Source organism: Aedes aegypti, chromosome 2 (genome assembly GCF_002204515.2).
Source record: "Aedes aegypti strain LVP_AGWG chromosome 2, AaegL5.0 Primary Assembly, whole genome shotgun sequence".
In the NCBI taxonomy this organism is placed as follows: Eukaryota; Metazoa; Arthropoda; class Insecta; order Diptera; family Culicidae; genus Aedes; species Aedes aegypti.
In genome coordinates this window covers 237,490,408-237,628,596 of record NC_035108.1, presented here as the reverse complement: position 1 = coordinate 237,628,596, position 138,189 = coordinate 237,490,408, and the positions used below count along the sequence as shown (strand labels likewise).

General features: G+C 36.8%; 1 long non-coding RNA gene across 2 annotated transcripts; it reads right to left on the bottom strand.

The window, feature by feature from the left end:
* Positions 1–19,614: 19,614 nt before the first annotated feature.
* Positions 19,615–89,183, bottom strand: LOC110676477. 2 transcript variants are annotated; one of them, XR_002500429.1, is made up of 3 exons: positions 88,756–89,183; positions 21,271–21,595; positions 19,615–21,165 (listed from the first exon to the last, which is right to left on the bottom strand). It is a non-coding gene; the product is annotated as an uncharacterized LOC110676477 (long non-coding RNA). The 2 variants fall into 2 exon arrangements; XR_002500428.1 differs by lacking the exon at positions 19,615–21,165 and having other exon boundaries at positions 21,190–21,595.
* Positions 89,184–138,189: the final 49,006 nt, after the last annotated feature.

Genomic DNA, 138,189 nt, shown 5'->3' with positions numbered 1-138,189 from the left:
TATTGAGCACCTACGATACATGGTAGATGTCAAGTCATATACGATTAAATAAGGTTTGACTCCTTTTTATGCAATTATTCAATTGGAGTTTTCTAACTTAGCAAGGTCTGTTGGATAAGATTGGCCCATCCTTCAACAATCGAGAGTTGCTCTGGCCACGTCCTAGCAACAACTGGAATTCGTGTTTAGTTGAATACGTACTTAAGACAGTTGCAGAGACCTCTCCTTTTTCTTATATAACTTGAAATAAAAGAATTTTCTATGTAAATTTGATACACATATATACCTCCCTTCCCCTATGGTATGATTTTTTGTATGAAAATAAAAAAAAAATTGTATGGCACTTGGGATATCTCAAATCCCCCTGTCTCCCCCCATAATCGCTTACATGATTAATGGACGATCCCATATATGTTCAGTTCTTTTTGATAAGGGATGTATTTGGGAATGAACTCAAGAATGTTTGGGCAACGACAAGATACATGATCAAGTTTATTTTATTCTTGATGAGATTGTCGACCTTTTTATATTTTGGACATTATCTTCTATCTCTCAAACTCGAAAGCATTGAACAAATTATAGCAAACAGGAATTGATTAGATCCTGTTTGTAGAAGATTTTGTTACCATCCCAAATTTGCTGGAATCTTGATCTTTGAGCAGACCATGAACCCCTTCCCCACATGAAGACTGAAAGGTTAATTAGGAGTCTTATACCAACAGCCATACGCTTATTCAGAAAACTTTACTAAAGTTACTTACCAAAAAGTTCTTATTTGATGATGCTTGTTCTAGAGTTTGTACACTTTTGTGTTTTTGATGAACTTCTATATAAATAAAAATGGAATGGTGTTTGTACGTCAAGAAATGCCTTAAGAACGGTCTGATAGACTTACATGATTATTTCACTATTGCATTGTTCAAATCTGTCGTTTTGTCTGGGAGATTGCATGCCATTTTTCAGCAGCTTACTTGATGGCAAAACAAAGCTTGACGGGACCACTAGTATTTAATATCATTTTTACTCAACAAAAACCTAGAACTTTAAATTATTATATAACGAAGCCACAGCTCTAATTTTCAAGAGCACAAGACTTGAGGATCAAACACTCCTCCGAGTTGAAAATTTATCCGACTGAACACCACCAGCAAGCAAGCAAGTTGATCGATTTTCAACGCAAACGGTTGTCAGATTCTCCAGACTTGTGCATTTTGAAATTCAAAGTTTGGCTTCGTTTTATAATCCTTACGGTTAGTTTATTGCCAGTCTATTAGTGATCTAACGTAAAGCTAAAAGGCGATGGTGGTGCTGTTCTAGATTGGCGATTAGTGCATCCTTGTCTAAGTTGGTAGTAATAACTTTAAAAGAAAGATCACCACAATTATTTTACTGTTAAATTTAGCAATTCAAAGCACAGGAAACCGTAAGTATTCATTTCAATTTGCAAAACTTTCGCAACATAACTCCACATTTATTCATCAATCGGATTTGACCAAAAATGCAAAAAATGTGCCTTGGCAAAAAAGCTCTCAGTTGATAACTGCGAAAGTGTTCATAAGAAGATGAGAAGAAGGCTCTGTCTCAGTTGGGATGTAATGCCATAAAGAAGAAGAAGAAGCAGAAGGATGAGGATGAACAGTAGAAAAAGAAGTTGTTTCTTGTTTTATGTTTCTTTTAAAAAACATTGATCTTGCCTCACTTCCTTGTAGTTATTTTTACAAATATGGCGTACCTTGTGATGCAAAGGACATTTATGTGATTATCGTTTCAATATTCTATATTACATTTATTGAAATTCAAACTAAGAAAACTAATACAATTAATGATTTATTACAAAATCATATTGATTGATAGGAGTCTGCAATCAACTTTCAATACGAATCTATAAGAATGAACAATCTATATGCTCCTCACAGCTCCTCAACATCAATACTGTGCATTTATATGATGAAAATGTGTATTATTTTGACATAACTGCAATTTTCATTTCAAATTTGCCAAAAATTTTGTCTAAGCAAATTATTCCGTTTTTGTCACGGTTCCGTTTTTGTCAACTGAAAATCGCTGATCGTGTTGATAAAAACGGAACATACCTGTATTTGAAATCGGAAATGTGTCAAAATTACTTTATGAAGAATATAATAAGCCAATGTTTAAAACCATGCAAGAATATTGAACTTATTATTCTTGATTGTTTAGAGTCATGTCTTCGAAGTTTGTACGGATAATTTGCGGACACCCTGTATATCATGCAGAAAGTTCTCTATGGCAGATCTGCAAGTTAATTTTTATACAGATTTTCAATTTTTTTCGTTATTTTTATAAGGAAAATAAAACGAAATCTAATAATATTGCGATTCATGGAAATTTTCTATTATTTAGTACCAAACGCGTGTTGAATTGATTGAGGTACGTACATTTTAATGTTACTGCACAAATATATGTTCAATTTTGTCTTTTCATGTGTTTTCGATGACAAATTGCAAGCAAGATCAAATAATTGAGATCAAAATTGCTGTTACAAATTACCCCATAAGGGTAGTCAAAAACATTTTTGAATTTTTATAGTGTTTAAGTATCAAATTATCAAAACTTTTAAATTGTCAATTTGTAAACTACTGAGTACTGTAACTGATAGCAAATGCTTTGAATGACATACAGCCGACTCTCCATAACTCGAAATTCAAGGGACCATCGACTTATAGAATTATCGAGTTATAGAATGTACCGAAACAAAAAATCACAAAATCGAAGGAACAAATTTCTGTATTTCTAATACATAAATGATCACCTCTGTAAGAAAGTAATATTATTTTGTTGATTGTACTCTACAAACTATCATTTGGAAACTTTTTTCGAAATGCTCGATAAATCACATTATTTTGACTGACAATATTTTTTTTTTTTTTTTGTTTTTCAACTTGTATTACAACTTGCAAGTATCTTTTCATCTTCAAACAAGAGTTAGACCACGTTTCCCCAAATAAAAAAGATTTTAAAATAGATATCGAGTTATGGAGAGAAATTTCCCTGTCACGTGACATCGACTAGTGGAGATATCGAGTTATAGAAATATCGACTTATGGAGAGCACGATGTATGGAAATTTGAAGGGACCGAAAAATCCATCGACTTATAGAGTATATCGAGTTATAGAACATCGAGTTGTGGAGAGTCGACTGTATTTCTACAGTTTGTGTTGTACGAGGAACGTTTTTCAGCATTAATTTCATGTAATCCAACGTGTAATATGATTTTCACCTCCAGCAAACAAATTAAATAAAAACAAACCCTCGCCAAAATCTTCTGTTGTATATCTAAGGTCAATAATTATAATAATTTAACTCAGTACTGAACGAAACGACAATTCGGTTAAATATCAAAGTCATGCAAGTTTCATCCCTGTTGTGAGTTACCCCGTTTGACAGTACCAAATTGGCCAATCATAAAAGGTGGCTCTCAATACCAATACAATCGATTTCCGTAAACTTTTACATATTCGGATGTTTTTACTCCAGGAATTATATTTCATAGCCAATTTAATGCATTTGAGTTTTACTTAGTTTGCAAGCCGTCCATCAAAACCCTCTTTTATATATGATAAAAAATAACACATTTTACTATGTTGTTCTGAATGTTCGTTCTTTTTATTCTTATTGCAAGTTTGATACCATGATCGACGAAATCCATGGAAAATGAATGTATTTTTAGTAGAGTGTCCATCCCGGGACATAAAATCCTGGGATTTCACAAATTTCGGGATTTCCCGTTTCCCGGGATTTTATTTCTGACATCCCGGGAATCCCGGGATTCCCAAAATGTACGTAGAATTTGATGAAAACCATTAAATTTAATGAAAAACAATGACATTTTTCCTCACTATCAACACTATTTGATAAAGTAGAAATGCATAATGAAAAAGAAAATAAAAGTGTAATTGTTTTCTTGAAAAGATCAATTTACCAAGTGCGAAACACATATTTTTATTTGTCTAATAGCAACATTTTAATGCTTTTCTTAGCCGTTTTTATAAGCCTATGCTGAGAAAGCAAATTTGAAAGAACACCGTCAAATCGCAAAACAGTCCCATTTTCAAAAAGTAGGCAATGAGAAAATTGATGGAGAAGTTTTTAATATCGTTTCCACACAAATATTCAATAAATTCCAGGAGATTTGATGTTTTGATCTTAATGAAACTGTCATAATTGGCTTTTTATTTCATTGAAAAAAATGTATTGTTGAATTAGTACTTCCATTTCAACCGAAATGCTAGTTTTATTGAAAACTTGATAAATCCCGGGATTTCCCGGGACAAGCTTAGATTTTTGTTCCGAATCCCGGACGGGCAGAATGGTCGGGAAATTTACACTCTAGTTTTGAGACATTGGTGCAAAACTATCATATAACAAATTAACTTGTCCAAAACTGGGGAACCGGAGGTGGTTGATCCTAATTCTAGTCTATCCACATCTTGTTTAAATATGATACAGAATACATTCCTACTTTCAATTTATGATTTTATTCGGTCATGCTTGCGCGATCCAAACTGTTTTGTCATATTGGAAGTAATTACTAATTGGGTTCAAAATTGAGGCAATACGTCAAGATTTAACGATTTTCAAAAATTTCTACTTTTTGAAAAAGGCATACATATTTCAAGGGTGTGTAATTCTACGCAAATATTACTCTCCATAATAGCTTTCTTTTCTTCTGATACACCATTTTGATTGGACCATGATTTCTCAATGTTTTGACTTTGTTCGGTACTGGGGGATCTCCCTGTACTGGTATACATCACTATTGCATTATGTTTTCTAGCAGTTTTGAGTATATGAACTACGAATGAATCGTTACGCTATCTTTGAACTGAAATCTTCAATAACTAAGATATCAGTATCTGTTTTAAAACCACAAAATACGAACCAGAATGCAAGGATAATGGGGCCTTCCTTAGCCGAGTGATTAGAGTCCGCGGCTACAAAGCAAAGCCATGGTGAAGTGTCTGGGTTCGATTCCCGGTCGGTCCAGGATCTTTTCGTAATGGAAATTTCATTGGCTTCCCTGGGCATAGAGTATAACCGTACTTGCCACACGCTATACGAATGCGAAAATGGCAACTTTGGCAAAGAAAGCTCTCAGTTAATAACTGTGGAAGTGCTCATAAGAACACTAAGTTTAGAAGCAGACTCTGTCTCAGTGAGTACGTTAATGCCAAGAAGAAGAAGAAGAAAGAATGCAAGAATAATAAGATTCACTCAAAACACTATCAAAGTTACCCCGTTTTACGGCAACTTAGCCTAAGAGCACAAAGTTATTACTCATAGTGAGATCCAGAGTTGCTTAATTGGCAAAGGTCACAAGTTTAAATTTGACAACGCACAATATGGGTGACTAACGTTCAGAGCGGACAAAAGATCCAACAAGTTTAATAACAATTTTTATGGAACATCCATATCACTGGACTACAATAGCTAGTGGGTTACGATCACGTAAATCAGGGCTGCCCAACGTACGGCCCGCGACGTCATTTTGTGCGGCCCGCGAAGAGTTCGAAGACTTTCCTCATATCTGGCCCGCAGACTGTTCTACTTATTCGAAGTTAGATTATACCAAGGATCATTATTGAAAGTTTCGATTCAATTTCACTTAGAAGTTAGATTCCAAACTGTTTCACCTTGATTCTAATGATGCAATAAATAATGGTGCTAATATTCAGTGAATCAAATTGTCATCGAAACAAACGCAAAACAAACAATAAACCTAGCGTGCTAGGTATTGTATTGTTCCAACTTTTGGGGTTTGGGATACAATCTCAAGAAATATTGTCATGACAAACAGAAGGGGCAACATTGTTGTTACTTGCTCAACTTCGATTGAGCCTCAAAAAAAAACGAACTAGTTAAAAAACTTATTCAACTCGTGATTAATTAGTTATTGTCAAACTAAATAGTTTGGTAGCACTTTTCTTTGAAGTTAATAAGCGTCAAATTTATTTTCTCATACATCTAGCTTGCGAGAATCGAGGTTAATTTTGAGATATCATACTTTTTAATAATTACAATAATTGAATTATGATTTTTACAACAATTCTGTTGTGCTTTATAACCTTATAATTCTCAACAGGATTCACAATACAAATTCATAACGGGATCTTATAAAGCAGATTCTGAGGGTATATCCAGTGTTGGATTTTTTCCAAATGTCACGCAGAATTCTTACACAACCTTTGGAAATTTAAAATAATGTTGAACGGAATTGTGCCAGAATTCTGAATTGTAATTACATTGATCACCCAAGTAAACAATGTTCGATAATATTCTGAATACACAATCTGAGTTCGTAGCTCTTGAAGCCGAATATAAAAGTCAAACTCTCACAACTCTATTACTGAAGGCAGGCAGTTTTCTAAAGTAGTAGAACAAGTACATGCTGTCAAATATTTGACTGGAATCTGAGTGCAGTTCAAACATTAATTCGACACTAGATAAATTTTATCAGATTCAAACAAATGTTTGGACACTGACAGATCCCAGCCAAATATTTGACAGGGTGTAATGGGAGCTTTAGGAAATTTTATATTCTTCACGGTAATTTGTTTATTTCGCGAAATTGAACATACTTCTGAAAATTCAGACACCCAAATCGTTTTTAGCAATTTTATTTTTAATTAAAAAAAAGGATTTTCAATGCTCATTTCATTTCCGGAACTTATGTGAATTTTCTATAGTGTCATTCAAATTCATGCATGATTTGCAATTTGCAGTTTCACTGAACAAATCTCATTTTTCAAAACCCTCAATTTTTACACGCTTATGAATATGAAAAAAACTAATGTCATTTATGCATTAAACAATGTATTAACGAATTTATTATTGGAAGGATCATTCTGATAACGTCACCTCTCTAAACTAAACTTTGTGTATTTGTCTCATACGCCTAAATGTAGAAATTTTTTTCTTGAATAAAGTCGATCCACCAAAATCATGGTGACGCTGCACAAAACAAAATTACCTACCTGGCACTGCAGACTATAGTAGTTTCGGGAATACACCTCAAATTCCACGGATTTTTACGAAAAGTGTCGATATTATAGAAATTTCAAACGTTCATCCCACAGATATGGATCAGTGGGAGAGGAGGATCCGTATTATGGATTAAATCGACTCATATTATGAATTAGAACACAAGAACAGCAAATTATTTTCGAGGTAGGGTAAGTGTTCCCTTAGTGTGGGTGTTCCTAAAGTTGCGGTAGTGCCATTTTCACTGATTTTAACACATTAACCACAGAACAGACACTACCAATCGACATATTGGTTTGTTGATACACGGAATAGTTGAAAAGAGCGTTCAAATTGCTTTAAAACTGATGAAATATCACTAAAATTGCTAAAACCTTCCTTGCTTGTACCAATAGTTGAGGTAAAGTGTTCCTATAGTGGAGGACCCCATAAGAAAACAACGGATACCGCAACTATAGGAACACAAATTAAAAATATACCGCAACTAAAGGAACTGTGTACCAATAGAGGAGGTATTATTTTTCACTGGCATGCCGTGGAATACTGCGATGAAATATTTTTTCTCAATAAGTTAATGGTCGTTACTTCCCGTTACAACATTAAAATGTACATTAATTACGCTTCTTGAATTTAGGTGGTTAAATGGGTTTATGGACAAAAGGTCGAAAGACAAAAGGTCGAAAGGACAAAAGGTCGAAACTGATTTGCTTGGTGGGAAATTTTTCCTTCTTTGAAAAAAGGTTTTCGACCTTTTGTCCCTTCTTTTTTGTCTTTCGACCTTTTGCCCGTTCGACCTTTTGTCTTTCGACCTTCTGTTCTTTCGACCTTTTGTCTTTCGATATTTTGTCATAGATTCGATTCGGTTAAATGAAGTTAAATCGTGCTCAGTACCTCCACTATTGGTACATCTACCCTAATTGAATGGCGTATTAGAGTGGTTCAAAAAATCGTTTTTGCTCCACACCGCTCATTAGATTCAAGATCAAATTCTAAGGGGCCTCCCAACATTTGAGCTCATTCGGTTGAAAACTGAGACTGCACAAACCCTTCAAAGTTTAAATGGGAATTACTATGGGGAAAGCAAGCAATTCATTGAATCGGCCATAGTGTATGGGCAAACACTGCTCTTGGGGATTAGAACTATGTTGATACTGTGAGATACAATAAGCAGCTACAACTTTGCCGAAGACCGTTTTTGAATCGGACGCCCCAGTAATTAGTTATTGATTTTTGAATTAGTTGTAAAACTTTGGCTGTAATTATTGGGCTGTTCTGCAGGCATCACTGGATATATGCAGTAAAACATAGTAGCCATGATTTGTGCGTGCTATCTTTCGCGCCAGGTGTAGCAATTTTGCCTGTTCAGAAGTTAAATGAGCACTGCTGAAGAATTTGTGACAGGATATAGATAAATAACTAATTACTGAGGCGTCTGATTTGAAAACGGTCTTCGGCAAAGTTGTAGCTGATGAATGTATCTCACAGCATCACACTATGACCGATTGAATGAATTGGTTGCTTTTCTCATAGTTATTCCCATATAAACTTAAAAGGGCTTGAGCAGTCTCAGTTTTCATCCAAATGAGCTCAAATTTTGGGAGGACACTCAGAATTCGATCTAAAATCGAATGAGCGGTGTGGAGCAAAAACGATTTTTTGAACCACTCTGTACGAAAGCAATAGAAGTCTATCGTTAAAATGCATTTGAAATAAATTTTAAACTTGAATTTCAAAGAACAGCTTATTCTTAAAGAAGAATATATCATCACTGAAACACAAATAGTAAGCTCTTCAGTGTCAGTTCAAGGAACAGTCAGAGTTGAAAGAAGCACATCCTAAATGTAAGCAATGATTCACTTTTCTACTAGCGGCAGTAGCTGTCAGTAGAAGTTTTTCCACCTATTCATCCTTCTGCAGGATCGGTTTGCTTCGGGGTAGTGTTTGATCCTTCGACCTTGACGCTTGCTCCTTCGGGCAGGGTCAAAGATGTCGCGTGTCGTTCGTGCAGTGAAATGAAGAAGCGTCGTGGATCGCTGGTAGTGTTTGATCTATTGATCGTGTTGCTAGATCTTGCGGGGGCGAGTGATGAACACTTGTTCGGCGTACAATCTTTTTATAGCGAATCCGGTTAGGCGTGACTATATCATGGATCGCATCACCAAACATTGGTGACACCCATACATTTCTCTTGAAAGAAAATACTTTGGTCAAAAGAAGAAAAAATCTCTTAGAAAAATATATGCAAATAATGGTTATATCAGTATAACCACAAAGAACAGTAGATGATTTAAAAAAGGTATAATTCCGAAATTATTGCCAATAGTGATGAAACCAGTAGAACTCGTAAGAATAGTCTATGTTTAAAGGAAGGAACAATTTCGGATGAAATAATTGAAAATCACTTTTAACTTCAGCACACCGTTGGTAACCCAGAGATGAAACAATCATCAGCCGAGAGTCTTGACGCGATGTGTGGAGTTCACAACTTCGTCATGAATTAACAAGTCGATTTTTTCATTCTCAACAAACATTACGTCCTATCTCATCACAGTTATTGGGCCGCTCTTCTGAATCCTACACATCGGCGTTGTTACAATTAGATTTTTTTTTGTTGGTAATTCGGCCAAACGATTCGTTCGGCCAGATGGCGTTTGGCCAAATTGCGTTCGGCCAAATGGCCGGAAACCGGTGAAACTATGCTTGTTATGCTGTATGATTTCTAAAATGAGTTCTGAAGTTTACACTTAAGCTTACATAATAATTCAAACACTCAAAGTTTCCAGTTGGCTCAGTACCAGCAGATGGTTTTCTTTTGACATTTCCAAGAGTATTGTTTACACGAAGGCTGCCCAACACTCCATTTTGTGCGGTTCACGGAGGGTTTGAAAATTCTTCTAAGATTTGGCTTGTTTATTGTTCTAGGGGTCGTCCATAAACCATGTGGTCATTAATGAGAGGAGGCGGGGTCAAAGACCCCACTCCATACAAGATTTAAAATGTTTATATCAGGTATCAGAAAGCCGACTCCAAAGGCACGTTCCCCACTAGTTGGTGGGGAGATTTGTGCCATCGCCATATTTCAACCTATTTCATCATCTTCCCGAGGGGAGAGGAAAGGGAAAGGAAAGATAGGAGTTAATGGGTGTGGGGTCCCTTGAAGATGGAAGATCGCATAAGCGAAATGAGAGCAAGTAGCTCCATACCACAATGGGTTCGTACGGCGCCCTAAAAAGGGTCCTAAAAAGCGGGTTAAGAATAACAGAATGTCCTGAAGATTCAGGTTTCTGAATTCAGTTCCATTTAATAAGTGTTTACCAAGTAATCGGAATCGTAGTTGCGCGAAAACTAGACATATAACTGGTGATACGTACATGTGTCAGGTGATAGGAAGTTCCATAACCGGAGTCACAACTATCACACACAAATGAGGCAGCATGCTTAATATTTGCCATGTGATAGTTGAGTCGGCAGTGGCCTGTCAACGCTCTGACCACGAGACTGGAATTCTGCTTTGACAGATTTGTTAAATACTTTGCCACCTTTGTAAATGGCTCTGTAATGTACAATTTTGCCTGACGAAACGAATCCCAAACTATTCCAATATTGCTTGTGCTGAGTTGCCGCCCAAGAATTTATCTGAAGCTTAACCCAGCACTTCGAATTCGGAATAGCCGGCTCAGGGCCAATGAAGTCATGCGATGCTCCATCGCGAGCTAGCCCATCAATCAATTCATTTCCAGCGATGGAAGAATGGCCAGGTACCCATACAAGGTTTACAGAGTTGACTGAATTCAGTTCCTCAACTTGAGTTCGACATGCGCTAACAAGATTCGACCTTGAGTTGGCCGAAGCAAGAGCTTTTATAGCAGCCTGACTATTTGAACAGAAGTATATGACCTTACCCATTACGCTCTGTGAAAGTGCTGATTGCACTGCACACATAAGAGCAAATATTTCTGCCTGAAAAACGGTGCAGTTTCTACCAAGTGAAACTGATTCAGCCTTAGCTCATGAGAATATACACCTGAACTAGCTCTACCTTCAAGAAGGGAGCCATCAGTGTAACATACTATATTGTTTGATATACTTCTTTCCAAATAGCCAGACTCTTCCCGTGAAGGGAATTGTGTGGTAAATGTCCTATTAGACTGGCCCAGCTCAGTATGGGAGAAAAATAAAGTTGTATGATTCCACGGGGCACCCCCCAGGATTATTTCTTGGGGTTAGACGAAGCCTTTCTGAAAAATTCAGCTCATTTGGTCGTTCCATGAGCTGGCGCATTTGAATTGAAGTTAATATGAGATTTTCAGCTCAAACATATGAGCAACAGCACATCATCTACTGTTTGGTTCAGGAAACCTGATGATTGCGTTCAATTGGACCCAGAATGTCAAAAACACTACTTGATGTAATAGCGAAGAATATTGTAGAAGATTGTACTATGATCAAAATTAATAAAGTTGCTGTTTTAACCATCTGAAGTATATCATGCAATACTACTTGTATTTCTTCAACATAGCTTGGAGGTAGCCACTAAGCGCATCATAGCCACCTATGACGCTGGGCGAGCTGAGGCACATGTCGCATGCATATAAGTGACTGTACGGGAGTGCTGATCTAAGCCTAACTTTCAACAACTGAAAGAGTAATGAAAATGAGATTAAATCCAGATACAACCTTCTGCAATTATGTTCATTAGGGTATCAACTAGTGTATTTGTCATTCTGGGCTTATTTGAACGCGAACAATTAGTATACGGAACGAAACAGTGACATAGGATCAATTTTCAATATATTTGAGACGATTATCCCATACAAACTTCAAATCGAATGCGCCAGCTGGTGAAGCAACCAATTGAGTTGAAATTTTGAGAGAGTGTTTTTCTTACCCTAAGGCTCATATCTAGGGGGTGCCCCGTTGAGTTTTACAACTTTTTTGTTTAAGGGCCAGTCTAATGTCCTTTAAGGAAAGTGACAAGTAATTCTGAGATCACTTGGACCAAGGACAATTTTGTCCCAATTCACCAAAAGTGGAAACAACGAAATGTGTGTAGATCTATGATTTACTAGATTCTTCTCCAGTAGATTCAGTACCCATAAACGAGTGCTGCCGTGGGATTTGTAGAGAACGCACCAGACAACGCCATCAAGCACATCCTTTAGAGATGGCCCATTTTTGATTGGATTGTTCTTACTTCGTCCTTTTGCCACCACACAAGACATCCATATGCCAATGAGCCTCTGTACGTGCCATAAATTCTTTTGTTCTAATGACTTTTACTGTGCGCCGTGTGTTGGTGCTGTTTCGCTCTCTCTTACTTGAAAACAGGGCGCACAGTAAAAGTCAAACGTTTTATAGCATGCATAGGCTCATATTGGTCGAACAACTGTTGTGTAAATCCATTTGATATATTTGAGTTTGAGGCCCCAAGTTTTACCAAAGGTTCGCCGGCATTGACCGATGGCCATGCAAGCTTATTTGACTCTGAAATCAATGCACAATGGACCGAATCGACAATTTAGCCGGAAAAAGTGTTTTCTATGTTCTCGTCGATTTTAGACGTTCGATGGTTTCAGAGAAGTTATTCGTAATTGAATTTCACATCTTTTGAGAAAAAAATTGAATAGGGTGGCCCTTGTTTAAGTTAAAATTTTAATTCAAACTTTTTTTGTTTGATGAAATTTGTGGCTGCACTTTTCTGCAAACTTTTAGAAAATGTTATTTTGAGCAACTTTGTCGAAGACATTTTTGATCTAACTCTTCATTTGAGCTAAGTAAATTGATTTTGAAAATTTTAACTTAGGGTGGACCCAAAAATCAGTTATTTTGATCTAACTTTTTTATTTTCAGTTTTACGTGAATGTGGTCTCGTCTTTCCGTGAAAAGAACAATAGATGTTTTATTCACGTTAACGGAAAGGCCATTTTGGTGACATCAACTCTAGACTTCCTGAAGAGCACTTTGCACCTGGTCCATTATGCATTAGGGTGCGGCTTATTTTTCAAAATATCTCAAAATCAAAAATTCGTGTGCTCTTTTGAATTCAAATCACATACAAATGGGAACCTCAAATTCTGAGCCAAAAATATTAAGATTTAGAGGTGGCGCAAGCGATTTGAAAGTGAATTTTCAAGTTATGCGATATGACCTTCAATGAAGTGTTCATAACTTTGTTATTTACCAACCAATTTTGAAGCTTTTAGCATCGTTCTAGAGGGTCCATACCGGGATATCCCGGGACAAAAAATCCCGGGATTTGACAAATTTCGGGAGTTCCCGTTTCCCGGGAGTTTATTTCTGACATCCCGGGAATCCCGGGATTCCCGAAATGTACGTAGAATTTGATGAAAACCACTAAATTTCAATGAAAAACAATTATACCGGGTACCACCAAATTAGCGGGGGTGCACGGTATTTTTCCTCACTATCAACCTTAAGTAATAAAGTAAAAAAGCACAATTAAAAAGAGAATAAACGAGTAATTATATTCATGAAAAGATCAATTTACCAAGTAAGAAACACATATTTTGATTTGTCTAGTTACAAAGTTTCAAAATCCAGGATATTGGAACATGTTTCGATCTCAGTGAAATTTTCATTCATTGCTTCTCAATCTGTTACCTTTCCAAGCCAAGAAAACTATAAAGATGACCAAATAACGATTCATTTTTGTGTTACACGATGCGAAAATCTGCAGTGGGGCTGACATGCGTTTACTTTTCAGTATGGGACAGTTCGACTTGGGGTTTTCCCTAATTTTACTGAACAAATAGTGATTTCTCGTTAGTGCAGTTGAAAGATCATTAGAATATATAATGAAAACTGATATCAACTTAATTTTGACCACAATGCAAATGGGGCTGACATGCGATTCACGGCAGTGAACTTCATTCAATAATTTTCAGTAATTAACTTAGTTTGATCTTCTACAATACTTTCAATGAACTTTAATCGTTATTAGTCAAGCTAAGTTCTGATATTTTGTTAGGTTACTTCATCAGAATAAAAAAGTCTTATCTAAAATGTGATTTGCTATAATCATATTGTTAAATTTATACTTCCATTTCAACCGAAATGCTAGTTTTATTGAAAATTTGATAAATCCCGGGATCCCGGGATTTCCCGGGACAAGCATAGATTTTTGTCCCGAATCCCGGGACGAGCAAAATGGCCGGGAAATGGACACTCTTCATCGTTCTCTTCATTAAAAGTAGCTTTCTCTGAATTTTTCGTCTTTTCACTAAAAAAATCATCTGTGTTTGACTATAACTTCATTAATAATCATTCGATTCTAGATCCATTCATGCTTATTTAATTGTTTTCATATTGTGTATACAACGGGTTTACTTAGTAAATTGTTTGACTAAGTTATTTAACAAAAACTACTTAAAAACATGATTTTAAATGAAAAGAATCAAACTTATTCGAATTGTTGATTATTTTTGGCCGCAAATTACATTTTTGCTGTTTAACTAAAGTTCATGAAGCATCTTGTTATGACTTCAAGTTGAAAAACGTATGAATGTTTAAAATTTCAAAAATATTTTTGTTATAAAATTTATGAAGAATTGCTCTTAAGACCTTCCTAAGGGTTTAACAAATGAGAAAAACCAGTTTCAGCTTTAGTTTTAACGTTTAACTAACAAAAAATTGGAAAATATTATATATTACATTGAAAATTAATGTCCTTAGGCAGTTTTGGCTAAATAAGTAAGTTAAAACAAACTTCAAATCAATTCGTTTAGCCCACATAAACCACTTTGTCATATATGGGGGTGAGAAGGTTTTGGCCCATATAAATTTCAAAACGTTTGTATGGACAAAAGATCACGCAGGAGGAATTAAGTGGTCTTGAAAATCGAGAATAAATGACTCCGTGATTCATGGCCAGATCCGACCAAAATCTTAAGGGGAATATGCTGTTTAACATGATTGTGTTACTTTTCCCCAAATGCTAGCTCTTCGAATGACCCGTTTCACCGAAAGCTATTTCCCAGAATGACCAGTTTCCTCGAATACAGTTTAGAATACACTTTAGGGGCTGGGTGCTGAACTAGTAAGAATGATAAGCAATCAAAAGGCGATTTTATAGATTATAAGATCATTCTAGACTAAACACATCTTGCCAAAAATGCGGAGGACGGTGAGACTCGGAAGAATCGCCAATCAAGTAAAGAAGGGTGCATATCAGATGGCCGGTTCGTTTTCCACCTTGATACGCAAAAAGTTATAACAATCATGAGAGCTAAAAACTTTTCGGGGAACTGGGCTATTGGGGAAAACCGGGTATTATTTGAGGGGGGGGGTCTGGTGGTTAGCAAACCTGTCTAAGATCAGCTGCTCTTACATTTGTTATACTATGTTTTATGATCAAACTTGACCCAAGCTATATGAAAAATTATTTGTCTTGTATTAATAGTTATTATTCCTTCTTTTAAAATTGGCTGTTCTTTCTAATTGTATTTTCCAAAGGTGTTTTGCATTAGTGTAATATTCACAAAATAAAATGATGGATTTTATTTTTGCTTTCATTGCATATTCTCCCTTCTTTCGAACAATGGCTGTTCTTCCTAGCTTTATTGTCTTCGTAATTATGAAGAATAATGAAATATAAATACACTAGAGAATTGATAAACTTTGATAATTTCCTTTTATAGCAAACTAGAGCAGCATCCATCAACTCTAAGGAGAATCAAACGAGCTTGAAGTTTGTAAGGAGAAAGTCATCCAAATCCAAACGGTTCGAATCACATTTCCGACCATAGGTGACGCTGTATTTCATAAATTTCTTGATTTAAAGATTTTCCATTAAATCAATAAAAAAAAAACTGCTACAAACAGGGAGCCTAGTCTTAAGAACAAATTGTTTTTTTTTCTATGAAAACTAAAATTTGGTTCTCCCGAAAATCTCCAGTTAATTGTGTTCACTATTTACTATCTACCATTTACCTGGATTTCAACAACCCAAAAGTCTCTTATTATTTTTTTTCTGGGGAATGTCATATTCTGGGGAATGGCGTTCTGGGGAATGACGTTCTGGGGAATGGCGTTCTGGGGAATGTCATTCTGGGGAATGGCTTTCTGGAAAATGTCGTACAATCAGAAATTAGTGTAGCAACGATTGCGTTATTAACGAGCACACATGCGAGGGGCATGAAACGTGAGTTTTCCATTTCAAGTTTGCTGAAAGTATCAAAAACTGGGTCCACAAGGTTAGCTAGATAGACGTTCCCCTTACGAAAGTAGCGCCACTTGGGCTGTACCATTTTGCATGAGTCTGTAAAGATTGATCGTTGCTGTTCTTTTATGCTGAAGATTGATCTAAGCTAATCTAACCGTAGCCACTACCCAAACTAGGCAGGATTAAGCTTTTTGCAATATCAGCATGAAGAGACCAGCAGCGAAAAAACCAGGTCGGTATTTATTGAAAGTCGCCAAAGGCGAAAAAGCATAGACTACACTGTGTAAAACGAATAATGCGGAATCATATAGGTGATAATTTAAATTAAATAGCAACCTATTCATAATCTCACCTTTATTTAGCCTCAGGCCAGAGACTGAAGGAGGGCAGCCGATTATCTCGGTGAAACACAAGGTCACCTGCACCATTGCTCCGAAAAGCAAAGGAAGGGCACAATACTGCAAAGTGCGCCCTGGTACTCCACAGGCTCCGTTAGCGGTTAGATTTCATTCCTAGGCACGGTACGCATCCCACCATCAATTAGGGGTCACCTGTGAGGTGCACTTTTACCACCGGAACAGGTAGTCCGTAGTGTTAATTCTTAGCCAAATGAAACAATCTACCGACACTACGCGGCTATCTAGGCTGATCGGGAAAAGGAGGTTCATATTGATGGTTAACTTCTGACGTACCTCAGCAACCGTAAAAATATTGTTTATTGTTCTAGGGGTCGTCCATAAACCACGTGGTCATTATTGAGGGAAGTCTGAAAAAAATGGCCACGTGGTTTATGGACAATTCCCTACCTGCAATTTAGTTTCATGACCATATTTAACTCGGTAAATAGTCGAAGTTTTTTTTTTTGGAAATCGTCTCAAATAAGGTACAGTGGGGGAAGTGTATCAGTGGGGTAAGTGGATCTTTCCTCAATATTAGGCATAAATCATTGAATATGTTGAATATTTTCGCACCATTGCTTCGTTTTAGGTTATATTCTTACGCCCCCACTGATACTATTGCCAAACTGATACTACACGTACACTAACACAAGCAAACTTGTTAGCTGCAAAAATTATTTAATTTGAATATGGTTTTCCATTAATTAAAAATTCATTGTATCTCTGTCTAAAATCGAAAACTATTACTTTTTTCGAAAAATATGTGATTTTTATAAATAAATACAGATATATTATATATGGTACACTTACCCTTACTTTTTAATGGGGTGGGGTAAGTGGATCAATTATTATTATCATTTATCGGCAGACTGCTTACAAGATTTTTAATAAGTTTTAATATCCGTAAATATTGTTTACCTTTAGCTTTTTTCATTCTCAGCTTAAATTTGTCAAATTGACCTTAGAAAATTTGAATGAATCCACCTAAAAGTTTGTTTAACCTTTCTGGTATAAAAAAAATATATAAAAAAAAAATCAAAATTCACACGAAACTTTTTGTGGTTTCTCTTAGTTGAGTTACAAAAGAGCAATATATACTAATTTTCAAATTGAAAGCATATTATCGTACTTTATGTGACCATATAAATTGTTCTAGACAGATGATACAAATATATTCATAAATAGAATAGAAGAATTTCAGTTCGTTATTAAAACGTATATGTAACTAATATTTTTAAACTATGAGTGTTTTTCGAAAACATCGTTAGGAAAAATCCTACGATACTTCTGTATAACTTATGTGTACAAATGGATGAATTTTCGCCAAATTATTCTAGTCACAATGTTTTTTTTTGTTCGGATTAGTGTGAAATAATGTATACATTATTTATAATATAATGTATAAATTTTTCAATATATTTTGATTAAATAAAGATACTTTTTACTTTAAAAATATTAATATGAAACATTACTTGCACTAGCAATAACAAGAAAAAGAGTAATATCATTCTTGCTATACATAATTACACCGCATTTGTTTGAGAACAGTTTTTGTTTATTGGTGAACCACTTGCCCCACCATGGTGGGGCAAGTGGATCATTTGGCGCATTTTTTTATATCTCTTATACTCAGTACACAACAATCAGAAAAATCGAAATAAATGACGATTTGAAGTATATTAGTCCCTCATTTGTTATCCGCAGAAAAAGGTTTAAGTTACATAATTCACGTTAGCTGTACATAACAATGAAGTTGACTATTGATTTTTCTGTATCCACTTACCCCACGGTACCTTACTTAATTTTATGTATCATTCAATGTGTCAATTCTGCGTTCTGGATGTTTTGCAGTTGATTTGAGTTTTAATATCGATTTACTTTGTTTTTTTTTACAGAAATCTAGCTTGAGAATGTCGGTTCGAGGATCACCATTGATGATGTTCTCAATCATGATCGGATAGCAAAACCGATTCTTCTATACATAAATTCAATACTTCCAACCTCCGATAAATAAAGCCTGAACAAAAATCATTGCTGACAGGGTAAATTTTCAAAAATAACTGAATCATCGGCTGAAAATCTCCAAGAAACCTTAAAGATTACTCCTGACCAGTGGAGGAAAGCATCATGCCGTTAACGCAAAATTAATTAAAATAGAGCAGGAACCACGCTCACGACTCAACTGCAAATCGGATTCAAATTTAAAAAGAGCGTGATTGCTGATTGAGCAAAGTTTATTCGCAGCCTTTCTTTTCCCATTCATTGCCTATTTTTTAAAATGCTTGCTATATTATAATTTTTATAGCAAAAATATCAAACTAACGTACGAAATTATTAAGAAAACTGGCCAGGCTTTGGAAAATTTAACGATCATTGACACACAAGCCATAATTTCATCCCATTTATCCGCCTGCTACACGCATGACATTTATCGTTCGTGGAAGATAACGTGCCATGAACGAAAACAAGACAGACATACACCACCCACTATTCGCTGACCCACTCTCATTCTGATCACGAAACACAGGCTAATATTTTTCATTTTCTGTGCCATTTTTGCAGCCAAAGGGGTGTTCAATAGTCCAATAGATAATAATTGGGTTGTTAAAGGCTGCATTACTAGAAAATATGAAAGTTATTACAAATTTTATGCAAAACATAAATCACCCGAATGGCTGGATACTATTTCAGTCTGTGAGAGTTGCTGCTCTTGAACGCTCTCGTGCCACGTACCAATCGAGAGAGTGAATGTTTACATTCATAGGGCTCGCCGATTGCAATGTGCCACGAACTGTTATGGTTCGCGAACTGTTACACTCTCCGAAGATGGTTCGATCGACTTATTCGTAGCAAAATTCAAACACTGAAACTGGCCGATATATGGCGTCATCGTAGAAATATCACGAGAAATCTGATGCGTGAGCATCAAAAAGCAAAATCAAAATCGTGAGCAAAAAAAGCGAGAACACACGCTCAAAAAAGAGTTCTGAAAAACGTGAAATGTGAAAAATACACCATGAACTACCACCAACGGTCACATAAACATGATCTAGTTCACGGTGTATTTTTGCTTGTTGACGAGTTCACGTCTGTTGTTCACGGATACGAGAACGGGTTTTTTCTGTGCACAATCGCACAAAAGGAATCATCGTTGCGGTTGCATTTTTCTGTAATGCATGAATAGAGTTTGCTCAACGATTTCTTCCACTGCTACTGACAGTGAGTGACGCAGAATCCTTGTAAGAATTATAAAAAAGAAATAACTTATTCACATAATTTTGGATCGAATGTGGACGCAACTTGCATTATTCTGGACTCAACTTTATCGGACAATATAGGCAGAATTCTCACATAATGTTCATCAAGATTTCATAGACTTCTGTTTGAGATTTATATCGAATTTAATGCATATTTTTTTACAAATATAACCCTAAGTAAGATTATAAAGAATCTAAGGTTAATATATAATAGTTCTATGCACAGGTTTCTTTTGATATCCTGGGCAGCTTTCTTAAAAGATTCTGCAGGAATCATTGACACAATCCTTGTAAAATTCCGGGCAGAACTCTCACATGATTCTGATCAAGATTATCACAAAAACTTGATAAGGAATTTCATACATTTCGTGTCATGACTTTCACAATATCTCATGCAGGATGACAAATAATGCTAGGTGGGATATTGCCATTTTTTTATAATATCCTGGACATTATTCTCAAAAGTTCTAAAATTTTTTGAATAGTTTTTTTTTTAATATCCTGGTTAAGATTATTGTACGATTCAGAAAAGCATTTTCGCAGTATCACAGTTGGATACTTGGCAGTAATTATCCTTTTTTCGATTCCTCCAAAATAAATTTGCTTCACTGACTTTTGTCAGATTTCATGTGACTATTTGACCCGCGGCTCAAAAAGTTTTTGGCAAGCCTTGCCTACACTTTCAAAAGCTGTAAATATTTTTGTGCAGAACTAATCATTTTAAACTTATTTAAGTTTGAATTCATCAATAGAAATCTAGGTAAATCGAAATATTTCTTCATTATTAGAAAACATGGAATGTCTGTCATGTCAATGAAACCTTAAGCATCCTTGAGAGGTACCGGCCTGATCGAATTTTCCCCAATGATCAACTTCTTCTCACTGTTCAACTCCACCCCCAATTACGGTACCTAGAATTAACAGAAAGACTTGAAACCAATGAAGTGGCTACACATTTGAGCGGGTCATCATAATCGCTTTATCCAAATCAAACATTTAATGGATTTGATTTTGGATCCCATAAAATTGGGCAAATTTTGGTATCATAGCAATGTAAAATTGAAAACAATTGCTTAAATTCCCCATATTAATTGCAAACATCAAACACTAAGCTGCACTCTTCAGCACTGAATTATTCAAACGCATGCAACCATTTGTTTATTGATTCATGCCGATGCATTTTTATCCCGTAATTTTTTTAGCATCGTCGTCTTATATCCATGGCACTTCAGCATAAATCAATGAATGGTAGTTGTTTTTAATGAATCATCGGCCAATCCCGGCTCACTTTATCCCTAGGCATATGTTCTGGGTTTCGGTTTGTTTTCGTTCCAATGAGAGTGTTTTAAATAAATAAAGAGAGTATAAAACAAACATAAATAGTGAATTATTTTTCATATTGAATTCTGCCACCTCAGTTGGTCGGAAATGCACGTGATGCGGCGGGAGCACGTCCGAGTGCCATTTGCTGTTTCCGTACTGGCTGATACATTCGCGTGACTGCTCTTCCTCATCGAAATGTTCGTCCTTTCCAGTTTACAGCATCCTCCGAACGGTTCGTTCATTTGGATGCACATTGCTCCGTGAAAGCCTTTCGCCGTTTCGTGATTTGAATTCTGAAAGTACGGTGAGATGTGCTTGAAATCAATTCTGTAAAAAGGCCGTTCAATTAACACTCATTTATAGTTACGCGTGGCAATTGGATGCACCTGGAGAATCCGTGATCATTGAGAATCGGCTGAAATGAAAACATAACGGCAGAGTTATAATTTGTTCACCATCATTGTCGATAAGTATGAGGAAGACTGTGGTGTGGTTATTACTTCTAATCAATCAGCAAAAGAATTTTAAGTATTCCGACTCAGTACCTACACTGCACATATTTAATGGGATTTATTCATATTCAATCAAGACTTTAAATCCCAAAAAAATTAGGCTAGAGTCAAATATGTAACAGAAGTACATTTTTCGGTCAAGAAATACTATAACACTGTAACTTCAATTTACCAACCGAGAGTTGACATTTAGGCTTCATACGAAACAGACGTGTATTGTTTGTCAAGTGAAAACACCGCATATATTTTCGCTAATCGGACGTTGTCCGAATGGCTTATTCATAAACTTTTCGTATAAACGACTAGTTATCATCCTTAAGGATGACCGGATTCCGCAAAAACTCAATCGTAATTGACTTTAGCGTAATGCCAGTATGACCAAAGCTGAACATTGTGGAAGAGTTCCTGTTCAAGCAGATGTCCCTAGACATGCCGCTAGTCAAAAATCTGCAGACAAGCATTTACTAAGTCTCATGTCATCATCGAACTGGACTCAGCAGCAACAGCTGAGATTGTCGTTATGCAGCACAACATGAAGCATACACTTGAGCATGACAAACAGCTCTAGCATATCCCAGTGCACCAGACAGACTACGCCATTGAGGTTAAGGTGTATGACTTGCCTCCACATATGCCAAACAATCTCAGCGCAGTTCTCAGCTTATGGGAAGGTTCTCTCCGTGAAGAACGATGTCTGGAAGGACTATTTCCCAGGCATCCCTAACGGATTACGAATAATTCGTATGGAAATCCAAACACCGATTCCTTCGTATGTCCCCGTGACCAGTAAACTGTCATACGTCCTGTACAGTAACCAGGTTAAGACCTGTAGGCATTGTACCCAGAAGGTCCATATCGGAAAGATATGTTCGGCTGCTCGAAAGGAGTCTTCCCAGAACGCAGGAGAGAAATCAACATTAGCCGAAATTGTCAGTAACTCGCAAGCTAGTAAATACCAACGAGTCCCCGATAGAACTCATGGAGGCCACAGATAGTGAATCTGATGATGAATCAGTCTCGTCAAAAGAAGCTTCTACCACCCAGCTCTCTACGGCCGATTCACTGGCCACAACGATGAAAAAAACAGCAAGTCTCCTGAAACGCCCAACATCAGTCAACCCGTCGCCTCTACATCGAACTCGTCGAAAATTGTCACCTTGGAAACCGAAACAGATCCTCTTGGAGGGCGCAAACGAACTCTGTCGTCGATGCAAGCTGAGCAAGAATCGCAACGACCTCAACGCCGAACAAAATCACAGCGACACACTTCAAAGTAAGGATAACTTTCTTCACCATCGTAGCCAAACATTCCGTACCATGCTATCTACAAGGCCATCTACGCAAACCATCGTTGGAGCACCTTAATTTCTCAATGGTAAAAATACATAGTATATGTCTATCGGGGCCTTCCTTCCAGGGTAAAAACAAACAGTATATGTCCTGTCGAAGTGTATTTGGATGCTACCGTCCTGAAATGTACCGCGGCTAGGGTACATTTCGTATACTTGACTCTTTACAAATGGATTTATTGAGCTTCAATTTAGCAACCATAAACATTGCTAATACAGCCAAACCTCTTTTTGCGCTCACTTTTTTTAAGCTCCCTTTTTTTGCGCCCACTCCATTTACGCTCCAAATTCCAACTTACGCTCCCTCTTTTTACGCTCGAAATTCCAAAGAACGCTCACTCTTTTTACACTCCAAAAATTCCATTTAAGCTCCTGCCTGATAACGACCCACGAGAACCAATTTAGTAGCGAATTTTTGGAACGGGACCGATGGGTAGATGCCGGAAATCGATGTCCGACGCCATTTTGAATCCAAGATGGCGACTTCCGGTTTGGGAAAATCACTTGAAACCCACTAAATATGGGTATTTTTGGAACGGGACCGATGGGTGGATGCCGGAAATCGATGTCTGATGCCATTTCAAATCCAAGATGGCGACTTCTGTTTTGGGAATCCAAAAATTCGCTACTAAATTGGTTCTCGTGGGTCGTTATCAGGCAGGAGCGTAAATGGAATTGTTGGAGCGTAAAAAGAGGGAGCGTTATTTGGATTTTCGAGCGTAAAAAGAGGAAGCGTAAGTTGGAATTTGGAGCGTAAATGGAGGGGGCGCAAAATGAGGGAGCGTAAAAAAAGTGAGCGCAAAAAGAGGTTTGGCTGTACTATGTTCACCGTATAGTTGCACAAGCTCGTGGTTCATTCTTCTCCTCCATACGCCGCCCTCACATACTCCGCCAAAAATCGTTCTTAGCACACGTCGTTCAAAAACTCCTAGCGCTTGCAAGACATCGATTTCCGGCATCTACCCATCGGTCCCGTTCCAAAAATACCCATATTTAGTGGTTTCAAGTGATTTTCCCAAACCGGAAGTTGCCATCTTGGATTCAAAATGGCATCAGACATCAATTTCCGGCATCTACCCATCGGTCCCGTTCCAAAAATACCCATATTTAGTGGGTTTCAAGTGATTTTCCCAAACCGGAAGTCGCCATCTTGGATTCAAAATGGCGACGGACATAGATTTCCGTCATCTACTATTGATACCCTTGAGAAGTACCACGGATAAAGCACACCTCTTCGCAAAACTTCTCGAGAAAAAACGAAAAGCTTTATTACGCCTCTAATTCTTTTTACGCTCCAAATTCCAACTTACGCTCCCTCTTTTTACGCTCCGGATTCCAACTTACGCTCCCTCCTTTTGCGCTCCGATTCTTTTTGCGCTTTCCCAGTTAGGGGTTTGGCTGTATATACAGTCCAACTGGAGTAGATGCTCTCAATTCATTCCTACGGTTAAACGAAATTGATATAGTTTTTCTGCAGGAAGTCGAAAATACGTCTATACAGCTGACAGGTTACTTAATTGTTGTCGACATTGGTAATAGAAATAGAGGTTAGCAATCGCTCATAAGCCCAGTATTGAATGCACAGCAGTTCAAAATTCTCTGTATGGTAGGCTTATAATGATAACGCTGAAAAACGGGGTCGCAAAATAGGGCATCACGAGAAGACTTTTTCAACTTCACTTGTGCACATTATCTCAGATATTGTACAGGACCGATAATCTTTGGGGGTGATTTCAATTCCGTTGTAAATCCCAGAGACGCGACTGGTGCTACCTCACGAAGTAATACGACCTCACGGCTAATGAGTTCCTTAGACCTGATCGATGTTTGGCGTGTTCTACATCGAAATAAGACCGATTATACTTTCGTGCGTGCTGGATCATCTTCGTGGCTAGATAGGTTCCTAGTTTCTAGATCATCCACTAGCTGACTACGAACCATAAATCATTCAGTTACGTGCTTCAGCGATCATAAAGCAGTGTTTTTTTTTTTTAAGGCACTCCGTGCTCGTGGCCACTACTGTGCCGGAATCAGTTGATCTGTATCTTCTTTACCGATACAGGTCTATTTTTTGGGGCAGCAGGGACGAAAGTCCAGGGGCTTAACGGACCCCCCCCCCAGGACCTCTGCGAGTTGGGGAGTTGCCCAGGATGTGGTGAAGTTCGCAGTGGGCTCTGATGAACCTTCATAAAAACCACAAAAATCCGAATGCAACTCTGTCACAGCGACCGGTGCCGCTTAAAGTACCCTAGCCCAAACTAACAGGAGTGCCAATCGGCACATCAGGATTGATGCCAGTGAGATTCTGATTATGGCATACTGGTCGCCATACAAACGGACAAGGCATGGAATTACGAGTCGGAGTGCTTCGAGCACATTGGGACCAACGCCAGTACGGCCCCAATTATGTATACTGGCAGCGCACGACAAAGGACAAGTAACGGTATATGTACTGGATAATATGCTTTGAGGCTGACAGCGGCGACATTCTACTCCCTTAGTAGGGTCGGGTGACACTGGCCCGAAACGGCGAGTGGGTTAATGGCGCAGGCTGCCCCCGTCCCGTAAAACCGTGGCAGGCCTTAGAGTACGTTCCAAATCCGTCGCCTGGTTGTTCCAACTGGGCGGGAGTAGGCTCAGATGCCATTACCTGACCTGCGCCGATCCGGCTCTGAACATAGTACCCCATAAAGGACTATGTCAACCCTAGCATGGCCTCCCTGCTTGCATAGATAACCATGGGATTATAAAGGCGACTATTCCAGCGGAGATGGATAGCGGCTCTTAGGGGGACCCATAAGAGATGATCAACCAAAACAAACAACTAGCGGAATGTGAAGGAGAGGCTTCTGGACCTATCAGTAACCGGCTAAGGTTCCCGCCAAGGAAGGAGGCGACCAACTTTATTGAAAACAGTGTGGGCAAAAGCCTAGATACTGTGACGACGGCAGGCACTGGCCGCTCCAGTGCAACATGTGTGGTGACCGATGGCCCGGGACTAATCGAGGCCATGGATCGCAATAGGGAGTACCTCCCGAAAATGCAGGTAGCTGCTGAGCAGCTTGATGTCATCATCGAGTATGTTAAGAGCAAAACAAATATCAGCAAAGACTTGAAAACAAGTCTACTGAAATTGCGACAATCAGTCCTAGCTGCAAAGCAGGACTACGAAAAAGCCAAGGAAAAACTTGGCAAGGTAGAAGGCCAAAAAGACACTAGGTCGTGTCAGACCGAAGTGTTTTCCTTCACAGGCAACGCGAATATATCTGATGATATTATTCGATACGCGATGCGGAAGAGGGAAGCTTCCGGGGATGAATACGTGGCGAAAAGACGTATGGTTGCTAAAGGAAAAGTGACCTACGCGGCCGTCCTCCAGAGCGGAAAAGCTGGCACGAGCCAAGCCCCGCGATCAAGAGGACATGGCAACAAAGGAGAGGCCAACACCAAGCCTAAGGCCAAGAAAGCCAAGAAAAAGGAGCCACGGGTTAACCGGAACCAGGCAGTGCATCCACAGGAACCACGGGCGCAAGGCAACAGCAACCCGTGGATACGAGTTGGAAATAAGAAAAAACAGAGGAAACCGGAAACGGAGCCCAAGGAGAGCGCTAAACCGAAAACAGCGAAACGTAGGAATTTAGGCGAAGCCCTCGTTATCAAAACGGAGGAAGCAAAATACGCCGAGGTTCTGAAGGCGATGCGAAGCACAGAGAAGCTATCGCCATTGGGCGCAGACGTGCGAAGCATAAGGCGAACTAGGATTGGTGAAATGATCCTAGTCTTAAAGAAGGACGCCAAGGAAAAGGGTGCAGTCTATAAGCAACTGGCACAAGAAGTACTTGGTGACGAGGTTGATGTAAGATCCCTTACTGCTGAAGCGACTCTCCAGTGTAAAAATTTGGATGAGGTCACCGATGCAGCGGAGGTCTCGGCTGCCCTCAAAGAGCAGTGTGACATCGACGTAGCCAGTAAGGCCATCCACCTTAGAAAGGGCCCGCAGGGCACCCAGGTGGCGGCGATCAGGCTGCCGGTCGCAGAGGCCAACAAAGCGAAGAACTTGGGCACACTCAAGGTAGGCTGGTCGGTTTGCCGGCTGAGCATACAACAGCCTCCTGAAGTTTGCTTCAAGTGTTTCGGGAAGGGCCATAAGTCGTGGAATTGCAATGGTCCCGACAGAAGTAAGATGTGCAGAAAATGCGGCGCTGAAGGCCATAGGGCAAGCGATTGTAAGCAAATCGCTAAGTGCCTAATATGTGTCGACAGAGCAGACAACGGACACTTAACGGGCGGACCCAAATGTCCGGGCACAAGCGGAGTATCAAAGCAGCCAAAACGGAAGTAACACAGTTAAATTTAAACCACTGTGTTGCAGCCCAGCAGCTGCTTTGGCAGTCAGTCTCGGAAACCAAGACTGACGTGGTGTTACTATCGGACCCATACCGCATACCAGCCAACAACGGGAACTGGGTGGCGGATAGGTCTCAACAGTTAGCAGCTATAGGGACGACAGGACGATACCCAATCCAAGAAGTAGTCTCTAGCTCAAATGACGGTTTTGCGATAGCAAAAATCAACGGCTTGTTCTATTGCAGTTGTTACGCGCCCCCAAGGTGGTCGATTGAGGAATTTTCCCACATGGTCGACAGGATGATAGCCGAACTAGCTAATCGGCAGCCAGTAGTGATAGCTGGCGACTTTAATGCATGGGAAGTGGAGTGGGGTAGCCGCTGCACCAATCAAAGAGGCCAGCTATTGCTGGAATCCCTGGCCGCTTTAAATGTAGAGCTGGCAAATGTGGGTACAGTGAGTACCTTCCGCAGAAATGGTGCAGAATCGATTATCGACGTGACGTTTTGTAGTCCTAACCTTTTAGGTACCATGAACTGGCGCGTTGATGACGGTTATACTCATAGCGATCATCAATCGATTCGCTATAGTATAATACCAGGCGGGCGGAAGGCAGCGCGATGTAACTCGACCCAAGCCCGAGGATGGAAAACAGCGCGCTTCGACGGCGAAGTATTCACTGAAGCCCTGAGGCGCGAACGAAACACTCTGGACCTAAACGGTGAAGAGCTAGTTGCTGTGATATCACGAGCGTGTGATGCTTCCATGCCGAGAAAAGCCCCTCCTAGAGAGAACAGGCCGCCGGTGTATTGGTGGTGCGAATCAATTGCAAATCTTCGAGCAATCTGCCTTCGGGCTAGACGAAGAATGCAACGCGCACGCACAGAATCACAAAGAGAGGAACGCGGTGCAGCATTCAGAGAGGCAAAGTTGGCTCTCAAAAAGGAAATCAAGAGTCGAAAACGGGCATGCTTTGAAAGTCTATGCGAGAGTGCCAATTCTAGTCCATGGGGTGACGCCTACAGAGTGGTAATGGCTAAGACCAAAGGAGCCATAGCGCCCCAAGAGAAATCGCCCGAGTTGCTGCGATCGATAATCGATGTACTCTTCCCGCACCATCCCATAAGCCCATGGCCCCCAGCGCCGTATGCGGCAGATGAAGGAGAAGAAGTGGCGAGAGTGACGAACGAAGAGCTGGCAGAAGTCGTGAAATCATTCGCGTCAAACAAGGCACCGGGACCCGATGGTATCCCGAATGTTGCCTTAAAAGCGGCAGTGAACACGGATCCGGACATGTTCAGAACCACGATGAAACGCTGCATTGATCAAGGAATCTTCCCGGATGTATGGAAGCGACAGAAATTGGTGCTACTACCAAAGGCGGGGAAACCACCAGGTGACCCGTCGGCGTATAGACCTATCTGTCTACTAGATACGACGGGCAAGTTTTTGGAGAGGTTGATTCTCAACAGACTAATACCGTATACGGAGAGTGCGGACGGCCTGTCCAACAACCAGTTTGGATTCAGAAAAGGCAAATCTACTCTGGACGCCATCCAGTCGGTCGTTCAAACAGCTGAGGTGGCAATCGAGCATAAAAGGAGCGGCATCCGTTACTGCGCGGTTGTCACTCTGGATGTGAAGAATGCGTTCAACAGCGCAAGCTGGGAAGCAATAGCACACGCACTTCACCGCCTCAAGGTACCGGTGCAGTTGTGTAAGCTTCTAGAAAGCTATTTTGATGGTAGGATTCTACTGTATGACACAGAGGAGGGGCAGAAAAGCGTTCGAATTACCGCGGGAGTACCTCAAGGTTCAATCCTGGGCCCGCTGTTATGGAATTCGATGTACGATGACGTACTGAGGCTGCCCCTCCCGACGGGTGTTAAGATTGTTGGCTTCGCCGACGATATCACCCTAGTGGTCTATGGTGAATCGATGGAGGAAGTAGAGTTGACAGCAGCGCACTCTATTTCCCTGGTTGAGGAATGGATGAAGTCTAGGAAACTAGGACTGGCCCGTCACAAGACTGAGGTGGTGGTGGTCAACAACCGCAAGTCCGAGCAACGGGCGCTTATCTCGGTAGGTGATTGCACCATAGAGTCCAAGCGATCCCTTAGGCATCTTGGGGTAATGATCGATGACAAGCTGAGCTTCGCTAGCCACGTTGAATATGCCTGTAAAAGGGCATCTACGGCTATAGCGGCGCTTTCGAGGATGATGTCTAACAGCTCTGCTGTAATTGCCAGCAAACGCAAGCTGCTGGCAAGCGTGGCGCTATCCATACTAAGGTATGGAGGACCAATCTGGTCAAAAGCGCTTAGAACGAGAAGAAACCTAAAGCGGTTGGAAAGCACGTACAGGATAATGTGCTTAAGAGTAGCAAGTGCATACCGGACGGTATCTAAAGAGGCCGTGTGCATCATAGCCGGGATGACGCCCATCGGGCTCATCATCAAGGAAGATGTTCAATGCTTCAACCAAAGGGGTACCAGAGGAGTCCGCGACACGTGTAAAGAGGAAACGCTCAGAAGCTGGCAGCAGGAATGGGATAACTCCACTAAGGGTAGATGGACCCATCGGCTAATACCAAATGTGTCAGATTGGTATGGTAGAAGCCATGGGGAAGTGAACTTCCACCTGACGCAGTTTCTGTCAGGACATGGTTGCTATAGACAGTACCTGCATAGGTTCGGGCACTCAGAATCTCCTGCGTGCCCCAATTGTGCTGGTGTAGAGGAAACAGCGGAGCATGTCGTGTTCGATTGCCCCCGTTTCATTGTTGTGAGAGGTCGCATGCTCACTACATGCGGAGGGGACACGTCCCCCGACAATATTATAGAGAGAATGTGTGCGGATGCCGAGTGCTGGAATGCAGTAACTACGGCTGTCACTCACATTATGTTAGAATTGCAGCGTCTATGGCGCGCCGACCAAGAGTTGGCTGCAGAGGATTAGCCCTGCCGAGGCTGGTCCCTTGTAACATTGTTTAAGTCGGCTAGAAGAAGCAGTTTGCCTAGGCTACTTCTGCTACACGTGTTGTGCTATATGCACTGGTCCCTTCCCGAAGAAATACCGTAAGGTGGTTCCGGGGAGATGAGGGTCTGAGTCCAAGGGTCATGTCGATGCACTGTTCACCACTTGAGCAATTCTAAATGAATTGCTCAAGCACAGTACATAGGCTGGTTTTAGCGGGTCGTCGTTGGTGCGTCATCCCCGCATTCCCTGAGTTATCTTCTCAGGGGATCTGTTTGCAGATTTCCCCCTTGTAAAAAACAGAAAAAAAACAAAAAAACAGGTCTATTTTTAACTAATCTATATTTACCCTAGAAGGTCAGCCTCAACGAACCTTTTGCACTTTTTCCTCGTTTTGCATTCGAAATATTGATGGAGGATCAAACATGTCGCGCGTCGGTCTCGTAAGTGAAAAAGTGGCGTGATCGGTGAGTTCGGTTGAAGAAAGTGAAAAAGTGCCGCGATCGGTTAATTCTGTTTGATCTTTCGACCTTGACACTTGCTTTTGCCGGGGAGAGCGACGAGGGCAGGATCAAACATGTCGCGCGTTGGTCTAGTAAGTGAAAAAGTGGCGTGATCGGTGAGTTCGGTTGGAGTAACTGAAAAAGTGCCGCGATCGGTTAGTTCTGTTTGATCCTTCGACCTTGACGCTTGCTCCTGGGCAGTGCGTCAAGAAAGCCCGAACAGTTTTTTTTTTTTATTCTTTTTGGGTCGCGCGCTTATTTTTTTTCCTGAGTGCTTTTTTATAGCCGAGCAAACGAGTGAAGCCGAAAGTGGATTGTGGCTGCTCAGTCAAGGATAACGGATCAATTGGTGAGCTCGTTTCATGCTACTATTTCTAATCTATAAAATATGTATGACTGCACATTCAATCGTTATAATGGTGGGATGTAAATATGATTTTTCAACAAACTATGGATGGTTCGTCACTGTGAGTGTCGACACAAACTCTGATTCATGATTTATTTATGTTTAACATTTTTTTTTTCAGAACACTTCTTATATACCTTTATTTTTGTAATTAAAAAAACTTTGAATGGTTCGACACTACAAGTGTAGACTTGCGAAAGGTTCACTTTATTCAACAAACTTTGGATGGTTCGCCACTGTAAGTGTCGGCATAATAATAAGAGTGTTCTATGATGTCCCAACCAATCGAGTTTTTTGTTTCTTTTCAAATAAGTAAAATATAATAACACATGCTTTCGTCCATTTGTTACATTTAGGTATTTGTTCAACAAACTTTGAATGGTTCGTCACCTCAAGTGTCGGCATAATTTTCCTCTACATAGAAATTGTTCATATCAAATGAAAATATTATATTTACGTATAAGCAATATATCCCACAAATCATTGTTTATCATGGTCTAATCGCTTATCAAAGTGAATCCTATGACCCAACGATCCTCCCCATTAACAAACATCCCTCCCAGTAACCTTTGTGGAGATGCAGAGGCAAACACGGTCTCCAAAAAGCAAAGGTTACACACTAACATTCCTTCCCCCAATCCCACCTGACTGCAAGGACGTGGCCGGCGCCGTTATTGACCCTGTATAAATAGAGGCACTGAATTATGCACACTGAAGAAGATTATGGCCAATCCCAGCCGACTTCTAGTTGATTCTTTGTGCATTTTCACTGACTTCGGTCAATCACGGAATAGCAACCATTGATATGTGTAGTCAGTCTAAGCTAAGCTAAGCTAAGTTTTGCATTCGAAATATTGATGCATGATCACAGATTGATGCGATATATACTGATCTAAAGTCGGCGTTCGACCGAGTTGATCACAAGATATTACTTGCCAAACTGAATAAGTTAGGAATCTCATCAGACCTTATTGATTGGTTCAATTCCTATCTCACGAATCGCAAGCTGCTAGTTAAAATAGGCGATGAGTCGTCGGAATTCTTCACTAATCCAACTGGCGTTCCTCAAGGAAGTAATTTGGGACCTCTGCTGTTTTCAATCTTTGTGAATGAGCTTTCAAGATTGCTGCCACCGGGCTGTCGATTGTTTTATGCGGACGACGTTAAGATTTTCATTGTAGTTAACAGCATTCAAGATTGTTACACACTCCAACGGATTTGAAACTCATTCGTAGCACGGTGCTACAATAATAAGCTGACAATAAGCCTAGCTAAATGCAGCGTGATAACATTTCACAGAAAATTGCAACCAATTGTTCACCACTATACAATACTGAATCAACATCTGGAGCGCGTCGACCATATCCGAGATCTGGGAGTTATACTCGATCAGGCATTTTGTTTCCGTCTACATTACGAACACATCATATCTAAGGCCAACAAACAACTTGGCTTCATCTTTAAACTAACCAGCGAGTTCCATGATCCTCTATGTTTGCGGGCATTATATTGTGCACTAGTTCGCTCAATTTTGGAATCTAATGCTGTTGTATGGTACTGCCCATATCAGGCGAACTGGATCTCCAGAATAGAGGCCATACAAAGAAAGCTTGTCAGGCAAGCGCTTCGAAGCCTTCCATGGCGTGACCCGCTAAACTTGCAGTCGTACGAAGATCGTTGTGGACTACTCGGACTGCATACATTAGAAGAAAGGAGATGTATTAGCCAAGCAGTGTTTGTTGGAAAAACATTGCAGGGAGAAGTCGACTCTACCGAAATTTTAGGACAATTGAACATCTATGCTCCTGAAAGAATTCTACGCCAGCGCAACTTTCTACAGCTTGAGCCACGCCGTGCAGTATATGGCTTTCATGACCCAATCCGTTTCATATCTGCCAGATTTAACGAAGTATTTCACGTATTCGACTTTAACATCTCTACAACCGCGTTTAAACGCCGATTACAAGGCTCATTACCGACTTCGAACAGGTGAGTTCCTCTCCAACAACTCTAATGGTTGTAAATGATGCTACCAGATGTTTTTTTTTCTCATTCTCGATTATTATTGTCGCCGAGTCTGGACCAGAGATCATCGTAATGTTTCCTGTAGACCACGATGTTTGGATGGATGGATGATGCACGAATAGTTTTTAGGTTTTATGATGATTGACAATGTTTGTAGAAAAGTAATTGTGGTTGTATTGTATTTATTGACTTTGTTTATAATTGTTACTGTCAGTGATTGTAATGTTTATGTAGAAAAGAAATGAGGTTTTTACGCCTTTTTGAGCAAGTCGCGTGTTGTTGGTCTACTCAAATCGGCTTTTCCTCATCAAACGCTTCATCAAGCAAAAGCAGATGAAGCTAGAAACCAAATAAACAAATAAACAAATAAACATCTGCTTTCACTCTCTTCTACTCTTTCTGCTCTCACACCGAGCAGGTAGGAGAGTGCTCTGCTGTTAATCCAATCGATTTCCATAAGCCATAGTCCATTGCTCTTGCGGTGGTTCGTTTTGCCGTGTTCCTGAGTCATTTGAGGCTAGCTACCTGCGAAGTGGGTCAGTTTGTCTCAGTCACCATCTGATATTGACGGAGGATGGATGTGCTCCCCAAAGCACGGTCCTCCGTGCGGTGTCTTCTGGTGGCTGGACGGATTTTTGGGGAGGGGCTTGGAATTGAACCCATGACCTTCCGCTTATGAAGCGAAAGCGTTACTTCAAGGCTATCGACCCCCCCCCCCCCCTATAAAGCAGTGTTAATGCGAATGGTTTTACCCTTAACTGGTCCCATCATCGGGAGAGGACTATGGCGACTCAACCTCATGTTTTAGAGGATGAAGTTTCGCAAAACCGTTAGTCCGACAAAGTAAAATTATCGTTCCTGGTCTTCATGGTGGTTAGATTACGCAAAACCTAAAGTTGCATCCTTTTTTCGTTGGCGGACTTCTCTTCAGATTCAAGACTTTCGGAATACTATGAATATCTTACACGGTGAGCTAACTAGAGCTTATCAACTGTATGCCAATGATGCAACACAATTGACACGAATTAATCGGATCAAAAGCATTACACACTTAAACGGTTTCGCCGAGAACCCAACAGCTTAAATCAAATAATTTGACGATTCTCGGTAAAACTTTTACCGAGATCTCGGTAAACGTTTACCTAATCTCGGTAACGTTCGCCGAGATCTCGGCAAAAAAATCGGATTGCCGAAATCTCGGTAAAATAAGTACCGAGATTCGGCGTTAAAAATTACCGAATTCTCAGCTGTTGGGTTCTCGGCGAAAAATTTTACTGAGGTCGGTGAAATAATTTAAGTGTGTATGCTATTGAAGCAGCGTGAGTCATCAAGCAACTGGCGACAACTTAAAGAAACTTATCTGAAAGGAGAGCCAACTTTCTTATTTCATTTGTCGGAAAAGAACTACAAGCGTTCAAAAACCTTGATTACGCAATTAGATGTTGGAGGTGATATGATCAACAACAGCGGTCAAATAGAGCAATGCGTTGTCACATATTTCGAAGATTTGTTCCAAGACAAATAGACAGCAACCGACAGGATGTACCTTCCTACCCGCTCTTCGCATACCCGATTAAAATGTTGCAAACGAAGTACTAATAGACCCAATTGAAGTCAATGAAATTAATCGCTGCATTAAAAATAGTTCTGCTAGAAAATCACCAGGAGTTGATGGACTCCCAAAAGAGTTTTACCTGAAATGTTGGAACACGATAAGTCGTGAATTTACATTGATCTTGAACGAAATGCTACATGGTCCTAATATAGATCCACGCATGATGAATGGGATTGTCGTTCTAGTTAAGAAAAAGGAATCCTGCAAAACAATCACCTCACCAAAATTTATTAATTTACGGTGCATTTAAAATGATATTACAAACAACAAAATTAAAAAAAAAATTGCACTAGGCCCCCGATGGATTATTTTCATTTTAGCAGCAAATGAAATGGGTAGGTCTTGTCTTTCATTGGTCCAAATTTGAGACATGCCGATTTTTTTGTTATAAAGTTACATGAAAAAGACTTCGTGACCCCCGATGACGGTTTAGAACAATTGTCGGTTAATTGTAAAATAATGAAGCATCTTCAAAAATGATGTATGTTTTTCATATAGGACAAAGAATGCTCGCTCTGATGTCAGTCAATTTGCTATAATTTCCAGTCATGTTTTGTCTTCCCCTGCCGCAAAAGCTTTATGCCGTAGCGAAAAGTGATCCGGAAGAACGGTGTTCCATTTAGCCTCAAGATGTTCCTCAGCAGGTAAATTAGCTCATTTGCACTTTGTTGCTGTTCTTTTTTTCTGAGGTATACTTCCAATAAGTATCTACTGCAATGCCGTTCGGTTCACACGCAAAGTCTTTATTAAAAGAATCTAATTTCCGGTTTGGCACACGTTATTTATATTGCTACTTCTGACATGGGAAAAGTTGCCGAAGGCTATTTCACTACCGGTATGAGAAACCGAAAGAATTAATTTCTCTTCTTCAACACATTCTTTTACACCTAGATGCTTATACAGGTGAGAGAGTTTGAGGAATTGCTATTCGATAACAAGGATGCCTTATGCTGTTGAATAAGTTTTTCTGCTCACTTGAGGCCCATCAAGCACAACAGGACAATCGCTTTCAGTTTGATCATTGATTGACGATCAATGAGAGGTTACTTTCTAGATTAACTTAACATGCTTCGGTAAAAGTTTCAATGACTTCATCGAAACCGTCTCACATATAATAGCTCCAATGAATTAGTTTGGCACTGAGACTTTCATACATAGGTACTGGCAAAGACACTGATGCTACACCAATGTTTATATACTGGTAATGTTAGGGGAACCTTTTATTTGTCTAAAATAATAATTAATTGGATTAGCCATACGGTTCGTGTCGTGAGGGAGAATATTAAGGATAATAAAAGAGACGAATTCCATCCAGAATGAGTCGAAAAAAATAAAAATCGTGCTCGATAGTCTTCGATTTGGATTAAATTTTGCACATATTTTTGGTATGGTGCAATAAGTGTTTTCCATCGAAAAATTTATCATTTTGACTCAAGTGTAACTTTTGAAAATGGCCTATAAATTATTGCATGCAACTTATTTGAAAAATTCTAACTCCGAAATTGTTGATTTTAGAGAAAAATTTTCTATGGACACATTCCAGCGTAACGCGACACCACGAGGAACCGACATTCATTATCAAATTAGGCCTGTTCTCGGAAATATGCCTTGTGACCATGTGATTAAACAGGTTTTATATCTTGCATATTAAATGTACTTGATGTTGTGATATTCATTTTGAATCACAACACTGTATATATGGTAACTAAAAGCAGTTGTATTTCGTAACGCGACACCATCGCTGAAATGCACTTTTTTAAACATCACTCTATAATCGCCTATATCTGCTCTGCTATAATTTTTACAATCCGGGTTTGTTCTAGACAATCCTTCTATGTTTTGATAAGAATCAGAGTGTGACTTCAAACAGGAAGGAAATATTGAATAATTGCAGAAATCATTGATTTCATTTTATGGGCGCCGCGTTACGTTTATCTTCCAACAGGGTTCTGCAAATGGTGTCGCGTTACGCAAAAAGCATTTTTTATTTTTATTGATAAAATCGGTAATGTTGCTTTCAAGTTTCAGAAAAAATGTATATCTAGTATTGTTATTTGTTTAATATATTGGACATTCTGCCTCCCAGTGGGGTAATTTGATCCGGAACTGGTTAAAATTAATTTAATGTTTCTGTGAAACCTTTTGACAATGTCGTGCTTTGTAAAAGCGTAGATAGCGCTTGCGGTCACCATATAAATTTGACTAAATTTTTATAATAATATTTAGATACTTCTGTGATTTTTTAACAATGTTTCTGGTACAGTGCTTTTGGGATAGCGGCGCGAATAATCTTGAGCTTTGATACATGTTAGAATGATTGAATTTGATTGTATAATAAAATTTTGTGAGCCTTTCAACGATGTACTTTTAAAGTATGCTTTCGGCAAAGTCTTTATGGTTGTTGTACGTTTATGGTTGTTGGAACTACCCGAAATTCAATAACACAGTGGAGTTAATGGATCTGATAAATGGGTAAAACTATTAAAAGGATTCAATAAATTATTTTAAGAATAATGTTTCAGAAATTTGTAGACGACCATAAAAGCTTCCTAATGATGGGACGAAAAATATGTAGAGCTGCTGTATAGTGGGGTAATTGCACTTTTTTTAGGTTAAATTTTTTAACCGTTCCTTTAATCTTTTTTGAAGATGATGAAAATATCCGATGTACATTCGATTTGTATAATCTGCTGGTTCAGACATAGCGTGTGCAGGTGTTTATGATTTACTAATGGTGGTCTGAAGGATACACAATTTTGTGGCACAGAGGTATTATTGAACCAGATATTGGGCCAATAAAATTTCAACGTAGCCATGTAGTATTTTTGAGGATCATGTTTTAGCAACATTGTTAAGGACGTTTATGGTCTCAAAATTGTGATCTGAATATCATGGAATTCTGCCGCACAGAAGAGTTATTAAATCAGATTATTAGGCGAAACTGTGAATAAATTTTAACTCATAAAATTCAGTTCCTCAATTATTCAACCGATTGTTTGAGCTTTCATTGAAAGGAAATAGTTGTACCAGATTTAAGCGTTGGCGCAATTCTTCTGAAACCTTCCACGTTTTTGTCAGAGGTAAATAGGATAGGTGTACCAGTTATGGACATAGTGGTTTCCTATTTCGCCATATGTGATTACTTTAATGTCTTCAAACTTTGAAAATGTTCGTGTGTTTAAAACTACTAATTGAACTTTAACACTTCACTTTTTGCAAAAAATAAAATACCGTCGTTGGGGGTGACAATGGGTCAAAAAGGGATATGTACGATTTATTTATTGAATAACTATCGCAATTTAACTCCAATAAGCTTCAAATTTAGTGTGTATGTACTTTAATAGTTCATTAACAACTGTTTAAAAAATTGAAGAAAAATATTTATTCACAGCGACACCACAAGTGAATGAAAAATGACCCAATCTCACCCCATAGAGGGGGTGACATTGGGTCACTGTAATTGAAATAACTTGTTTTTGAGAATATGAATGCAAAACCATTCACAACTGAAAAATATTGATGAAATACGATGCAAACAAGACGAGAAGATGTCTAAGATGTTTCACAAGCATGATAAACCCACTTTGAAGAACGATTATAGCAAAAAAATTGAAGAGCTATGATAAAAAATATGAAAACCCAACATTTATCGTCAAGTTTACATAAATTTTCTTGTTTTTTCCTTCAAATTGTCTTCAAAGCCTCATCTCCATTGCCATACAGCCTATTCAGTTTCCCCAAAGGTATACTGAAACAGTGATTATTTTAAAACTTCGCAAATAGTTAAATTTTGGTGCGAAATTCCACGACAAATACATTTTAGGCAGATTTTGACGTCATAATCCCGGTATTTCAGCGATCTAACTCATTGGTACTTCCGTGAGATTTTCTATAATATGAAAACACTGATAAATAATTGGATCCAAAAAAAATCCATTTGATAAAATTTTACGATGTTGCTGTGCACGAAACACAGTAGCTGGTTTGAGAAGTTGTCAAAATGCGTTGCATTGTTATTCAACGCACGGAATACTCAAGTAGACTTGTTTGATGTTTCAGAGATGCTGTATTTAGAAAGAATAAACACATCTTAATGAAAAAAGAGAACACCCGGCACCGTAAAATGTCAAAAAAGTGGACTTGCAATTTCATTTAACATCGTTCTTGCTTGACCCAATCTCACCCCCATTTTTGATGTTTTAGACACCGTACCGAAAAAAATGAAATTTTTGTGGAAAAATCAAATAGATTCTGGAAAAAACGTGTGAAGTGTAAAGAAAAGACTTTTAACCTCCTTCTAATATAACTATAGAGAATACAGTAAATGCGTGATACTTTGCACAGGAGAAATTTAATGTTGTAAATTTTATCTAGTTTCAACATACAAGTTTATTGAAATAGTAAACAAAACCTACTATTTCTAAAAATGTATATTGTGATGAATTACGTGTAATAATATGTTCCCTAACATATAAATTATTATTTTTAGTACTATCAGCGTTATTAGCTGAAATATTTCATAAAACATATTTTTCCGTATTGACTCAATCTCACCCCCTAGACCCATTGTCACCCCCATCGACGGTACTAAAATCACTAGTAAGGCGAGCAAAATTTAATAAAATTTAAATTTAATAAAAAAAGTGTAGTTTGTGTGTTGTAGTAGTTAGATTTAACATATATATTGATGTAAAAACATTCAAAAAGATTTAAAATGTGAAAGTTATTAAAATTTTACATATGGCCAAATAGGGAACCACTATGGCCATAACTGGTACACTTTCCCTATGTTTCTTTTTTTTCTTTTTTGCACAAAGCTAATCTAATAGCTCTGGTTTTAGGTCTGGTTTTAAGAAGCGATCCAAATCTTATCAGAAAGGTGCCGGTCAGTGAAAAGATAGCCACACACATGTTGGGGACTGCTTGACTCCAATGGTAAACAACCTGGATCACGGGAAAATCCGAAATATTCATAAAAATTATCAATTTATAAAATCATCCAATCAGGACTGCCCATGGACCACAACAACTCCCTTTGGAAGATCCGCAAAACTGGTCGAAAAAATCATCCTAGACCACTGTGCGTTTTTTTAACACGTAAAAAATCATAATTATTTAACATATAAAATTTGTAATATGTACACGTATAATTGGGGGCCTTCCTTAGCCGAGTGGTTAGAGTCCGCGGCTACAAAGCAAAGCCATGCTGAAGGTGTCTGGGTTCGATTCCCGGTCGGTCCAGGATCTTTTCGTAATGGAAATTTCCTTGACTTCCCTGGGCATAGAGTATAATTCTGTGGTATAATCGTATCTGCCACACGATATGCGAATGTGAAATTGGCAACTTTGACAAAGAAAGCTCTCAGTTAATAACTGTGAAAGTTATGAGTACTAAGCTGAGAAGCAGGATCTGTCCCAATGAGGACGTAACGCCAGAATGAAGAAGAAGAAGAAGAAGTATAATTTGTATTGAAATTAAAGACCACCTTGATCACCGAAGTTTATTGCAAAATTAAGAGCTTTATAATGGCCACCTATATCCAAGAACAATCCCAATCATCCGTTATGTTTAGTAATTGATTTCTGATATGTTTTAAAAAAAGCGCAGTGATCTAGGATGATTTTCACGAAATGACCATTTTTACGGATGTTCCGGATCTTCCAGTGGCCATTATTGTGACCACCTAGGTCCATGAACAATTCAAATAATCTATTGCGTTTTATAATAAGGAGTTCTGATGAGTTTGCAAAAAAAAAAACTGTCTTGGATTATTTTCAGGAATTGACCATTTTTACGGATATTCCGGATTATCCGCTGGAGAACCACGTTGTTTACCATCGAAGCCAAGTATTCCACAACATGTGAGAGACTATTCCTGCACTAAACGGCACCTGTCTGATAAGATTTGGGTCACTAGCCAACGAGTTCATTAAAAACCACAGCTACTTGATCAGATTTCAGTGAAAAATACAAGAGAAAACAGGCATATCAACATTTTACAAAAACAGGAAGGGTTTTAGTGGGGTGGCACCAACGCTGAATCTACTAAAAATCAAAAATTTCGAAAATCGGTTGTAGCATTGCTGAGAACGAGAATTTTGAAATTTGTAGTTTCATCCTGAAAATTTACGGTTAAAATTAACGTAACGCGACACCAAAACTTTGCACCTAGTGTAACTTTTCGAAGAATGGTCCGATTTTAAATCTTTTTTTATGGAAACACGTATCATGACGAGTAGGAAGAGAATCTAAAATATAAGAGTTCAATAAGAAGTATTTATTTCACAATGTCAAAAATAAGGCAATTTTCGTAACGCGACACTATAATAATGTGACTATTTGAGAAAATACGTTTTCAAAGAACCAATAATTCGTTCTAAAAAATAAACCCGCACATTACAATGTCATCTAATACCCTTCTAGTTAACGGATATAACAATCATATTGCACTTAATAAACTATGATACAGGGCTTTTATAAAAAAGTTGTTTGTGTCTCAATTTCTCACCAATAAATTATATAAACTTTATATAACTTTTCAGGTATGTTTTTCACTTTATTTTCAATCAAATTTATGTGTTTTATACAATTCAACATATTGTCTTTCATGTTCTGCATAGCATTGGAAATATTTCAGAGTTTGAATTTTTGAAATCTTGGCGTAGATGTGCGTGGAATGTGTCTATGAAGAAGTTGTAGTGAACCGTTTGGACTATAAGAAAAAAATATACACTGAACAAATATTTTGTTTATTTTCATAGAAAAATCAAAAATAAAACTTAAATTTTAAATTACACAAAAACCCCATTTTTAATATTTTTTAAATTTTCACCATAGAATCTTGATAGTAAAAAGATGCTTAGGACAAAGTTTCATGATGGAGAAATTTTTAATAAAAAAGTTTTTCTAAGAACAACTTTTGGTCGATTTTCAAAATTTTGATTTTTTGTCAAAATAAATACGTTCTGATGATACAGTAAGCATCTTGAAATGATTCTAAGCCATAATGATTATCTGAATAATTTCTCTAGAAGTAGCCATTTTCGAATTATATCGAGTTAAATGCAAAAAATATAGTTTAAATATTAAAATAGGCCATTTTCATTAGTTATTCGTGATTCTCCATCAAGGAAAATAAGTAAGTGGAAAGAAATATGGTCTTTACTTTCGAAAACGTATTATTATTAATGGAGAAACGAGAATAACTTATGAAAATGGCCTATTTTAGTATTTAAACAATATATTTTGCAATAAACTCGATATAATTCGAAAATGGTTACTTCTAGAGAAATTATTCAGATAATCATTATGGCTTAGAATCATTTCAAGATGCTTACTGTATCATCAGAATGTATTTATTTTGACAAAAAATCAAAATTTTGAAAATCGACCAAAAGTTGTTCTTAGAAAAACTTTTTTATTAAAAATTTCTCCATCATGAAACTTTGTCCTAAGCATCTTTTTACTATCAAGATTCTATGGTGGAAATTAAAAAAATATTAAAAATGGGGTTTTTGTGTAATTTAAAATTTAAATTTTATTTTTGATTTTTCTATGAAAATAAACAAAATATTTTTTCAGTGTATATTTTTTTCTTATAGTCTAAACGGTTCACTACAACTTCTTCATAGAATATTTTTCTCTAAAATCACCAGTTTCGGAGTTAGAATTTTCCAAATAAGTTGCATACAATAATTTATAGGCTATTTTCAAAAGTTACACTTGAGTCAAAATGATCAATTTTTCAATGGAAAATACTTATTCTACCATACCAAAAATATGTGCAAAATTTAATCCAAATCGAAGATGGTCGAGTTCTGTGACTGACCGATTTGACATGGAATCCGTCAAGAAGTAAATGTCCATACACCTCGTGATCATTTTTGGGGAGAGAGGGGAGTCTAGCCAATGACCACGGTTCATACAAATTTGAAGGTTTTTGTATGGACAAAATTCGGAGGGAGAGGGGTCTGGATATGCAGAAAAAATGACCACGTGGTTAATAAACAGCCCCTAAAAGATACAACCACAAAATACAAGGAAACGACGGGCCTGGAATTGAACGTATAACCTTCTGCCTGTGTCATCCGAAAACAAAGATATTTTGATATCCTTGCATCTAATTTTTCCGAAAGTGGCGCGCTATGCGAATAAGAACCACGTGATTATTGAGCTCAAATTGAATTCAGGTTAACTTTTGCGTCCATGAGTCCTCTCGTGGCGTTGGGGTAACGCGCCCTATCTAGAGAATAGAGAGTCGTGAGTTCGATTCTCCCCTAGAAGACGTGAAACTTTTTCGCAAACTACACATCAATTCACCCATTTAATCCAATTGCAAAGTATATGTAATGTTTAGTTTTTCGATAGTTTTTAAACTTTCACTTGTCTGGTTAGCCGTAAACCACGATCATAATTATTCAAAACAAGTACCGTAAAATGGGGTGAAATTGATCACTTTTGTGTCATTCTGTTCTATAATTCCTAACAGGATCCATGTATTATCATCCAAATATTTTTAAAACCTGTACTGGTTAAATGTTTATCGAATAATACAAACGTAATCTTAACGACATGTTATCATAATATTTTTTTTTATCAAAAAGTGGAGTTTTTGATTCCGGGGTGAAGTTGATCAATTATTGCGATAAGTTTCGTAGAATAAAGCGATATGCTAATCAAAAGATTTGGGGTCACTGAATCTGAATCAAGTCTTTGATCGGTCAATTTTAAAGTTGAAAGTTGTGAATTACAGAACAAACCACATTAAACGCCAAAAGGTATGCAATTTTCCTTTGAATTAGCAACTCGCTCACAAAAAGATGTTTTTTTTTTCTCTAAAAATGAAATTTTATCGCTAATGCAAATTAAAAACTGAGTTCATAGAATATACCTGGAATATATGAAAGAGTTTATTTGAATGGTGTTTTTTCTATATAGCCTTAGCAATAGTCGATTGTTTGGAGGAGAACCCTTCAACAGTTCATCAAACATTTCATAAAAATCTGTTTTTACATGGTATAATTATCTTGCATGTAGAAAGGAACTTCAAAACATAGCAGAGCAGATATCAGGTAATGTGACATCACAAAAATTGTGATAATTGAAATCGGATTAAAGCTGTCTTGACAGTTTATACATGTGGGTACGGGAATGATCAACTTTTCCTCACTGATCAAGTACACCCCGAATCACGGTATCTGTCCAAATTGTGTTAGGCTGATACAATTATTAAATTTCTGTCATGTCAAGCACACACCCCCCCCCCCCTCCCCCGAAAATTTTAAAGGGGAGAAAAAAAAAGGTTCTTATTTTTTTTGACATCAGTTAGGTTTTTTTTTAATTTTTAAAGTAAACACCAGGTAAAACAATTATCCAGATGACGATTGGGAAAAGTTTAACAACTATCGTTAAAAATAAGAATTCGAAAAAATAACTTGTTTTTTTAATTTTTATTTTTTTGTTCCTTATTTATTTTTACCCCCCCCCCCCCCCCCCCCCCTCGTACCTTCCAAGTGGTCTCGGACATAAAAGAAAATTAATATTTGTATCAGCCTTATGTGTCTACGAATTTCAGGGTTTTTTCATCGTGTACCAGTCACACGATAAACGTATCGGGGGCCTTCCTTAGCCGAGTAGTTAGCGTCTGCGGCTACAAAGCAAAGCCATGCTGAAAGTGTCTGGGTTCGATTCCCTGTCGGTCCAGGATCTTTTCGTAATGGAAATATCCTTGACTTCCCTGGACATAGAGTATCATCGTACCTGCCACACGATTAGAGTGTCCATTTCCCGGGCATTCTGCTTGTCCCGGGATTCGGGACAAAAATCGATGCTTGTCCCGGGAAATCCCGGGATTTATCAAGTTTTCAATAAAACTAGCATTTCGGTTGAAATTGAAGTACAAATTTACCAATACATTTTTTTTTTTCAATGAAATAAACAGATAATGTAGCTTTTCAAAATAATATGTTAAATATAACAAATCACATTTCAGATAAGCCTTCTTCTCATTTTGACAAAGTAACCTAACAAAAATCAAAACTTAGCTTTACTAATCACGGGTTTGCTATGGATTTTTCTCAAATTCTCTATAGCACTTATGAATGGAAGTATGATAAAAACTTTAGTCATAATTTTCAAGCAATTTGTTTTGAAAAGTCATAAAAACTTATGGACTAACAAAAGAAACGATTAAAGATCATTGAAGGTATTGTAGATCATGCTAAAAGTTAATTACTGAAAATTATTGACTGAAGTTTACTGCCGTGAATCGCAAGTCAGTCCCATCTGCATTTAGGTCAAAATTGAGTTGATATAAGTTTTTATTATAACTTCTAATGATCTTTCAGCTGCACTAACGAGAATTCAATCTTTAATCAGTAAAATTAGGGAAAAAAAACACCAAGTCGAATTGTCCTAAAATGAAAAGTAAACGCATGTCAGTCGCACTGCAGATTTTCGCATCGTGCAACACAAAAGTTAATCGTTATTTGGTCATCTTTATATTTTCTTGGAAAGCTAACAGAGTGATAAGCAAATAATGAAAGTTTCATTGAGATCGAAACATGTTCCAATCTCCTGGAATTTTTTGAATATTTGTATGGAAAACGAGATTGAAAACTTCTCAGTCAATTGTTCCAATGCCCAATTTTACAGATTTTACTGACTTGCGATTTGCGGCAGATTAGGTGTATTTTCATTTTTTTTATCTCAACATAGGCTTTAAAAACGGCTGATGTTGATAAGAAAAGCATTCAAATTTTGCAACTAGACAAATAAAAATAAATTACTCGATTATTCTCTTTTTCATAATGCTTTTCTACTTTATCGAATAAGATTGATAGTGTGGAAAATTGTCATTGTTTTTCATAAAAATTTAGTGGTTTTGAACAAATTCTACGTACGTTTCGGGAATCCCGGGATTCCCGGGGTGTTAAAAATAAAATCCCGGGAAACGGGAAATCCCGAAATTTGTCAAATCCCGGGATTTTTTGTCCCGGGATGTCCCGGGATGGACACTCTACACACGATATACGAATGCAAAAATGGCAATTTAGGCAAAGAAAGCTCTCAGTTAATAACTGTAGAAGTGCTCTTAGAACACTACGCTGAGTAGCCGGCACTGTCCCAGTGGGGACGTTAATGCCAAGAAGAAGAAGAAAGCCAACTTTGGCAAAAAAGGTTCCAGGTTATAACTGTAGAAATGCTCATTGAGCACTAATCTGAGGAGCAGGATCTTTCCCAGTGATGGCGTGATAGAACCAAGAAGAAGTCTGCTTATTGATTTGCCATTTTGCGCAAAATGCCTAACTTTGTGTTTAAAATACCTTTAAAATTTGATATCAGTCCATTACATTCAACCCATGAATGTGTAGTTCATAAGATCGCGATAAAAAACACAGCACCGTCCAAATTGAGCGTCGTGTCGAACTTTTTTTGGTCGTCTTCTACAGGCTGTTATAAACGATGTACACTTCGTACCCACCGCAAATTCTTTTCCACGCCAGTTTGTCCGTTTTATTTTTTTAAAAGAGTTATAAAAATCCAGTCGTTTGTCGCACAGTATACACAGTAAGCTCGGCTGACAGTAGTGAGATGGCAGAGAAATAAAAAGCCCCAACCGAAAAGGTAAAGAGTAAAAATACCAAATGAAATTTAGCCACATCCAGTGCACCTACAAGATGTCGGTGGATCTGGACTCATGGGAACAGGAAAATGGAATGGCCCTGACGTTGAAAAAGTACGGGAATATGCAGCTTCTTCTACAGTTCGTCCCAATGCCGACGCTGGGAGTTCAAATCTGAAAGGTAAAAAGTTTTTGTGACTATTAGGGATTGAAAGAGCTTCATAGAAAATCTAAAATGCTTCATGATAAATAAAGTTATTTACCATTACAATTCATACTATATTTCATAATTGAACGAAATTGCTCGATAAATCACTGGTAAAACCTTAAATACTATAATTTCAAGTCAAAAATTGTGGCACTCTATATTTTTACATGCACCTTGTGTATAAATGTATGTTCAATACATAAGCAAGAGCATAAATATAGATGACCGTACAATTCATAGTTGTTACTCCGTGATTGACCAGAACAATCGAAGTTGCACAGAGATTTAATTAATGGGACTTGGGACTAGATTATTATTTCTCAATGTGCACAAATCGAGAGCTCAAAATTTAAGGTGAAGATGAATCGAAGCCAAAATTCATATTTCCAAGAGCACGGATCAGGAGAACTAAACATCCGTTGGAGCTGAAAACCTAATCGATTGGTCACAACCAGCTAAAGACCAATCGATTAAGTTTTCAGCTTAAATTTTAAGTTAATGACCAATCGATTAAGTTTTCAGCTTAAATTTTAAGTTAATGACCAATCGATTAGGTTTTCAGCTCCAACGGATGTATAGTTCTCCAGATCCGTGCTCTTGGAAATTTGAACTTTGGCTTTGATTAATCTTCACCTTAAAAGACAATAAAGTCGGTCACGTCCTTACGGTCATCGGGACTAGCTAGACAACTATTGTTGCTAGAGAATGGGAAATCTTCTGCATCTCCACAGTTGTCATGAAAAGGATAATGGGTTTGTGGGATAAAGTAAGGATCCGGGAGTCACCTTTGGTTGGTGAAGCGATCCACGATACAATCACGCCTAACATCAGTGCTACAAAAACAGTCTTTTTCAATGCTAAAATTTAAAACGGTACTTTTCAGTGCTACTAAAACTATTTTTAGTACTATTTTTTCTACTATTGATCCCTTCACGATCCTTGTTTGGACCCGTGTCTTCGATTTTTCGTTGGACACGTTGGCGAAAACTAGCGGTGGTAATCCTTCTTGCACACCGTCTTGGAAAAAACCTCTCGAAGGTCACGTCTTCTTTCGTTTATTTACTAAACATGGTTGCAACAACAAATAAAAGGAAGGGTGAATCTCTGAATTCACAACTTCCTTCCAAATAAGTGGGATTTAAAACTGTCACTAAACGAGGCAAGAATGGAAGAAAGGACGTTTCTCCGGAATGCGAACTTTCTTCCAAGGGTGAAATGAATAATTGTATCGAAATGAGCAATCAGTTCGATGCTCTAGACAAATTTTCCGAACGCCAAATTGAAGCAGCCCCTAGCCCAGGCTCTTTGATTCAATTGAGGAAGTAAAGAGTGCCGCCTATCGTGGTCAGTTGTTCCGAATTTGGGTGATTTAGGCAGGAGATCTTGAACTCCATTAGGGGAATCAAAGTCTCTTTCCAAATCGCAAAGAAAGGAGACTGTCGCGTTTTGCCGGAAACTCTTAAAGATCGCGAACTTCTTCTCAAATATCTTAAAGAGAAGAAGCACACATTTTTTACTTATGACGACAAAACTGAACGTTTGTTCAAAGTCGTCTTGAAAGGTCTCTCAAGTGACTATAAGTCACCTGAAGAGATCAAAAATGGAACAAATGATTTACTTGGATTTTCCCCAGTCCAAGTAATCATTATGAAAAATCTGGCATTGTTTGGAAAGGGCTTTCTCAAGAATATTATTTAGTTCACTTTAACAAAGAAGATCTAAATAATATTAAAGCTTAAGAAAAAGCAAAATTTATGTTCGATGTCCGTGTGACATGGGCACATTTCCAGAAACCTGGAGGAAATTACCAGAACCCCACTCAGTGCCGTCGGTGTCAAAAGTGGGGTCATAGCGTTAGCGTTAGCGTTAGCGTAGTTACGGTCTACTTCGTAGATTGGATACTAGCAATGTTTATGTTTCCTTTGATAATCTCATTCAGACCGCTTTCAGGAACAAGGCTTGGGAGTCGACCTTGATCCAATCTTAAACAAGAATACCAATAGCAAAAGCATTGCTACTCCTGGCCACGCCCATCTTTACCGTAACTTGGGATAGGGAAAGGAAATGTTGATGTAGCACTTACTTAATGAGAGGCCACCGACTCAGCGACGCCCTCATAAGTGCAACGGAGTTGGGTTTTGGATGGGGTAGATGGTCAGGATTCGCCCAGAAAGCCAGCAATAGACCCATGGCATTTGTTGGTTATGCGTTTTAATTTAATCTCTTTAAATTCGGCTATTAAAAGAGGAGATTTTTGTTGTTTACCGTTTGAATAATTAGAGTTCACGTATTACTGATAGATGGGGGCCCAGATAGCCGTAGCGGTAAACGCGCAGCTATTCAGCAAGACCAAGCTGAGGGTCGTCGGTTTGAATCCCACCGGTCGAGGATCTTTTCGGGTTGGAAATTTTCTCGACTTCCCAGGGCATAGAGTATCTTCGTACCTGCCACACGATATACACATGCAAAAATGGTCATTGGCATAGTAAGCTCTCAGTTAATAACTGTGGAAGTGCCCATAAGAACACTAAGCTGAGAAGCAGGCTCTGTCCCAGTGGCGACGTAACGCCAGAAAGAAGAAGTATTACTGATAGATTAACCGTCGTTTTCTGCTCGAAAATACGTTAGAGCAGAATCGATCCCTCCAGGGTCATCGAATTTTCCGAAACTATTTATTAGAAAGACAAAAAAAATACGACAAGAACAAACATAAAACGCTGATTCTTAATTAAAACCCGCGTTATAGTTTAAAAAAAAAGAAAAAAAAAAATACACGGAGATACGGAAGTAAGTTTCGCGAGCGCAACGTGCTGCTTGTTACTACGTAAACTGGACCGGCATAACACGGATTTACCACAAACGAAAGAAAACGATTCCGTCTCGTTAAAGTATTGCTATTTCAATATTTGTTGTGTTTTAGTAGTTATTGTACAAAGTAATATGGAACAAACTCACCGTATCACCAGGCAGGCCATTGGCTGGTGATGTTTACCGTTCTAATTCCGATTGGGTTTTACGGTTTATGCACAGCAACGCGCAAATATCGAGCACCAGACTTCAGAACGATTTAAATTTTCACGATGAATATCACGATAAAGCTCAGCAAATATCTCGGAACAGAACTTGAACAAAATTTCGGTCTAGCACATAATTCACAAATTTTAAACGAAAACAAAATTTGCTGTCATAAAACGAAAACACGACCACTGTATCGGAAGATACAGATAAGTTCTTAAGCGTCAAATGCAAGGGCAATCATAAGTCAAACTTTTGGGCTTGCCCTTCGCGCAAGAGAGTCGTTGAGGCTCGTGCCAGGCAGATGAAGGATAATATCCGTTACGATAACGGTCGTTTCTGGAATTTGCCTGGTAGAATATCGAACAATGCTCATTTTTCAGTTAACGATCGCTTGATCATAAATCATACCCATCAGGACGACCCAAGTAACACAGCTAGTTATATAAAAGTTAAAAATTCCAGTTTTTAACACATTCTGTTGTATTTTTCTAGTGATATTTACTTTATATCTAACACTTGTATAGCTAAAACAGCGCAAAAAATGGCGGCTTATATAACATCTCATGTAGATCTGACAACCACTTATAATCACATACCATTGACGATTTATAAACATACTTTCAACATAATAAAGATGAGAATATAAGCTATAATGAACAGTTGTTATAATTAGGTTATTTTTCGGCATTAAATACTCACAATTCAAGTGTATATAACGACATACTTCATGTGCTGTAATTGAGCTATTTTAAAGTACACACCACATATATATGGCACAAGATGACTAGATTATAATACAGGCAAATGTTCTGGTTATTGTGGCGTTATTTGAAAGCTATATAACTTGCAAAACACAATCATATTACATACTATCTGCTTGAAATGTCCAATCTGCAAAACGAAGGGACTTACAGAAAAAAAACACAAAATTGCCTCCAAAAATACATGGCAACCATAACCTGACAAATGGTGACAAATTTCCAAACTAAAAAATCTAAGATTGTCTTTCATCACTAAGATGAATAAAATTAAAAAGGGTGGTGTTCAACGATATTTGAGAAGTTTATTATGCGAATCAAAATTAATGGTGAAACTTTCAATTTCACTTTTCAATAATTCATGGGCCATTATAATAATTCCTAAATGTATAACGAAGCCACCAAAAATTGTGCTGTTTTGTATAATTTTCTTCAATTCGCACGAAAAAATAAGATGGCATATTTTTGATATGGCTTACAGCGCCGTCCAAAAATATTCGAACGGTTCAATTATTTTATTAAATTTTTCATACTCAATTATTTTATATCGCTGTCAATGACGCAACTTATCAAATTGATTCTGATTTCTAATCAATTTATTTAATTTAATATAATCGATATTCAAATTAAATAGATTCGAAGTAAGGTGATTCAAGCTTTCAATCGGTACTGTAAGCCTGATTATTTATTTAGCAAAATGTGAAATGTTTGTGTATGTTGATTCAGATATGAGTTAAAATTACGTTGTAATAACGTCTCCAGAGCATCTTAACTAGAGGATTTAGATTGACTTATAATAACGTTCATAATACATCATAAGAACATATTTTCAACATATTATCAAAAAAATCATTTTATTGTTTTCTCAATAATGTTTATAACACCCAAATAACTTAAATATAGCTTCTTGCTTAGTGGATAGATTTTAATCTGCCAAACGTCAAACATTACTCTACAAATGTCAACATTGTGAAAATTTCAGTAATGTTGTCAGACCTCACGCAGTAGCTATTTGTTATTTTCGACGATATTCACCAATTTGAGAGCCTGTTCGACTACAATAATTTTGGCCCGCACAGAAGAAACCTGCTTTATTTTAAAACTAGTGAAACATACATCATTTGGATCATGTGTTTTCTGCTACCAGAACAAATTTGAAATTATGGTGCCGATATACACAAAACACTCTGGACTACGTGATGTGCCAACCACGGTGTTAAAACCGTGCGTTTATTTTCCAATGTGAATATATCAAAATTCGTTATGTGCATGTGTAAAACACCGAATTCTAGTTGAAGAAGCAAACGCAGTTGGCAAAGATTTAGTTCACCTAAAAAAATTATTTATTTTGTCAATTCGCAGTACACTCTGAAACCACTCTTTCAGAAGTTTATAGTATCAAACCGATTGTTTTTCTTTTGTGATAATGAAAAGCAACCGAACTTAGAAAACCACCCGCTAACGATTTCATTACGTTCAATTTTTCTCCACAAGGTTTGATTATGGCATTTTTGTCCCAACTTCAATAGTCGATGTTAGAATGACACACAACATGTATCGACGATGATGGGTTTATTGATGTTTGAATCTTGTAAAAAATACGTTTAAAATGCATTATTACAACATACATTTTATTATGTACGTTTGTAGAGCATCAAATCAACCAAGTCAGGTTGTCATTTTTGCATTTTTGTTTTGAGATGACTTGTTTTCCAATAGCTATTTTATAACATTTATATAACACAAGATGTTATGGTATTCACCATTATAATTCTTATATGACAAGATCTGCTATCTGCTATCTGAAAAGATGTTTTCGGTGTTACTTGGGGATCATAATCATGCTCATTCACAAACTAATTTTAATCCGTCGGGTAGCCGTTCGAAGCTTTTAATTTCGAATGTATCTACCCACGGAAAATCCTTTGCCGACATCGTAGCAGGCAATTTAAAATCCTCCCCTATTCGTACTATGAGTACCCATTCTACTTGTTTCAAATCAAATTGACAAAAACCCTACCGCCACAGGTAACATCTACTCCGCCTCTTCGTCTACCGAAAACTCTAATGGGAAATCATCAGATAATGTACCCACTTCAAGTGATATGTCTGCCTCTGATTTTAATTTTCTAACTGAACAATTGAATCTGATGATTGATGCAATGTTCAAAGCCACGACTTTGACTGAAGCAGTCCAAGTGGGTGTAAAATTTACTATTAAAATTGTTATTGGATTACGTTTTTCTAATGGATCCAAATAGTAATTTAAATATTTCAAATTAGAATGCTCGTTCTCTGAATGGTAAAGAGGACGAGCTGTTTAATTTTCTTACAGCTAATAACGTGCATATAGCAGTTATTCATGAAACGTATTTAAAACCTGGATCTAAACTCAAAAGAGATCCTAACTTTTTTATTTATCGTAATGATTGACTTGATGGGGCATGTGGGGGAGTTGCAATCATCATTCATAGGCGTATAAAACATCAACTATTTTCGTCATTTGAAACTAAAGTGTTTGAAACTTTAGGTGTTTCTGTTGAAACACAGCTTGGTAAATATACTTTCATAGCTGCCTATTTGCCTTTTCAATGCTTTGGACAGCAAGTTAATTTACTCAAAACTGACTTGCGAAAATTAACTCGCAATAACTCAATTTTTTTTGTCATTGGTGGTTTTAATGCCAAACATCGGTCATGGAATAATTCTCAAAGTAATTCCAACGGCAGAATTTTATTTGATGAGTGCTCTTCAGGATATTTCTCAATTCAATACCCTGATAGCCCTACATGTTTTTCCTCTTCTAGAAATCCATCTACGATTGATTTGGTCTTAACCTACTCTAGTCATCTTTGTATCCAATTAGTTCCTCATGCCAATTTTGATTCTGATCATGTCCCTGTTACATTTCAAATATCCCATGAAGCAATTCTCAATCCTATCAGCTCCACTTTCAATTATTTTCGAGCCGACTGGAATATATGAAACGTATGTTGACTCTAATCTTGATGTTAACATTTTTTTAGAAACAAAACTTGATATTGACAATGCTCTTGAAACTTTAACAAATTCCATTGAGCATTGCAATTCCAAAATGTGGAGTAAAATTTGAATCCGTGATTATAGACGATGATCTTAAACTCTTGATCCGTCTTAAAAATGATCCTGCTATGACAATTATATGGCAAGATTTGCAGAAAGAAATCAAGAAACGTTTTGCACAATTAAAAAACAAAAGTTTAGAAAATAAGATTTTTCAATTAGACACTGGCTCTAAGCCCTTTAGGAAATAATCTAAAATTTTGAAAAAAAAAAAACTCAGAAGCCAATACCGGCAAGAGGAAAGCAAATTACTAGTTACTTGTTGCGAAAAAGCTCAACAACTTGCTATGCAGTTTGAAAGCACGCAAAATTTTAATTTAGGACTTACTAATCGGCAGACAATTAATCGTTCCATAGAAAAATATAAAATTTCCATAAAAAAAAATAATAATAAATGCAAAATTTGCCAGTAAAGAAACAAGGGTAAAATCAACAGAAAAGTTAAAAATTGACATAAAAAATAAAGAAGTGCAATGACAATAATCTTACTAAAGAATATCGAATTTTACATTTAAAATCCTCAAAATGTCCGTATTTTCTTCACAAAAAGCAAGAAATAATTATAAATTTTCCACAAAAAAAGCCAAAATTTGCAATAAATAAATAATAATTCGCCCACAATAAATCAAAAATTTCCATTCAAATAATCAAAAAGAGCAATAGCAGTAAATCAAAGTTGCAATAAACAAACCCAACTGAGCAATTTAAAATGACAATCAAGACATGAAAATGTTGTAGAAAATTCCAATATTTAAGTAAAACTTTCCATAAAAATAACGTAATTTTCCAATAATGAGTAATAATGTGTGTAATGGATTTCATAAAATTTCAGTCAAACTGAAGCATTGTTTTCACAATTGGAGCTAATTAGTCGTCTATGTAGATGTAGTAATTGCATTTTAGAGTTCGATAATTAATTACGTAAGAATTTAGGGGAGGGGAGAGCGGGGTGATTGGCCGGGTTTGAAAAAATATGTCTTGTCATATAGAAAAAAAAAATGTTTCATACAAAAAATCATACATGGAGGGGAGGCGAGGTTTCGAAAAATCACAAAAAAATGTTTTTTAATACACCCCATCGTTAGGCGCTACAATTTTAATTATTTCGGCAAAGTTGAAATGAAACATGGAACATGGGATATCTAATCTTCCAATATTAGGAACACTTTTGTCACTGCTTGGGTTATGTCCAACTACATTGATGGTAGAAGCTTATGCTCTCATGCCCCACCAGCCAGGGAACTGGTGTTTACAAACTAAGCATCATTTGTGGCAACACTTTATGCGGCATGATGGAACTTTGCCGAGCGCGCTAACCCGACCAGAACCACGTAACAAGATTATAACACATTCCTATCAGCAGCAGTTAAAAATAACATAAATTAATATAATTCTGTTACCAAGATGGCTTTGTTCTCAACTTGTTACATGTTTTGTAACACATTTATAACAACATTTGTTATATTTTTGACATCGCATTTATGAGTTTATTGCAACTAACATCCGATGTTATAAACAGTAACATAGTTTGCAATACTTTTGTTATTTTGTAACATCCTTGCAACACATTCTGTAATAATTTTGTTATTATTGTAACAGGGTTTGTTATATTTTAGTTTTGTTTTTGTGAAAATTTTGTTAGAATTTTTGTTATTTTAACTACTAACGGTACATGTTTTATAACAACTGGTGATATAAAAAAAACATATAAGGGGAACACATTCTGTTATAATCTTGTTTCTTCCGTCTGGTCGGGAAGTGTTGTTAGACCACTGACGTAGTTGCATGAAGTGGGTGATGAGGTACAAAAGTAGCGTTACAGCATGCTTAACCATATTTGTAGTACTGAGACAACCCATTAGATCTAAAAATGAACCTATTAGAAGATACTTTAAAAAGCGTTATGTTCGTATGCAAATAAAAAAAAAATATTTAGGAAAAAACTCATCAATCGAAGTATACACATTTCTGCAACTGCTGTGGGCAGTTACACCAATGATGAAAGTGAATTTCCGTATTATGAGTCCGTATTATGTTTAAAATCACTCGCCACTAGTTTAGTAGAGAAACCTATCGAAGAACAGAGACTTACCTTGTTGTGCTCCAATTGTGAAAACAATGCTCCAGTTTGACTGAAAATTTATGAAATCCATTACACACATTATTACTCATTATTGAAAAATTACGTTATTTTGATGGAAAGTTTTACTTCAATATTGGAATTTTCTACAACATTTTCATGTCTTGATTGTCATTTTAAATTGCTCAGTTGGGTTTGTTTATTGCAACTTTGCATTTACTGCTGTTGCTCTTTTTGATTTTTTGAATGGAAATTTTTGATTTATTGTGGGCGAATTATTATTTATTTATTGCAAATTTTGGCTTTTTTTGTGGAAAATTTATAATTATTTCTTGATTTTTGTGAAGAAAATGTCCCTATTTTTATTTTTGAGGTTTTTAAATGTAAAATTCGATATTTTTTAGTGAGATTATTGTCGATTCTACTGCACTTTTGAATCTATTTATTGCTCAAATTTTTTTTTATTTTTGAAAGTTTTGTTTTTTCTATGCACTTCTTTATTTTTTTATGTTAATTTTTAACTTTTCTGTTGATTTTACCCTTGTTTCTTTACTGGCAAATTTTGCATTTTTTATGGAAATTTTATATTTTTTTATGCGACGTTAATATTTTAGCCCTTACTAATCCAATTGAAAATCAAGTTACTCAGGACTTCGAAAATATTCTCAATCAAGAGAACGTTTTCGAAAATTCCTGGGATACTGATTTGGAAGAAGTGAGAACTATTATTGAAAAATTCAAAAATATGAAAGCTCCTGGCGATGATGGAATTTTCTACATCCTCATCAAGAAACTTCCAGAAAGTGGCTTATCATTTTTAGTTGATATATTCAATAAATGTTTTCAATTCGCATATTTTCCTGACAAATGGAAAAATGCTAAGGTTGTACCAATTTTAACACCAGATAAAAATCCTGCAGAAGCTTCCAGCTATCGTCCAATCAGTTTGCTTTCCTCAGTAAACTTTTTGAACAGGTCATTTTGAACAGAATGATGGTCCACATCAACGAAAATTCAATTTTTGCCAATGAACAGTTCGGATGGACCATGGAACCATGGACATTCGACCACTCATCAACTTTTACGTGTAACAAATTTGATCCGTTCCAACAAATCTGAAGGCTATTCTACTGGTCTTGCTCTTCTAGACGTAGAAAAAGCATTCGACAGTGTTTGGCATGAAGGTTTGATCGTAAAATTGAAAAACTTTAATTTTCCAACATACATTGTTAGAATAGTTCAAAGTTATCTGACAAATCGTACACTTCAGGTTAATTATCAGAACTCCAGATCTGAAAGACTTCCAGTAAGAGCTGATGTTCCCCAAGGCAGCATTTTGGGACCAATATTATACAATATTTTCACACCTGACTTACCTCAGGGATGTCAGAAATCTTTGTTTGCGGATGACATAGGCCTCTCCGCCAAAGGACGAAGCCTGCGTGCCATCTGTAGCCGATTGCAAAAAAGTTTGGATATTTTTTCTTCATACTTGCAAAAACGAAAGATTTCTCCTAATGCTTCCAAAACTCAACTAATAATATTCCCACATAAACCAAAAGCTCTTTATTTGAAACCTTCAAGTAGACATGTTAGGGGGGTCTGTAGCCTTGAGGTTACGCTTTCGCTTCATAAGCGGAAGGTCACGGGTTCGATTCCCAGCCCCTCCACAAAAAAACCCGTCCAGCCACCAGAAGACGCCTCACGGAGGACCGTGCTTTGGGGAGCACATCGATCCTCCGTCAGTATCAGATGGTGACTGAGACAAACTTGACTCTCTTCGCAGGCAGCTAGCCTCACTAACAGCAGAGCTCTCTCCTACCTGCTCGGTGTGAGAGTAAAAAAGAGTAGGAGAGAGTGAAACTAAGATGTAAATATAGATAAGTTGAAAATAGATCTGTATCGGTAAAGAAGAAGCTACAGATCAACTGATTCCGGCACAGTAGTGGCCACGAGCACAGAGCGCCTTAATAATAAAAAAAAAAAAAGTAGACATGTTGTCACGATGAGAGGGGTTCCAGATGGTCAGATGAAGTAAGGTATCTAGGGCTCATGCTAGATAATAATTCAACTTTCAAAAGTCACATTGTGGGCATTCAAGCCAAATGTAATAAATATGTTAATTGTCTCTATCCCGTTATTAATAGAAAATCAAAACTTTGTCTTAATAACAAGCTTTCGATATTCAAACAAATTTTCAGGCCAGCCATGTTGTAAGCTGTACCAGTATGGACTAGCTGTTGTAATACCAGGAAGAAAGCTCTGCAGAGAATTCAAAATAAAATTTTGAAAATGATTCTGAGGCTTCCTTCCTGGTATAGTACCAATGAGTTACATAGAATATCCATTGTTGAAACATTGGAACAAATGTCAAATAAAATAATTAATAATTTCAGGCAAATCTTCTATTGTCACGATCAATGCGTTATATGTTTAGGTTGAGGTAGGTTAAGTAAATTCAAACCTTTTTTTTCTCTTATAAGCAGGTGAAATCAATTCACCTGTAGAAAATCTGAACTGATACGGCAAATGAAATGTAATATGTTGTTAACAAAATGTTAATAAAATCTTAAATTTGTTTTACCAAATTAGGATGAATGTGTTGTCTAATAACACAGAACACCTAGATATAAGAAATGAATGTAATGTTTGGAATAATACTAATAAAGAAATAAAAAAAAATATCACGCCTAACATGATTTGCGACATAATTCGATAACTGCATTGTACGCCAAACAAGTCATTGTTGGCCACCCCCACATGAGCAAGCGACACAATCGATGGACCAAACATTTCTCACGGAACATGTCACAAATTGTTATGGTGATTAACTGATTCTATTATTAAACAAATTTTAAATTTCTACGGAGCATTTTAATTTTTTATTGGTTCATTTAATAGGCTGACAATCTGAACCGCTACTGAATGCTTCCCAACATACGGGAAAATGGTTTTCCGAGAATCGCCCCTGATGGTGGTGACCGACTAGCTCTTTTTTTGTACCTACGTTTATCTTCAATGAACTGTGAGGCGTTGCTCCGTGTAAGCAATATCACACATACCTTCCTGTCTGGCTCATGTAGAACTGCTGCGGTGTGGGAGTCTTTGAATAGGTGTCAAGCTCAGATTTCGTTTTTCGATAAACACAACCTAAAAGTGTGGAAAGCACCAACAGAGTGCAAATAGCGGTGACTTGCCCGTGGAGATGGTTATGAAAGATGAATTCATTAATTAGCAAACAGCTTTGGAAGAAATGTTTTCCGTTAGTGGTTCGTTTGAAGAAAAAGTGTTGAATAAGTTTAAATATTTATTGTAAAAGATTGGCAACTATGCTAATGCTTGAGTTCTAATAAGTCTTTTCGATGGTATTTTAAGATTTGCCCAATGAGTAATTCTTAATTACTCGAAAGGAAATCAATTAGGTTCTTGCTTATATTTTTATGGTATTTAGTTACTCTTAGAGTAGATTTCTGGGGTCGGTATAATTTTACTATTTTTTTAACTACCAAAAAAGACAATATTATTGAATACAACTCCATGCGTAATCGAATGGAAAATTTCATCGTGTATTATTTTCAATAGGTAAATAATTATGATAGCTTGTTCATTGCAAAGTTGTAAAATAGAATTTCTATTGTTTAATTTATAACATTTATTTTAGTTTTCTGACTTTTTCGATAGTCTGAAAACTCTTGTTCTTGAAGTTCTAGTATAACTTTAAACCAATATATGTATAAATATTTTTCATAGCCCTTCGGGAGATTATTGGTTTACTTTTAAACCTGGAAAACTGTACTCATCTAATAAAATAAGGAAACAAATTATCCAAAATATGTGTGTCACGTAGCAGATAAGTATTTGTAATATAAATCATAATATAGACAAACAGTTTTGAAAACTTTATCTGGGTTTTGAAATCACAATAAAACCTTATTATCTTGAATGTGGTAATAATATTTTCAGAAATAATTCCAGGAATTTCATCTACAACTATATTAAACAATTATCAGATTAAAATTGAATATGCCATATGATACACAAATGCTTTTATGGTCAATAGGTAAAGAAACTTTTCAGTTTATAATTAAGAAAATGCTTGCAGAGCACTAAGCCCCTGAAGCAGGCTCTGTATCAGATAGAAAATTTTGAAAGAATGAAGAAGAAGGTATCAAATGTTTGCCAAAGGAGCTTGCTTTTGTTAGACAACAACTTTTTATCAGCACAGCATGAGCGTTGTCTATATCAAAAAGTTGATTTCGGAAGGTTCTTTTAATATTTCAGCACACTCCTTCCCATCAAAGCAAGTCCACATAGAAAGAAACGTCATGTTCCCAGATTCAATTTCGCTTGAATTCCTCTCAAAGGATGTTCGCTCAATTTCATCGGAATCGAAGCGATGCTAAGTTCTAATTAAGCTTATGAGTCAGAAAACATCAAGATAGAATTTATTATTTATAGAATCTTACACCCAACGTGTTGATTTTAGAAAGCGAATACTCTGCGTCATGATAACAACATAGTAGCATTGTAAGTTACATTAAAACTTGCAAGAATGGTGTGAAATTCACTAATAAAATTCTTGATAAATTACGTTTTACTTATGGATACCAATAAAAGTTCGAAAATTTTAAATTGGAATGTTCGTTCTTTGAATCTCAAAGTGGACCATTGGCTCACTTCAAATCACTCATTTAACAAATATGATTATTGAAACAAAAGGCATTTTAATACCAAAATGTGAAATAAACTTCGAATCGATCATTCGAAATCGATAATAGACGATTTTCTTAAACTCTTGATCCGTTTTACCCCTTCCATTACCAACCCCCCTAAACGAGTGTTGAAAAAAACACGTTTTGGGCTGTAACTTTTTTATTTTCTGATATTTTTAAACCAAATTTTGACACAAGAAGCGGATATCCTCCTAGTTTGAAGGCTTGGCTTGGAATTTTAGGATTGGCCACATGGTTCCGGAGTTATTCCGGAATCAAAATGGGTGTTTCGAAATGGCCACTTTCGAAAAAGTGAATTTGCAATATGACATCAGCTGATTTTTCACAATTATTAGCTCTATAGCGATGAGTACGGATGTCTACAAGGCCATCATGGTCACTGCATGCCACGGATCACAACTGCCGGATGTTCCGGGGAATCGGTTCCGGGGCTATTTTTTGAAGCGAGTAAATACTATCATGCGACACATCAAACTTCATGATTTTCCAAATGATTGCATTCTATGACTGAGCTGCACAGTTCAGAACCCATTTGGCCACTTTGGAACCGGTATCCGAGTTTCCGATGAACAGGTTTCGGGGTCAATTATTAAAAATCAATAAACATTGTCATGTGACACATCAAACTTCGTGGTTTTGAAAGTCATTACATTCTATGGGTGAGCTGAAACACCTGGGACCTATTTGGCCACTTTGGAACCGATTTCCGGGTTTCAGAGAATCCGGTTCGTGAAACGTCCCGTACAAAACAACAGTTCTGTTCACTGTCATGCTTTCCGACTTTCCCGTTCAATATCATGTGCTTTTTATATACTCAAACACGTCGGAACACTTACGGAACATAACTATGGAAGAATTTTCAAACTTCGATATATAAGATAAATTGTTTTGCTGTGAAGGTCAAAAAAGCGCCGAATTGATAAGTAATCAGTCGAATTTCGTTCGTTGCACTGCGATTTAATTGGACTATAGCCCAATAAAAAAAAATCAACTTTGTCAATGTAGGTTGCCCTGGATTTCTTTTGTTAAACATTTTCAAATAACAAACCAAAACTCAGCCCGATAAGTGAAAGTCATTCACTAGGTGAACTACAGATAGTGCAATGAACAAAAGTTGATTGCAATAGTTATAAGTAGCATAGTACCAAGAACGTGTGTAGTGATTATTTCAAATGCTCTTCAAAAAAATGATTTATTAATTTCCTTCACAAGCCGTATTCTAGAAGATTTGTTGAAAAATTTTGCAAAATTATCTGAAGTTCACTGGAAGTTTTTTCCATGAAATTTTTTTTAAGATCTTTCCGTTGAAATTGTATCCAGGATCACTTAAATCACCTAAAAATGTCTTAAATTACAAGAGAAATACTGGAAACATACGAAAGAATACTTTTGAAAATTCATGGACGCCAACTTTTGAAATTGCAACACAAATTGGTTCAAAACCTCATCAAGGAATAGCTTCAGGAATCTTCAGGAATTACACAAAATAATCTCAAATTCTTGATGTATTTTTTCAAATATGACATCTTGTAATCTAATAAAATTTGTTTACAGATTTTTTGCAGAAACTCTAAAGAAATACCTTAAATAAATCATGGAAATTTCTAAAAAAATTTCTATAGAATTCTGAATTACAGTGTATCCTCCATGAGTCGATGTTCCATGACTCTATATCGACTCATGGAACCATACTAGAAACAAAATTTCATGGCTACTATGATGGTCCCTTGAAACAGGTTTCCGAAGATTGCTGTTCTATGAAGCGAGGTTTTGTTATCCTCCAAGTTCCATCCTCCAAGCAATTTGTACTACTTTTTAGTACGATTAGTTATCTTCCCATTCCATCCTCCAGGAATATTGACGAATTGCATACATTTAGGCGCATTGAAAGAAAATCGTTACAAAAGCAATGTGATTTGTTTTAGTACGATTAGTTATCCTCCAAGCAGAATGTAAAGTATACAATAAGGAGTATTATTGTCAGGTAGATATTGAAGCCGAGAAAACCACAATTTTTTGAAGGGCCTTAAATAGAGTAAATTGGTTACTATGCTACAACATATTTGTTTATTCTGCAGAATAATAAACCCATAACGTACAAATTAACATCCTTATATTATTGGCCACTTTAATGCAAAGTTTAGAAATATAGGAAAATATATTTTCTTCGGAGAAGATTGCATGTATGTTGAATCCCAATGGGATGTTCTTAAAAACAAAAAAAAAACAAATAACGAATATAAAAGTCATATCACAAAAAAATCTGGAATGAACACTGCAAATCCAAATATCGGGAACTTATACCACGGATCTGTAAGTCTGAGCTTCTAAGGATAAAAATTGACTTATTTAAATAAAATCACATTTTTCGTCTATTTGGTCCATATGGCTCCAATACAAAACAAATTCAGGACATGCCCATCATGCAGGACTCGTCCTTAGAGTCCGGTTGGCAAGTCCTGATGCCGAGAACTCTTGCCACGGATCTGTGAGTCTGAGCTTCTAAGGATAAAAATTGACTTATTTAAATAAAATCACATTTTTCGTATATTTGGTCCATATGGCTCCAATACAAAACAAATTCAGGACATGCCCATCAAGCAGGACTCGTCCTTAGAGTCCTGTTGGCAAGTCCTGATGCCGAGAACTCTTGCCACGGATCTGTGAGTCTGAGCTTCTAAGGATAAAAATTGAGTTATTTAAATAAAATCACATTTTTCGTATATTTGTCCATATGGCTCCAATACAAAACAAATTCAGGACATGCCCATCATGCAGGACTCGTCCTTAGAGTCCGGTTGGCAAGTCCTGATGCCGAGAACTCTTGCCACGGATCTGTGAGTCTGAGCTTCTAAGGATAAAAATTGACTTATTTAAATAAAATCACATTTTTCGTATATTTGGTCCATATGGCTCCAATACAAAACAAATTCAGGACATGCCCATCAAGCAGGACTCGTCCTTAGAGTCCTGTTGGCAAGTCCTGATGCCGAGAACTCTTGCCACGGATCTGTGAGTCTGAGCTTCTAAGGATAAAAATTGAGTTATTTAAATAAAATCACATTTTTCGTATATTTGTCCATATGGCTCCAATACAAAACAAATTCAGGACATGCCCATCAAGCAGGACTCGTCCTTAGAGTCCTGTTGGCAAGTCCTGATGCCGAGAACTCTTGCCACGGATCTGTGAGTCTGAGCTTCTAAGGATAAAAATTGACTTATTTAAATAAAATCACATTTTTCGTATATTTATTCAATTAAGTCCATTTTCAACTTAAGAAGCTCAGACTCACAGATCCGTGGCAAGAGTTCTCGGCATCAGGACTTGCCAACAGGACTCTAAGGACGAGTCCTGCATGATGGGCATGTCCTGAATTTGTTTTGTATTGGAGCCATATGGACCAAATAGACGAAAAATGTGATTTTATTTAAATAAGTCAATTTTTATCCTTAGAAGCTCAGACTCACAGATCCGTGGCAAGAGTTCTCGGCATCAGGACTTGCCAACAGGACTCTAAGGACGAGTCCTGCTTGATGGGCATGTCCTGAATTTGTTTTGTATTGGAGCCATATGGACCAAACCGACGAAAAATATGAATTTATTCAATTAAGTCCATTTTCAACCTTAGAAGCTCAGACTCACAGATCCGTGGCAAGATTTCTCGGCATCAGGACTTGCCAACAGGACTCCAAGGACGAGTCCTGCATGATGGGCATGTCCTGAATTTGTTTTGTATTGGAGCCATATGGACCAAATAGACGAAAAATGTGATTTTATTTAAATAAGTCAATTTTTATCCTTAGAAGCTCAGACTCACAGATCCGTGGCAAGAGTTCTCGGCATCAGGACTTGCCAACAGGACTCTAAGGACGAGTCCTGCTTGATGGGCATGTCCTGAATTTGTTTTGTATTGGAGCCATATGGACCAAACCGACGAAAAATATGAATTTATTCAATTAAGTCCATTTTCAAGCTTAGAAGCTCAGACTCACAGATCCGTGGCAAGAGTTCTCGGCATCAGGACTTGCCAACAGGACTCTAAGGACGAGTCCTGCATGATGGGCATGTCCTGAATTTGTTTTGTATTGGAGCCATATGGACCAAACCGACGAAAAATATGAATTTATTCAATTAAGTCCATTTTCAAGCTTAGAAGCTCAGACTCACAGATCCGTGGCAACAGTTCTCGGCATCAGGACTTGTCAACAGGACTCTAAGAACGAGTCCTGCATGATGGGCATGTCCTGAATTTGTTTTGTATTGGAGCCATATGGACCAAACCGACGAAAAATATGAATTTATTCAATTAAGTCCATTTTCAACCTTAGAAGCTCAGACTCACAGATCCGTGGCAAGATTTCTCGGCATCAGGACTTGCCAACAGGACTCTAAGGACGAGTCCTGCTTGATGGGCATGTCCTGAATTTGTTTTGTATTGGAGCCATATGGACCAAACAGACGGAAAATGTGTTTTTATTTAAATAAGTCAATTTTTATCCTTAGAAGCTCAGACTTACAGATCCGTGGTATAAGTTCCCGATATTTGGATTTGCAGTGTTCATTCCAGATTTTTTTGTGATATGACTTTTATATTCGCTATTTGTTTTTTTTTTTGTTTTGAAGAACATCCCATTGGGATTCAACATACCGTAAAACGGGGTATCTTTGATAATGCGGGTAACTTTGATAGTGCGTAACCCACCACATACTAAACGAAATATCATAATTTCTGCTAATCAGTTAAGCAAAACGAATGCAAAACTAAATAATATTAGTATGACACTTCATGTTAGAGCTGTTTTCAATTGAATCAAGAACATTTGAGGCTTTTTAAACGAATATTAAAAATTGACATAATTTTAGCATTTTCGAAACGCTTACAAACAAACTGTTCTACGATCACTATTTGATGTAGTTTTGAATAGTTGGCCACTTATCTTCGACGGCCTAGTTATCATAGAACTTGAATACGGTCTCAAATCTCTTAGCGAAAAGCATTTTCACAAACTGGGACCATTTTTGTAATCTTAGTCAGAAATTTCCATATAACGTTAAACGCCTAGAGGTATGCAATGCCCTACAAATGTTCGTTATTCATTCAATTTTGTTCGATTCATACTCCATTATCAAAGTTACCCCAGAACAGAAAACCGACTTTCGATTATATGAAAAATTATATATCCATTCAAAATAAATCTTTTGGCAATCTATGCACTGCAATCGATAGCTAGGATGCCAGTACTTGTTTTAAAAATATAAATTATAATTTTCTGAAACAGCATGCATAAATATTCAAGTTTTTTTCGAAAATACTATCAAAGTTACCCCGTTTTACGGTACATACAATCTTCTCCGCAGAAAACATATTTTCCTATATTTCTAAACTTTGCATTAAAGTGTCCAATAATATAAGGATGTTAATATGTACGTCATGGGTTTATTATTCTGCAGAATAAACAAATATGTTGTAGCATTGTAACCAATTTACTCTATTTAAGGCCCTTCAAAAAATTGTGGTTTTCTCGACTTCAATGTCTACCTGACAATAATACTCCTTATTGTATACTTTACATTTTGCTTGGAGGATAACTAATCGTACTAAAACAAATCACATTGCTTTTGTAACGATTTTCTTTCAATGCGCCTAAATGTATGCAATTCGTCAATATTCCTGGAGGATGGAATGGGAAGATAACTAATCGTACTAAAAAAGTAGTACAAATTGCTTGGAGGATGGAACTTGGAGGATAACAAAACCTCGCTGTTCTATGATTCAATCTTGCTGTGTGCGTTTGAAATGCAAATATGAAATGCGGGAACACCAAACGCGGTAAGATTTTTCACAAGAAATGCGATGTCAGATATAGATTTTTCTTGCTAGGGCGGCGGTGATTTGTATAATCGTTGCTAGGTGTCCTTTGATCGTTTTGTGTTACCGCATTTGGAAGACGTTTAGTCAAGATTTGCATCTCAAATACAAACAGCAATATTTCCATGAGTCGATGGTCCCTAAAATATCGACTCATGGAGGTTTAACTGTATCACTTATAGAGCTCTAAAATCTCAAGAAATTGCTTCACAAGAGAAGATTTCTCTATAAGTATTTCGAGAGGAATTTATGAAAGACACCTTTGTAAAACTGTGATACAGTCGACTCTCCACATCTCGATATCGAAGTGTTTGCATTTTTCCAAAAGCAGGGATGGGACTGTGACATTTTGTCAGGGAAGATCAATTGAAACACGCGTTGAAGGTTCTTGGCCACAAGGTTTTGTTCGAATATGCCAACGGAACCAAGATTCAAGTTACGGTATCAGCGGCAAACGGAATGTTCAAATATGTGCGCGTCTCGGCTTGCCCCCTGAGGTAGACGACAAGACATTAGCGTTTGTTTTTGCGAAATATGGTTCTATTCAGCAATTGGTCAGGGAACGATACCCCACCGAATCCAGAATTCCAATTTGGAGCGGTGTGCGTGGGATCAATATGGAGGTGTTGCAAGACATTCCTTCACATGTTCACGTTCAAGGTGTGAAAGCTAGGGTGTTCTATGATGACATCCAGCACAAGTGTTTCCTGTGTGGTTCAACAGAACATCTCAAGGCAGAATGTCCGAAGCAAAAGTCGGTGAATGAGCGGTTGGGTACATACGCCCACCCACCGGTGAGGATGGAAAGGACAATCAATGGCAACATGTGAAACGTTTAAGAAGCAGGGAGTCCAACGTAGGCAATGCGGCTAAAACTGCCAAGGTAGGTGATAGCGAAGGCCCCGGATTATTAAAATTGCAAGCACGAAGATCGCGTTCATTGACGCCACGCCAGGCAGCAACGAAAGGCACCGGAAAAAAAGGGATTACTGAAGATGTGAATCAGTTCCCCCCGTTGAGTTAGGTAAATAATAAGCGATTGTTAGGATATCTGGAGCGGGTGTTACCATGGAGTACGCGTACAAAGTAGTGACGATAAATTTGAATAGTTAAAATAGCACGATTAACCAAGGATTGTTGCGTGATTTTATCTATGATCATGATGTTGATGTTTTATTGCTTCAGGAAGTAGCATATGAAAATTTCTTGTATTTATCTCCTCATTATGCTTTTGTTAATATAAGTTCAGATAACAAAGGTACTGCAATTCTTGTAAGGAAAAGTATAGACATTTCAAATGTACTCTTAGGGTCTAACGGTCGAATAGTTTCATTAATTGTTAATGGTATAAATTTTATAAATGTTTACGCACATTCATGATCAAACTATCGCAGAGAACGAAACGATTTGTTTACAAATTTGATGTCAGAGAATTTAGGTAAACCGGATGCTTTATGTTCAGTTACTTACTTACTTACTTCAGATTTTAATTGTATAATAGAAAATTCAAATTCGAGGTGCATCAAACAGCTCATGCGCAGGATTAAAAAAAATAGTCGATTTATTTCAATTTAAGGACGTAGCGAAGGACTTGAAAAAAACCCAATTCACCTTCTTTATAGGTGGATCTGTCTCGAGATTGGATCGATTTTACGGACCTGCTCACTTTGTCGAAAGCGTTGCTGATATAGTTACAATTCCCGTTGCTTTTTCTGATCATTCCGCTGTGGTAATGAAAGTAAAAACAACAATATCAAAAGTCAGTATAAGAGGTAGAGGGTACTGGAAAGTAAATCCTAGTATTCTAGAGTCCGAAGAAATTTCGAATAGGTTTACAGAAGAGTATGAATTGTTGGAAAATTGTGTCTTGTACTCCAAGGATATTAGTTCCTGGTGGGATTTTGTGTTGAAACCAAAATGTAGACAATTCTACAAAACAGAAGCCTGGAAAATTAACAGTGAATTATGAGCAGCAAAAAGCGAGTAGTTGAGGAAATTGATTGATTTGAATGTACGTTTGGCGAATGGACAAGATGTTTCAGTATTGATTACCTTAGCCAAATCCCGTCTGATGGAAATTGAGTATGAAAGAGTCAAACTTTTTTTTCAAGGAAATTATCAGAAAACAAGGGGGGACGGGCCTGGTGTAGTGGTTAGAACACACGCCTCTCACGCCGAGGACCTGGGATCGAATCTCATCCCCGAGATAGTCACAAAAAATTTCAGTGACGACTTCCTTCGGAAGGGAAGTAAAGCCGTTGGTCCCGAGATGAACTAGCCCAGGGCTAAAAATCTCGTTAATAAAGATAAAAAAAAAAAAAAAAAAAATCAGAAAACAATATTGCTGAAGGAGAAAAAGTTAGTATATTCCAAGTACCAAATCAAATACATAGAGGAGTTTATAGCTACCAATTGACGAGAAAACGGACTTGTGTCTGATCGTGAAAGTTTAGGCAAAATTATTCAGAATAATTTTCCACATTTATTTCGAGGAAACACAGATGAAGAGAATCAGAACCCAAATGAAAATTCATTAAATTACATCACATCCTCTATACAAGAGGAAGAGACATTTGCATTATCTGAACCTATATAAGTAGATGAGATATGGCAAACACTTTAATCATGCAACCAGAAGAAATCTCCCGGACCTGATGGGCTGACATATGAGTTCTATTTGAAACACTTTCGTATAATGAAGGATGAGATGTGTAGGCTTTACAACGGATATCTAGCTGGAACACTGAATCCACCGAAGGAATTTTCATAAGGAATAGTAGCTTTGATTCCAAAGCAGGGCGATCGGATACTTCTTTAAAATTTTCGACCAATAACGTTGTTGAACGCGGATTACAAGTTATTTGCAAAGATGTTAGCTAACAGAATTCAACCACTTTTAAATAATTTCATCGGTTCAGGCCAAAGCGCATGCATAAAAGATAAATCGTGCATAGGCAGTCTTGAAGAACTGAGGAAAATACTAACAAGGTCAATTGAAACAAAACGTTTAAAAGGTTTCGTGGTTAGTTTAGATCTCGAAAAGGCGTTTGATCGGGTACACCATCCTTTTTTTTGAAAATCTACGGAAGTTTAACTTCCCAGAACAATTAATTGATTGCATCAAAAGATTATACGCTCAAGCCTCTTCAAACGTTTTATTTAATGGATTTTTATGTTAAGATTTTCACCTTAGGTCATCCGTTCGACAAGGTTGCCCTTTAAGTATTATAATGTTTGTTTTATACACAGAGTCTCACATAAGGAACATTTATGCGAACACTTGTGGGATTCTTGCTTACAATAATATCCTTGAAGTACTCGCATACGCAAATGATTTGAACGTTTTAATACGAACTGACGAAGAATTTGATCTGCTTATGAAAATCATCTCATCCTTTGCCAGCTTCGCGAAAATCAAACTGAATATAACTTAGTCAAAGTTTTTAAGGGAAAATAACTGCCTATCTACCACAATTAATTAGAGAAGCTAATGAGTTGAAAGTGCAAGGAGTCATTTTTAGAAAATCATGGAGTGAAATTATCGATTGTAACTTTAATAAATTGGTTTGCGATATAAAGCATAGGTCAAATTTGAATAAATTTCGTAAATTAAATTTGCTTCAACGGGTAAGGTTGGTCAATACTTTTGTGTTGTCCAAGTTATGGTATTCAGCTCAAATTTTTCCACCTAAGAACATTAATTTAGCTAAAATCAAATCTGCCGTAGGTATGTTTATCTGGCATAATAATGTCTTTCATTTAGATAGAAAGCAACTTTATTTGCCTTTTGAAAAGGGAGGCCTAGGACTGCAAGATCCGGAGGCTAAGTGTAAAGCACTTTTCTTAAAAAGTATTGTTTGTGATCATGTCCATAATAATGAAAATTATCTCCTGAGTTTTGAACAGCAATCTAGATTAACGAGAAACATAAGTGAATGGTTATAAGGAGCAAAGTTTCTAATGCGTAATTATAATGTAGATTCATGTAAAATGTTATATAAGTATTTTGTAGAGAAAGACAAACATCAGCCAAGGGTTGAAAATGTATTTCCTGAAATTTATTGGGAAATCGTTTGGAACAATTTCAGCAGCTCTTTTTTGCTGTCTGAATATCGATCCAAGATTTACGAGCTAGTCAATGATTTAATTCCAAACACAAAGAAGTTAGTTGAGTATGGAATCCGACGAATGAATGAAGTTTGCTATGAATGCCAAGTAGTAGATTCTAACGAGCACAGATTAAAGTTTTGTCCAAAAACTGAAGACATAAGATACTGGGTTGAAGTAATAATACGACATGGAATGAAATTAAATTACCTTGTTTTAGAAATGTTTCTAACAAGGCAATTAGATAGAAAATTTTTTCGACAGCGATCTGCTCTTTTGTTAGTTTGTCATTATTATAGTTATGTATTATAAAGGTATCCTAATTGTAGTTTATTTGTCTTCAAAAAAGGCATTATGTGATGTAGGTGGAATAAACGAGAGGAATTTAGAAGGAATTTTGAAACTTATTTGAATGTTGCTAAATCATGTACCTAGTTAAAACACTATACAAAAGTTCTTATTTGTAAAAATGATGTAAACTGGTAACTATTTTTCAATAAAAAGAAAATCCTATCCCGCGATAGCCGCTTATGACGTAAAAGTTATAGTGACGTCTTCCCTAGGAAGGGAAGTAAAGCCGTTGAACCCGAGATGAACTAGCCCAGGGCTTAAAATCTCGCTAATAAGAATAAAAAAGTGATTGTTCATTGGGAATCAGATTGTCCGACACAGAACACCTAATTAAAACAAAATAGACAAATATATGTTATTTATAAGAGCTCTACGCATTTGAATAAAAAATAAGGATGAATGTTCGTTAGATGAATTCTCAGATTGCACAACCGTTAATTTAGTAATAAGTTCGAACTAAAGTATCACTACTGTGCAATTCAAATTATACAGCAATGAGTGAGAGGCGAGAAAAGAATATTGAGTTCAATTCTTCAATAAAAAAAGCAAATCGTATTCACTTCACCTTATCAAATTTCCACCACTGGCCATGGCTAATCCTTATGGGATAGGTTGTAACATCGCTGCTGTTAACCGGAGGTACAGCACTACGAATCAGCCGGAATGTTCACTGTCCTCTGGATTTTCGGTTGACCATTGTCCGAATTAGATCCGATCTAATCTCCGCAAGAAGCAAAAACAAATGGTGTAATGGAACTTGAACTATCGCCGGTAGATACGGCGGAATTGAAATTTATGGAAACCCAGGAGCACAGACTGCCACTGTGTTTTAGCGTTGACGATGGACCTTAGTGGGTGGAAATACGCCACGAAAACAACGATGAGCAGAGCTGGGACGCAAAAAAAATACTGCCAAATAAAACCCGAGGCACCGGAGTGTTATGTTTCGGAAGTGTGACAGTGTTTCATTCGGGACTTTTTTCTCATGGCCTAAACAAAGGTGGGTTTGCTAGGAAATCCTTTGCAGCATATGCATAATGTATCTTGTTTCGGTGGATTTTGGACAGTAGAATTGCCGTTCGAGGAGACCTTCCATTGGATGGGAAGACTTGCTTCTACTTCTCTGGTTTACAAATCCAAATCCTTTGCCGGTTGTTTTCATCTTTCCAGAATCGATGGACAAGAAGTGCTTCAAACTATCGGTAGTTGGCTATTATTTGCAATCAAACCTAATCCACCAATAACAAGTCGGAACATTCTTTGTCCCACGCCCTAAAATACAACAATTTACTTGATTTGAGGATGTGTAATCCATTGCCGTTTTCGAAAATATCTGAGCATGTCAAGGTACATATTGTGATATTTGCTGTTGAAAATACATTATTTGTCGATATCAGACAACTTGTATGCAAGTTTTCCAGCTTGCATGGCGATTTGTTAGTGATAATTTAATTTTGAATTTTGTGATAATTTGAAGTTTGATCCAAACTAAGTTTTTTTTATTTTTTTAAACGACGTAACCACTCACACCACCATTGCACAATGGTTGGATTCTATATAAAGGGGCGGACAAAACTACCAAAAAACTTATTGATTTCTATGTTTTTTTATCATCTTAAAATATACCTCATGTATTATATTATAATGATTGAATTATTTTTTTTTTGATGAAGTAAATGCGTGAATTGACGTGAACAACTGGTTACTGAACAAACATTAGACAAACGTGGTCACAAATTTCATATCGCTAATGGAAGTAGTTGCAGCTCATGAAAAAAATGAAAAATATTTACATAAAATGTGCTACGAGGGGGTGAGCTGTTGTCAAAAATGGCTATTTTAAGGTGAAGATGAATCGAAGCCAATATTAAAATTTTCAAGAGCACGGATCTGGAAAACCAAACACCCGTTTGAACTGAAAACCTAATCGATAAAGTTTTCAGCTTAAACGGATGTTTCATTCTTTAGATCCGTGCTCTTGATAATTTTAAGTTTGGCTTTGATTCATTTTCACCTTAAGCTTTATGAAGTTTGTGAATGAGCCGCAAGTTGGTGTATATACTCTTGTCAATCCGATTTTCTTGTAATATAATAATGCAAGTATGTTAAAAAAAAGAAATGCTGTCCGCATGTCAAACGAATGTTTTTATAGTAAAGAATGCATAGCAATAAACAAGAATTTTTGTCATAATATCAAAACACTCAAATGAAAACAATCAGATGATTATTTATTCTGTCAGCTTCCCGCTGACGAGATTACCGAGTCTGAACTAACAATTTTGCTAGAGATGTCTTTAATTCCAATGACCACGCCTCAAAATGCGGTTGATTTGGAGCTGCCGAAAAGATTTGCCTGCAGTTCTTATGAGAAAGCTTCCGAAGAAAACGAGACTGTCAACAATAGTCAAACTGACACGAGAAGCTCGAAACGTTGTAAAAACGTTTCCAAAAAGATTTTATCAACCTTGTCGGTGTGAATCGATGGAGGATTGGGAAGTGCATAAATGTTAACAGACAAACACATGATTTGTCTGCTTATGTCTGAGAAAATTACAAAAGAAGCATGGCATCGGCATAGACTGCCGATAATACGTAAATTCCCCTAACAAGAACTTCACAAAATAATTTTGTATAAAACTGTTTTAAACTCCTAGAAAAAAAAAAAACTATGTGATCAAGTCAACCCAGTCGCCCCATATTCAGATAATCAACAATAGAAGAACACCCAGTGCGCATCGTACCTTCGTGCTGTGCGTACACGAATTCTCTCTGCTCTTGGAAGTTTTCTTAAAAACTACCTAAAGCAATAAATCAGTACTTTTCAGTGCTACATAAACAGTACTTTTCAGTGCTAAAATTAAAAACGGTACTTTTCAGTGCTACTAAAACAGTACTTTTCAGTACTATTTTTTTCTACTATTGATCCCTTTACGATCCTTGTTTGAACCCGTGCCTTCGATTTTTCGTTGGACCCGTTGGCGAAAGCTAGCGGTGGTAATCCTTCTTGGACACCGTCTTGGGAAAAAACCTCTCGAAGGTCACGTCTTCTTTCGTTTATTAATTAAACATGGTATCAACAACAAACAACAGGAAGGGTGAATCTCTGAATTCACTACTTCCTTCCAAAAAAGTGGGTTTTAAAACTGTCACTACACGTGGCAAGAATGGAAGAAAGGACGCTTCCCCGGAATGCGAACTTTCTTCCAAGGGTGAAATGAATAATTGTATCGAAATGAGCAATCAGTTCGATGCTCTAGACAAATTTTCCGAACACCAAATCGAAGCAGCCTCTAGCCCAGGCTCTTTGATTCAAGTGAGGAAGCAAAGAGTGCCGCCTATCGTGCATATAGCAGTTATTACCGAAACGTATTTAAAACCTGGATCTAAACTCAAAAGAGATCCTAACTTTTTTGTTTATCGTAATGATCGACTTGATGGGGCATGTGGGGGAGTTGCAATCATCATTCATAGGCGTATAAAACATCAACTGTTTTCATCATTTGAAACTAAAGTTTTTGAAACTTTAGGTGTTTCTGTTGAAACACAGTTTGGTAAATATACTTTCATAGCTGCCTATTTGCCTTTTCAATGCTCTGGACAGCAAGTTAATTTGCTCCAAACTGACTTGCGTAAATTGACTCGCAATAAGTCAAAATTTTTTGTCATTGGTGACTTTAATGCCAAACATCGGTCATGGAATAATTCTCAAAGTAATTCCAACGGCAGAATTTTATTTGATGAGTGCTCTTCAGGATATTTCTCAATTCAATACCCTGATAGCCCTACATGTTTTTCCTCTTCTAGAAATCCATCTACGATTGACTTGGTCTTAACCGACTCTAGTCATATTTGTAGCTAATAAGTTACTCATGCTGATTTTGATTCTGATCATGTCCCTGTTACATTTCAAATATCCCAAGAAGCGATTCTAAATCCTATCAGCTCCACTTTCAATTATTTACGAGCCGACTGGAATATATATAAAACGTATGTTGACTCTAATCTTGATGTTAACATTTCTTTAGAAACTAAACTTGATATTGACAATGCTCTTGAAACTTTAACAAATTCCATTGTTGAAGCCAGAAGCATTGCAATTCCAAAATGTGAAGTAAAATTTGAATCCGTGATTATAGACGATGATCTTAAACTCTTGATCCGTCTTAAAAACGTGAGGAGAAGGCAATTTCAACGCACTCGCGATCCTGCTATGAAAATTATATGGCAGGATTTGCAGAAAGAAATCAAAAAGCGTTTTGCTCAATTAAGAAACAAACATTTTGAAAATAAAATTTCTCAATTGGACCCTGGCTCTAAGCCCTTTTGGAAATTATCTAAAATCTTGAAAAAACCTCAGAAGCCAATACCGGCATTGAAAGAGGAAAACAAATTTTTACTAACCAATTGCGAAAAAGCTCAAAAACTTGCTATGCAGTTTGAAAGTGCGCACAATTTTAATTTAGGACTTACTAGTCCAATTGAAAATGAAGTTACTCAGGAGTTCGAAAATATTCTTAATCAAGAGAACGTTTTCGAAAATGCCTGGGAGACTGATTTGGAAGAAGTGAGAACTATTATTAAAAAATTCAAAAATATGAAAGCTCCTGGCGATGATGGAATTTTCTACATCCTCATCAAGAAACTTCCAGAAAGTAGCTTATCATTTCTAGTTGATATATTTAACAAATGTTTTCAATTAGCATATTTTCCTGACAAATGGAAAAATGCTAAGGTTGTTCCAATTTTAAAACCAGACAAAAATCCTGCAGAAGCTTCTAGCTATCGTCCAATCAGTTTGCTTTCCTCCATCAGTAAACTTTTTGAAAAGGTTATTTTGAACAGAATGATGGCCCACATCAACGAAAATTCAATTTTTGCCAATGAACAGTTCGGATTCCGCCATGGACATTCGACCACTCATCAACTTTTACGTGTAACAAATTTGATCCGTTCCAACAAATCTGAAGGCTATTCTACTGGTCTTGCTCTTCTAGACATAGAAAAAGCATTCGACAGTGTTTGGCATGAAGGTTTGATTGTAAAATTAAAAAACTTTAATTTTCCAACATACATTGTTAGAATAATTCAAAGTTATCTGTCAAATCGTACACTTCAGGTTAATTATCAGAACTCCAGATCTGAAAGACTTCCTGTAAGAGCTGGTGTTCCTCAAGGCAGCATTTTGGGACCAATATTATACAATATTTTCACATCTGACTTACCTGAGTTACCTCAGGGATGTCAAAAATCTTTGTTTGCGGATGACACAGGCCTCTCCGCCAAAGGACGAAGCCTGTGTGTCATCTGTAGTCGATTGCAAAAAAGTTTGGATATTTTTTCTTCATACTTGCAAAAATGGAAGATTTCTCCTAATGCTTCCAAAACTCAACTAATAATATTCCCACATAAACCAAAAGCTCTTTATTTGAAACCTTCAAGTAGACATGTTGTCACGATGAGAGGGATTCCAATAAATTGGTCAGATGAAGTTAAGTATCTAGGGCTCATGCTTGATAAGAATTTAACTTTCAAAAATCACATTGAGGGCATTCAAGCCAAATGTAATAAATATGTAAAATGTCTTTATCCCCTTATTAATAGAAAATCAAAACTTTGTCTTAAGAACAAGCTTTTGATATTCAAACAAATTTTCAGGCCAGCCATGTTGTATGCTGTACCAATATGGACTAGCTGTTGTAATACCAGGAAGAAAGCTCTGCAGAGAATTCAAAATAAATTTTTGAAAATGATTCTGAGGCTTCCTCCCTGGTATAGTACCAATGAGTTACATAGAATATCCAATGTTGAAACATTGGAACACATGTCAAATAAAATAATAAATAATTTCAGGCAAAAATCGTTACAATCTTCTATTGCCACGATTAATGCGTTATATGTTTAGGTTAAGTTAGGTTAAGTATATTTAAAGCGTTTTTTTTTTCTCTTATAAGCAGGTGAAATCAACTCACCTGTAAAAAATCTGAACTGCTACGGCAAATGAAATGTTATATGTTGTTAACAAAATGTTAATAAAATCTTAAATTTGTTTTACCAAATTAGGATGATAGTGTTGTCTTATAACACAGAACACCTAGATATAAGGAATGAATGTAATGTTTGGTATGATACTAATAAAGAAATAAAAAAAAAAAAAAAAAAACAATAGAAGAACAAGGAACAAGACCTTGATGCAAACGTTGGATGATATCAGAACAAAAATGCCAGTGTCTAATATTTTATATTCTCCCACACCAAGGCCTCTGAATTCCACTTCAAATCACCTTGTCATCTCTTATCGTCAGCTCCTACCTGAAGAGTCCACATAATTTATTAAAAGTTTAAACATTCTCATTATTCAATTTGCTTGTCCCGTTCCGGAATTAAATTAGCATAAATCATTCCAAATTACATTGCCGCTAACCGCCTCTGACTGGGATTGATGCTATCTCCTCTAGCTAGCAACAATCACGATATAATTTTCTTGGCCTTCCACAAGAGGGTGGTGTCGCATTCCTTGAGATGGTAAGGGATCAGGGCATTCCTTGTCTTTCGCAGAGCAAATCACTTCATCAATCAATTATTTATCCGACGAGCTAAGCGGTGTAACTCTACATAAATTGACCGAAGGAAACCTATTAAATTTCCCGATTCAATTTCAGAGGTATAGTAGGTGCATTATGTTATTATTACAGCTTTAATTACTTGCAAACAGTGTTCGGCAGCTATGCCAGATTGTCAGAGCATCTTTTCCATGAATTTGACTCAAACGAAATATAAATCCACTTCACTTCACGAGGCTTTTTTGGTCTTAAGTTATATCTTATTTAAGTTAGTCTGAATTGAATAGACAAAGTAAAATAGACACAATTTATTGAGTTTATATCGAATTCAATTGATTTGTTGAAAGGGAGGAACATGATTTTAAAAATTCATAAACGGTTGAAAATATTGCAAGGTGGCTGGGTACATGTTTTTGGGAAGATGCTGGGGATTCGAAAGTGGAGTTTTTGATAAATGTATTAGACTGCATAAATGTTTTTTTTTAAATTATGATTCGTGGTTTTACGGCTAACCAGCTGAGTGGGAGTTTAACAGCTACCGAAAAACTAAACATTACATATACTTTTCAATTGGATTAAATGGACAAATTGATGAGAAATTTGCGAAAAAGTTACACGTCTTCTCGGTGAGAATCGAACTCACGACTCCCCGATCTCTAGTTGGGGCGCGTTACCACTACGCCATGAGAGGACCCATGAACGCAGAAGTTAACCTGCATTCGATTTCAGCTCAATAATCACGTGGTCCTTTTTCGCAAAGTGCACCTCTTTCGGAAGAATGCAGAGATAGTTCAAGCTATAGGATCCCAGTCAACGGCCATGGAGAAATTGTTTTCAGCAGGAATGTTATTTCAGTGTGGGTTTTGAAAAATGTCAAAACTTTGAGAAAAAATCAGTATAAAAAATTGAACAAATGTTTTTGGAAAATTACCTACGACGTAAGAATAACCCAACCAGAGTAGTACAATAGAGTTGTAATTGAATTTGTTACTCGGTTGGCACGTTTTTTCTAACGAAATCTGTTATCACTTTGGCTGATTAGTAGTTAAAATAACAAAAATTATAACATAATTTCCTCTACAAACAAACAAAATTGAAACAAAATAAGTTATAATTTAAACAAAAGTGTAACTCTTCATGTTTCAAATCAAACAACAATATAACTATTTTTTTCCTTAACTGAATTAAAACAAAATTTGTTAGGAGCAATTTTTCGCATTTTTTCCATAACAAATTGATTTATAATTATGTTTTAATTTGAAACCGCATTTGTTATTATAACTGATTTTTTTTTAATTTTGTTATGATTTCCTCCATCAACTCAAAGTTCTTCCAACAAAAATTGTTATTTGGTACAAATCTTGATAAAATTGTGCTACAATTTTGTTGTAATCCACTGGTCGGGCACTCATTGTCTTTCGAATACGCCATAGAGTCTCAATTGGACGTATAATTACAGAGGTATGAACAAAACACTTTTGTTTGTTTGCAAGGGGGTGAACCCAAACTTTTGCATGGGAGTGTACCTCAATTAGATACGCTCCATATTCCACGATGCTACTTTGTAGGAGGCAATCAGCAGGCGTACTCAACGATGCAAATACATGTCATACGAGCAGGGTAACTATCTGTTGAACGGAGCAGAAAGCGATATTGAAGATGTGGCCATGAAAATCCGACTTTCAAAGTCGTACGATGGCACACATTTAGCGACGATTCGGCTACCAGTGGCCGTAGCCAACAAACTAGTGGAGAAGGAAAAGGTGAAAATTGGATGGTCAATTTGTCCGCTGAGACTCGTCTCCTGAGCTGAGAGGCCACCGATGAGGCGCTTGAAATGCATGGACTTCAGACATCAGGTGGCAATCTGAAACGGTCCCGACCGATCCGAGTTGTACAGGAAATGCAGAGAGAAAGGGCACTTCGGGAAAGTTTGCACGTAACGGGCGGATTTAAGTGTCCTGCGTATAAGAAGACGATCGCATCACGACAGTAGTGGATGTAACTCAGATCAACTTGAATCATTGCGACACTGCGCAGCAACTGTTGTGGCAGTCAACAACGCAAGCAAGGTGCGACGTTGCGATTATAGCTGAGTCATATCGAGTCCCGCTCGATAATGTCAACTGGGTGGCGGACAGCACGGAAATAGCGGCGATACAGGTGATGGGAAGGTTCCCCATCCAAGAAGTGCTTTCTAGCAACAAAGAAGGATTCGTCATCGCGAAAGTCAATGGTGTCTACGAGGCAGCTGCTACGCCCCTCCGAGGTGGACGCTCGACGAATTCAGGCGGATGTTAGAGGAATTAACCGATGAGCTTGTCGGTTGGAAGCCAGTACTAATTGGAGGAGACTTCAATGCATGGGCCGTGGAGTGGGGTAGCATGGTAACCAATGCCAGGGGTTACAGCCTGCTGGAGGCCCTGATAAAGCTAGATCTCCAACTGTGCAATGAAGGTACCGTTAGCACATTTAAGAAAAACGGACGAGCATCGATCATCGATCTTACATAGTGTAGCCCATCGTTGGCGGACAACATGAACTTGAGGGCAAGTGAGGAGTATACCCATAGCGATCACCAGGCAATCCGTTATACTATTGGCCGACGGGACTGCGCGGCAACGCCGAGAACCGCAACTATCGAACAGCAGTGGAAGACGAAGGCCTTCGACAAGGATCTTTTCGTCGAAGCACTTCATGTAGACAGCGATATCTCGGATCTCTATGCGGTGGAGCTGACAAGGGCGATGGTTAGGGCGTGTGGCATCGTATACTGCTGAAACAAGGCACTCTGCACTCTTCGCGCCGCTTGTCTTAAATCCAGGAGACGATATCAGAGAGCGAGACACGAGGAAGTCCGAGAAGAGCGGAGAATTGTGTTCTAGCAAGCCAGAACGGCTTTCAAATGAGAGATTAAGCTGAGCAAGTCCAACTGCTTCAAAGAACTGTACCAAGCAGCTGATGCTAATCCTTGGGGGATGCCTACCGAGTACTAATGGCGAAAATCAAGGGCCCGTCGACGCCGGCCGAAACATGAGCGGACAAGCTGAGAGTCATGTGCGGACAAACCGAGAGCTATAAAAGCGCTGAAGCTAAACAAGGCCCCGGGTCCGGACGGCATCCCCAACGTGGTACTCAAAGCAGTGGTCCTTGCGTATCCAGATATGGTAAGGAATGTTATGCAGAAATTCCTGGACGTAGGAATATCCAGAAATATGGAAACTTCAGAAACTGGTACTGTTGCCGAAGTTAGGAAATCCCTCGGGGTCCAGGATCATATAGGCCTATATGTTTACTGGATACACTCGGTGAACTCTTGGAACGGCTTATCCTCAGCAGGGTGATGAAATGCACAGAGTTTGAATTCCGGAAAGGAAGGTCGACGGTGGACGCAATTCGGACAGTGCTGGAGAGGGCCGAGAAAGCATTGAAGCAAAAGCGTAGATGTTACTGCGCCGTGGTCACGATAGATATGAAGAACGCGTTCAATAGCGCCAGCTGGGACAATGGCCTCCTAGCTGGCGATGCACAGAATGCGCGTTCACGACTACTTGTGACAGATTTTGAAGAGCTACTTCCAAAACCGTGTACTGAGGTATGAAACCGACGCCGGCCCGAAGGAGTTAAGAATAACGGCTTGAGTCCCACAAGGTTCCTGGTACTGGGACCAACGCTGTGGAATGCGATGTACGACGGGGTCCTATCGCTGGAGCTACCCAAGGGGGTCGAGATTGTCGGCTTCGCCAATGACGTCATCCTGACGGTAATAGGTGAGACGCAGGAGGAAGTAGAAATGCTGGCAACGGAGGCAATTGGTCTAGTCGTAGATTCGATGGAGGGAATCAAGCTGAAGATAGCCCACCACAAAACGGATATGCTACTAGTAAGCAACTGCAAAGCAGTCATGCACGGTGAGATCACTGTCGGGAGGCCTGCCATAGCATCACAGCGAAAGCTGAAACACTGAAATGCTAGACGATCGGCTGAACTTCAACAGTCACGTCGATTATGTATGCGAGGAAGCGACGAATGTGAACAATGCGCTCACAAGATTTATGCCCAACATAGCAGGTCCTAGAGGCAGTAAGAGGCGTCTTCTGGCTGTCGTATCAACATCGCTACTAAGATACGGTGCGCCAGCCTGGGGCGCGACGCTACAGACCAAGCGGAATCGGGATAAGTTAAACCGCACGATCCGACTCATCACCATGTGAGTGATGTGCGTGTACAGGACTATATCGTTGGAGGCGACATGCGTAATCGCTGGGATGATCCCAATCTGCATCATCCTGTCCGAAGACATCGACTGCTATCAGCGAAGAGAAACTAGGCAAGAATTAGTTCGCTGGCTAAGTGGCAGCAAGAATAGTATGCCTCCAAGAAAGGAAGGTGGACCCATAGTCTCATCCCGAATCTATCGGCCTGGGTGAACAGGGAGCACGGAGAAGTGAACATTTCTTGTCAGGTCACGGCTGCGTTTCTGCTATGAAGTATACCAATGATTTTTTTTTTCTATCTTTATTAACGAGATTTTTAGCCCTGGGCTAGTTCATCTCGGGACCAACGGCTTTACTTCCCTTCCGAAGGAAGACATCACTGAATTTTTAGTGACTATCTCGGGGATGGGATTCGATCCCAGGTCCTCGGCGTGAGAGGCGTGCGTTCTAACCACTACACCAGGTCCGTCCCCGCCCAATGATTTGTTGAAACTGTTATAGGAAGTATTTTGATGATTTCTCGACAAGTTTCACTGGACAATGAAACCTTCGTGAAATTCATTGTAAACAGAAATACCTAATGGAAATCATCTAAATTTATTCTCGGTTGACCTTCAATAATTCATCAGGACATTTTTTTTGAAAATTTGTTCTGGTAAATTATATGAAGTTATGCCATGGATTTTACCATTTTTTTTCTATAAACATATTTAGAGATTTCTCCACCATTTCGTTGAAAAAGCGGGAAAGTACTTCCAAGAATGGACTAAGAAAATCCAGGAATTATTGGATAAATTCTAACAGGATTTCTAGTTTCCGAACAGCAACAAATCTAGGGAACTTTTTCCAGCGCTTCCATGTAGAAACTCTACAGAACATTTTGAGCAATACCACTAGGAATTTTTCTAGTAATTTGTGAAAGAATTGCTTCAGGATTAAAACCACTATAATATAGCTAGAAACAATCTAATCGTTCCTAGATGGACGACACTTCACGAGACGTTTTCAAAAAAATTGCTACAGAGATTCCTTAAATTTCTACTCGGATTTTTGAAGGATACTTCGAGAATTCATACAGGAATCATTCTTGAATTTTTTTCAAGATTTTAAGGAGACCCCTGAGCATTTTCCGCTGAAAACCACTGAAGGGATTTCTTTGCGTACCCTTGGCTAAGAAATCCTGTGGTTTTCCCAAGTATTCCTTCACCAATAACTACAGGGATTCTTAAACGAATTATTTAAAGAATCACTTCAGAAGAATCCCCTATCGCTGGGAATCATTTATGAAATACAATCAATAATGAAATAACATTTTATTTTGATCGCCTACAACATCTGCATCAAAAAGTACAACCAACAACTTTTCAGTGATTTGTGCAATACTAGAATCTCTGCAATTTCTCTAGCGATTTCAACAGATATTTTCCTCAGAATTGTTCCTAGATTCTTTTTCACGAATCTTCAAAGAGTTCAACTAGAAATAATCATAATACTACTAAATACCGTACATTATACAGAGTGTTATACAAGGGTACCTTCAAAGATCCTATTAAACAGCAACATATAGAAACGCTAACATCGACTCTGACCACTATCTGGTGATGGTTAAACTGCGCCCAAAACTCTTCGTCGTTAACAACGTACGGTACCGACGGCCGCCCCGGTACGACCTAGAGTGGCTCAAGCAACCAGATGTCGCAGCGGCATACGCGCAGCACCTCGAGGCTGCATTACCGGAAGAGGGTGAGCTGGATGAAGCCCCTCTTGAGGACTGCTGGAGAACAGTAAAGGCAGCCATCAACAATTCAGCTGAGAGCAACGTCGGGTACGTAGGACGCAGTCGACGGAACGATTGGTTTAACGAGGAATGTAGCCAGATTCTGGAGGAGAAGAACGCAGCGCGGGCGGTCATGCTGCAGCAAGGGACCCGGCACAACGTGGAACGTTATAGACGGGAACGGCAACAGCAGACCCGCCTCTTTCGGGAGAAAAAACGCCGCCTGGAGGAGACGGAACGTGAGGAGATGGAACAGCTGTGCCGGTCTCAAGAAACACGCAAGTTCTATCAGAAGCTCAACGCATTCCGCAACGGCTTCGTGCTGTGAGCCGAGATGTGCAAAGATAAGGATGGAAGCATTTTGACGGACGAGCGTTAGGTGATCGAAAGGTGGAAGCAGCACTTCGACGAACATCTGAATGGCGCTGAGAGCACAGGCAATTAAGGTCGAGACAATGGAGGAAATGCCTTCGTCGGTACTGCGAAGGATGGAAACCAACCAGCCCCCACTTTGAGGGAAGTTAAGGATGCCATTCACCAGCTCAAGAACAATAAAGCTGCTGGTAAGGATGGTATGGAGCTGAACTCATAAAGATGGGCCCGGAGAGGCTGGCCATTTGTTTGCTCCGGCTGATAGGCACAATCTGGGAAACAGAACAGCTACCGGAGGAGTGGAAGGAAGGAGTAATATGCCCCATCTACAAGAAAAGCGACAAGTTAAATTGTGAGAACTTTCGAGCGATCACCATTCTAAATGCGGCCTACAAAGTATTATCCCAGATCATCTTCCGTCGTCTGTCACCTGTAGTAAACGAGTTCGTGGGAAGTTATCAAGCCGGCTTCGTTGACGGCCGATCGACAACGGACCAGATCTTTACTGTACGGCCTCCAAAAATGTCGTGAATACCAGGTCCCAACGCATCACCTTTTCATCGATTTCAAGGCGGCATACGACAGTATCGACCGCGTAGAGCTATGGAAAATCATGGACGAGAACAGCTTTCCCGGGAAGCTCACGAGACTGATAAGAGCGATGATGGAAGGTGTGCAAAATTGTGTGAAGGTTTCAGGCGAACATTCCAGTTCGTTTGGATCCCACCAGGGACTACGACAAGGTGATGGACTTTCGTGCCTGTTGTTCAATATTGCGCTAGAAGGTGTTATGCGGAGAAGCGGGCTAAACAGCCGGGATACGATTTTTACAAGATCCAGTCAATTTGTTTGCTTCGCGGATGATATGGACATTGTCGGCCGAACATTTGAAAAGGTGTCAGACCTGTACACCCGCCTGAAACGTGAGGCAGCGAAGGTTGGAATGGTGGTGAATGCGACCAAGACAAAATACATACTAGCTGGTGGGACCGAGCGCGACAGGGCTCGCATAGGTAGCATACGTTCGAGGTGGTCGACGAATTCGTCTACCTTGGATCCTTGCTGACCGCTGACAATAACGTTAGCCGTGAAATACGGAGGCGCATCATCAGTGGAAGTCGTGCCTACTATGGCCTCCACAAGAAGCTGCGGTCATAACAGATTCACACCCGCACCAAATGTATCATGTACAAAACGCTCATAATGCCGGTATTCCTCTACGGGCATGAAACGTGGACGATGCTCAAGGAGGACTTGCAAGCACTTGGAGTCTTCGAACGTCGGGTGCTTAGGACGATCTTTGGCGGTGTGCAGGAAAACGGTGTGTGGCGGCGAAGGATGAACCACAAGCTCGCCAAACTCTACGGCGAACCCAGCATCCAGAAGGTGGCCAAAGCTGGAAGGATACGATGGGCAGGGCATGTTGCAAGAATGCCGGACAGCAACCCTGCAAAGATGGTGTTCGCGTCGGATTAGGTTGGTACAAGAAGGCGTAGAGCGCAGCGAGTTAGGTGGGCGGATCAAGTGCGTATCGATTTGGCGAGCATGGGGCAGAACCGAGGATGGAGAGATGCGGCCACGAACCGAGTATTGTGGCGTGAAATTGTTGATTCAGTGTTGTCGATTTAGATTTTACCTAAATAAATGAAGTCTAGTTGCAAAGGTTGTTGCGTTTCTTTACAACTCTAGCGGCCACAAAGCGAGTATTTTTTATTTTATTTATTTATTTCTCATAATAATGTAGTGTATTGTGGCGTGATATAGATGATTCAGTGTTATCTGTTTAGATGTTAACCAAATAAATGAGTAAACGAAAAATATAGAAACTTCTGAAGCAATTGCTTCATTTATATTAATTATTCCACAAGATATTGCGGACTTTGGGGCAAGTGTGCCACCCCTGCTTTTTTATAAAAACTACAATATATATATATATATATATATTTTCTTTTTGAGCTTAACAATATGTTCCCTTATAGTTCACAATAGAATGAATAAAATATGATGAAAATCGCTATATTTTTCACGTATTTACATCGACTTGTGCACAGACAACCAAATTTGAGTAGATTTTTATAAGATTTCGTTGTTTTCAAATAGCATGGTGAAAGGTAAATTATTAACAGGTCTTTCTTACGTACTGTACATCGTGAAACTATTCAAATGTGTAAGTTATTGTGGCATTTGAACGAAAAAAGTATTTAGTTTTACATACGAAATCCAGTTTGGTTGAAATGTATAAGTACTTATTGAGTCAAGTGTGCCACCTATTTGGTAAACATAAAATGTTGGAGTAAAATTTATAAAAAAGTAAATATCATCAACAAAATCATAATAATAAACCAAAATGGGCCAACAGTAGTAGTTTCTGAAGTATAGTAGGGGAATAACTGACATTTTTGCCCCCTAAAGTAATTTTTCTCAAAATATTTAATAATAACATGTTTACATATCTACATCAATATTTTACCGTTATTTAGTGTTGATCTAGTTTAATATTATATACATATATTCGCCGTAATATAAGGGTAATACATATATTGTATTGAATGGAGACAAAAATAATCATTTAAATTATTCGAATTGAGTAATAGGGAGTTACGCATGTTTTGAACCTTGTTATAGAGCATCCCCTTATTACGGTAAACTTAAATCTATTTGTTAAATTATCGATTAGCGTCTGCTTTGTAAGTAATATTAATAGGAATTAAAGAAAATTTCATTACAAGTAGAATTACATGCGATGTTCATTCGGTGGCCGTCTTGCCCCATATGGGTGGCACACTTGCCCCATAGTGTCGAAAAATAGGTTATTTTGGGTGATATTTGAGAAGCTTCAAAAAAGTACGTTTTGAAATTATTTTCTTTTTAAATGGCACAGTGGTTATGAAAAGATGTGAAACTAACATCATGGAACTAAATTCGTGGATTTTATGAGCTTAAGGCAAAGTTAGAGAACGATTTGCTTAAGGTGGCACACTTGCCCCAAATTCCGCTAGGACCAAAATTATTGCCTAGCGGAAATCTTTCCTTCGCCCTCGTATGCGTATTTTACCGGCAGAATATTTTTGACATCCTAATCTCGAATTTTTCTTCCAAACGTTAAATGTTTTTGAAAAAATAAAGTTATCGTCAAACGGGGTGACTTGCAACACTTTTCAACATCAAACAACCAAAGCCATGAATAAATGTCATCTAAAAATATTAATTTCTTTATGGAATTTTAATGCCCTACAGAATAAGATGACAAAAAATTTAATCGAATTATTTTATCATTTAAAAAATCATAAAATGGTGACATTTTAATGTCCCTTTGCGGGGTGACTTGCAACTGTCATTGCTTGTTAAGTATTTTTCAACGAAATGTCGACATTTTTTATTATTCGCACTTATAAAGTATTGTTACTCGTGAATTCAAAGCAATCGAAGCAGTAGAAGAGCATTTTGATTGGCTATTTGTAAGAAACTAATTTAGATTTATATGGGAAAATTAATTGTTAAATCATCAAAGTTGGTTGATAACTAAACTCACAATTTTTTTTTTTTTAATTTTATGATCATAAATCACGGAAATGTTTTGAGAAATGAGTGTTTTGGATTAAGCTTTCGCTCCAAATAATTTTACGGAATTTTGTATGACGAAAAATCTATTTGTTTATCAACACACATTTTGTAAAAATGTTAATGGAAAAATGTGTGATAACATATTTTGTTATCAACCTGTTATCAGTAATGTCTGTCACGGATACAATGATAACCAATTTTGTTATCATTCGGTTATCACTGATAACAGAATATCAAATTGATAACAGTGATAATGGATGTTGTTATCATTTTAATATCATCCAGTTATCCGCCTTTGCTCGGGTAGTGCCACCTAGCGGTCAAATTCTGAATCAGATCAGACCATCAGATAGCGCTTCACCTCCAGAACAATTTTACTGAGGATCCAAAGTTTCGAAATTATCTGGATTTTGGATTATACTGATTTCAAATTGTGGTCCAGTGGAACCGTATATAGTGGGTTCATTATTATGCGACTTCTATGCACATTTGTTGATTTTACCGCCTTATAAAGGGCCATACTGTAAAGAAAAACTGTCAAGTATTGTTTTTAAGAAGATTCTTGAGGAATACATTTTGGTTCGGTGTCGATAGATATATGTGTTGTAAATTGATAGCATATAAATCTCAACTGTTGTTCGGAGTGCAAAAGCGCGACAGCCCAAAGGCTAAGAAGGCAGAATTTCCTCAGGATATTGACTACCTTTAGGCGTATTCCGCTATTCGAAATATTTTTATTTCTGAAATAACTCCAAAAGTAAATTACTTTTAAGAGTTTGGTCTTCATAATCGGCATCAGGTGCCATGATTTAAGTAAGTAACTACATTTTCAATATTACCGAACATTGTTTACATTGGTGATCAATGTTATCCCATATCAGCTAAATAAAAAAAAAAACGCTTAGAACGTTTATTTAAACATTCTTAAATCTTTTGAAACCCGAAATGCAGTATATAGTCACGAGCGGTGGGTGTCAGTACTTGTTTTAAAAATATGAAACTTTAGACATTTGCATTTTCATATGAATTTTTAATGAAAGTCCCAAAAACTGATCAATGTTACCCCGGATTTCGGTACTGAGAAGTACTGTTTTGTAGCACAGAGAAGTACTGCAAATTCGAAAAAAAAAATCAAGTTTTGAACTGGCACACCATAACTGCTTCGAACAAACGCCTAAGAATTAAAAATCTACAATTCAGATAATCAACTTAATAAGTAGACTTATAATAGTACATTTTGTCCACGCTGCTGTATGAAAAAATAGAATACCATGCAAGGTAAAACAACACGACACAGGTCTAACCGAAAGACCAGGGCGGGACAACGATTATTTGCTCTACCATGGCCAGCACCTTTGGCAGGACTAATGATGATATCAATTACAGCGTGATATTTTATTCAAACACTTTTCTCCCCGCCTCAACGAGCCGACCGGCCACAATCTTGTAGAAGCAAGAAAAACGGAGAGATTCCTTAGCATGTCATTCTTTTTCTACTTACGTTCCTTCAGCGTTTATCCGGATGCTGCAAGAGGCTTCCATATATCTCCTTTTATTGCTCGGTAACCGGATTTTGGTTTGCTTTCCCGTTTTCCCTGCTGCCCCTTCCAAGGAATCGTTGCTCGGCGTATCCCTTCGTATTAATAGATATACTAGGCCAGATAACATGTGATTACGTTTCACTCTCCTTTAGAGTAACGGCGGCGTGCGGTTTGCGACTGAATAAATATCACTTATGGGGACTGATACAAAAAGTGGATATCCTCCCGGCGCCTGTTGTTCTTATTGTACCCACTTATTCTCAAGCCCAAAATCACGTAACTGCGGCAACGAACCATGGCGGGCACACGTGAAGCAAATCCTTCTCGTGCGGAAACAATCATGCTTTGTTCCTACTCGACCTGTTGTTCGACACTGAGTAAAAAAGATCTAAACAATAAAATTTTGTTGCTACGATGATAAGCCGAAACAGGTTCGTTTGCTCGTAGTAACAACGAATCAAATCACGAACCAACCAAAATGAGTTCATTTTCCCCTTCACGAACGTTTTTCCTGATCATGCGCGTACAAACATCGGTATTGGGTTCATTCTGTGGCACGAATGCAGTAAACTCGTTCTGATTTGTTCAAGGATCCAAGCACTGACCAACGCAAAACATGGAAGGAAAGAATGCGTCCCCAAGGATGTCCGTTGTTAGGAGTGATTTGTTTGTGCTAACATCTGTTTTTAGTTGAATCCTTTGGTTTTCTCACCTATCAGGCTAATACTGTAGTGAAGAGCCCCAAGCAATCTTAAGCTTTCATTGGCTTCTCTTATTCTTAATGATTTCAAAATAATGTGTCGTTTTCTGCTAAGAAGATTACTGAATTGCGCCTTCTTCTTCTTCTTCTTCTTCTTCTTTCTTGCATTACGTCCCTACTGGGACAGAGCCTGCTTCTCAGCTTAGTGTTCTTATGCTACAGTTATTAACTGAGAGCTTACTGTGCCAATGACCATTTTTGCATGCGTATATCGTGTGGCAGATACGAAGATACTCTATGCCCTGGGAAGTCGAGAAAATTTCCAACCCGAAAAGATCCTCAACCGGTGGGATTCGAATCCACGACCCTCAGCTTGGTCTTGCTGAATAGCTGCGCGTTTACCGCTACGGCTATCTGGGCCCCAAGTTTCCATAAGTCATCATATTTGATTATGATAGTATTCAAAAAATTTGCTAAATTTGTCGTTTTCAAGATTCTACGTTCGGCATCCAGGAAACATTGTCCTCTCGCTGCAAATATCTTCGTTGATTTACCTCACATAAATCTTTTAGGACGTTTTCTCGAGCAATTCGTTTCTACGTTGTTCACCTTTGCTGACGTTGTTGATGATATGAGGATTCGGAGGGCAATTAAAACGCTCCATTGTTCCACTCGCATGGTGAGATTTCACGAATTTCATCCGAATCCATGGTGACACTCAATAATTAGTGCTAATTTTACGTAGCACTTGCTAGTCAGCAGCACCGTCAACGGTCTACATGTTTGTGATTAACGAACATAAACCAAATCCCGCAAAACCAAATAGTTTCGTTGGTTTTGTGGCTTCTGGTACAATTAATTAATGCTCCCCCGTCCTGGCAGAGGCGTTCTCTACTCGGAACAGCTCAGGCTGACTGTGTTTAATTGGTTTGTAACAGGAAGCTGAAAAAGTGTTAATTATGTTAAGCATAAAACGGTACCTGCTACAGGTATGGTGAAATTAGGATGAGAAGTCGTACTTTTTCAGAATTCATCATTCACCTCTAAAGTATTGCCAAAATAATAGGGTTTCAGTAAGAATAACAAATTAGATTTTTTTAAAGTAATAAATAAGAACAATGGCAACAATCATAATGAGTTCATTCCAGAGTTCACCAAAATAAAAAAGGATGTGGACGCATGGTAGCTCACATTTTAACAAACAATAGTCAGGTCTCCTATATACGCTACCACCCACTTTCCTCCCACAGCAATTCTTCCGCTGTTTACAATAGGATGGAGCAGATTTTTCGTTTTTGCCTGATGCATAATATTAACCAATTACCTATCAAAGTTCACTCGAAACAATTGAATGACAGCTGAGAAATTGCAGTGGGCGTTAAGTAGGTAGCAGCGTCTAATAGGAGACCGGGCCGTTATTTGCTCACATCCCATAAGATACGGGTGAATTAGAAGCACTAGTTTTGGCCTGCCTTGGGTAAAATGTTTTTTGACGTTGGATAACGTCTTACGGCAGCATACTGGGGTACAATTTCGAAAAACGAAAATCGCTCGCGTCTCGAAAAGTGGTTAGATTTTGACTGTTAATAACATAAGAACGCCCGTATAGATTTTCGAAATTCTTGCACCAATCGATTGGAAATCTTTCTACGAATCGACTCCAATAATGAAAACTATTGACTTTCATGACTAAACTATTGATAAATGGGTAAATATCGAGGCATGTCTTATTTTTCATAGAAAAGCACGTTTTTCTTGCTGTTATAAGGTTTTCACGTATTGAAGTTTACATGTACCGTAATTTCGGGTGCAATTGACCATTTTACATGATTTTCATGTCCGTTTTCAATAATGTTGAAAATGCCAAACAACTGAATGCAGGAAAACAAGTACGACGGTTAGCCTCTTTGACTCATGTGCCAACATTTTCTAACAAATGTGTTTTGACGTTCGATAACGTCCTTCGGCAACATATGGGGGTACAATTCCAAAAAAACGAAAAATGGTCAGGTTTTGACCGCTAATAACTCAGCCATTTATCGATAGATTTTCAATATTTATCCATCAAACGATCAGAAATTTATCTACGCGTTGATTCAAATGGAGAACACTATTGATTATAAGCACCAAACTATTGAAAAATCATAACATGTTGAACCCTTTCTTATCTAACCAATCACGTTCAAGCATATTTTTGGTTTCCGCTTCCCACTACCCGGAGCCAAAAATTACGTACGAATTCCATAAGCTTTCGTGAATTGCTTTCTTGGCTGGGTTTCCCCTTTTTCATAAGATTCTTATAAAACACAAAACGTCCGATAATCACAAGAAATTCTTGTCGTTGTCATTAGAGATCTTATGAATATCTCTCTTTTCTTAAATTCCAAGAGCGATTCTCTAAAAACATGATGGTCCTGAAGAATTCCATAATTGAAATCTATGATCCTTCATAAGAGTATTTTATGATATTATACTCATTTGTATTATGAACGCAATGATTGATGGAAGTTCACAAGTTTTTCTTAGGAGTCTCATTTGCTGCTTCTTATGTCTTTATTGCATTAGAAATTCGTATGAAATTCCTACGTGTTTTTTGATAGGAAGTTGACTCTTTCTCACAAGTGTTACTAATCATTGTCATAAGCACACTTATGAATCTCTATCGATAATATAATGTTATTAATAACATAGTGGGAAGCGGAAACCAAAAATGTTCGTGTATTTAACGTTCAACGTTCAATATTCCATTTATTTCAAGAGCAAATGCTTCTTCTTCCATCTACCGGTTCTATTGTTGAAGTGTTAACCGAACCAAACAAATAATAACACAAAATGTCCATAATAGGTCAGAATTGACATGCAACAAATAGTGTGAAAATTGATTGGGTTTTTAGCAGTAGAAATCTCTCATAGGTTCGTGACGGTCTCAATCCAGGAAATAGAAGAAACTAACGTTATCCAACAAATTCACGTTGGTGGTCGTATCTCAGAAACAACCTATTACTTTTTTAATACTAAATAAAAAGCTCTACTCTTCTGCTTTCTGGCGTAACGTCCCAACTAAGACAGAGCCTGATTCTCAACTTACTATTCTTATTAGCACTTCTACAATTATTAATTAAGAGTTTTCTTTGGTATTTGCATATCGTGTAGCAAGCACGAAGATGCTCCATGCCCTGGGAAGTCGAAACAAAAATATAAAAAAAATATAAAAAAAAGGTGCTTGGCCGGTGGAATTCGAACCCACGGCCCCCAGGTCTAGCTGACTAGCTACGCGTTTACCGTAACGGCTTAATGAGTAGAGTGGTTCAGAATTCAAATCTTCTTTACTATCCTTACGAAAAAAAAAATGTAAAATTTATAGCTTTTGCGGTGGATAATTAAAGATGGATCAAAGAGGATGTAGATTCATGAGGTAATTACTATTTTAGATATGTTTAAAACAGGTTATCATCTCATAGTGAAAACTCATGCATTAAACATTAATAAAAAAGGTAATGAAGAACCAAATCCCCTTTGAGCTAATTTTATTTGGAATTTTGGATGACCTAAATTCTATATGGGTCTGAAAATAAACAAACAAATTCATGACTCCCATCCGTCAAATTTAATTATTCTTTTCAGCAACGTCCTTTTTTAAAGTGTGAAAATGAGTTTTTACTATAAGATTATAAGTTTGTACTCACTTCATAGTACTTACGTGATTGGGACGTATTTGAACAATATCAAATCAATTGAGCAGATACCTTTTTCGCATCTTAAATCTCGTTAGTTAGCAGTATATGTTACTAAAACCAGTTTCAGTCAGATGTTGAACTACAGTTTCTAAATCAACCAATCACATTGATTTCTCATGAGAATGGGCAAATTACAGATACCCTGATCAGATTGGGTGTATGGGAGTTGAAATTATTAAAAAAAATAAAAACTGTTCTTATATATTTTGTATATTATCTACTGAACATTAAATGTTTCATGCAGATTTGCTAAAAAAAACGGTGCATAATTATGGATGAAACGATACCATCAAGATGTTGATGTTTTTACTTGAAGTTAGTGTTGGAAGAAATTATCGATACAAAAAAATATCGAATTAAAAGTATCAATATATACTATAATCATATGATCATTTTTTTATAATAAAGAAACCTTGAATCACAAATAATGAGTCATACTTTTAAGGATTGCCCTGTTGAATTATTCCTATCATGCAAATTCTAGATAATTTTCGTGGATGAAACAGGACTACCGAGTTCGATAGTGTTTGATGAGATTTAAACAGATGAGTTGACTCTATAGTACAGAAATAGATTTTTACTACTGTTATAATCTGTCAAAAATGCTAGGAAAATTCTAATCTTGATGTTTGCGTTGAGAATGTTTTGTGAAGGCCCTAACTACCGGGATCGTTTTCGCGTGTCATCTTTGCTGTTTTCTATCCCAGCCTTGTTTATGACAGAGTTGTGTCTGCTCGATTGAGGATGGATCACCAACTGGTGTGCTCATTTCATGCTTATGATAATATCGTGGTAACGTTACGTTTATGTAATTTTTAAACTGACTATGGATGGTACGTTACTATAAGTGTATAACCCTCATACAATTTTAATATACACATGCCTTTCTATTTTCGCCATGTCAAATTGTCAAGACTTTATTATTAATTTTCCTTAAATTGCATTTAAACTTCCCGTTCTTAATACGGACTCGCTTGAAAAAGTATTGCAACACTCAGCTGAATGTTGAATCACCCTGAAAAGTTTAGCATCACCTCAAAATAGGAACATTCATGATGCTATATCTCGAAATGCTGATAATTTATAATGGTGTGGTCTTCAGCAAAGTTGTTCAGCAGATCAAGGACATTCGCGAAACAAAAAATGTTTCGAAATTTTATCGCTAGGTGGCGCTAGTGAGCATGTAAAATTGAGCATTTTAGGCATGTTCTCTCTTGTGATCCACATAAGATAGAAAGTTCGAGTCTTCGGCAAAGTTGTTCAGATGGTTAATGACATTCGGAAGACAGACAGTTTAGTTCAAAATTTTGCTGCTACCTGACACTAGTGAGTATGTAAAATTGAGCATTTTCTTGTTCTAGTTCTAACCAGGGTTGCCACATATACAGATTTATCTGTATTTTACAGATTTTCGCGAATATTTTGTGACAAAGAATCTGTATATACAGATTACAGATATTTTGGCAAAACACAGATATACATTTTGCTGCTAGTTGGCGCTAGTGAGCATGGGAAATTGAGCATTCGTAACTAGTAGATCCTAATAAGATAGAAAGCTCGGATCTTTGGCAAAGTTGTTCAGAAAGTCAAGTGCATCCGGAAAACAGATTGATTTATATAGTTTTAACTTCATACAAATTCTATCTTATAATTTTGATAAGGAAGAATGTTCAAGTTTTTGTCAAAGTTGTTAGAAGGTCAAGGTAATCCGAAAGGCAAACAGTTTAGCTCGTAATTTTGTCACTAGGTGGCGGTAGTAAACATGTTGAATGAAGAATTTTAAGCTAGATCTGTATTGTTATCCTAATGAAATAGCAAGTTCGAGTCTTCGGCAAAACTGTTCAGACAGCGAAAGAAATCCGGACATCACTGACGTAACTTTGTCGAGATATGAAACATCAAGTTATGAAGGGTTGACTGTTATTAAATCTCATGCTTTAATAAGATAGAATGTCCATAACGTTGTTCAGATAGCCTTTGGCATTTGGAAGTGGCAGTGATTAAGATCAGAATCATATCATATTCAAGTGATTCAGGTCTGATCCAATGCATATTCAAGTATTTCAGATCTGACGCATCTTTTAAGGATTTGGGTATGTTTTACTTCATGTGCGAGTGATTCATGCCTGCCGCACATCATACTCAAATTATTCAAGTTAGGATTGATTCACTTCATAATCAAGTAAAAATTATTAATAATAATTATTAGCATCACGTTGTCACAGTGATCATTCACGTCATAGCTGCAAACATTGCACCAGAAATTTGCCCTTCTTTCTTGAATAGGCTGTTCTTTCAAGTTTTCGTTGGATATGGTAGTCACTAATATTTTCATATAGAACATCTATTTTAATGGAATATATCTTGTAGGATATAGTGAATAGTGAATCATGCTATAACTCTAAATAGAAATTTTCCCTTTGTTTTACCTTCTTGTTTGCTATGAATTTGCTAACCACTTTTCTGCCATCATCATTTCTTCATTGTATTGAATTAAAAAAATGTGGTTGTCTCAATTCAATTAAAAAAATGTGGTTGTCAAAATTCTAATTAATGATCCCCCAAACCAACGAAAGTTTTTACTGTAGCGGCAATCAGAGGCCGCCGTTTTCCTAACATGTACAAGTGCATTAACGTTTCCTTGCTATAGCGGAACGGTTGCCTATCAGGTTGGTCTTAGAGCGGGCTCCATAGAACAATACTTGCAGCGACTGTTTCAGGGTGATCTTCCGTTACCATCGTTTACGAAACAAAATCTTCACGAAGATCTTAATGCTAGTAGTCCGACACCTACAAAAATGAGTAAAGGAAGTGGGTACCGACGTCCAATAAGAGACTTTACTACATCTTAATTTTGTGCATATTATAGGTATCCTTTTCATCTCGTTAAACACTCATAAGAAATCGTACAATTATCTCCCCACTCTCTAACTAGAATAAGTCTCTAAATGTTATAGATTCGGGGTAATAGCGTTCGGGGTAGTGACCCATTCGGGGTAGTGGCGATCGGGGTAATGACCCATTCGGGGTTATCCCAAGTAACACAACATGTCTTATACAAATCACAATCACTCCAATAAGACTACTGAAAATGTTCTGTTCCATGGCGATAAAACTGCTATTCATACTTATAGGGGAAGGGGTGGTAAAATGAACACCTTAAGGATTTCATCTTGTTTCTAATAGTAAAACAAGGAATTTCTATAGTTCTATCGCACAACATCAAAGGTAGAGATGTTATCTAAAGCAGTGATACGAATACAGACTAAAATTGCTAAATTTTCACATATTTTTATCGCTAGCAAAAAACGATGCAAATGTTTATTTTACTATGTGGGTAAAATGAACAACTGTTGGTGGTAAAATTAACATCATGCATAAAACGTGAGCAAAACAAATATTTTTGAAAATTTTCATTGCACATCCGCAAATATATCGATTAAGGATTGTAAGCCATTCAAAAAGAAATTAAAAAATATCGGAATTGACATCATATCATAACGATATTCACCTAACTGAAAACCCAAAAGACCTTCGAGCGAAAAGTTACGTCAGTTCTAATTTTCAAACGATTTTCTAAATTCTTATTTTTCGTTTATATTTTCACTTCAATTGACCTCCGTATCAACCCGAACACACCGTTTTATGCTCTAAATCGTCCGTGCATGATAAAAATTCATTGAAATTTGATTTTTCATTTTACCACCCCTGTTCATTTTACCACCACTTCCCCTATATGACTGGAAAAGCGCAGAAGGTGGAGCTTGTGCAACATATTTTTGATGTCAAAATAATGTTTTATATGAGTTTAGGTATACATAAATATGTATCATACTTTGTTCAACAAACCGTAAACGCAAAAAAATGCTGAAAATATTTGGTATTAGAGATGTATTGGAATGTCGGCAATGAAAAACGTTAAAGTGAAAACATTAACCAGCCTCCAATTCTAATAGCAGGATTTTCACCGGGAACTGTTCTTTGGAAGGTGAATTCATGTGCGAAGCAAAATTTATGCTGAAATACGCAATTTTGCTTTGAAAAAAAAAACAGCTCGCCTTTATAAATCGTTCGATAAGTGATTTTATCACATTTATCAAAAAAATCATTAATTTTGTTTTCTACTATAACACATAAATTGTATTGAACTATTATAACATTTTTCGAATGTTGAAATCAACAATCTTATTTTTTGAATAACTATCCAAAGTAATAACATAAAAAAAAGATGGTCCCACAGAAACACTGCATGACGAGTGTATTGGGAAAAGACGAAAATTGCGTTATTTAACATTTATCCCTCGTATGAGCAACTAAAGTATTTTTTAATATACAGCAGTGGTGCATTTTGAACTGGAAAAATACATACGAAGTAAGAATAACTCTTTGCCTTTCGAATGCGACTTGAAGAGTTTCAATTGGACGTGTAATCACAGAGATATGGACAGAACACTTTTGTATGTTTTTGAGGGGGTGAACCCAAACTTTTGCACGGGAGTGTATGTTATGTTATACATGTGACATGAATATGACAAATTGAGACTTTTTATTTGTCGTACAAGTAAAACACAACCGAAATACGACATATGTTCAAAAATATGTTTCAAATAACACGAGAAGACTACTTTAGAACATAATATGGTTGTAACATAGTAAACATAATTGGAAAATTTTTAGCAACATGATAGATTTGTATTGCAAAACAAATTATAAGCCTCAATAGAACATCTTCATTTTTTACCATTCTGGTACGTTCACCCTATAATCCCAATTCAGAGCTAGTGAGTAATAAAATAGGAGATAAGAGAGACGTGCCATACTAGAGTTCGGCATGAATTTGTAGAACAATATGTGCATAACAGTTTATAAAATTTTGAATTATATACTATAGGTAAGCCACTCCCAATCAATCAACCGCCAAATTGAATGTCAGAAATTATTGTTAGCACACTATACAGACTACACAAACAACTTGACAATATATATCACGGGATGACAGAAGGATAAGGTGGGCATTGGAAGTTTGGAACGGATCAAGGAGAAGGGTGGTGGATAAGTGGGTGGCTCAGAAGAGGAGGGGAGGGGCTTAGAGGTTAGCTACAGGGTCTGATGGATAAGATAGTTCTTTCCAACTTGAACCACCAAAGTGTAAAGAACTATGCTGTTAAAATTCAGTTAGTCACTAAAGTGCATTATATAGAGTGTTATTTATCGTGGATGATAATCCTTCGTTAAAAAGGATTCGGTAATAAATTACCCGCGAAGTCAGGTATGGAATATACTCAAACGCCATTAGTCAGACCCAGCCCTAAGACCTCCCATTCGTGCCACAATAGGACCCATTATTGCTTCTTAGCTTGAGCCCAGTGAATATCCAAGCCGGATTTCCAGGCACTCCGCTGCAGGCCCTCCCCGGGTCCATCTATAAGTAGGAGGCACGCCAACCGGCGGCCATCTTGTTGGGAGACACCACGCCACCCGTTCATCCTCGAGAGCCCACCCATCCGCATCGCCCGAGTACCCCGTAAGCTGGCCAGCAACTCACACTACACCATACACGCCACACAGTAAGTGTAACAAAAATCTAATTAAAGTGATAAAGTGGTGTTGTTTTACTTTGGGCACTGATCAGTACCACAGCGAAGAGCCGACCCTGGGAAAAGAGGTGGTTGTTACCCGCCCCAGACGACTTCCGTGGCCGTGACCAGAAGTCAGGGGTACCCCGGTGACAAGGCCCATCTGGCCGAGTCATCCTAGATTCTAGATTGTTTTATAACACATTCAAGTTCAATAATAAGGGGTTTGGCGAAACAAGAAAACGACTTACGTGAGACATGACATGTTTTAAAAACATTCTAGCAACTGTTATAGGACAAACTGTATTATACATTATATTCTGTTCTGTTATATAATATTTCATTATTACTGTATATAACATCTACTGAGATGGGAGGGTGCGTCAGGGCATCATTGAAGTTGCAACTGTACAATGAAGTGGATCGCCAATCGGAGTCAGGAGGAATATTGTTTGTTGTTCACGACTAATATTGCTCCCTCCAACAGTTGTGACAGATTTGACGCGCCCTTCTTCTAACAAACCATCCCATAGAAAGCTCGACAAGTATTGCAAATTTTAATATGCAATCTGTTGCATCATACTGTTGGTAGAAGAATCTCTTATTCCCGCGGGTTTCGCGTATGTGTCTCTGTTTGGCCCTTCATACAGCGGTGTGTTGAAATCATATTGGTAAATGATACTTAATCTTACTGTCGTGTGAAGCCGCAAGCAGAGCTAGACTCAAGCAAGGATTAGGGTTACCATATTTGGTATCACTGAAAAGAGTACATTTTTTCAACTCTGTAAAAGAGTACTTAAGAGTACACTTAACCTACCTTGAAAAATTTTAAATGCACTACTAATAAATAATTTCGACATTATCTTGCAAAAAAAAGTTTGATTCTTAAGGCCCAAACGAAATGATATCGGAACGGAAACGGAAAGCGAAACCGGTTTGCCAGCATTAAACACACCGTCCTGACTGAGCTGTCAACGAACGAAAGTGAACCAAGTCTGAGTCGACAAACATGCTATAGTTCATGCTGGCGAACCGGTTCCGCTTTCCGTTGCCGTTCCGCTATCATTGCGATTGGGCATTTAATCACAGCCACTTTTCAATTAAAATTAAGTTTTTCAGGGAAACACTATTCTGAACTTTTCATCAAATATTTTACGAAATTTAACTCTTATTTTTCTCATGCTATACTTTCTTACTATATTGAACAGTAAAGGCCCAAACGCAATGATAGCGGAACGGCAACGGAAAGCGGAACCGATTCGCCAGCATGAATCACACCATCTCAACTGCGCTGACAACGAATGAAATTGAACAAAAACTGGTTCGACAAGCTTGTTGTAGTTCATGCTGGCGAACCGGTTCCGCTTTGCGTTGCCGTTCCGCTATCATTGCGTTTGGGCCTTAACTCTAGGTGAATCGATTTTTTCAATCATTTTTTTTTAATTATATTTACTATACCAAAAGTGGTTCGATTTGTTTAAATAATGTTGTCTTTCAAATGAGGTTTATTGAAAAAAAATCTTAAGAAAATGTAGAACAATTTGAGTTCGTGAAGGAACCAAAAGAACAGAGAAAAGTGAAAAGTGGATCTAAAAAGAACTTCAAGCTTTGTCTTCGATTTAAGTTTTATTGAGGATTTTTTTAAACAATATGAAGCTTAGAAACTTGATTGATTTAATAGTTTATTTTTATGATTCTTATACTACACTTCAAACTAAAACCTTTTCATTCAAACATCTTTGTTCATAAAAAATTGCATCGCCAAAACGATGTTTGTATAAAAAGTGTTTGATGAAAAAAAATGTTTCAATAAGATTAAACTGTTCGAAGCAAAGTGATTTTGAATTTTGACTGTCTTTTTTTTTAATTGAAAATAATTAGTAGGTTGATTGTATGCCAGTTTTTGTCGAAAATCGGTGAATTATCTGTATTATTTTGGGAAAAAGGTTGATATGGTTTCTTCAACAGGTTATTTGATTTTGACGTTTATCGTCAGTAATAACAGAAAAAGAGTACACTTCAGCCCGTTTAGCAAAAAAGAATAGTACACAAATTTTTAAGGCAAAAAAGAGTACTTGTACTCTAAAAAGAGTACGTCTGGTAACCCTAGCAAGGATGGTGGCTACCCGAGCAAAGCTTGAGATCATATTGAAAACTAATTTTGATGTTGTGATGTCGCGAATTTTGATAACTCGGTTTGTTGTCATTTTGGTCGTATTAACGGTTAAAATATCAAAACTGAGAGCAGAAAAATGTTCCCATGAAATCAAATTGAAAACTATTTTTGCTATCAGTTACAGCAAATTGAAAACTGTTTCTGCTATCATGGAGGGCAAATTGAGAACTCATTGAAATGTACATATTTTCGATTGATATTGAAACGAGTCTGCGACAAAATAAATGCTTCATTTTTATATTCTCATTGTGTTTGTACATGCAGCACGAATAAATTTATAATTATATAAAATGAAAACATTACCAAAAAATTAAAATGATAGCATAACGAAAACAATATATGATATCGAATATTTAAATGACAAATTGATATCAAATTATGATTGCAACTTGATGCTGAAAACAGAATATGTTTTCGACTTGCTTTCTTTTTGATGTTGGACTCTGCTCGGGTACCTACATACTTACATACATACATACATACATATAATGATTCTATTTTTTTATGTTTGTTTGTAATGTAACAAAAAACTAATAGTGTACTTATATTGTTGTTTTTAATAAAAAATATTGAATATTTAAAACAGTTTTTGAATAAAATTGTGCTACTAAAATTTGATAGTATCATGTAAAATTCATACCCAATTTTTTGTTCTGTTTTTTTTTTAGAATATTATCGTATGGAGTTATTGTAAACGATGATATCAAAACATGAAAATCAGTTTTCCTTTTTCAAAAACTAATGACTAACATCTAAATTTAATTGGTCTTTGATGCTTGTTTCAAAATAGTATCTAGTGAACTATTGAAAGATTCAGAGAGGGAACATAAATTGATTTATCTGGCAATCTTCTTACGAGGAATTTTAATTACTCCAAATACTCAAAACAAGCTGAGTGGTCTCAGGAGTGGGATGGCTCCATCGTCCGCCAAATTTGTTACCTGAATGAATCAAAGGGCTGAGAGGTACGTGACAAACAATTCAATTGGTAAATATTCTTCCCATCTTTCACCAATCCAGTGATGCTTTGAAACGACAGGCTAAAAATACTCGGAGGAAGCGCAAAACGACTTTTCGATGCAATAATAACGTTCCCGAGCAGTCTGAAATTAATTAGTCGAACAGACAGACCGTTTTTCCATTTCGCCCCAAGGGTAGAGACACAGGGATTGCATGATGAAGAGTATTTGAAAAGTTTATTTCGCGAAACTACTCATTTAAGGAAAACTGTGTCAGTTACGGGGTTCTCGTGCTGCTACCGACGACAAAAGCAGTTCGCGACACGGCTTTCATAATGAACCTAGTAGTAATAACGAGGCAGAAGCGGAAAACGCGAGTAAAACGATTACGACTTTTCACGTTATAAAGATACGCGCGCGGTTCATTCACTCTTCCAGTAGTAGTGGAGGAACTTTTACCGTGTTGAATCCTTTTATTACCACTGTTGCAGAGTTTAATGCGGTAGCTGAGGATGAAGTGCTCAAACCGTGGCACGATTCGGCACAATCACGACCCGATGGGGTAAGTGTTTTGTTTGTCATGCACTAAATCCATTAGAAAACTGGTTACACCATATCTGCGGTGAGAGGCGTTTTGTTGTATAACAGCTTGATGTGCTTTGATCGCTGTTTTGCTTAATTGTGTGTAGGTATTCTATTAGATTTCTTTTATGAACAACTCATCATAGGTGAGCACTGAAAATTCTATAGCCTGAAATTCTGAATAGTGTCTGTAATTCGAATTATTATTCTCAAAACCAACTCATTTTTAAATTCCTTTATTAGTATCATTTCAAACATAAAATTCTTTTCCAGAGACCACTCATGAAAATCTCAATCAAAAAATCAAACCATCAATTGAGCTTGTTAATTCATGTGAGAAACGTCTGAAGCAGTTGGATAATCTAAATTTTCATAGTTTTCTATGGAAGATCTTCCTGAAAACGATATCGCAAAGTGGAGACTTTGAACCGACTCACGTGAAACGTCTCGTGTGAAATGTTTCCGATACAAAAAAGCGTGTCCGAAATTTGAATCGAAATGGTATCTCATCAGAGTAATCTATGAATCACTTTCAGAGCTTTAAAATATGTGTAATTTGATAAGTGAAAGAACTCGTTATTGAGGATAGTTTGACTGATATTGGAGCTACTAATTTCGGCGCTGCTGGTATCAAAACGACTGTTAAAATTTTTCTCAACGTTTCGACTCTAATCCGAGTCTTTTTCAGGGGAGATTGTATTAGGGCTTGATTAGTGATAGGGTTACAAAGTTTTAAAATGAATAACATTCTGCTCAGTCCTTTTTCGTATGATCTAACAAAAAACTGTTGGTGTCAAGTATGGGGAAATACAGCGGCTATGAAAACAGTATTTAAAATTTTAGTTTAGCCTGATTTTAACCTACATAGTCCTAGTAGAGTAGCAATTATGAATTGTACGGTCATCAATATTAATGCTAAATACGTCACTCCGTAAATTTCTTTTTTTAAATATTCGTAACTGATTTGTGTCAATCAATTATATGGAAACCAAACATGAATATTAGGACAATCAGCTCGAGCTGCTGTCTTACCATTATTTTCTGATTTATTACGCTACAAAACAATCTACTCAATGCTTATCGTCAACCATTAGCTTGTAAGAATTTCACCCTCATGGAAATATACGACTCCGCTCACTTTTTTATTCTACATTACGCCATTGTATCGTCTGCACTCAGCCGATTGTTCCGATCACATTCAGCCGGCCGCTTACATCACATTCAATAAATGCTGAGATGAAAAGTAATCAACGCAATGCATGGCGAAATCTAGGCACAACGGTAAATCGCTGCAATCCATCATTTTGTATCAATCCAAACAATAAATCACAACTCTCCTGCCTCCGTGGTGGCAAAAAAGGAAGGCAATATGCTGGAAACAAACTACTGTATTGAGAGCAGTGTTTTCAACAGTTTCCGGATGGTGCACGGCTAGCGCTGTCTCTTGTTCTATACCAGTGATTCCCAAAGTGGAAGAATTCGTCCTCTGGGGGCGGTTTAAAGTTCCAAAGGCTGTTAGTTAAAAGCCGTCAGAATTTCAGAAAAAAATGAGTTTTTCTTCGAATATTTCAAAATAAAATACTCTTTTTACAATATGTTGCAGTACAATGAAACCTGAAAAAAAAATCAAGATTTCCATTTATATATATTTTTTAAGTTTTTACGTTTTTCGAATCATTACAATATATTTATTCCTTAACCCTTTGGGGCCGGCGCGGTCATATATGACCGCAGTACAAAAAAGGCTGTAAAAAAAGAACCAATGAACAAATGTATATACTGTCTTCGGCAAAGTTGTCTAAAATATACTCTTTTATCAGAGAAAAATATGAAGTATATGCCTTTATGACCTAATTGGCAACCTAGAACATCCTGAACATCCTGAAGTTTGGAAAATTGAACTATAAGTACATACGAAGTGTGAAATGCTGTTTGTGAACATAAATGATGTTCAGGCTAGATAATATAGAATTACTCTTTTAACGAAAACACTATTTCACTTGCTTTGCTATGTCCTGGGATGTTCTAGGACGTCCAAACTGTCCTGAAGCACACTCTTTGAAATCTACAACCGTAACAGTAATTGTTTGGGTTAAAAACAATAACATTACAAATTCAAATAGAATCTACCAACCTCTGAGAATCTCAAGAGCTATTTCAAGGAACGTTTGGGATATTCCAGGCCCTCCAAATTACCCTGGAGTTCAGAACTTCAGGTCTACACTTGTTCCAGTAGTTATTCTCGCTAAACTGAGTGAAGTTATATAATCTACAATGTTTACTGAACCTTGTCACGGATCAAAAGGCTACTTCAAGAAACGTTTGAGGTATTCCAGGCCCTCCAAATTACCCTGGAAATCTGAATTTCATGTCTACATTAATTCCAGTAGTATTTCTTGCTAAACTGGGTGAAGTTATATAATCTACCATGTTCACTGAACTTTCGCACGTATCAATAGGATGTTTTAAAGAACGTTTGGAGTATTCCGGGCCCTCCAAATTACCCTGGAGTTCAGAACTTCAGGGCTACACTTATTCCAGAAATTTATCTCGCTAAACTGAGTGAATTTATAAAATCTTTCCAGTTTACTAAACCTTCTCATGCATCAATAGGCTGTTTCAAGGAACGTTTGGGATATTATAGGTGCTCCAAATTACCCTGGAGTTCAGAACTTCAGGTCTACACTTATTCCAGTATTTTTTCTTGCTAAACTGAGTAAAGATATATAACTTACCAAGTTTACTGAACCTTGTCACGGATCAATAGGCTAATTCAAGGAACGTTTGGGATATTCTAGGCCCTCCAAATTACCCTAGTTTTCGTAACTTCAGGTTTACATTTGTTTCAGTAATTTATCTCACTAAACTGAGTGAATTTATATAATCTAACATGCTCACTAAACCATCTCATGGATCAATAAGCTCTTTCAAGGAACGTTTGGGATATTCCAGGCCCTCCAAATTACCCTGGAGTTCAGAACTTCAGGTCTGCACTTGTTCAAGTAATTTATCTCGCTAAACTGAGTGAAGTTATAAAATCTAACATGTTCACTGAATTTTCTCACGGATCAATTAGCTGTTAGGAACGTTTGGGGTATTCCGAGCCACCCAGATTACCTCGGAGTTCAGAAATTCAGATCTACAATTGTTCTAGTATTTTTTCTTACTAAACGATGAAGTTATTTAATGTTCACTGAGCTTTCTCACGAATCAAAAAGATATTTCAAGGAACATTTGGAGTATTCCAGGCCCTCCAAATTACCCTGGAGTTCAGAACTTTTCCAGTAATTTTTCTTTCTAAACTGAGTGAAGTTATATAATCTACTATGTTGACTGAACCTTCTCATGGATCAATATGCTGTTTCAAGGAACGATTGAGGTATTGCAGATCCTTCAAAATTTCCCCAGGACTTCAGAACTTCAGGTCTGCTATTTTTCCAGTGATATTTCCTTCTAAACTGAGTGAAGTTATATAATCTACCATGTTCACTGAACCTTCTCACAGACCAATTGGCTATTTCAAGGAACGTTGGTGATATTCCAGGCCCTCCAATTTACCCTGGAGTTCAGAACTTCAGGTCTACCCTTGTTCCAGTAACTTTTCTCGCTAAAATGATCAAAGTTTTCCCTTTGGGGCCGGCACGGTCATTTATGACCGCAGTCGGAAAATGGCTGTATAAAAAGAACTAATGAATAAAATATACTGTCTTCGGAAAAGTCCTTGCAAATATACTTCCCTGTCAGGGAAAAATTTTAGGTGTATGCCTTAATGTCCTACTTGGCAACCTAGAACATCCTGAACATGCAGGAGTCTGACAAATAGAATAATTAGTATAAAAGTAGCTTAAAATGCCTTTTGTAAATACAATTGATGTTCGTACTTGGTAATACATACCTATTATGTCAAGAAAAACGCTGCTTCACATGCCTCTTCATGTCCTGGGATATTCTACGACGTTCAGACTATCCCGAAGCTCAATTCTCCAAATTTACAGCAGTAGTTGCTTGCGCTAGAAATAATCAGCGATGCCAGATTTCTTTGGAAATCATTCCGTAGACGAAAAGTGATAAGCGGGGGGAGAGATCCCCGGCATTGCAATTCCGTAGATTTCCGTTGGAAAAATCCGTAAATTACCGTAGGTAGCTTTCTGTAATACACATTTTCCGTAGAATTATCTTACGGATCCGTAGAAAGTGCTCAATTCCGTAGATCTACGGAAATTTTCGTAGATCTGGCAACGCTGCAAATAATAATATTTTCAACTCAAACGGAATCTATTGACCTCTGAGAATCTCAAAAGCTTTTCCAAACTATCCTGGAGCTCAGAACTTCAAATCTGCCCTTTTTTTTTCGCTAAATAGAGTTCAGTTATATAATCTACCAGGTTATATAGGGCCCCCATAGCCGAAGCTGTAAAGACGCGGGTATTCATCATGACCATGAGGGTTCCGGGTTCGATTCCCGATCGGTCCAGGATCTTTTCGTAATGAAAATATTCTTGACTGCCTTGGGCATAGAGTAAAGGGTGTCCACGATGAAATTGCCACACACAAAATTGATTCGCAAAATTCGAGTTTTCATCCGATTGCCATCAAAACTTCAGGGATTGAGAAATAATTATTAAACTTCATTTTACCATTTTACTCGTGTTTTATTTACAGTCCATACGTAAATGCCCGCACCTTGGCCTCAACCCCGGCCATGAGATTCTGCACAACCTGTAAATAAATCGTTTTTTGCATGTAAACCCATACTTTCATGGACAACGAAACATATGTGAAGGCCGACTTCAAACAGATCCCCGGCAACCTGTTTTTCATGGCCAAGGATAAGTTCAGCGTTCCGGAGCATGTCCGCATTCAGAAGAGGTCCAAATTTGCGAAGAAATTCCTGGTTTGGCAAGCCATCTGCACGTGCGGGAAGCGGAGTGCACCTTTCGTGACCTAGGACACGATGAACTGACAAGTGTACATAAAAGAGTGCCTCCAGAAGCGGCTGCTCCCTCTCCTGAAGGCCCACAACGTCCCAACAATCTTCTGGCCGGATTTGGCCTCATGCCACTACTCCAAGGACGTGCTGAAGTGGTATGCGGATAATAAGGTCAATTTCGTGCCGAAAATGTTCAACCCTTCTAACACTCCGGAGCTCCGCTCCATCGAGAAGTACTGGGCGATTATGAAGCAGCACCTTCTTACACACTTAAATTATTTTGCCGACCTCAGCAAACGGTTTGCGAGAATCCAACAGCTGAGATTTCGGTAAAAAAAATTGCCGAATCTCGTTAAACTTTTTACCGAAATATCGTTAAAATTTTACCGAATCTCGGCAAACCAAATTTTTTACCGATTTTTCGGCAAACGTTACCGAGATTCCAAAAAATTTGATGGCAATCGGATGAAAACTCGAATTTTGCGAATCAATTTTGTGTGTGGCAATTTCATCGTGGACACCCTTTATCTTCGTGCCTGCCACACTGTGGAAGTACTCAAAGAACACTAAGCTGAGGAGCATGCTTTGTCCCAGTGGGGACGTTACGCTGGACTGGACTGGACTGGAAACTTTGTCGAATACACCATGTTTCGGAAGTGCTTCGTTTCGTGGTTATTAATTTATTACCACTAAATCCTGACTCTCATCGCGTTGTAGATCTTATGTACTGAACATCCCGACAAGTTAGATAATCTAGAACATTCGAAATGATCCGATAATATTTGCTGAACACTCAGAAGGTTCAGAATATACGGTAGATTACAGTTCATCACCTTGTATGATGAACAAGGTTGTTATTACAAGCATAGACTTCAAGTTATGAACTCAAGAGCAGTTTGGAAGACCTAGCACCTCCCAAAAAAATATGTGTCAGCATTTCTTGTTATGTTTAGCATTTTGAGCACCAAAACTATTGAAAGGCGTTCAAAAAACTGTATAATAGTTCTTGGAAAAAATCAGGCCCCAAAGGGTTAATATATGAAACATATTGCAACAATTGTAGAACAATCAAATAGTTAATTATAGAATAACATACAAGTCATCAAATTATATAAGTTTTGAACAGCAGAAAGAATATCATAGCATAATCTAACTGTACGTTTCAATGGTTGCTACTCCGTGATTGATCAGAACTAGTAAAAATTACACTTTGATCCAAATTAATGAGGAATGGGACTTTTCGCTTATTTGCGAAGCGCACATGTTAGCAGATCTCTTATTGTTGATCAATAACGGCGCCGGCCAAGTACTTGCAACCAGTTGAGAAGGGAGGGAATGTAAGTGTGTCATTATTGTTGCTTCTAGAGACCGAGAATACCTCTGCATCTCCACAACCACCAAGGAATTTACCAAGGATGTTCATTAGCGAGATAGGAAAAAGATCTGGAAGTCAGCTTTGGTCGGTGATGCGATCCATGGATAAGGAGGAAAAATGTTATTTTTACTTAAAACTAGTTATGAATTTCTGTATCGTGATGAATAGATATCGGTAGAAGATTAAAAAAGAGTACTTGGTTATTCATAATGTCGAACTATTCAAAGGTTGTTTTTATCAATGACGGAAAATGAAAGATATGTGTATATTAACCCCTCTACCGGCAGCTTTATTTTTTACCGCAAAATTAAAATTCAAATCGTTAAAACTTTTTTGTTTTTCAATATTTTTGCACCATTTTTTCACAAGTTCTCAAAAAACTCTTCTAGTTTTAGGATCTGTGTCGTTATTGATTATTGGTCATCTGGTGTTGAAGATATTCAAAAATTCCTTGGGGGACCGACCCGTTACTGGAGCCCCCCGTTAATTTCTCAGGCTATAGAATTTTAATCGTATTCGAATATTCACTCTTCGGAACAATTCATTAATTAGAGTATATTGTGAGAAAATGAAGCAATTTGGTGCAGCCGTATTTAAGTAATGAGCATTTAGGTTTCTGGAACCACGCTGGCCAAATAAAGATCTAAAACACTTCAAAAAACATCATATTGTAATTTTCAGATATCTCCAAGAATACTGAACCGATTTATATGATTTTTTCGGAGTAGCTTCCTATTACCTGGCGTATATAGCCCACATTTTATTGTTTTGATAAATTAATCAAAAACAAAATGGCCGCCAAAGACATTTTATATGGAAAATGTCGGTCCCCAAGGAACATCGGAATATCTTTAAAACCAGATCACCAATAATTAATATCGACACGGATTCCTGAACTAGAAGAGTTGTTTGAGAACTTGTGGAAAAATGGTGCAAAAATATTGAAAAACAAAAAAGTTATAGCGATTTAAATTTTTTTTTTCGGGTAAAAAATGAAGCTGCCGGTAGAGGGGTTAAAATGCTATAAAACAATAATAAGGGATAATACCAACACTTGTAGTGATAAACCATCCCTATTTTGTTTTGAAATAAAATATAATGTAACGTTGCCACGTATAAATGTGTTATCGTAAGCAGTCGCCTCACAGCTAATCGGTGTAAGCCTAATCAAATAGAGTTGCAATCACGCAGAAAACATTTTACCTACGTGAAACATACATCATCGCAATCAACTATTATATGGTCCGTAGGAAATAATATGTCAGCCATATTCCTATATTCCCAAACTTTAACGTTTAATGGCAAAAGATTTTTCATAGAACTTTCTGTTATTATGTTATGATATTTTGTGCTTGGGTACTTCACCATTGGTATCGGCATCCTATAAACATATTGTAATTTAGTATCAGGTGGCGATCTCAAAAAAATATATTGGCTTCAAGGTGGCAAACGTCAAAAATGTTTGGAAAACACTGTTCTATACTGCGTCGTACGGTTCAGCATCCATACAAGCATATTGAGATGATATATAATAAACTGATTGAATTTCTGCACGTTGAATCTGTCAAACCATAATATGAAGATCGCAGGACACAACCAGTAGCCTTAAATTGAATAGAATTTTTAGTGACATGCATTTGAATAGAAAAACTTTGTCTTCGTTCGTTCGAATAACAATTTAGGTAATGATTAACTTTTTTTTTTCATTTTGATGGAAGTAAAAAAAATATAAAGACACATGTCTTGAGGAAATTTAAGAGAACCATCACAGTAGTTTGCAAAACTTCATTTTAAAATCAATTCCTATGGTATATTTTGGTGAAACTCTTGAAAAAAAATCAGATTCGTTTCAAATTAATTCCTGGAAAATTTCTTCGATAAATTTAATGTTAAATCTTTGAAAATGACAATGTGGTACACTCCAGCTTTTTTAAGGTAGTTCTTTTTAGGGGTCGAACTAAATTCTGATTCACGACCGTTTATCAATGATCAATATCTTGAAAAGAAATCAAAATAGAGGCACAAGATGTTCGGAAAAATGTTCAGTAGATTAAGGGCCAACATGCGGTGGCCATTGAAACGCGAAGTGCAGGATTTCTAAGTGGTTTAGATCATGAGATATCAGCAAAACAAAAGTTTCATGCGCACTAGTGCCGCCTGGTGAAAACATCACGAATTTCTTGACTAATAATAATAGCCCTTGAGCTACTGAACAACTTTGCCGAAGACGCCTGAGATATTTGCTAAACAAAAGTTCAATGTACAGTAGCACTGCTTAGTAGCGGAATTCCGTAGCTCAGTAACCATCCCATTTTACCCCTCCAGCTAATTGAAAAGCTGTTCCCAAGACACCATGTTCCAAAGGTTACATTCTCATCCCTCAAGGTTCATATAAAGCAAGTTTGAAAAAGCGCCCTTACCGGCAAAGTTCTCAACTAAAAGGATAATCCTCAACTTCTAAAGGTAGATCGTAATGAGTACCGAAACTTCGCCGAAGACAATACTGTGCTATCTATCTATAATGCATACGAGATATTAAACAACACCCCCCAATTAATGAAATCGCAAAAGCCCTGGGTCTCTTATAACGCCCCATCTATGTGTCCTATAGGAGGCCTTACTGAATTCAGCTTATTCGTATCATTTTATCAGTGTTGCCAGGGTTAAAAAATGATAGTGTTTCGCTTATCCGAACGCAATGTGTAACACAAAACACATACTTAAACCTTGCTCAAGATTCGAATTAAATAACGTGCAGAAATTTGATATTGATTATGATATTGAGTTTTTGATTTCACTTGAGCAGTGTTGCCAGCTACGACAAAATTTTGAACAATTCATGAAAAACAGTTAAGAATTTTCTTATATTGCTTATGATTCTATTTTTCTATTCCACTCAACATTTATAATTTTGATCTTATCTTAATTCTTTTAAAACAGTGTTGGCAGCCACTTGAAGATTTGTGCTTCGGTCAACTGTATGGCATGCAACACTTCCTTCAACGTTTGTTATCATTCGGTATCGTTATTTTTAAAATGTATTGGTATCTGTATATAACACTCCCATATAATTGGCTCTTTTGATAACAATCGAACAGTATTGCCATCTATTATCAGAAAATAAAAACTTGAATGGCTTTTGAAGTTCTCAATCCATGCTTCAACTTTACAGAATATCTCGGATCAGTATTTCTAGATGTGGACGTTGCATTTTTCAAAAACATAATGGTTACCCTGATTTTTTTTTAAACCGTTCATTTTACGTTATAACGGTCGAAAGGATTTCTGGTGAATTTTATGGAGATCTTCTTCTTCTTCTTGACATTAACGTCCCCACTGGGACAGAGCCGGCTACTCAGCTTAGTGTTCTCATGAGCACTTCCACAGTTATTAACTGAGAGCTTTCTTTGCCAAAGTTGCCATTTTAGCATTCGTATATCGTGTGGCAGGTACGATGATACTTTATGCCCAGGGAAGTCAAGGAAATTTCCATTACGAAAAGATCCTGGACCGACCGGGAATCGAACCCAGACACCTTCAGCATGGCTTTGCTTTATAGCCGCGGACTCTAACCACTCGGCTAAGGAAGGCCCCTTTATGGAGATATTTTTGGTAAATTTTATGGAGATATATTTGAGTGAAATCTTGAAAGATACAGCAGAGTAAATGAGAAAAAAGTGATTGAAGAGATCCAGAACATAGTTGTGGAGGAGTTTTTAGAATAATGTTAAGAGAAGGCATTTAAACTACTGGGAGAATTTCAGTAGAAAATATATAGGATTGTGCACCAAAACTATGTTAAAATTTTTAAAAAGACCCTTTGACAAAAATTTTAAATAAGAAAGTTTTGGAAGAAATTTCTCGAGTATCTTTAAAAGAAACTCGTGGGAGATATTGAGGTTAAATTCGATGGAAAACTTTACGTAAATATCTGACGCGACAAATAAAAAAACTTTTTTTTTTGAAAAATGACAAGAAATTTACATTATAAATCTTTTAAGTATTGTTGGGCAATGTGGTACACTCTAGCTTTTTTTACGATAGTTCTTTTTACGACCCCTTTTTACGAACTAAATTCAGATTCACGACCGTTTATCAACGATCAATATCTTGAAAAGTAATCAAAATAGAGGCTCATGATGTTCAGAAAAAATATAAAAAAAACTAACTGAGAGTTTTCTTTGTCTAATATACTATTTTCGCATTCGTATATCATGTGGCAGGTACGATGATACTTTATGCCCAGGGAAGTCAAGGAAATTTCCATTATAAAAAGATCCTGGATCGACTGGCAATCGAATTCAGACACCTTAAGCACGGCTTTGCTTTATAGCCGCGGACTTTAACCACTCGGCTAAGGAATCCGACAGGTATATCGTGGTAGCTCGATTATCATGTCGTAGCGTTGGTACCTTTTTCTTGCCGGTATGCATCTGCCGGATGGCCAGGATCCTCCAAAGGTACTTCACAAAAAAAAAAACGGAAAATAAAACACAAGAGAATTAAACTTTTATACAAGACAAGGGAAGGAAATCGTAAATGGCGACCATATAAATGAAACCACGGGCGCCCAACACATCTCTAACTGAAACGTAGGGTTGTCTAGCTCTGGCCACAAAATTATCCAATAGTTATCCGGGAATTTCTAAATCATCGATGTCATCATAAACGGAACCAGCCCTGTCGTCCTGCTTAGTCGCGCTTAGTCGACGACTAAGAAGCTTTTCTAAGATTTATTTTACAATTTTCGCCCTGATTCATGAAAAATATAGGAAGAGTGATAAGTCATTGCGAGATCATGTGCATCCTAACGCCCTGTAAGACATCAATAGACATTTTTAGCTATATCAACGCCCTGGAGTAATTTGACTTTATTATACGTAGATCAGGTGCATCTGAACGCCCTGTGAGACATTAGCCCTGGAATAAGCTGATTATATACGTGATACGCACTTCAACGCCCTGAGGACAATATTTGAAAATTTCAAGATGTATGAACGCCCTGCAGTTATCTGACCTTATCCTTCGTAGATCAGGTGAATCATGACGCCCTGTTGGACATCAGTTTAAAATTCTATGCTGTATCAACGCCCGAGAATAATTCAACCTTACCCTTCGTAGATTAGGTGCATCTTGACGTCCTTTAAGATATTAATGAAATTATAAGCCGTATCAACGCTCTAAAGTAATTCGACCTTACCCCAAGAAGACCAGATGTACTTAACGCCCTGTATGACATCAATCGAAAGCTACACCCTGGAGTAATTTGACTTTGTCTCACGTAGATCAGGTGCACCTCAATCCCCTGAGGACATTAATTGAAAATTGCAAGCCTGTATCAACGCCCAGGAGTAATTAATCCTTAGTAGATCAGGTGCATCTTAACGCCCTGCAAGACATCAATAGAAAATCCCAAGCTGTATTGACGCTCTAGTGTAACTGTACATTATCCCACCAAGATAAGATGCATCTTGGCGCCCTGAAGGGCATCAGTTGCAAATTATAAACTGTATCAGTAATCTTACCTTATTCTACGAAATTCAGCTGCAACTCAACCCCCCGAAGACAATAATTGAATATCCAAGTTGAATCAACGCCCTGTAGTAATTTGACCTTATCTTAAGTAGATCAGGTACACCTTGACGCCCTGAGGGCAACTATCGAATATTCTAAGCTGTATAAACGCCCTGTAGTTATTCGACCTTATCCTTCGTAGATCAGGTGCATCTTGACGCCCTGTTCGACATCAGATAAAAATCATAAGCTGCATGAACGCCCTAGAGTTTCCCAGCCTTATCCCACGTAGACCAGGTGTAAATAACCCCCTGTATGACATCAATGGAAATTTCGTAGTTGTATTCACGCCCTGGAGTAATTTGACCTTTTCTTCCCCCTGACCCCCTGAAGACAACGATAGCAAATTTCAAGCTGTATCAACGCTATGCAGCAATTTGTCCTAAGTAGTTTAGGTGCATCTTAATGTCCTGTTAGCCATCAATTTAGATTTAGCTGTATTAACGCTCTGGAGTAATTTAATCTTATGCTTCATGGATCAGATGCATCTTGACGCCCTGTAGGACGTCAAATTAAAAGTATGTGATATCCCAACGAACTGGGGTAATTTAAATTTAATCTATATAGCTCAGTTAACGCTCTGTTAGACATCAGCTATGGAATGATTTGACCAGATATCACGTAGATCAGATGCACCTCAATGCCCTGAGGACGTTACTTGAAAATTCCTACTTGTATCAACGCCCTTGAGTCATTTGGTTTTATCCTTTGTAGGACACAAGTAACTTGACGCCCTGTAGAACATCAGTTGAACATTATAAGTTGTCTCAACGTCCTAAAGTAATTTGACCTTATCCCACAAAGACCAAGTGTACTTAACACGCTGTATGACATCAATTGAAATTTCAATGATGTATCAATTATTGAAAAATGAAATCTGTATCAACACCTTGGAGGAATTTATCCTCTGGTGGCGTAGGGGTAACGCGCCCTAACTAGAGATCAGGGACTCGTGAGTTCAATTCTCACCGAGAAGATGTTTAACTTTTTCGCAAAACTTCACATCAATTTGTCCATATAATTCAATTGCAAAGTATATGTAATGTTTAGCTTTTCGGTAGTTGTCAAATTCATCTATTGTTACAGATTTACGTTTAATTTTCAACTAAAGATGCTTGAATGTAACATCATCCTATAAATTTAAAGTGCAATCGATTGAAAAATGAGCGATTTGTCGTTGACATTTCGGTTTATTTTGATGCTCCAAATATGTGGAAATAAACTGAAATTTACAACATATTTTTAGCTGTGTATCCCACGTAGCTATGCAGTCAACCCCCTGTAGACATTGATTAAATGTCCAAGTTGTATCAACACCCTGGAATTGTTTGCCCTTATCCTAAGTACATCAGGTACATCATTATGCCCTAAGGACAACTATTGAAAATTCCAAGCTGTATCAACGCCATGGAGTTATTCGACCTTATCCCATGTAAACAACGTCTACTTGGCGCCATGTATGACATCATTTAGAATTTCCGAGTACTCATGCCCGTAAGTTATTTGACCGTAACTCAGATCGCCCTGAGGATATCAATTAAATATTCCAAGCTGTATCAAGGCCCTGTATTTATTTGATCTTATCTTGAGTAGACCAAGTGAATCCTAACGCCCTGAAAGCTATCAGTCGAAATTTCTAAGCTTTATCCACGTCCTGAAGTAATTTGGCCGTATCTGACGTAGATCATGTAGATGCTGTTGAGCTGTATCAATGTCCCTGAGTAATTAAATATTACTTCACATAGATCTCTCATGATCATCCTAACGCCCCAACATATTCCGGAAATTTTATTGTTTCACTTGATTCTGCACTTGTTTTACGTAAGATAAGGAAATATTATTCCAGTGCGCTGATATAACAGAATATATGATTGTTTATTGGAGAACAGAATGCACCTGATCCCTTGAATTTATCATAATCATTTAATAAATTTGTGGTTCAATTATCTGGATAGATATTTAGAAAAATCGTGTAAACAATAAACTCCTGAGTAGGAGTTGCTTTTATATCTGGTTTGTTTTTTTTTTATCGAATTGTGGAAAGTAATTCAACACTGTATTGACGAAAATTAAATGGAATTAGTTTGCAAAATGTGGCAGGAAATCTTTTGTATGTGCCAACTTAAATAAAGGCGTTCATAAATTACAACGGTATGACCATTAAAAAGGGATTTTGGGGATTAGTATTACGAAAGTATACGATATCTTAAAAAAATCGCTAAAAAACCAAACTGGAATAATAATTGATGGTTATAATCTCAGTTTTATAACAATATTGTTCAAGTAAAATATTGTCCATATAGTGTTGAAAGTTTCAGTGCCTGCTGAAATTGACTGTTGAACGGATACGTGGAATGATAATTTTAAGTGTTTTACCTCTAAAACCGTCACATTTCTTTATTTTTGCGGGAATAAAGCATGATAACAACAATATGTTTGCTATTCTTGATTGTTTGGGCAACTCTTGTGATTCAAATAAAATTAAATCCGTTTCTCTCTATAAAGGTACTATCATAGAATTGTATGGAAGACAAAATAATTCAGATGGCATAATTTGGAAATACTAAACATTTTACAAGCTGGAGGAAATCAACATGGCGGAGGCACAATTTTCATTTTATTTTATTGACAAATGCTATTTATTTCATCATTAAAACATAAATAGGAACATTACGTTGCGACTTCGTTTGGCATTGCCTTTTGTACTGATTTTTTCTTGAAAAAACTCCGCACAAGCCTCGTTCAGATTTTGTTTCGGTTCTTTTTATTATCTTGATCATACTTGTAAGTGGTGAAGTCAAGAAAAATAGTATGATAAGATATCGGAATGAATCGGAACCCAGTATAACTTTCATCAAATTTTACTTGTTGTACACCTGTTTAAAACTTCAAAATATTGTTATTCGCCTGGTGTTGCAGAAGTACCGGGAGTGTAATGTATCCACACATTTTTATATAGATATTGTTCATCGATTTCAAATCCGCCTACGATAAATAGATCGAGACCAGTTATGGCAGATTATGCAAAAATAGAGTATTTCTGGGTAAACTGATAATAATGATCAATGCGACGATATATTGAATGATGTGTGTTTAATGAACATCAGGGACACCCTCGAGCCTCTTCAAATCTCGCTGTTCAACATTGCCTTAGAGGTTGAGAAAGAAGAGCAGGGACAGGCATTTTCATGTGACAGGTCCGTCTATGCAATAGTTTACATCGGTGGAGCTACGGTGCAAACACGTTGTTACCTCCATAGAAGAACTGTCAAATTTATTTAAAGTGAGCTGATTTGAAACGACTCATTAAAAAGTCCTACAGATATGAGTAGTACGTTCAGCTACTTAGTTTCACCGATTATATTGATATTCTAGCACGGAACTTCGAGAAGATGGCGGATACGTACAACTGATTGAGGTCTGAAGCTAGGCGATCAATGTGTAAGTTAACAAGGGACACGGCATGCCCCGACCCCGAGTTTATATTGATGGGGATGAAGTAGAGGCGGTCGGAGAATTCGTGTACTGGTCGCACTGGTGAACGCCAGCAACGACACCAGCAGAGAAATTCAAAGACACATCGTTGCTAGAATTCGTGCCTACTTTGGACTCCGTAAAACTCTTCGATCGAGTAAAGTTCGCCACTAAGTTAACCATCTACAAGACGCTGATTAGACCGGTACTCATTTTTATGTATGTATGTATGTAGGTAGCCACCATCCTAGCTGGAGTCTTGCTCTGCATGCGGTTCCACTTAACAGTACTGTCAATTTTCATTATCAATCTGAATTCAACATACCATTGTATAAAGGGCCAAAATTAGGTGTGGCGGACCCGTAAGCAGAGACACTTACGCGAAACCCGCGGGAAATAGAAAATCTCCTTCCAATAATATGATCCAACGGAAAGCATAATGAAATTTGCAATATCTGTCAAGTTGATGGTTTGTTATAAGAAGGGCGCGTCAAATCCATTACAACTGTTGGGATAGAAGAACCCATCTACAAGGATGTTACGGTTACTTCAACCCTTGACTCCGGCTGGCACTCCACTCCTTTGTCCAGCTGTAACTTCAATGATGCTCTGATGTACCCTCCCAATATCACCCATGTTATATGATTCAATTAAATAATTGTTATGTAATAAAATTAAATACAATATTTTTAACATATAAGAAATCATGCAAAAACTCGATGATTTGACCTAGAATCGTTGAATGAAAGATGATTAATATTAAATACATATTAACATATTGTTCCAACTAACCTGAAAAAAATACAATGACAATGTTGTTCATACTAAATGCTTACGACGGCTTCCTGCAATTATATATTGCTGATATATCCTGAAAAAAATACATGAATTAAAAATATCGTTTGCAGGTCCTTTTCGATGATCATAGGAAATGGTGCAGAAAACCTGTAATCAATTTTTGAAATAATGGTTAAAATTAGCAACTAAGCCGATGACTGTCATTCTCACATATAATTGTGATGTGCAATCGAACTATAAAATTTGTTATCCATGAAAAGTAAATATGATGATAGAGATTCTCCAATAAAACAATAAATTTTAATATGCGGTTAAGGTTCTGACAACGTGGTTGTGACAATCTCAGCAATGAACTATTTTACGATGATGTTACCCAACAAAGCAGAAATATCTTTACTGCGGGTCGTTTAAAAGCAGAACATTCGGTCACTGGATGTTTCTGGATTTTCTTTTAGGATTACGGCCTACATTTGGAAAGAAATCGAAGCAAAAACTCAAGTAAAAGAAAAATTTTGGGTAATTCAATCAACATTTACAATGAATGTACAAAGTAGTATAGTACTAAGCCATAAAATATACGAATTGGTGACATACATATGACTTCGTACTCATGAACGGGTTTGTTTGACTGAAATTATCAGTGCTTCTCTGTTTGATTTCCTGAAAGAAAGGTTTGAATGTTAAAAACAATGTAATATTATAAAATACTCCGTCATGTGTGTATGATTCTCTTTTCACACACCCTATATACTAAGCCTGAGAATTTAAAATAACAAAATGATGTTATACAATATTATGGTATAAAACAACATAATATAATACGATATGGGTTCATGCACAAATTATGCCACAGTCAAGCCCGGCGTGACAAGCCTTACACAATTTTCGGAAAACTCATAAAAAAAGGCGTGACAAAGGGGGGATTAAAAAACTGAAAAACAGCGTGACGTCATTTGTGTACCTTCCCTATAATATAATAAAATACAATATAATATATTATAATATAATATAATATAATATAATATAATATAATATAATATAATATAATATAATATAATATAATATAATATAATATAATATAATATAATATAATATAATATAATATAATATAATATAATATAATATAATATAATATAATATAATATAATATAATATAATATAATATAATATAATATAATATAATATAATATAATATAATATAATATAATATAATATATATAATATAATATAATATAATATAATATAATATAATATAATATAATATAATATAATATATAATATAATATAATATAATATAATATAATATAATATAATATAATATAATATAATATAATATAATATATATAATATAATATAATATAATATAATATAATATAATATAATATAATATAATATAATATAATATAATATAATATAATATAATATAATATAATATAATATAATATAATATAATATAATATAATATAATATAATATAATATAATATAATATAATATAATATAATATAATATAATATAATATAATATAATATAATATAATATAATATAATATAATATAATATAATATAATATAATATAATATAATATAATAATATAATATAATATAATATAATATAATATAATATAATATAATATAATATAATATAATATAATATAATATAATATAATATAATATAATATAATATAATATAATATAATATAATATAATATAATATAATATAATATAATATAATATAATATAATATAATATAATATAATATAATATAATATAATATAATATAATATAATATAATATAATATAATATAATATAATATAATATAATATAATATAATATAATATAATATAATATAATATAATATAATATAATATAATATAATATAATATAATATAATATAATATAATATAATATAATATAATATAATATAATATAATATAATATAATATAATATAATATAATATAATATAATATAATATAATATAATATAATATAATATAATATAATATAATATAATATAATATAATATAATATATATAATATAATATAATATAATATAATATAATATAATATAATATAATATAATATAATATAATATAATATAATATAATATAATATAATATATATAATATAATATAATATAATATAATATAATATAATATAATATAATATAATATAATATAATATAATATAATATAATATAATATAATATAATATAATATAATATAATATAATATAATATAATATAATATAATATAATATATATAATATAATATAATATAATATAATATAATATAATATAATATCATATAATATAAAATAACATAATAACATATAATAAAATATAAAATAATACAATACAGTAATACCTCGATATAACGTAACTCGATTTTTATTTTCGTTACGTTGTTTCGAGGTTACGTTATATCGAAGCAAAATATTTTTTTTCTATATCTCGTTCAACATGTATTGTTTTGATAAGAAAATGGGTCTTAAATTAATGTCATTAAAGTAGCAGGCATTTTCAGTTTATTTTACATATTTTTTCAAAAAAAATCCCGTATTTAAATTTTTTTTTTCTTCTTTTTCACCTCTTTATTGTAGTAATCCTTAAATAAATGTATTCAAGAAAAATCTTTGGAGGAATCCTTGAACACTCAGAGAAACTATAAAAGAAGTCCATAAATGAGATCTTCCAGAACATTTCTAGCAGGCAATTATGGAATTTAAAAAATTCTGTTACTCGTGGTCGTGAATGTCCCAAGTATTCTTCTAAAAACGTTTTTTTTTCGGAATTGAAATTGAAAAAACAAGAATTATCTTTGAGGAATTTTCCATGCAAAAGTTTCTGAACGAATACGTGGTGGAATTTTTGGAGGAATCTGGGGAACTTACTCAGTTTTTGGACGAATCCCTGAATATATTTTTCTAATAAAAATAAACCTGAGACACATTTCTAGACTTATCGTCTTCAAGAATTACTTGAAGAACCCAATGAAAAAGAATCATTGAGAATTTTATTAAGAAATCACTGATGGAATCAATGAAGGATTTAATTTCACATAGAATCCTTGAAGAAACTAAAGTAGTATACAGAATGTTTTTTGCATAAATATTTGAGAAAGTTCTGTAGAAAATTAAAATAAATATGCTGGAGAAATGCCAAAAAATTTATTTTTAGGTTTTTGAACGATTACCTGTACGATATTTTGGAATAATTTGTAAAGTATTCCAAGAATTATAACTGGATTGTTCTCTTAAAAGGCCGCAGGAAGAATCCATGAAAAATTGCTGAAATAATTTATGAATCTCTAGACTCCGGAAAAACATAAGGTATCATATGTGGAATGATTTGAAGAATTCATAGTTTAATCCACTTTATATCCTGGAGAAATTACTTGGTGAAATTTTTGTACAAAAGCACAGTAGAAATCATAGATATATGTAAAAAAAAACTATTGGAGAAATTCAAAATAGTTGAATTGAAATTTCCAAGAATCCGGAATTCCTTGGGAACAGTTCTTGAAAATATTTCAAAGAAATTCCTGGAGGAATATTTGAACCATTTCTTAGTGAAATTGAATGTGAACCTTTCGATGAAATTTCTGAAGGAATTCGTAAGACGGGAATCCGTCAAGTCAATATTGATGAAATAATCCTAGAAACTCTAAGAGGAATCTCTGAAATCGCTTTCGAAAAACCTGTGGCATCCCTGGCATCATTTCTGAAGAAAATCTTAGAATTTTTTGAACATGAATATCTGGAGGGTTAACTAGCGGAATTTCTGGAATATGTCTGTCGGAATTATTGCAAGAATATGTTTTTAGTTGTATAAATGAATACCAAGAGAGTTTAAGATGAGTCCATGTGAAGAAATTATTGGCGAAATTTCTGGAGGCATCCTCAGAATGATTTTGGTTGAAATCCTTGGAGACATTTCAGTAGAAACATAAAATTCTTGAAGAAACCATTTATCTGTAAGAATTCCTAAAGCATTAGCTCAATATTTCCTTAAGCATTTTTATGAAAAAAAAAATGTTTATCAAATAAACGTTAAATGGATCGGTGATGGCAGCGTGGCCCAACGATAGTCTAATCTGAGTTTGATCTAGTCTTTTTGAATGCAAAGTCTAAATCAATAATTATTGAAGTTTTCATAGATGATTGAAGTAAGTAGCAGGATTGGTTCCAGTGGGAGCGTAACTGCAACAAAAATGAAGAAGAATGATGTATACAAATATACAGCAATGAAAAAATGTTGGTTTTAACATAAGCTTAAAGCTCACTCGATATCGATTTTTGACTGTATTCAGTCATAAAACGTAGCAGCGATAAACGCTTGCATTGCTTTGATTCAGTACTGGTTTGTGGTTGAATCTTGACAAATGTTCATTGCAGCTCATAAACCATGTTTTAATAAAAAATAGAAAAATAAATGGGAGCCAAAAATAAGTTACGTTATATCGAGGTAAAAATTACGTTATATCGAGTTACGTTATAAAGAGATTACGTTATATCGAGGTTACGTTATATCGAGGTATGACTGTATAATGAAATGTAATAGTATATAATAGGACATAAAATTAACATTAGACCGGTACTCATTTTTGAGCACGAAACATGGACCCTACGTGCAGAGGATCAACTCGCCCTTGGTGTTTTCGAATGGAAGGTTTTGCAGCGGAGTGCAGATGGAAGACGTCCCATAGGCGAATAAACCATGAATTGCACCAGCTGCTGGAAGAACATTGCAAAAATTGGGAGGTTGTGCAGAATATCTTATAACAACCAGGTGAAAATGGTTCACGAAAATAATCCAACCGGCACAAGACGATGTGGTCCGCAGCTAGCAAGATGGGTCGATCAAGTTGAGGATCATTTGCGGATTTTTCGAAGAATGTGAGGCTAAAGACCAGCAGCCATGGACCAAGTCAAATGGAGACGCCGCCCAGGCCTTACCCTAACCGGTATCAGAAGGCCGGCTCCAAAGGCGCCTTACCCTAACCGGTAAGGTAAATAAGTTAATTACAACGCATAGATTTGATTGAATTTATGATTGAACAAATAATGTATTACAATTGTTCATATAAAATTATGTCTCTGTCCTAGGAGGGACATGATCTGGAATTGGATATTACAAACGACGTCATAAACGCCTAGGAGTAGTAGCGCCCTCTGAGCTATAGTAACGCCCCCCAAAAGAAATACGACTAAGTAGCTCAAATTTTACGACGACAGGGCTGAACGGAACCAACCAATTTCAAATAGTGCCTACCGTTGTAGAATGATCACTTTTTTGTACATATTATATTAAGATTTATTCAATATAATTTATTAGATGTACATAAATTGTTATATAATATTTTTGTTTTTTTCATGTTCTTCAATGTTAATTTATTATTCGTGTTAATTTATTTTTCATTTAATCATATATTATTTCATTGTCAAAATTAACAAATTCAATAGTTCATTTAAATATATGTGATATTCAATATCACAGTTCAAAATGAAATGCATGTTTCCAAAACCGCATACAAAACTTGCGTACAAGTCGCCTTCTACCAATACCATATAAAATAAAAGTCCCTGTCGCCTTACACACTACACCACGAAACACGAATAAGCCTAAGATTCTAAGCTCAAGCCTGAACGTTGTAAATAGATCGGAGTCCAAAAATAGACGGAATGAGAAAGGTCATTCAGATGAAATGGTAGCGAAAGAGATAGCGCTTCAATCGGTTCTCATTCGTAGTTGATGAGGATCGTCGTTTGAAAAGGTCGTAAAATTACTTCGGTAATTGTACGTACCTACGTTCACGAAGATGTAAAATCACACCTTATCTGAGGACTTTCAGAATTTCTACTCGTCCATTTTGACCTGGACCGTGGAAGAAGCGAGAGTGCGTGAATAATCGTTAACTGTCGCGGTGTGTTTAAATTGGTAATGTCTTTAAAATGTGAGAAGTCTTTTAGATTGAACTAAGTGTTACTTTTTTTGTTCCTTTCTGTAGTATAGTAAAGTTCGTTAGCCTAAGTTCAAAGGTTACGTGCGGTCAAGCTAGTTTGTGTGTGCGATTGTGAATTAAGAAAGGTAATTGTGATTTTTTTTGTTGTGTGGAGAATTTTTTTGCTAAATGCGTCGAACAGCCGTACGACGGCTGTTTATCCAGGATCTGAATCTAGCGATCCACGACCCAAGCTCAGCACACCGCATCTACTCGCTAAACGCTGCTCTCGACCCCACGCTTCAGCGCTCAAAAGTCCCGGTTTGAGGGGAAAATCGGAAGGGAACAAACCGGTCCGACAGAGCGGCCACCACCATTTTTATTATCTCGTGGACAGGCCACGTGTGAAGCCCCCGACGATCCCCACCGTCGTCAACTGCGTTATCCGTCACCGACGCATGTAATTTCCGGCGTGCGACACTTCATCATCTGGTAATTCCAAAAAGTCGCAGTTCGTTGCTGTATTTGGGGTGGTAATCGCTATACCACCCGCGTCCATGTGCTAAATCCGGAGTTCTACTTTGCCATCCCATTCTTCGTCCGGCGCTTCTGCTTTGCCGGCCCATTCAACGGCCGTCGCTTCTGCTTTGCCGGCGGCATTCATCGCAGCTAAAAGGGTCCGTGAGTAACAAACCAAGCCAAACTAACCATGCGCATGCGTTAAACTCCACACAACTAATCGAGCTCGGAAAGATGAAAGTTGAATCGTTGAACATCGATAGAAGTAGGATAGAAGAACCGCACACACATTAGGGAAAGTAGGAAGAAGAATGAAGAGGAAAGAAACACACAATTATGAATAAAAACCTAGGTTATCAAATTTGAATAAACTTCTTAATGTTTTTGCTGTTCTCAACCAAATTATGTATTTTTGTAGTATGTTAAAGCAGTCCCTGTAACAGTTTTTGGTCTTCGAGATTTCTCATGTTTTGCGTCGTTCTACCTGTTTCTTTTTCTGTTTTATGTACGCCAGGATAGACTGCCTGAGAAATCAGTCTCTCCACTCAGGAGTCTGAAGCGGACAGGGAAATTTGAATTAGTGAGTTCTTCCAGTGATGATACTCGTGAGTGGTGTCTTTGTGTGTCGGTAGAACGACGGTCAGCATCAACTATTTTTTGAGAATCGCTTAGGGCGACCTGTATAACTGAGAAATCTCGATTTAATATACCTTTTAAGTTTTCTGTATCGTTTCCTAAATTGCTATTTGGACTCTTATAAAACAAACCCGCCCTGAGGTTGGGTTTCTTGCCGGGCAAACATAACTCGACAGACGGTCCTCTTCGGAGGTGGCGCTAAAGCCGTCTGTTTTTTGAGCCAGGGAACGAAACAGGAGACGGAAAACCTTTAGCCGTATTTTACGTGCTACACCGTAAGGTTGATCCTGTGCCAATGTGTATCTAACGAGTAAAGGAAAGTAGAAAGTTGGATCTGCCGTATATAATAATGAATGTGATAATTGAGTAACTTTTGAAAAGCCAACTTTGCTGAACATCTAAAATTGCCATATCTGTGTGGTCCTGAAACGTTGAAATTACGTCACTATGTTTAAGAAGTTTTGGAAGATACAAATTATTTTATTTCGTTGGATAGATTTGAGTATTTTAGCAAACGAATAATTTCGTTCACCACATGAAACTTCAACAGAAGTTACTATTTCTCATAGACTCGTGATGTCTAAATATAGAATGAGTAATTTTTGGCAGTGCTGAAAAATACACGAAATTTTTGAATTTTTTTTATGTAGAAAAAAATTGTAAAACGAATCAACTCTGAGTTTCTGAATATCTCAATTGATTATCTGGAATAAGATATGAAATATTCCTGAATAACTGAATCGGTCAAAAATTATGTCCATGTTTTGTTCTTATGATGACGATGATGGATCGCATCATTCATTTGAATATTTGTTTATAAACTGCGAAAATATTCTGAATTCCTTATCAAAAGTATTATGAACCGTTTTGACTCATTTACACGCAGAGAAAACAATTTTAAATATAAATGAATTCTGTATGGATTCAACAAAAAATATGTATTGTTTGCCGGCCTATAATTGCTTTTCATTGTTTCAAACAGCACTGCAAATTTGATTCAACAATTTTTTTGTTGATTTTGACAATCGCGTACAAAACCGTTTGAAAAATATAATTTTTGTTTCAAAAATATAATTTTTGTTTTAACAAAGATAATTTTTGTTTTAAAAAAGTATGATTTTTGTTTTAAAAAATATGTTTTAATAACAACAAAGTTTTCTATTTGAAATAAAAATTTTGTTTTTGAAACAACGCAATGTCATTTTTTGAATCAAAGATTATTTTATTTGTTTAAATAATAATTCAATTTACAGTATTTGACATTTCTATTCGGAAATTTTTATTATTTTTCTGAAAAAAAAAAACATTCAAACGAAAAAAAGTCATTACACCACATATTGCTGCATATAGGTAAAACATTTCAAAGTTTTGAATAGTTTGCTGATGACCACACCTGAAACAAATGTGTGTTTCATTATTTATATAATTGAATGAAATATTAATAAACGGAGTTACCTTCAAGCTTCAGCTCTTCAAATTTATTTCCATTCACAATGTTTGTGGGTGAACTATAACTAAGAAAGATTTTAAGAAAATATAGAAACAAAATCGAGAAACAATGAAAAAACTTACTTTTATTCACCCGATACCTTGGGCTCACAATTATTTAAGGATTTTACCGTTTGATCCAAGGAAATTTGTTTTACGTACTTTTTTTTGCGATTTTCATCCATAACACATTTTCACTTCACAAAAGAAAAAAAAAAAAAAACAATGGCGTTTCACATTTTCAATACTTCACATTGACTAAAACTAAACATTAGGAACAACAAGAACTATCATTGACATGAATGCATGTTACATTCAAAGTGATGTCAATTATTGTTGATTCAAAAATAGTTAAAATTATTTCAACTCAATACATCCAGTTGAATTGAATTGTATTTCTTTTTTGAAACAACAAACAATATTATTATTTTGAATAGCTGATAATTCTTTGCGTGTACAAACACTTAAGGCCAACAGCGACTTCAAATGCATCTGATAGGAATAAATTAACTGGCATTTAATTTTTTTTTGAAAAATTTAACTATTAGCTTTTGGGTGTGCCGATAACCATGTTGGTTTGATTTATTTTAGAATATTTTCACGTGAAAGTATGTAACAACATAATAAATAAATCGTATTCAAATGAAAAATTTAGCAAATACATTTACCGTCAAGCTACCATTCACCGTGCATTTAAGAAAAAAATGAACTTCAAAAAATTACACACTTCGTAACGTGCAATTATATAATAATTCAGGGAAAAATCTAAAACTAATGATGTATAACAAAAAATTACGTTTGAATTATGTTTGAAAATGACATGTTAAGGTCGCCTCGTACCGTTCTATGTCACCATTTACCGTGCACACTAGTGCACCATTCACCGTGCGAATAGTTTTCGCCATGATTTAATTTTGTATCTTGAAGAATTGTTGTTGATGGAGCAACTTTGCTGCTAGTAGTGTCCGTAAACATTTTTAAGAGTATTCAAATCTTCATTTACGTAAAAACCAAAAAAAAGTTTATAAATTGGTCGAATAATTATTTTTTTTATTAAAATCGTTATAGGAAATTTGACTGTATTGTCCAAACCATTCCATATTCACTCAAAAACTAAATATGAAGTATTTTAATGACGACAACACAATAAATCTAATACTAACGAATAACGTCATACCTTTTACACTAATGCACGGTAATAGGAAAGATATATATTGAAAAGGATCCATTCACCGTGCATTTGGGTTTCGACTGAAACACAATTAAAAATTCTAATTTGCATGAATTTTCATTCCTCATACGATTAAATACATCTTACTAGTAGTCACAGTGAAAATTTGTTGAAATTTTGAAAATTTCATACTCTATAGTTAAAATGGAAAAATTTCCCAAAAATCATTTTGGCGTTTCTACTAAGAGTGTTGAGAAATCTCATTATCAAACAGAATTCACATGATTTTGACTACATAAACTAGGGTTTTCAAAATGCTTTGTGACAAAAACTACTTCATTTCATCAGTTTTATCTTATTCTGCTAACAAAAGAATAACTTGTGAAAATTGTATGAATATTCTGTAGGAATTTGTATATGTGCACGGTGACTGGTGACTTAACGGTATCTAAGCTAGGCCCACTTGCCTATAACTAGAAAATCATTATAACATCCAAAATATAAAATCGCCACAAGTAAACCGAGTGTTCGGAATTTGAGAAAAACGCTTTTACCTTCCTTTGATTGAAACATTGAGAATAATCCGTAGCTAGCTAGTTTATACGCGCCGCAATTTTTTTTGTTATCAAGTTGTTTAACCCGTAGGCTGCGGAGCAGACATACAAAATTTAAATTGCTCGTTTTTGACAATAACTTAATATTTTTCAATTAAATTTTGAGGATTGCTTCACTATTAGTTGTTGTTTCATGACTAATGGAAAACTATACATTCGTTATTCCAGAACATCTCTTGGTCAGAAAGGGTGAAAATCACATAAACTTCCTTATAGAACAATTTTGTCATATGGAAGCGAAATGTTTTCATACATAAACATTGTAATAAGTTACGATGCACCAGGGGATTAAGGAAATTTATAAATAATTCAGAACAATGCTAAGGCCTCCAGAATATTCTGAAGTTATGACCATTATCAACACATGTTCATACATTATTTTAAGCGAATGATGTCTACGTTTAGTAATTGACAGCACTCATGTCCACAAATTTTGATAAGATATTGGATACCGTCGATGGAGGTGACAATGGGTCTAGGGGGTGAGATTGGGTCAAAACGAAAAAAATATGATTTATAAAATATTTCGGCCAATAACGCTGATATTACTAAAATTAATAATTCATATGTTAGGGAACACATAATCACACGTAATTTATCACAATAAACATTTTTAGAAATAGTAGTTTTTGTTTACTATATCGAATGACCTAGTGTTCCACCGGAATAACTCCGACCACATGAATATTTTCGCGTTCCTCTGTCCACTCCTAGAGACTAGATAAATGCGCCAGTATACTGTCAAAAAATCATTTGAATCCATTGAGAATTCGCTGAGCAGTGAGGGTTTTGGAATTTTTGCTTTCACTCAGGCCTGTACGGGTTAATCACCTTCACTTATTAACACTCTAACTTACTCATCTACTTTTTATTTCACTAACTCATAATTTCATTTCATTATCTCACAAACAAACAATTTTGCTTTCCATCCCAAAACATAAAATCATATTTCTCCACTTCTCCACATGTGGCTCCATTAGGGTTATGTCACTTCAGCCATCATTTAGTGCCCCAACATGGTTTTGAGGATACACATCCTTTATATTCGGTTACGTATATATGGTAAGATCAGTCATCAGCACGCTTAGCACTTAATAGATCATTGCTATCAGTGAAACTGTAATGCGTAGCGATTCACCCAAAACCCCGTATTTCTTGGCATAACAGTCCCACTTTGACTTTCGTAGCAAAATTTACTTTTTCCCTTTATAAAAATTCTTGATTCTATCGAACACGCTATACTTCTTACTATTGCAACAATTTCATTTAGGCTTATCACAAACCTGGCCAATACGACACATGAATGTGCTAAGATCTTTAAAAGTATTTTTCACTAGAATTGGGTGAGTAAAGAATGTAATAGATCTAATACATTAAAAGAACCTGAACTCCAGGATGATTTGGATGACTTACAATACCCAATATCTTGTTAAATCTTGTGAACACGACTGTTAAGGCTTGGTTAATGCGTAAACCACTAAACGTAGACATCATCCGCTTCTAATCATTTATGAACCTGTGTAAATTATGGTCAAAACTTCAGAATGTTCCAGGCCTCCATTAGCATTATTCTTGTTTAATTATACTTTTATAAATTCCCTGTTAACTTATTACAAATAACTGGTGTATACACTTTTTGTATGAAAACATTTCGTTTCCAAATGATAAATGAGTTCAAAAAGGAAGTTTATGTGCTTTTACCCAGTGATGTTCTGGAATAACTTTGTCAGCAATACTCCGAAGGTATAGTTTTCCATCACACACGAAACTACAACTAATAGTGAATCAATCCTCAAAATTTCATTGAAAAATATTGAGTTATGCTCATTTTGAATTTTGTTTGTCAGTCCCGTAGCCTACGAGTTAAGAGTTAACACTTAGTTTCTACCGCACATATTTTCTATCCAGCTGATAGACTTCATATGGAATCTTGTATAGAGAATGTATGTGCGCTCTTTTAGATATTTTTATATTGAATAGCTGCTCGCTATTTTATTGATGTGCTTAATATATGACTGATAGAACATGTCCCATTAAAACGTAAACCACGATATTCACCTTGGGAGACTAACGAGCTACGAACTCTTAAGCGCAATAAGAACGCCGCATTGCGTAGAATGCGTAAAACTCGAACCCCGGCCACGAAAAACTGAATTTCAGCATTTTAGTAGAGCTTACATCTCAATGAATGCATCTTGCTATCGCAGTTACGTGCATCGAATGCAAAATAATCTTCGTCGTAACCCAAAATCTTTTTGGGGGTTTGTAAATAGCAAGCGTGAGTATAAGGACAATGGGCTTCCTGTCAACATGTTTCTAGGCGATAAACACTGCACTTCTTCCACGATTAGGTATTTTTCATTAGCCCACCGTTTTTCCAGTGTTTTTTTCTACCGCACATATTTTCTATCCAGCTGATAGACTTTATATGGAATCTTGTATAGAGAATGTATGTGTGCACTTTTAGATATTTTTATATTAAATACACAAAAATAACATATGATTTTACAAATGCATACGTGTAAGTAGATTACTTCAAGTGGAGTTAATCCAAATTATTATCATTTTCTTACAGGAGCAATAACCGGAATCCCTGAAGCCATGGCTTTTGACTTTCGTCGCCCGAGTTTAAAGTGCACCACACAATCATTCATTCGCTCCAGTGGGCACGAAAATCAATATTTCATTCAAACACCAATGTGATACATCCTGAAACAAACTTTTCTCCAGGATCTTCCTATGGATGTATGTATCTCTTCTGCTACAGAGAGTGACAAATTCGCACATACTCATGGGAGAACAAGCTATTTTTCTAATCCAAAGTGTCGCATTGGCAAACCGAATATTGTTGCTGAAAGTCGCTGTCTGCGGAAAAGTTGGTCTCTGCTCTTCGTCGCAACCTCATTAGCGTCAGCTGGTTCCCAAGCCGAGACATCCCGAGCAGGAGAAAATTGTTCCATAATGTTCGATACTTACCACCTGAATAAGTTATGAGAGAGCTCTGCTTAAAAGCTAAAATACTTATAATCATATCTAATGCATATTCTTCAAACACCAAACCTATAACATTGGGAGGCGTATTGTCTTGTTGGATAAGGTATTGCAATGCCTTAATCACGAAGTGAAATTTTTCAATAGTAGTTTAATACCACACAAGTAATATAGTTCTCAATCCAAAACCGAATACCTCAATGAGGTATTTTTAATTGTTTCAAACAATATTTTAAATACCATAATAATACTCAATTGAGGTGTGTACAATATCTGGACAACTGAACACTTCCTATTTATGGTATGATACCAAAAAATGGCATGCTAGAGAGGTGCAAGTTATTTCTTCCTGCTCGGGATAAGACCAAGTGGAGTAGCAGGTTTGGTACAGTTTTCCGTGGTGTGATGGTGGGGGTGACATTGCTATGTTTAGATTTGTCGGCTCGTGAGGCATATTGTCTTCACTCAACCGTTGAAATGGGAACGAACAAGTTGGCTTTGGTTGAGTGTTTATTGCAAATGACTTTTCCGCATTTGAACACGAAAGATCGAGGATTTTCCATTCGTATGGAAATCTTGAAATGTTGTATAAAGTTTGATACAAAGCCATCTGTCAGCAAGCGAAAGTTTCATTTGAATGTATTTTAAATTTGGAAGAGAACAGACGGCAATGGCATCAGCCTTTGAATAAGGCGTCTTGCGTCACTTCTTGTTTACGTGATTGTTATCGACTAACTCATATCAAGCTTTTGATCGCAGTTTTTGTATGCTTTGAGAGTTTTACAAATGGGCAGCAAATTGTTGAATTGGAATATACATACGACTCTATGACACTACCCCGAACGCCACTACCACGAATGCTACTACCCCGGACGCCATTACCCCGAAAGCCATTACCCCGAATGGGTCATTACCACGAACGCCACTACCCCGAATGGGTCACTACCCCGAACGCCATTACCCCGAATGCATAACATTTTGAGGCTTATACTAGTTAGAGAGTGGGGAGATAATTGTGCGATTCTTTATTAGAATTTAATGAGTTTGGCTCAACCATGTATTTTTCAAATATCATCTAGTTTTTTAGCAAATATTTTTTTCATTTATTTATTTATTTATGCACCATCTTCGGCTACGCCGTACAGACTGATTTCTTAATAACTACTTAATCTAAACCTCTTATTCTAACACTGAATACATTTTTGGACATATTAAAATCAAACTCGTCACAAACATCATTGAACGAACGCAAACACATATGAAAACAGTTGCTGTATCCAAAATTAGATCTATGGAAAGGAATCACGAATAACACTGAATTACGAAGACGTCTGGAAGGAACATTCCACGGAATCAATTCTAACAGATCAGGGCAGTCTATATTGTTTGTGATGAGGTCAAAAATAAACAATCTCTGCGATCTGATGCGCCTTGCAGAGAGAGATTCTAAGTTAATTAACTTAAGTCTTTCCGGATAGCTCGGTAAGTTTATCGGATCATTCCAAGGAAGATGACGCAAAGCAAACCTTAAAAAGCTTTTTTGGATACGTTCAATTGCCAGATTATGCTTTACGTAGAATGGCGACCAAACCGGTGATGCATACTCAAGAATGCTGCGTACTAGAGAACAGAATAACGTCTTAAGACAATAAATATCGGTAAAACCGGAAGCATGGCGACGGATGAAACCAAGCACGGTAAATGCTTTGGCAGTTATGATGCTTATGTGCTCGTTAAATCTCAATTTTGAGTCAATCGTAACACCCAGATCACATATTGAGTCAACCCTTTCCAAAAAATCTAGTCCCATGTTATACTGATGGACCGAAATGCTATTGGATCGTGAGAAGGAAATTACTTTGCACTTTTTACTGTTTACGCGCATGCCATTATCGTCGCACCAGATAAGCAGTCGATTTATGTCTTCTTGTAGTTCGACACAATCTGCAGAGGAGGCAATCACACGGAAAATTTTTAAGTCATCCGCATATGAAAGATTAAATGAAGAAAGCAGCTCATAAAGGTCGTTTACATAAATGATAAAAATCAACGGACCGAGGACACTTCCTTGCGGGACGCCGGATGGAATATTGAATGTCCTGGAGCGTGTGGATTTCACTTTCACGAAAGCTTCACGATCGGTTAAGTAGGAGCAAAGCCAGTCAGTAAGCCACGCCGGAAAACCAAGATGACTGAGTTTTCTGCAGATGATATCATGCGGTACTGAATCAAAAGCTTTTGCAAAATCTACATACACTGCATCGATTTGCCGCCTTGATTCAAGTTCACGGGATACAGCTGACACATAGCACATAAGGTTCGATGTTGTGGAGCGGTGCTTCATGAAGCCATGCTGGTTGTTAGAGATGATCGGAGCAGCAGCTCGGTACAAAACTGCGTGTATCAGCTTCTCAAACACTTTGCTTAGGCAGCAAAGTATAGACACCCCGCGATAATTTGCGACACAATTATAGCTTCCGGACTTGTGAATCGGTGTTATAGATGCCGTCTTCCACGCACTTGGAAACCTCCTGTCACGAAGCGAGCGGTTGAAAACAGCAGTAATAGGCATTGCGAGCGTAGCTGCACAGTTCTTCCAGAACAAAGGGGGCAGATTGTCTGTACCAGGTCATACTAAGTTTTGTTTGGATTTGTCCTCTAATTTTGGTGATATTCTCGCAGTCACTTTGCAATGCTCTGAAGAATAGCCTATTTCAAAAAGAAGGGTGAATTTATTATGAAAAGGATAGCTATAATATGCAAAAAATTAGGAAAAGACTTTTTTGCAATTTCTCATCGTAATAGGCTGTTTTTCATCACGCCAATCTGTCATGATACGGCCTACTTTCCTGCACTGAAGTATGCGGTGCGGGAATTTTCATTACGCAACTGAAACCAGTGCTGTAATGATTCATTACGCAACGCTTTCTCATTACGCAATTGTTTTGAGTTGCGTAATGAATCATTACCCAACTATTTTCAGAAATTGCAAAATAATGGTGCAAGCATCCAGATGTGATTTCTGATACCCTCCAGTGGTGTTCTACGAAATAGCAAAAAATGTTGTACGCAACTCGTTGCAGAACTCGATTTTTACAGCACTCGTCGTAGTTATCCAACTCGGCAAGCCTCGTTGGACAAATGTACGACTCGTGCTGTAAAAATCGTCATTCTGCAACTTGTTACGTAAACTACTATACTTTTATTGGAAGTCGGTACCCACTTTCTTTGCTCATTTTTGTAGGTGTCGGGCTACTAGGATTAAGATCTCCTTAAATATTTTGTTTCGTAAACGATGGTGATGGAAGATCACCCTGAGATAGTCACCGCAAGGAAACGTTAATACACTTGTACATGTTAAAAAAAACGGCGGCCTCTGATTGCCGCAAGAGTAAAAACTTTCGTTGATTTGTGGTATCATTAATTTGAATTTCGATGAGATAATCACAAAAAAATATTTTTTTATTCAAGACAATGAAGAAATTATGATGGCAGGAAAGTGGTGAGCAAATACATAAGAGACCTGTCTGTTTTAATACAAGAAGATAAAAGAAAGAAAAATTTCTGATAAGAATTATAGCAGGAATCACTTTAGTGAATACCTTCAGGATATATTCCTTTAAAAAAGCTGTTCTTTGTGGAAATACTAGTGACTAGCCTATCGAACGAATACTTGAAAGAGCAGCCTATTCAAGAAAGAAGGGCAAATTTCTTGTGAAATGTTTGCAACTATGGCGTGAATGATCACTGTAACAACGTGATACTATGGCACAACCTATATTCATAAGAAAGGAAAATATTTGTTTGAAAACAAAATTGAAATATGGACACCACCAAAAAGTCCAAATACCGGTGATTAGGCAGCTCTTCAGCAAGACCATATTGAAAGTTACAGGTTCGAATTCCTCCGGTGGCGGATCTTATGCATTGAACATTTCCTTGGCATCCCTGTGCATCAATACACATATACAAGAATGGTAAATTGACAAGAAAAGCTCTCAGTCAATAGAAGGCTTATTTTATTAAAAGCCCATTCACAAATTTCATAACGCTGAAAGGGGCAAAAAATGTTGTGGGTGGTTGTCTTCAAAATGTTACAGCCCATACACAATATGTAGAATTTCCATACAAAAAATTATACGAGGGAGTGGGTAGGTGTCAAAAATGGCAATTTTTGGCGTTATGAAATTTGTGAATGAACCCTTGAACTACGAAAGTGCCCACTGAGCTGATAAACAGGCACTGTCGCAGAAAGAATGCGAGGAAGATAGTTGCCAACAAGATATTTTGAAAGATTAGCTGATATATAAAAGAAGGGAAAATATATGATGAACATTTTACCGACGAGTTTTACGCGCCATTAATTACCAGTTTTCATTAGAAACGCATTTTTGCTCACAAAACAAGATACTGCACTATATCACCTGTTGAATACACTGTGCTTTGCATCAACTCATTAAACTGCAAGCTGCAAAAAATGCCTTGCAGTTAATTCTTTATAACAAAATACTAGATGGTGATTTGATTGGTCACATGATGATTATCAAGGAATTCAATTTGAATTCAGATATGAAAACAATAGAAGATTGGATAACAACGAAGACCAACTATGATGTTCCCTTTAAAGTGGTTTAACCAAGCCGCTATATTTGGGATTCTGGTGGGCCAAGTTTACGTCCAGGTTCTATTGTATTCTATACTGACGGGTCAAAGATGGGCGACAATACTGGAGCTGGAGTTTTCGGCCCTGGTGTCAGCAAGGTAATCGCTATGGGGCGCAGTCTACTATTCGTATGACATTTATTGAAAATTTAAAAAGCAAAAGTTTTTGCAGGAAAGCAAAGTTTATTTTTCAAGCATGCTAAATTTAGATATTAATGTCAAAGAACTAAAATTACCGCTATTTTGATCCTCTCGTGAATAACTTTTTTAGAAATTGTTTTGTAATCATTTTCTAAATAATAACATATTTTGTTATTTACTGTTGCCCATATATTTGTTATTACAATGGCAAAATATTATATTATTTAGTTTTTATGGCATACAAATGTAGTTATTTTTTCTAACTCTTATTTCAAACGAACAAAGGACAAACATTCAAACATTCTATCTTAATGTTGAATTTTGTAATTCATTTGCTATTCCCCCCTACCCGGGTAGGGCGTTCGATCTAACCCTCATCTAGATACCTGCGTGGAAAAATCTTGCCATTTATATAACAAAAATCTGCCGAGAAAGACAGTAGCACATACGTGAACATTGCGAACATGTGTAGTACACTAAAACCACAATTTACGAGGTTTTTTTTTTACGCTACCTCAATTTAAGTCACTTTTTTACGAAGTAACTCAATTAAGGTCACTTTTTTACGCAGTGCGCAAATTGAGTTTAGACAATAATGTGGGAAATTATTGACCTCCGGTTGGGGAAAACCGTTGGAAACCCATGTAATATGGGTATTTTCGGAACGGGAACGACGAGGGGATAACAAAAATCGATGTACGACGCCATTTTGGAATCCAAGATGGCGACCTCTGGTTTGAAAAAATCGTTGGAAACTCATGAAATATGGGTATTTTCGGAACAGGCATGACTAGGGGATGACGAAAATCGATGTCCGACGCCATTTTGAAATCCAAGATGGCGACCTACGTTTGAAGAAAATTGTTGACGAAAATCGATGTCTGACGCCATTTTAAAATTCAATTCACCAAAACATCAATTAACGAAGTCTGTTTTTACGCAAATTTAATTGATGTCACTTGTTTAACGAAGTTAATTCATAAATCAGTACAGATCAGTACATCGATCCATTTGCTTATATTAAAAGTTTAGATTTTATGCTATAAATCAGTAGCATCAATGTTCAACTACTAACGTTTGTAGATACTCAGGCCTATATATCATGGAGTCCTTGGAAATACAAAAACATCCACACAACTCAATACAACACTTCGTTTGCTAATATGGATAGTAAGAAGCCTTTGCAATATTGAAGAACATCTGTTGATGATTGATTACGCTTGTATATACTAGTGCCCATGTTCGATAAAGATCTCAGAGGACCAGGAACATCCACACATATTAATACAATACACCGTTTACCCACAGGAATGGTTAGGAGCCTTTGGAGTATTTGGAAACTATCTTCTAAT